General features: G+C 36.0%; 2 protein-coding genes across 2 annotated transcripts; one reads left to right on the top strand and one right to left on the bottom strand.

Annotated features, from left to right (window-relative positions):
• Positions 1-743: 743 nt before the first annotated feature.
• On the top strand, positions 744-7,715 carry LOC136042162 (fructose-2,6-bisphosphatase TIGAR-like; the record flags this gene model as incomplete). The annotated part of the gene is given in 2 exon segments (XM_065727089.1): positions 744-884; positions 7,294-7,715. Coding segments are annotated over 2 exon segments (429 nt in total), but the record flags the coding sequence as incomplete, so codon positions are not given.
• A 27,273-nt stretch (positions 7,716-34,988) lies between these two features.
• On the bottom strand, positions 34,989-143,566 carry LOC136042161 (hatching enzyme 1.2-like). The gene is made up of 7 exons (XM_065727088.1): positions 143,427-143,566; positions 125,041-125,335; positions 108,663-108,769; positions 97,261-97,357; positions 88,820-88,952; positions 65,001-65,197; positions 34,989-35,308 (listed from the first exon to the last, which is right to left on the bottom strand). Exons 2-7 carry the CDS (start codon positions 125,273-125,275, stop codon positions 35,037-35,039), a joined length of 1,041 nt encoding a protein of 346 aa, XP_065583160.1. The 5' UTR covers positions 125,276-125,335; positions 143,427-143,566; the 3' UTR covers positions 34,989-35,036.
• Between the last annotated feature and the right edge of the window lie 613 nt (positions 143,567-144,179).

The raw sequence follows: 144,179 nt of genomic DNA, 5'->3' as shown, positions 1-144,179 counted from the left end.
ACATTAGACACTCTAGTTCGCATTTTACCATTTCTAGTGCCTTCAATATCCAATAGAGTAAACGCAACCATTGCTAAATCATATTCCAAGCATTATATCCTCGATGTTGCCAAACTGAACTCTTTTTCAATACTGAGTTGAGTGAGAGCCCAGGGATCTAACATGTTGCGTGTTGTTGACCTTCAAAAACAGTTTTTGCTCGATTATAAAGGTCTACTGGAACCAAAAGAAATTGCGTGAGATTGTCATTTTTACCCGTAAATATTGAACTATTATCAATTTATTTTACAACTGCGACTTCCCTGCTAATAAGTCCTATTACGTAACATTCAAAAGTAAACAAACCCTATTACGTAACGCCCAAGGAATTCCCGAAGAAAATATTCCCTATTACATAAAAACGAAAGAAATCACGATTTGGTGAGGGGTCCTGAAGATTTTTTCTTGGTCCTCTTGGGTTTTTTAAACAACCAAAGAAAACTATTATGTTACATACGCCAGTATCTTGAAGCGAAAAGCCCATATTATATAACAATGAAAAGTAGACAAACCCTATGATGTTTCATATAGGTGTGCTATAGTGTTGCGTAAGACCTAGTTGTGCGAAATGAAGTCTTGAGGGACTTGTAGCTCTTAATAGCATACCCCCCTATGGGTCTGCCTGGATTTGTTGATAGCACTCGTTGTAAAGTGTTCAATAAACCTTTATCTTAGTTGATTCTCTTGTATTATTCCATTTTTAGAACTTTGGAGTGTTAGAAGGACTGCCATTTGGTGCTTTGCAAGATGCTGCCGCTAAAGAAAACATTAGCACTGCCATTTATAAACCAGAAAATGGAGAATCGAACATTGATATGCGAGAACGAGCTGCTGATTACTTTAAGGTACCTCTTTTCTATTTTTTCTAAGATATTCGAGAATGTTTGGAAAAAAACTGAAATTAGAACTGTTTGTTTCAGTTTATTTTTCATACTTGTTCTTAGGACAATTACGTCCGGATAAGATTAAATTTGCCCTCCCTTTCTTGAAATACTATATCCAAACTGACAACGGCTGAAGCGACAGTTTTTGATACAAAAATAATAGTATCCCTATATGCATATTAAACTCAGCCCTATCCACTACTCTTTTCTTCTTAAGTGTTTTAAGGTCACGAAGAAGGTTTAATGGCGATTTACCTACATAAACAAAGTAATAGATGGCGTTATTGTTAACTATAAATATAGATTGCGACATTTTTCTTTTTCAACAACACATTTTCAGCTTCTAAGCATTTTTTCCTTTGATTCTATGAAATTTATGCCTAAATGTATGAATCAAACTTGAGTCCAAAAAAAATCATAAATCTCATAAATCAATAGAAAACTGCTTAGAAGCTAAAAATGTTGTTGACACAGTTGTTATATCAAAAGACCAGATGTGAGGCCTGTCACAGCTTCTTTTTTATTGTTTCACAGACAACATGAATTATAACGCAATACCAGATACCGCATTATTCTTGTAAATCCGGGAAAAATGCCAAGATATTCTTTTAAACCAGGATGCATGTTCTTAGAGTGAGGCCATAAAAGGTGTTAGAAACTTTAATAGTACATTGGGCAATAGGCTCCCACAGTATCTTTGCCTTAAAAGACCAGATTTGAGTGCTGTCACAGGAAGCGTTGCATTGTTTCAGCGACAACATGAATAATTACGCAAAACCAGATAATGCATCATTCTGGAAAAGCATACCAAGAAAATCACGGCGTCCCAAAATATTTACAAGTCCCCAAAAAATTTTAAATCCAGAAAAAATAAAAATAATTCCAATTCCCCCCCCAAAACATAAAAAAAATGAAAGCTAAAATGTTTTTGGCTCAATTGCTATCTCAGAAGACCTGATGCGAAGGCTTTCATAGGATGTATTCTATTATTTCACTGACAACATGCATTTTTACGGAATACCAAATAACGCTTAATTCTTGATATTCTTGGAAATATGCCAATAAATTCTTGGAAACCCGGTTGTATAGTCTTGGAATGATGCCTAAAAGGTGTTGGCAATTTCATTAATATTTCGGTTGGGGCTCCCACAGTATCTGTGTCTCAAAAGACCAGATTTAAGGACTGTCACAGGATGTATTGTATTGTTTCACAACAATATGAATAATTACTTAAAACTAGATAATTCTTGAAATTTTTGGAAACATACCAAGAAATTTTAGGCGTCCCAAAATATTTCTAAGTTTCCAAAATTCTAAGACATAAACTACTGAAAAAAAGTAACAACTGAACTGAATTAATTAGAAAAAATTTTATCATTTGTAGGAAAACATCGCCGTAGCCCCTCTTTTTTAGTATAAAATAGTCTAGCTGATTATTTTCTGTCTTATTTTTATTTTGTTGTAAAGTGGTATAGAAGGTCTAAACAAAAATATGAAAAAGAATTTTTTTTTTGAATTTATATTGGAAGTTATTTCATGTCTTGCAAATTGCAAATTGCTTCTTTCCCCATTACGTATGTCATTTTGATTTTGAATATTCCATCGTTATAGTTTCTCTGCCCTCTTTTTCCGTAACTATTTTCATAGGCATAGTTCTAGCTGGAATCCAATTTTGCTTAGGCAATCCAGATTCCAAAACGCCCGATTAACAAAAATGTCTTATGTGCGGGCGGTTTGCTTTGGTTGCATATTAAAAATGAAAGATACGTTTTTTTTTCAGTCAGCAAAACAACAACCAGGTGTATTAGAATTGATTTTTGCATTGCAAATTGCACCTATCTCCATTGCAGGTGTCATTCCGATTTCTAATGTTTCCATCTTTATTGTTCGAATTCTATGCTGATTTTCCTTGATCGCTTTGACAAGCTGAAGCGGATCAACAACAGTCGGATTTTGCCGTGCCGTTAAAAACACATGTTGTTGTGAGAATCAAGTCGATTTTTTTTTTGGCCGACAAAAAAATATCTAAGGACATTAGGAACTATTTTATGGTCTCCGTTACAAATGTAATTTGTAATTTTGAATATTTCCAACAATATAGTTGGAATTCGATTCTGCTTTTCGGTGACCTTTTTCATAAACTTGAGCGAATTTTTTACAGTAGCCGAATTTAGCCTCGGCGTAGGTTATTTTTAATCGTCCTATAAAAACCAAAAATTCATAGTTTGGGTGAAAATTTGATCCGCTTTTGTCTCAGATCTAAACTTAACATGGTTGTCTGTTGTCTGTGGTTGTCCGTGGTTTTTGTGGAAAAACATCAAAGTGTATAAGATTATGGCCTTAGGAAATGACACCATAGCCTCTTTGGTAAATTTTTCTTAAGTGAAACTCCCTGGAGAATTTTCTAGGAAGACCTAAGTAAATGTCGCTTTCAATCAGACATAGCTTGACCAGTAAAAGAGTTCACGCCACAGAAACGTACTATTTCTGCCATTTTGTGGTGCAAAACGGCAATTAGATCCAGAATAGGGCCAAAACATTACCGAGTGAAAATTCCAAGATAGCCAATCTGCTCATAGTTATTTTAAAACTGTTAGATTCCTGTTGAGGATAAATTGCGTTATGATATTATAAATGGTCATAAATCAAATAATAGATAATTCTTTTTAAGCGAAACTAAAGCGCCACTTTAAAGGTTAAAAGGAGCAGAAAGAAAAAGGAAACGCCACAACTTACAGTAAGGGTTATTTTATTTTTATTAAAGCATAATTAGCGTCTATATATGATGAGATTTGTCGTCATCTGTCGGAACATACCCCAAGGCCGTGCCAAAGAACCATGCATGTAAAATAGAAGAACAATAGTTGTTTTGGAAATGATAGTTCCAGGAATAAATGAAGATCCTTTGAAGCATACTCTTGGGGGCTTGAAAACACGAAAAAGATGTAGGCCTATCTTTTTCATCACGAGTTTTCGTTTTGGTGACTTGGTCACTTTTGAAGAAGGAGGAGCTATAAAGTATATCATAGGAATTTTAGGAGAAAATAAAATCAAAACCTTGTTTTGCCTACCGGTATCTGGTACTTCACTTTATTCCAAATGATTCCTTCTTACTCTAAAAAATAAGGTATATGGGCAAGTGTACTCATTGGGTAGGGGCAAAGGGTACAGCCCATAAGAGACAAAAAAAACTGTTTAGTTGTGTGATATACGAAAACCGATGGTTTTATGACCCGCCCTCGTGGGAAATTTATGTGGGCGCCCTTGCAAATGAACTTCGATGACAAGGTGCATTCAAGAAGCATATCTTTTGCGACAAAAAGGATGCATTCCAATGTAAAATAAAAAAAAAATCATTCTTGGGCTAATGCGCAGCTATTTGAAAACGAGATACAACCTATTTTAGTACAGAAGCATCTGTACTTTAGAAGTGTATCTTAGCATCTTTAGAAGAAAATATAACAAGGTAAAATGGATTTAACCAATCTTCTACTAGGCTACTACCGACAACTCCCAGCAGCACCAAGCCGCACGAGGTCACAACAATTAAGCACGCTCCTCCTCAATTGCGATATATTTAAAGCCTAACTCTTTACACCCTCCCAAGAATTTTGCTTTTCGTTTCGCCTTAGATGATTATCCAAAATGGAAGATCTTTAGAAATCTATCATCCTTCATCCGCAGAACGTTTCCTAGCCATCTAAACATTTCTGTCATTATAGCCCTAGAAAGCGGGATAGAACCACATTTTTCGCACTGTTTACTGTTTGAAGTTAGGTCAGTCAGACGGGTACTTCAAAGAATCCGTAGAAAATTCCTTTAGAAAATATCTAACAAATTCTCTCCCGTAATTCCGAGCACCCACGTTTCAAAGCCATGCTTGACTTCAGTCGTCAATGTAGCTTCCAATATCTAATGCTGGTTCCCAGACTGATCTTCTTATTATTCCATCGATTCGTATTATTTGATCCTTCCTACTCTTCCTGCTCTATCGATTGAAGCTATCAATTGTCAATGAAATTCAAAAAAAAAATATATATAATTTTGAAACGTGATCAATCTCAGTTTGGCAAAAATTGTCGGATGATACCATTTGAATTTTTCTAGGCACCTTTTTCAGTCTTCATTTTTAGCCATCAATTTTATTTTCTTATCTCACTATAGGGAGTTTTTCCAACTTGGAAATGGGTGCGTTTTTCCTTTTGAAATATTTCAACATATTTCAAAATCTGACGACGCGTGGACTTGAAATGCTACATAAAGTCTTCTATAAAATGTAATATGACGCTTGAGTTGGCCAAACTGTAGCTGTTTAAACCCAGGATACGACCATATGTTGAAATTTCTAAGAATTCTTCTTTTCTTTGTCAATTTGAAGAGTATTCGATATTCATTATTTAACCGATGAAGAAAGATGGCGAATGTTATGAAACACGAAATTGTGCCAGTTACGTTTTCATAATGAATAATGTTCATAGGTTGCCTTCGCCAGAACTCCTTTTATTAGCTTCTTTATTCTATTTTGTCGGAACTTGCAGAGCATAGGAAGATTAGGCAGCTACAGTAATATCAGTAGTCAAGCAGGGTTCGGAAACGTAGGCGCTTGGGAAGACAGAGAAGGATCTGTTAGGTTTTTTCTAGATGAAAAAACCGTTCTTCCCGTTGAAAAAGGGAAGTACTTAGTATAGGAATAACTTTGATCAAGTTTTAAGAAATAGGGCACTTCTCCTTTGAAAAAGGAGAAGTACCTGCTGGCTAGCATCAGGGAGTCTGTCACTTTATACGGGTTTAAAAATAAATTGAAAACATTTTATTTAACTAATAGATTTTAAAGGGCGAGAAGTTTTTGATTTTTTGCAGTTTTTTGGGTGGGGTAGGGGCTGAAACTAGTTTTTAATAGGACTTAATTAATCTAATAGGACTATTTTTTTTTTATTGTGTTCATGTGTATGTGTTGTTGTTTTTTATTTATAAGATAGGCTAGGTGGATAATAATGAGTTGTTATGTTTAGATATTTATTTATAAGATATAAATCATAACATGAAGTTGCAGCACAAGCTCTTAGGACTTTCTTTTTTCTGCAATAATTTATTAGTGGTGTCATTTTTATTTATGTTTATATTGTGGATATAAATGAACCCTATCTACCTACCTACGTACCTACCTACCTAGAGATTTTAGAAAAACTTTAACTAAGTTACTTAGAATCACTTTATAGTCTATCACTTTCACTCATATGATCCATCAATACGCTGCCCTCAGGTGGCTTGGTGTTGCAGTGAGTTTTTAGCAGTAGACACGGTAGTTAATTTCCAAGGTGAATTTCCTATTGGTGTCATTTTTGTTAGATTGGAATCTTTTCAAGTCCTTCATTTTGGAACGTTGTAATATATTTGTTGAGTGCCATTTCTTCATTTTTTTTCTCTTAATATGGATATTCACAGTGACCCCTGGGTCTAATAAATCAATCTTTTTTGTTGAACTAGTCCATGCTATATTTAAAAAAAATTGATGATTAATGTTGGTTTTGGGCTGCTTTTCCTTGGTACCAGTAATAATGTAGAGTATGTCTAATCCATGTGTATGTTTGTATTTTTACTGATAGAGGGAGTAGTTTTTCCTCTTTTTCATTTTGTTTTGAAAACCAAATATTTTCTATTGTCGATTTTACCATTAGATGATTTTCTTTCTTTCTCTTTTTTTTTTTCAAATCTGGACAATTACTACTGTTATTACGACTAACAGCTAGTCGCGGCATCAAACTGAATGAGGCCAGCATGTCTGCAAACATACCTCTTGTATGGGGGCGCCACTGAAATTCAGTTTCGTGAAAAATTCACAAAAAAGGGGGGAAGAGGTAAGGATATTCGTTTTTTAGTGACGATACAAAAAAAAGATTTTCGAAATCCGGGGGAGATACGCAGTTTTGTTTTTGAGTTTTTATAATAAAAAAAGTATTTTTTAAGTCTAGAGGGCAATTGCCAGCCTCTCTTAAATTGGCACTCCTACTCATATGCTTCGATCTGTTCAAAGTTTTAATTTTTATTCCGTCCTATTAAGTTCTGATTTTTGAAATATTTTACTATGACCTCTTCCTACCCCATTGGACGACATCTTGCTTTTAGTTCGCCACCAGATGGATGGCCAATAAGTATGTTTTTGACAGCTTGACATCCTCCATATGTAAAATATACCCTGAACATATTAGATTTTCCTTCCTTATAGTCTTTGAAGTTTCATTAACCACATTTTTTGTTTAGTTTTTTGTTTGATACATGGTCGCTCTAACGAGTGCCTAAAACAATCCCTAGGCAATTCCTCTGACAATTAACTATCAGTTGACAATAACTTTCTAATAATTCTTTTTAGGATTTATGCGACCTAGTTTTTAATGACCCAGCTGAGCCAGAGCAAGTAGCTCTCTTTACTCACGGCGGATGGATGCGTGAACTGTGCATCCATCTTATATCAAATCATGGATGTGCCCTAAAAGGTACAAAAGGGCAGTGCGCTACTCAAGTCTCTCCAAATACCGGTGTTACTTCTCTACTAGTCAAACGATGTGGAAGTGGAAAGATTCAAGCCGAGCTATTGAAATGGCACGACATCAGTCACCTAGATCCAGACCAGCCAGTTATCAAGTCTCTGGGAATTTGATTTACTGCCTCATAGCTATTTTTGTGTAAGCTGTCCAGTGAATTCCGGTTTAGAAATGAAAATCTTGTTTTGATTAATTTTTTTTGTTTTAACTAGAATTTAATTAGAATCGACAAAAATGATTCCAAAATTTATTAACTCTTAGTTTTTTTGTGCAAATTTACGAAAGGATAAATCAGTCATTAGTTGTTAAATGCTTGTACAAGATGTATATGCAAGGGCTGTGTATAGTGGCATATTATCATCAAATGACAATGAAAACTGAGCCATATAGTACCATGAAGGCAAATGAATACTAACGAATTCTGATCTGTTTCTGTGGATACTTGAATTTTTTTTTGTTTATTTATTTTCCTCAAAGAGAATATAAAATACGTAAATGAAATAACAAAAGAAAAACGAAATACTTTAACAAACGAAACATAGAATTGGTGTAAAATAGGCTTAATAACTTTATTGAATAAAATATGTAAGAAAAACACAACAACAAAATATCAAGCGTTTTTTAAATTTTGGAAAAAAGGAAAAAGGTTGTGGATAAAGATAAAAATTTCAGACATATGATAATTATTATTCCTCTTAATGCTAGCTAATTCCAACAGCCTTTTAATTTTATAAAGTGAAAAAAACAACAAAATTTTTCAACTGAAAGTAAGGAGCAACATTGCAGCTTAAAACGAGCAGAAACCATTACGTATATCAGAGGGAGGGGGGTTCAACCCCTCCTCAGTAACTCGCTCTTTACGCCAAAGTTCAAAGTTTTGTCCCCATACTTTAAGAATGACTTCCGACTCACACCGGCGGTTTAATTAGAATTAAAACCTCTTTTAAAAGAAGTAAAACAACTTTAGCGTAAAGAGCGAGGTATTGAGGAGGGGGCGACCCCCTTCATGTACGTAATAATTTCTGTTTGTTTTAATATCTAATGTTGCTCCTTACTTTCAGTTGAAAAATCGTTTTTATTCAGTTTCTGAACATTTTTCAACTAATGCAGGTTCGAATTTGTCTCGCCGTACATGAAAAGCTAAAATAAAATTTGTATATTAATTTTATCAGATTTATTCTTTATATGAAAACGGCTGTTCCTCCTCAACACCTCACTCTTTACACTAAAGTTTTCATTGTTTTGAGTTGTGACAGAGTCAAACTTTAGAGTGTAAAGAGCAAGGTGTTGAGGAGGGTCCCTTTCATATACGAAATAATAACCACACGACATTTTGTGTAAGGTTTTGTCTTTCAGGATTTTCCAAGAATAGAGCCATAATAAGAACTGATAATTTCTAAGATTTTAGTGAACTATTTAAATTTAAAAAGACAAAAGTATTCATTCAGTTATGCTTGGCTATGCCATACTTCAGTTACAATGTTTTTTATTAACCGCATGAACTCCTATATAAAGCCTCCAGAAATTTTGGTTTTGACAGAGCATGTTTTTCACTATCCTGACCATTTTGTACAGTTTGAGGGGGCTAGAAACATATCTAATGATAGAAGCTTAATGCAATTGCCAAGAGAAGTCAGAGAAATAAAAACAAGCTTTTGTAAATCTTTCAACAAATCAACCTTATCTTTTTTATTTTAGTATTTCTTATCTATTTTTCAGTGCGAAAACACATGTGTATATTTTACGTAGGTAACCTACAACACCAGCATGGACGTAGGAAAGGGGGGCAGGGGAGAGAAGCTGTCCCCTCCTAGAACTTCAAATTTATACTAGATATTAACTAGAACTTTTTTTTTGTAAATCTTTCAACAAATTGACGTAATGCAAAAATTATACCATGGGAATTTTTTTTGTATGTTTTTCTTTATCTTCTGGCCGTGAAGACACGACAAATAATGTCAACTGAAAACAAATCTGGTTGTATTGATTCTTGATGGCCTAGTTTGTTAGTCCGTCGTTCAGAAATGGATATAATTGCATATGAAACTCTTATTCTACAATAGCTAGCATGTTTTTGAGAAACACCCCAATATCACAGCATTAAAGCTTTTATTTAGCATAACTGGCGGTATAGAGGTACTTTAACCATGGCAAAATTATATAACAGAGACCCAGAGACCATTGTTGCTTAAACTATTGAAGGTTTAAGTGTCAAACTAAAAAAATACTTACTGATCTAATGTTGCGAAGAGAAGTAGGTCTGAGCTTTGTCTCAAACAGTAGCATAGCAGAGGTGATATTAAAAATCACGGAAGCAAATTTAGATATACTGCAGATTTCGTAGAGAATGCGTTCAAATCTTCCATGTCCTCTACAACTAAGGATTTACTTCACCAAATAATTTTTGATAAGCAGCCTCTTTCATTTTTGGATCTTTAAATATCATAGCCCTCCATTGATTATTTTGACTGTTATTATGATTACATGGTTAATTTAGGAATATGTTCACGATTGACAGCATTTTTGACGAAAACATTCGGAAATGACAAGAAGTCAAAGAGAGGAAAATGTGATAAAAAGTCTTGTAGGTTTACCAGTTTTAAGAGAGAGGCCTAGCTTATTTCCAAGAAAAGCTCAGAATCCATTGGAAGTCAAGGGTACCAATCAAGGCTGCAGTCAGGGAGGCTAGGGAGTTTACTCCCCCCCCCTCATCACAAAAAATATTTGTCTCTTAAAAAGAATGTAACAAAAACGGATATAAACAAATTTGTAATCATTTTTTTTGTGTATGCCCCCCTGAAAAAATCATTTTGTAACCCCCCCCCCTCGAAAAAACATATGGATACGGCCCTGGTTTCAAGCTCGATTTTTGAGATTACATAATTTTGGAATTTTCAAAGCATTCCCTGCATGAAAAAAGTTGAGAAGCTGAATGTCCTTCTACAAAGTTTTGACCTGAGTTTCTTTACACACTGTTACAACACATGGTAAATATTTACAGAGGAGCAAGAAAAAAGACTAACAATTTACTTGAAAACGATAGCTGATATGCATTTCGACTGTACTCCCCTAGAAGCACGTAAATTTGTATAAATTTATGCCATCATTAGAAAATAAAAGTACCGGATAAGAGGAAATGCAAAAGTAGTGGGGACAGAGGAGGACCTGCAGGTGAAAATTGGTACCATGGTTTTACGGATTGCCTTAAAGCTCTATCAGTAAGAACGCCAGAATGTAGAAACTTTTGAAGGGCAACTGCTTTCAACGGTCACAGTGTATGAGCTTTCTTTAACAACCTGGAGCGAGGTCTAGATACATATTCAGACCACGACCCATTTGGAATGTTGACCAATTGGGTCTGAAAACATCCATAAGCCTGGTAAGATTATTGCAGAGCGAGGCCTGAAGTGAGTAGGGAAGGCTATGTCAGGAGAAAAAGGTCAGTTGGCCACGATTTGTTCTAATGCATTGGGAAACACAGCCCCTCCTCTACTTGTTTTCCCAGGAATTCGGTGTCCGGAAATTTACTCAATGAAGCTTTACCAGGAACCATCAGGATACCGAATCAGTCGGTTCACTACCGAATTGCTTGATCTAGCTAAAATAATGGTGTTGTACTTTTAACTCTCCCTCCCCACACTACTCACCAACTACAGCCTCTAGAAAGGACACGCATGAGGTGCATTATTCCTACTGCAACCAGGAAGCCGCCTGTTTTATGACTGCCCATAAATGTAAAACATGTAATAAATGTAAAAGGGTATAGCATTGCTTAGCTGCTGAGGATAGGATTTCTAAAGGCTTTCACTCCTTAGAATATTTCTCTCGAGAGTTCCTCTCGTCATATGTCTCAGACAGAATGCCTACCACACCTAAAGAAGCAGTTTCTAGGGAATAGACTATGATCAGCTCAAGTTCTGTGCGACATTTAAACTCCTTCTTTAATATAGACCCCGAAACAGACGCAGCACAGGTTCCGCGTCTAAATGAGAAGCAAAGGTCAGCAGATGATTCATAAAAAGAGATCGACCATGAAAACCCCTTTTTAATAGGCTCAACACGAAAAATCAACAGAAAAAAAATATGAAAAAGTCAGAATTGCTCACTGACACCCCTGTGAAAGAACGCATTACTACTGGGACAAAAGCTGAATCAGCCAAGAAAGTCCTAGTCCTGGATAGGAAGATAGTCATTGAAGTGAAAAGGTTAAAAAGTAAAAGGCATGTCTTCTCGTAACAAGAGTTGCAGCTGGAGTGACGATTCTGACGTAGATGATCATGTATACAACATCTCTTCAGACTCCAGTATGGACGTTGAAGACGAGCCCCTACAAGCAACTTCCGATTTGACACTGAGAAAGTCAAGGCTGGTGATTACATTCTGGTTGAGCTGAAGAGCAAGAAAGGGAATTTTGTTCACTATGTTATTATTATCAAAAAAGTAGCAACTGAAGGACTTGAGGACCAGTTCTTTCTGAACTCGTCCACTTTCGGTCCAGTCCACTTTCTGAAGGAAACTGAGCAAGAGACTTTGTGCTAAGTGACGAGACGGATAGTGTCTTAAAGACAGAAGTTAAAATAAAACTGCAACCACTGACAGGTGGAACACTAAGATTAGCGGGCCAGTCTTGCTTTTGGTGTTGATCAGTAACTTTAAAGTTTGAAATTAATACTCTTTATTTTTGTTAAACCTTGCTGAAATTCATTTTGTTGTTTTCTATGCTGAGCATATTCTTTCTTACTTTTATAGTCAAAAGTAAGTTTTAATGTTCCCCTGGCCACTTTTCTGTTTCTTTTGTCAGGTGGCCAAACATAATCCGGAGACGGCCGAACCAGTACCGAAGTGGCCCAGATTGGGAATTCTTGCTTACTTGGATTGATAGGCATAAGGGTGGGAAAGTGGAGTATTTGTAGTTGTCTTTTTCAAGGATAGAATTGAATGAATTAACTTCGCTTTGGATTGCTCAAAAACTTATTGCTTGAATCAATTCCTGGAGTATCAAAAATTCTAAACCTGCCGATCGTGGCCCAGTCTCCTATCTATATATTGGACCAAAAGTCAATATTGAATATCGAAACGTAATTATTGATATCGTAAGCGATATTTGGAAATTTCTGTTTATTTCCAGTTTTTGAACCATCTATACCAGGTAATATCCAACAGAAAAATTCCAACATACGAAAAGTTCTCGTTAATATTGAAGTTCTGGGGGGGGGGGAGCAGGTGCCTTCCCCTGTCCCCCTGTCCCTACGCCTATGCTGGTTTTGTAGGTTGCCTATGTAAAAAATAAACTTGTGTTTTTGCACTGAAAAATAGATAAGCAATGCTAACAAACAAAACAAAGGGGGGGGGATAAGGTATACCATAGGGATGTAAAGACATAAATAAAGGGAATTTAATGTTAGGTGTCAGAAAAAATGGGGGAGGGGGCATAGTATAGTTGCATCTTTTCACAAAATCACAACGTTTCACACGGAACATAATCCTTAGCAAGAAAAAAATAAGACATTTAAATAAAAAAAAACGTTGAAAGGTATTAATAACTTTCTTATGCTGACCAAAAAAGGCTGCACAGCGAAAGTGCCAATTTCCTGCTACTTACCCCCCAGTCGGGAGGGCTGTATGTGCTTTGGGTCAAAACACCCGGTATTCCCTGTAGATGTGCTATCTGATATTGCGTAATTATTCATGCTGCCAGTGAAATAATATAATACAACCTGTGATAGCCCTCACATCTGGTCTTTTGAGATAACAATTGAGTCAACAAAATTTTTAGGTTCTTAGCAGTTTTCTATTGGTTTTATGGAATTTATTTTTTTGGGGGTGCCTAAGAATTATTTTTATTTTTCTGAATATAGAATTTTTAACAATACAATACATCATGTGACATCCCTCACATCTGGTCTTTTGAGACACAGATACTGTGGAAGCCCATACCCCGATGTGCTATTGGAATTGCTAATACCTTTAGTATGATCATCCCAAGAATATGCATCCTAGTTCACGGGAATTTCTTGTCTGGTTTCCGAGAATTTCAAGAATGATGAGTCATCTGGTATTGCGTAATCATTCATGTTGTCAGTAAAACAATACAGAACATCCTGTGACAGCCCTCACATCTCGTCTTTTGAGATGGCAACTGAGTTAACAATATTTTTAGCTTCTAAGCAGTTTTCCATTAATTTTATGAAATCTATGATTTTTTGGGACTTAAAATTATTTTGGGACGCCCATAATTTCTTGGTATGTTTCCGAGAATTTCATGAATGGTGCGTTGTCTGATATTGCATATTTATCCATGTTGTCAGTGAAACAATACAATACATCCTGTGAGAGCCCTCACATCTGGTCTTTTGAGACACAGACACTGTGGCAGTTGTATTGGAGTTGGTAACACCTTTTTTGGCATCATTCCAAGAATATGCATCCTGGTTTCCGGTAATTTCTTGGCATGTTTCCGATAATTTGAAGAATGATGCGTAATCTGGTATTGTGTAAACATTCATGTTGTCAGTGAAACAATACAATACATCCCGTGACAACCCTCACATGTGGTCTTTTAAGATAACAATTGAGTCAAAAATTTTTTTTAGCTTCTAAGCAGTTTTCCTTTGATTTCATGAAATTAATGGTTTTTTTGGGACTGATTTGACACTCTTCTTACAATGTTGCGGATCGAGTTAAAATCACTATGCGGTAGTCCAAAATGGTAAATGCCTCCATAATGGTAAACGCCCATCGAATAATGAGTACCATACAGTGAAAGAAATTTAGAGGCAAGTGTAGACCTATAAAAGATTGTATTGCCTTTGCCACTTGTTCAGTCAATTTTACTTCGTTCGAGTGATTTGAAAAGACCCTGAAGTGACAAACTAGCAATCTGCATAATATTTGAGTTTGTTTTTGCGATTGTTACTATTGCCTTTGATTGATACGAAGCTTTTCGCAATCTGTCAAGCTCTTAAATAGTTTGAGCAACGACAGTCTCTGTTAGTTAATTTTGCCATGGCTGAAGTGCATACTGAGCCAGTCCCCTGGCTTGAACAACAAAGAAAATTAGACTTTCGAATCGGTAACACCGATTTATCTTTTTTTTTCTTTTTTTTCCTTTTCTAGTGCTAATGGGGCACTGGAACATCACAGAGAGGTGTTTAAAGGCTCATATGAAAGGAAATGTCTATATATACTGTGTTAAGATATCTTTGGTGTTAAGACGAAATGGATTTTCTTGACAAAAAACTGCATCTTCATTTACAAGATAATGAATGACGTCATAAACGTAGGTTACAATCAATCAGCTCGCTATAACAAACTGCGTATCGAGCAACACGGTTCAATACTAACCGACACTCTAAAAAACGGAATTTTGATATCAATAAATATATCAAAGAGTCGACTTATTATGCTGATTCCAAATATGCAAGATTCATTAAGCTTAGTATTACCCATAAAAGGCTACGAGCCTGAAAAAATCTGCCTTTTTTTCGAAAAAGGGTGGAAACACACCCTAAGAGTCAAATAATTTTCGTGAAAATAACCACATCAGATTCAGCTTTTCCAAGAACTCTACTATAGAAGTTTAAAGCTCGAATCTGGAAAAATATGGAATCTTGTTTTTTTTTGCCAGAAGAAAGATCACGGATACGTGTTTGTTCTGTTCTTTTTTTTCTCAGGGGTGATCGTAACGAACTTATGGACTAGGACATCGGGATAGGGCTCAATTGAACGGGAATTAATGGTTCTGGGGCTTTTTTTAAATGACCAAAATATTGAAGGGAAAATAGCCCCCACCTTTTCCCAAAACTTTGGGAAATTTTGATCCAAAATAAGAGAGCTATTTTGTTCAGCATAGTTGAAAGGTCCCTAAAACTATACCCTTGAATATAACAAGACTTTGGAGATAGGTCTTTAAGTTAAAAAAATTGCCCATTGTTTAGGTAACGTAGGTTATTTGTTATTGAAGCATAAAGTGTGCAGAGATTTTTTCGGGGGGCGGGGGGCTTTCGGACTTCGAGTGGATTTCCATGGAGATAATTTTTCGAGGGGGGAGAAATTGTCGAGGGTGAACTTTACAGGGAAAATTTTTTGCTGGAAGGATTTGACATAATACCTACAAGAAATTCCTTTTATTTGTTTACGTTCGCTTTACCAATTCAGTTTTACATTTTGAGATGTTCTGGGGGAATTGTACGAGGGAAATTTTCAGCTAGTTTTGATTTTCGGACAAAATTTCCATGGAAGGGGGGAGGGAGATTTCCTGAGTGATTCGAAAAACTATTAAAATTACTATCTTTTCCAAACGAAAGTACGCTGTGGATAATTTATCAGGCCGAATCGTCTGCAGCAAATTTTACGAGGGGGGGGGGTGGGGATTTTCCGAGAGGATAGATTTTTTTGGAAGGAGTTTTAAGGGGGGTGAGTAAATTTCGAGATAGGAACTTCCTGCTAAGGAGTTTTCCGAGAGGTGGGGGGAATTCTAATAGAGGATGAGCCAGATTCACCGGTATTATTTGAAGAAGGATCAGAAATTAAACAAAAAAATAAGATTTTTTCAAAAACTGAAAGTAGGGAGCAACATTAATGCTCAAAGCGAACAGAAATTTATTCCGTATATGAAGGGTCATCCCCCTTCCTCAGTACCTTGCTCTTTATGCTAAAGTTTGACTGTTTCCCAATTTCTTAAGAACGACTCCTGAAACACAAGGGCCGTTTAATTAGAATAGGAAGCTTTTTTAAAAGTGCAAAAAACTTCACTGTGAAGAGCAAGGTATTGACGAAGGGGACACTCCCTTCATATACGGAATAATTTCTGTTCGTTTTTAGTTTTAAGGGTGCTCCTTACTTTCAGTTTAACAAACCTTGTGTTTTTATTTAATCATAAACAACATTATAGTATTATTACGTGATGACCCCAGAGATCGAATCACGCTGCAGGAATGCACTGCAGGTCCGACGCAGGGACCTTAGTAGTCAAGAAGCGTCGTTAATTCTTAAATAAATAAATTACGTGATGACGTAAGTTACAACTGGTTTTTGTTCTTTGCTATATTAAACTCAGATAAAGCTGGAGGTTTTTTCCTGTGTGTGATCTGGTTGCAGTGGTAGTTTAACCCAGTCAAGGACAAACCACGGACTATAGCAAACAAGGATTAAAAAACTGTGTTAAAAAAAACTGGTAAGAGGGAAAAAATTGTTATTTCTAGCTGATCCAGGAATGGCGAATATAATCTAAAGTAGCTTTAATGACAAAATATTTTTTCGAAATTAAATTTATCGGAATTTCAACATATGAATGAAATAGAAATAGTACCATTAGAATTTTTATTTTGTGCTCCTTCTCAACATTATAATCGTTACCCTGACAATACCCCTCCCCCTTAATTTGCCTATGTATACCTCAAATAATATATTTCTTTGTTGCTGTTTTTATTATTTGAGTCATTGTAAAAACGGCTATGCTGTGCAGACTTTAGACATTCAGTTCATCAAAGAAAAATTGTAGGCTTAAAACATAAACAAAAGATTTCTTTAATAAATAATTAGTCGGCTCATTATTTTCCATTCATTTTTAAATTTTATTATACCTATTTTGTAATCCCTAGGGGGATACAAGGAGGGAGCAGGATTGTCCAGTTATCCATTATAATGTTGAACTCGCCTATATAGAATAGACGAAGCTATAAATGGATGAAATCTGACACGATACATTAGCATTTTTCGCAATTCAAATAATTCAAATTAGGAAATTAGAAGAAACCAAAAGCATTAAGAACTGTTAGTATGAACAGGTGGAGCTTCATAGACATCAAGCCTTATAAGACGCGCCATTTATTTATTCAGGTCGCAATTCGGGAGATATTAGAAGTTATTAGTAGGAATAGATGGGGTCTAGAGGTATCAAACCTTATGACGCGATACAAATGCCATCTATTCGTTAGGACAGTTAACTAGATATAAATAGCGGTCTACTTTCGCTGTCATCACAGACACAACGAAGACGACTATAGCTGATACACAAATATTGGTCAAGCTAGAAAAAGGGGGAGGATTTAGTCTCTTTTTTTCTCTTCTTTGCTTAAATCATAATGTGTAGTAACTAACTTAAAAAAAAGAAAGCAAAATATGAAATAAAAGGAATAGTAAGTTCTAAACAAAAGATAATTCAGCATAAAAGCCATGGAAATGTCCATATTTGTTTTGTAAAAACGACAAGCATGGGTATTGAGAAAGACCGGTGTTTCAACTTAGATAGTCTCCTTAGCTAGACAATCATAAACTGCTTTTATTTTATTCACAAAAACAATTTATTATATCAACGAAATATTACAGCATGGAATTATCACCTTCTTTCCTATTAGATGGGAAAATTAGATAGGTGAATTCCTAAAATTAGAATTTGCTCGTCTATATAATGTTCAACGTCTTGTTAGATCCATCCTGGCCAAATGTTCTGCACACTAGACTCAAATGCAAATGGTCGCTGGCTCGAGTCTTGGTGGTGGTTACTGTTTGAGCTAGATGTATTTCCCAGTAAGGACAAGCCATAAGTCCAATCAGCTTCATATAGACACCAAAAGGAATGTCGGGGAAAACACGGGGAATGTCGGGTGATTTGACCCAAAACACATACAGCACGGACAATCTTTTTTAACGAATCATCTACTGTTTTTATGGCACTTGGTATTTACCAAGTGACATATAGCGATCGCAATTTCTGTCGGTCTGTCTGTCCTGGTTTTGCTAGTTTGGGCACTTCTAGATAAGCAAGGCCGATGAAATTTGGCAGGCGTATCAGGGACCAGACCAGATTAAATTAGAAATAGTCGTTTCCCCGATTCGACGATCTGGGCGTGAGTGGGGGGACGGTTGATTCGGAAATATTAGAAAAAATGAGGTATTTTTAACTTACGATTAGTTAATCAGATCTTAATGAAATTTGATATTTACAAGGATATTGTGTCTCAAAGCTCTTTTTTTAAATCCGGACCGGAACCAGTGACATAGGAGAGGTGGAGGTTGAGGGGAAACCTGAATTCTTGGAAAACGCTTAGAGTGGAGAAATCGGGATGAAACTTAGTAGGAAGAAGCTCTTGGCTGGAAGATCCTCGTCATAAATGTCCTATGAGCTTTTGGCTCTTGTTCATTCTGTTTCTCATTTAGAGACATTGTGCTGCGTCTGTTTTGGGATCCTGTTTGGGAAAAATAACCACAAGTCCTAGATACGTAACTGACATAACCGTAACGGGTCTGCTCTCTTTGGGGGAGTTGGGAGGGGGATATTTTTAACTTACGAACGAGTAATTGGATCTTAATGAAGTATAATATTTAGAAGGACCTCGTAACTCAGACCTTTTATTTTAAATCCCAACCGGATCCAATGTCATTGGGAGGAGTTGGGGGGGGGGGGGTACCGGAAATCCTGGAAAAAGCATAGAGTGGAGGGATCGGGATGAAACTTGATGGGGAAAACAATTATAAGTCCTAGAAAAGTGATTGACATAATCGGAACGGATCCGCTCTCTTCGGGGAGTTGGGGGGAGGAGGGTTAATTCTGAAAAATTAAAAAAATGACGTATTTTTAACTTACGAAGGAGTGATCGAATCTTAATGAAATTTAATTTTTAGAAGGATATCGAGTCTCAGAGCTCTTATTTTAAATCTCGACCGGATCCGGCGACATTGGGGGGAGTTGGGGGGGACCTAAAATATTGGAAAAGGCTTAGAGTGGAGGGATCAGGATGAAACTTGATGGTGAAAGTAATCGTAAGTCCTAGATACGTGATTGACATAACCGGAACGGATCCGCTCTCTTTGGGGGAGCTGGGGGGAAGGACCTGATTCGGTAGTTTGGAAAAATTAAAAAAATGAGATATTTTTAACTTACGAGCGGGTGATTGGATCCTAATGAAATTTGATATTTAGAAGGATCTCGTGTCTCAGAGCTCTTATTTTAAATCCCGACCGTATCTGGTGACACAGGGGGAAGTTGGAGGGGAAACTGGAAATCTTGAAAAACGCTTAGAGTGGAGATATCGTAATGAAACTTGATGGGAAGAAGCTCTTGGGTCTTGGCTCTTCCAACCTCGTCACAAGTGCCATATGAGCTCTTGGCTCTTGCTCATTCTGTTTCTCATTTAGAGACAGACTTGTACTGCGTCTGTTTCGGGGCCTATGTTAAAGAAGGAGTCTAAATGTCGCACAAGACTTGCGCTGAGCATTGTCTATTCCCTGGTAATTGCTTATTTAGATTTGGTATGCATTCTGTCTGAGATATATGACGAGAGGAACTAAAAATCTTTGAAGTCATCCCTGTTGGTGGCGTAGACCTCACTTGCTTTGATTCCCCTCATTACATTATCAGGAGTGAAAGCCTTTGGATATGCTTTTTCCAGGAACTAAGCAATGTTATACACTAATATAGTTTTATATTTGTGGGCAGTCATAAGACTGGTGGCTCCCTGGTTGTAGTAGGCCTTAAGGACCCCCGCGGCTATGCTTTCTAAAGGCTTTAGTTTGTGAGTAGTGTGGGGAGGGAATATTAAAACACGGTTATTTTTACCTAGATCAAGCAATTAAATGGTCTATTGCCTGATCTTGTCGTCTGTTTTCAGAAGTATAGGTGACTGTAGTTCAGTCAGTCTTCTGTCAATCGTACAACGATACTCGATCAGTCGATCGAGAAGCTCTTTCTCGACTCTAGAGCTGACAGGCGGACTCTAGAGCTGACAGGCCTACCCGAGAAATACTGCAAACTTCTCAAGGGGCTGCACCATGGAACGGAGAGCTGTGTACAAGTAAATGGTCGGTGCAGCCCGTTATTTTAAATTACGACAGGGGTGCGCCAATGGTTGCAGCGGCTCCAGAGCTCTTCAATATCATCGTAGATTACATTATGGCAGAAACCAATTCACTTCTCAGCTTTGGGCTCAAATTCGGAGATCGTGCCATCACAAAATCACATGTTGATTTTACCGATGACTTGGCAGTACGCTCTATGACTAGACTAGTCATATTACGACTAGACTAGTCATATTAGACTAGTCATTACGAGCGTAATGACTAGAGCATTACGCTCTAGTCGGCTCTGTAATGCTTTACGGAGCTGAGACATGGCAAGCATCAGCTGCAAGCCTTAAGAAAATCGACGTATTTCATGCGAAGAGCCTGTTTAAATTAAGAATAATGTTTTTATATTAAAAAAAATTAGATGATAGTTTCCTGATTATGGGGAAAGTTAAATATTCTTGAATGAAGTCCGATGTAATAATGGTAAATCAGAGAAAGGTTGCAATTTAAAATCATATAAACCATATGGCTTGTGCCACGCACAGTGGATGTGTACTGGCGGCGTAGCTCTAGCATTTGTATCTGAGGGGGGGGGGTAGGAGTGGTCCATATCAGGATAGTCAAGTGACGTTGGCCATATAATAGTTTTTTTCCAAATTATTGGAGGTACATCTGCCCCCTCAAACGATGCCCCTGATGTGTACCGCCCAGAGTCAAGAGGTGGAACATGGTGGAATTCCTTAATATGTGGCATGACGTGTGGCGTAGCGGAAATTTGCCTAGTCGATTTGTCAAGCGCGGCAGAAGAAATGAAGCTTTGTGGTGTACATCAGGTGAATAGGGGGTAGCTAGAACGTTTTAACATCAATAAAATGTGCAACGTTCAAAGGTGGAAAAATATGGGTAATCTATAGGCCTTCTTTTGCGTCAGCCACATTGGAGTACACGTGACCAATGCTGCTATTCTCGTAGTTATCCATAGCGTTCCAGGTGACACGCCAGGTGACCGGGCTAAACCCGGATAAGAGGAGAAGTAATCAGACAAGTAAACGAACACAGGCTGTGGCTAACAAAAAGGTTGGAAATCACAGGGTTACCTCCTCCACGAGACCTCACTATTTGCATTGAAGTTTTTTTTATAGAGCTTTCATGTTAATTTTTGCTCGTTTTGAGTTTGAATTTGTTATTTATTGTAATTTCTGTTGGTTTGAGGTTAATTCGTTTATTGCGGGTGATTTGTGGCAGATTGAACTTGAAAATTTTTTGAATTTATTTCTGATCATTTTTGGCTTAATGAGGCTCTTTACTATTCTTTGATAAGCTTGTTTTGTGGATTAAAAAAAAATTAATTCCTGTTCATTTTTATTGACACAGTCTTTTTCATAGAAAAAAAAATTTCCTATCTTTTTGTTTGTTACTCTATTAACATTTCTGTTTGTTCTCTGCTCATTTTTGTTTAATGGATCTTTACTTTTATTTAAAAACTTGTTCTGTATTTTTCCCATTAACCAATACTGTCCGTAAGTATTAATAATAATAAAAAAAACAACAACAAAAAAAACACAAGTTTATGAACTGAAAGTAAGGAAAAATATCAAACCATAAAACGAACTGAAATTATTAGGTATGTGAAAGGGGTCGCCTTTTTTTCAAGACCTCGCTCTTTGCACTAGATTTCATTTTTTTTTTTTAATTTAAAACAGTGGCTTTATGTTCTAATTAAACGGTCATTGTGTTTCAGCAATCGTTTTTAAAGAATTATGACAAAAACTCAAAACTTTAGCTTAAAGAGCAAGCTCTTCCTTTCCGCGAAAGGAGCAATGCGTTTCATATGCGCAATAATTTCTGTTTGTTTAAAGTTTTGACATTACTAATTACTTTCAGTTGAAAAAATTGTCATATATATATATATATATATATATATATATATATATATATATATATATATATATATATATATATATATATATATATAGTTTATGTGAATTCGCACTAGGCGGAAATAGCGCGTATATTAATTTGAAACATTGCTCTTACTTTCTTGTAAATGAAGTCCAGTTAGGAGTGTTACATCAGAAAAGAGACAGTATAACTTGTTCTAAGAATGAAGTTAATGCTGCGCAGTAGTTACGTGTACACTGAGGTCAAAAAACAACTCGACTAGCCAGATGAAAAAAAAAAAAAAAAAAAAGAAAGAAAAAATATCTGACAACTCTACGATTGGTTTTGACAAATTATCGACTGAATGCATAATTATTTTATTTACATCAGCCAAGCGCCCAAAAATATGTATAAAAACTGGATTTTTTTCATAGAAATTACCTGAATCGGTTATTCTTAATTACCTGTTACTTCAACCCATTGGCCCCTGCAGAAAAAACTGTAGGGTCGTGCCGGAGGTAGCCCTAACGAAACATTCCGGGGGAGGGGGATGAGAGGCCAATTTTAAATGAAGATAAAAAATGCTTAAATTGCTACTCTGTGGAGATAGAGGAATTTCCAATGGAATTTGAGGAATTTGTATTTCTTTGAAAATATTTGAGAGAAAGAAACTCCAATGGCAAGTTAGACATATCTCCTGGAAAATTTCAGCAATCCTTCTGTATTTAATAGATTATGATTTTGGAGGGTCCTGCAGCCTCTCAGTTAAGTTTTGGTCAAGATTCGGTGGCTTTTTTTTGGTTTGTTTTTATACTAAGGATCATTTCGGAGAGAATTTCAACTGAGAGAGACATTCATTTTTATCCATTGTCAGATTGATGGTTCAAAGCCAGTCTAATAATGCATCCCTATATTTTTGGTCCTGATGCTCTACCCAGAAGAAGAAAGATTTTTATAAACTCACTCTAACTTTGACAAACTTCACCAAGTTGATCCTTAGTAGTATCCCTAAAACAGTTTCTACGACATACATATTCCATCATTCCGACGACACACGTATCCCATCATTCCGACGACACATATATCCCATCATTCCGACAACACGCATTACTTTAAGTGGGTCCACATCCTGTTACTTTAACAGGAGTCCAAGGTGTTATTGGAGTTGCTATTGCCTAACCATTCCGGTTGATAAGGAAATTCCTATAAACATTTTTATCTGATTTTTGTTTGCCGAGCATTTTATTCAATAATTGAAGTGAGCTGGAAGTGACATGATGTATAGTAAACGTAGTTTTGATATGGATTCTAATATATAATTGGAAGAGATCTTTTTTTGTACTCTAATGATATTGGGCACACGGTTTTTTTTACGGTCAATGAAACTTGTTTCAATACTCAAATTTAAACGTTACCAAAATTGTAATGGCTACAGCAGGCCAGATATCATTTTTGTAATGTATTGGTCTTGAGCACACAGGTTTTCCATTACAAGGATTGTGCATGAGTTTAGGCCCCCAGATTTCCATCGATAGCCCCATGTGTCCCTCCAGGGCCCCATGCTCACCTCAAGGGGTCCCCGCAAAAAACTTTGACCCCCATAAAAAACACTTTGTCCCACCCCGCCCATTTTTAACATTTATATTTAAATTTTTTTTTTCGATATATTAAAATCGCATTAAATACACTTACAATACAAAAATTTATTTGTTAGATTTTAAAAATACAGAATGAAGATGATATAAATATGTCAGTCATGATTTTTTCAGTTAGAAAAATAATGTTTGTAGTGACGTTTTTTACTTAGTGTTTTTTTAACTGAATTTTTTTCAGTTAATGACGTTAAGTCACATTAAATATACTTATCTATCTAATGACGTTAAGTCACATTAAATATACTTATCTATCTAAATATATAAAAATAAGTTGTTTGTCTGTCTGTCGACTGACGTCATTATAAGGATTGAGCTGTATGTCGTCATGAAGTTAGTTGTCATGTTTGTTATGACGATGCTTAGTATATGACGTCATTATAAGTATTTAAGAAAATCGTTCAAAGACAAATTTTTAATTGTAAGAAGATCGTTGAAAGAGAAATTTTTAATTGTAAAATGATTGAAGAACCTACAATGGCAACAGCCGAGGAAGCTACTCAAAGAGTTTATGCCAAAAGACTTGCGGCTGATAGAGAAAGTAAGAAAAGAAAGCGTGCCGAGGAATCACAAGAACAGCATGAAAACAGATTTGCGGCTGATAGAGAAAGTAAGAAAAGAAAGCGTGCCGAGGAATCACAGTTGTCCCTTATTTTTATATATATATATATAGATAGATATATATAAAAATAAGTTGTTTGTTTGTGTGTCTGTCTGTCTGTCCGCATGTGACGTCTGAATTATTTCATCATATACCAATTCAAAAACGAATGTATTCAAGCCGAAGTAGCTGAGTTGGTAAAGCGTTATGTTCCAGGTTCTAGGTCCGAGAGGTTCCAGGTCCGAACCTTGGCTTTAGCAGCAAACCTTACATTTTTGGGCCTGAACCTCTACCCAGAAGTAGAAAGATTTTTCTAAACTCCCTCTAACTTTTACAAACTTCACCAAGTTGATCTTTAGTAGTATCCCTAAAACAGTTTCTACGACTCATATATCCTATCATTCCGACGACACACATATCCTATCATTCCGACAACACACATATCCCATCATTCCGACGACACGCATATCCCATCACTTTAAGTGGATCCATATTCCGTTTTTTAACAAGAGCCCAATGTGTAATTGGAGTTGCTATTGCGCCATAATTTCCGGTTTATGGAGAAGCTCTTGTAAACATTCTTATCTGATTTTCGTTTGCCGAGCATTTTGTTCGATAATTGAAGTGAGCTTGAATTGACATGATGTATAGTAAACGAAGTTTTGATATGGATTCTAATATACAATTGGAAGAGATTTTTGGTATCGAGCGCACTGTCTTCTTTGACGGTCAATGATACATTTTTTTTTAAACCCAAATTTAAACTGTACCAACAATTGTAACGGCTACAGCAGGCCAGGTATTATTTTTCTAATGTAATGGTCTTGAGCATACCGAATTTCTATTACCAGGATTGCGCATGAGTTTGGGCCACCACATTTCCATCCAGAGCCCCATATCTTCCTCCAGGGCCCCATGTTCTCCTTAACCCCCCAAAAAACACTTTTTACAACCCCCCCCCCCCCAGAAAAAACACTTGTTGTCCCAGCCTGTCCATTTTTTTAGCATTGAAATTTTTTTATTTTTTTCCATGTCCTAAAATCACATTGGATATACTTACAATAAAAAATTCATTTGTTATATTTTCAAATACAAAGTGAAAATGATATAAATGTCAGTCATTATTTTTTCAATTAGAAAAATAATGTTTGCAGTGGCGTTTCGTTTATTTAGTTTTTTTTTTTACTGAAATTTTTCAACTTTTTTTCATGTCTTAAAGTCATATTAAATATACTTAAAACAAAATAAATTCACTTCTGATATTTTAAAAACACAAACTGAAAATAATATCAATATCACTCGTGATTTTTCTATTAGAAAAATAAATTTTGTAGTGATATTTTTTGGGCCTATAATTTCTTGGACCAGATTTTTTTTTTTTTTAGATTTTTTTTTTGCACACAAGAACACGGTCACACGTATCGCTCATGAATTTCATAAGCTCCAGTTAAAGAAGAAGGTTTCACTGGAATATTTCCACATCAACTGCTTGAACATATGGACATGTTTTGAAGTGTGGCATATGTTCATCTATTGGCACATTTCTCTCTTCCCAGTTTCCAACCAAACCTGCACAAAAAGCAAACTGAATCTGATCAATTTCGCCAACAAAAAAGAATCCGGCTTGTTTTTACTTTTACATTTTGTGATATTTTAAAAATACAAACTGAAAATGATGTAAATGTCACTTGTGATTTTCTCTATTAGAAAAATAAGGTTCGTAGCGAATTTTTTGGGGCTTAGCATCTCTTGGGACATAATTTTTATTTTACATATGATTTGTCTTATACACAGAAACGCAGTTACATGTATCGCTCACAAATATCATATCCTCAGGTTGAAGCAGAAGGTTTCACAGGAATGTTTCCCACATTGAGTCCTTGAACAAATAGACATGTTTTGAAGCGTTTCATATGCTCATCTATAGGCACATCCCCCTCTTCCCAGTTACCCACCACACCTGCACAAAAAGCATACTGAACATGGTCAATTTGGCCAACAAAAAGAATCCAGCTCTTGCAAGTTCTCTAGTATCAATGAAGTCCTTTGACCACGTTCTTTTAAACGTCCTTGGTATAACATCCTCTCATTTGAGAACACTACCTTCTTCCTGTGACTGTAAAGGTTGGGAGTATACCTCGATGGTTGCAGAAGAAAATTAATATGGTTTTGACTATAACTTCTTGACTACAAGTATCGACTATTACCATCAGTAAAAGCAGGATATTTCACTGGAATGTTTCCCATTCCCACATCAACTCCCCGAACAAAAGGGCATGTTTCAAAGTGTCCCCTATGCTCATCTATAGGCATATCAATGTCTTCCTAGTTTCCAACCATACCTGCACAAAAGGCACATTGAACCTGGGCCTTGTGGCAAATAAAAAAGAATCTAGCTTTTGCAAGTTCGTTGGTAGAGATAAAATTCGTTGACCACCCTCCATTAAAATTCATTAATCTAACACCCTCTCACCTAAGAGTAGTGCATATTTTCTGACCAAAATTTTTCGTACGATATATTTTACAACTTGTTTGTCATGATATGTGCAATTGCATGATAAGTAGTTATTGAAAAGGGCTTCTTTTATATTCAAGGTAAAATCATCCGCTGGCATCACCTTTTTGAAACAAAATATAGAATGTTTATTCAAAAGTTAGAGATGCAAGATATAGAATTTGGACAGACAAAAAAACACACAAACAGAGAAAAAAGACACTTCGATGCACAGAAAGATATATTATCTGGTATTGCGTGATTATTCATGTTGTCAGTAAAACAATACAATACATCATGAGGCAGCACTCACGTCTGGTCTTTTGAGATGACAACTGAGTCAACAACATTTTTAACTTTTACATAGTTTTCCATTGATCTTATAAAAATTGATGTTTTTTGGATTTTGAATTATTTTTATTTTATTGGACTAGGATTTTTTGAGGACGTGGAATTTTTTTCGGAGGACGTGGAATTATTTATTAATTTCTTGGTGTGTTTCCCTGAATGTCAACGATGAATCATCATCTGGTATTGCGTAATCATTCATATTATCAGTGAAACGATACAATAAATCCTGTGACAGCCATCACATCTGGTCTTTTGAGATAACAACTGAGTCAACAAATTTCTTAGCTTATAAACAGTTTTCCATTATTTTTTTTGAAATTTTTGAAAATTATTGACACTTTTAGTTTTTTGAACCACCTTCCATTAAACGTCCTTAGTCTAACATCTTGTCATTTAAGAGCACTACCTTCTTCTTGTGACAGTAAAGGTCTGGAGGTAAACCTTGGTGGTTGCAGAAGAACATTAATATAATTTTGACTATAGCTTCTTGATTCTATGTATCGCTCACAAATGTCATATTCATCAGTTAAAGCCGGAGGTTTCACTGGAATATTGCCCACATCAACTCCTTGAACCAAATGATATGTTTCAAAGTGTCTCCTATGTTTATCTACAGGCATATAAACCTCTTCCTAGTTATCAACCACGCCTGCGCAAAAAGTACACTGAACCTGGGTATTTTGGGAAACAAAAAAGAATCCTGCTTTTGCAAATTCTTTGGTAGAGATGAAATTCTTTGACCACCTTCCATCAAATGTCCTTAATCTAACACCCTCTCGTCTAAGAGCACTGCATATTTTCTAGCCAAAATTTTTAGTTTGATACATTTTACAACTTGCTTTTCATGACATGTACAACCTTCCGTCATATGAGAAAATGGTTTCTAATATATTTAAGGAAAAATCATCCGCTGATATCACCTTTTTGAAACGAAACATAGAATGTTTATTCAAAATTGTAGATGCAAGAAATGGAATTTTTAGAGACAAACGGACAGACACACAAAAAAGGCACATAGACACACGGACAGAAAAATATCACATAGGCAAACAAGAAAGAGGGAGCAAAAAGACGTACAGACAATTGCACAAAAAGACAAATAGACATACAGACAGACAAAAAAGACGCACAAACGCACAGGCAGATATATTATCTGGTATTCCGTGATTATTCATGTTGTCTGTGAAACAATACAATATATCATATGGCAGCCCTCACATCTGGTCTTTTGAGATAACAACTGAGTCAACGACACTTTTAGCTTCTAAATAGTTTTACAATGATCTTATAAAAATTTATGTTTTTGTTTGGGACTTCGAATTACCTTTAGTTTTTGGACTAAAATTTTTTGGGGAGATGGAATTATTTTGGGACGCAGATAATTTTTTGGCATGTTTCCAAAAATTTCAAGGATGATTCGTTACCTGGTATTGCGTAATCGTTCATGTTATCAGTTATATAATACAATACATCCTGCGACAGCCCGCACATCCCGTCTTTTGAGATAAAAACTCAGTCAACATAACAGTTTTCCGTTAATTTCTGGAAATTTGTGAAAATTTTTGAGACTTTTGGCTTTTTGGGACTGAGAATTATTTTTATTTTGTTTTGAAACTTAGAATTTTTAGCACTTTAAATTATTTTAGGACGCTCAGAGTTTCTTGGTATGTTTTGAGAGTTTCAAGATTGACGCGTTATCTGGTACTGCGTAATTATTCATGTCGTCAGTGAAACAATACAATGCACCCTATGACAGTCTTCATATCTAGTCTTTCAAGACACAGATACTATGGCAGGCCATACCGCAATGTACTATTGGAGTTGATAACACCTTTTTTGGCATCATTCCAAGAATATGCAACCTGGTCTCCAAAACGTTCTTGGTATGTTTCCGAGATTTTCAAGAAATTATTCATTATCTGATATTGTGTAATCATTCATGTTGTCAGTGAAACTATACAATACATCCTGTGACATCCCTCACATCTGGTCTTTTGAGGTAACAATTAGGCAAAAAACGTTTTTAGCTTCTAAGTATTTTTCCATTGAGTTCATGGAACTTATGTCTTTTGGGGGGACTTGGAATTATTTCTATTTTTATACTTGGATTTTTTGGGACTTTTTTGGATACCAAAATTTTTTGGTATGTTTCCAAGAACTTCGAGAATGATGCGTTATCTGGTATTGCTTAATTATTTATGTTGACAGTGAAATGATTAAATACATCCTTGGACATCCCTCGCATCAGGTCTTTTGAGATAACAGCTGATTCAACAGCATTCTTTGATCCTAAGCAGTTTCCCATTGATTTTATGAAATTTATTATGTATCATTAAAAATAATGTTTCATCATTCTTGGAATGACGCCAAAAAAAGTATACGCAACTCCAAGTGTAAATTGGGGTATGGGCTGCCATGGTATTTGTGTCTCAAAAGACCGGATGTGACGACTGTCATAGAATGTATTGTATTATTTCACTATAAATATTAATAATTAAGCAATACCGGATAACGCATCATTCTTGAAATTCTTGGAAACATACCAAGAAACTCTAGGCGTCCCAAAATAATTATAAGTCCCAAAAAAATTCAAGTGAGAAGAAAATTGAAAAAAATTGGTCCCCGAAAATTCTAAGTCCAAAAAACCCGTAGATTTCATAAAATCAATGGAAAACTGTTTAGAAGCTAAAAATGTTGTTGAATCCGTTTTTGTCTCAAAAGAAGAGATTTGAGGACTGTCAAAGGATGTATTGTATTATTTCACTGACAACATGAATGATTACGCAATACCAGATAACGCATCAATCTTGAAATTCTCGGAAACATACAAAGAAATTCTCGTAAACCAGGCTGCATATTCTTGGGATGATACATAAAAAATGTTAGCAACTCCAATAGCACATCGGGTTATGGGCTACCATAGTATCTTTGTCTCTGAAGACCGGATCTGAGGGATATCACATGATATATTGTATTATTGTATTATGAAAAATTCTTGATTAAAAAAAATGAAAATAATTTTCGGTCACCCCAAAAAACGTAAATTTCATAAGTCTCCCACTGGCATTCTAGTCAACTTTCCTTGATAAAAGTTTCGAATGTCGGACACATGCACACTCAGCGGTAATAACCCTTCGCTACACATATACCAACAATATAGTCATTTTCATATGGGGTTCCCATCTAGCCCATGTCCCCTGTATAGCAGTCAAGCTTCTCTCTCGCTCTCTCTTTTGCTAATAAATACCAGACAGTCAGACATTCATCCCATCTAGCTAATGCCCGCCGCTTAAAGTACGAATGCTTAAAGCCGTTGAATGGTTAGACTGTTTTGTTTAGCGGGAATCAATTGCTAAACAGTAGACAAACAATATAGTCCTTTCCTTATGCCCATGTTTTACCGCTTAAAGTATGGATGCCTTCAAGCTGCGGCTAGTTAGACTGTTGCTCTCGCGGTAATCCATTGCTCTAAGCACATACCAACACTATATTCCTCTTTCATGTGGGATTTCATTGAGCCCATGTTCGCTGCTTAAAGCACGAATCCTTACAGCCGTCAATGGTTAGACCAACCATATAGTCATTTTCCTTTGGGGTTCCCATCCAGCCCATGTCCACTGTAGAGCATTCAAGCTTCTCTCTCGCTCTCTCTCTCTCTTTCGCTAATAAATATCAGACAGTCAGACAGTCATCCCATCTAGCTTATGCCCACCGCTTAGAGTACGGATGCTTAAAGCCGTTGAATGGTTAGACTGTTTCCTTAGCGGCAATCAATTGCTAAACATATACTAACAATGTAGTCCTTTCTTTTGCCCATGTTCACCGCTTGAGGCACGGATACCTTCAAGCCGAGGCTAGTTAGACCCGTTGCTCTAGCGGTAAGCCATTGCTATAGGCACATACCAACACCATATTCCTCTTTCATAGGGTATTTCATTGAGCCTATGTTTGCCGCTTAAAGCACGAATCCTTAAAGCCGTCAATGCTCAAGTGGTAGTAACCATCCGCTTCACACATACCAACAATATACTCATTCTCATTTGGGGTTCCCATCTAGCCCATGTCTACTCCACTTTTTGTAGTCAATTACAGACAGTTGAAATTTTTGTTTCTGGCCCAAATCCCTTGGCTTATAAATGCAAGTTCACTTGCATAAGAGTCGAGGCAGATTGCAGGAGGCCCTTGTAGGCCTTGAATTGGACTCGTTATTTCCATTCATATTCATTTCTTTGGCGGGGTAATCAGTTGTAAATAGATTGCCAAATTTGTCAATATGCTGCTTCCCCCTTCCTCAACCGTGAATTAACCTGAGAGAGAACCTCCAACAGGTTGAACCCAACCCACCGTGAATTATCATGAGAGGGTTGACTCTAGTTCAGCATTGTCGAGTGATAGCCATGAGAGGAAAATTTTCAAGTAAGTCAACCCGTAGTCAACCTGCGTGTGTTCCCCAGCGAGAACCTCCAACAGGTACGACTCTAGTTCGGCATTTGTGAAGGGACACACATGCACGGAAAGGTGTAGCATAAATGAAAGACAATAACAACGGCAATCAATGGGATAAAATTAACCCTTGACTGGGCTGCCCACTTAATTCAACAATCTGTCTTGGCTTTTTTCTACAATAGGCCATGACTTTGACTTTTCCCACAACTATTCCCTCTTTTTTTAAATTCAAAAATCAACGGATTAAAAGATCCATTGATTTTTGAATTAAAAAAATAGGGAATAGTTGTGGGAATTTCATAAGTCAGTGAAAAGCTGCTTAGAAGCTAAAAATGTTGTTGAGTCAATTGTTATCTCTAAATGTCAGATGTGAAGGCTGTCACAGGTTACATTGTAGTTTTTAACTGACAACATGAAAATGACGCGATACCAGATAACACATCCACGGGGAATGTTGGGTGATTTGACCCAAAGTACATACAGCACTCCTGAGGGGGGGGGGAGGAATATCAGGAAATTGCACCTGTGCTATGCGGCACTTTTTGGACATAAGAAAGTTATTAATACCTTTCAACATTTTTTTTTATTTAAATGTCTTGCTCTTATCTTTCTAAGGGTTATGTTCCTTGTGAAAAATACGATTTTGTAAGAAGATACAGCTATGCTTTGCTCATCCCATTTTCCTGACATTTAAAGCACAAGTTTATTTTTCACATAGGCAACTTACAACACCAGTATAGGCGCAGGGAAAAGGTGCAGGGGAGGTCAGCTTCCCCCTAAAACTTCAGATTTACGCTAGATATTGAGTGAATCAGTGAATGTATTTAATACGCATCAATGGAAAAATAGATGAAGCACAAAAAAGAAAATAGAAAAAGCACAAGATACTAATTTGTCTGACACAAACGAAAAAGTCAAAAAAATGTCCAAAAGTCCCAAAGAATGAGTTTCATAAAAGTAATGGAAAACTGCTTAGAAGCTAAAAATACTGTTGATTCAGTTATTATTTTAAAAGACCTGATTTGAGGGCTGTCACAGGATGTTTTGTTTTGTTTCACTGACAATATGAATGATTAAGCAATATCGGATAATGCATCATTCTTGAAATTCCCGGAAGCACAGCAAGAAATTCTCGGCATCCCAAATAATTCTAAGACCCAAAACATTCTAAGTAAAAAAATGAAGTCCCAAAAAACATAAATTTCATTCAATCAATGGATAACTGCTTAGATGCTAAAAATGTTGTTGAACCAGTTGTTATATCAAACGACAAGATGTGAAAATTGTCACGTGATGTACTGTATTGTTTCACATACGCAATACCAGATAACCCGATTATTCTTGAAATTCTCGGAAACAAACGAAGAAATTCTCAGCGTCCCAAATAATTCTAAGTACCCAAAAAGTAAAAAATAAAAATAAATTTAAGTCCCCTAAAAAACAAATTTCATAAGATCAATTGAAAACGGTTTAGAAGCTACAAATGTTGTTGACAGGGTTATTATATCAAAAGACCAGGTGTAAGGGCTGTCAAGGGATGTTTTGTGTTGTTTCACTGACTACATGAATTGTCGCGCAATACCAGGTAATATGTCTGTATGTAACTTTTTTTTGTTTCTATGTAACTTTTTTCCTATATAATTTTCTTAAATATCACAAGTGAATTTATTTTGTTAAAAAGTTCAGTTCAAAAAACCTAAATAAAAAAAGCGTCACTACAATTATTATTTTTCTAATTGAAAAAATCGTGATGGTCATATTTATATAATTTTTTGGTATTTTTAAATTTACAAGCGTTTTTTTGTTATAAGTATATTTAATATGGTTTTAAGGAATGGAAAGAAAAGTTTTAAAATTTCAATGTTAAAAAAATAGGGAGGGGGGAAGTTTTTTTGGAGGGTTGTGTCAAAAATTGCTTTTTATGTTTTTTTTTGGGGGGGGGGGAATTTAAGCCCCTTGAGGGGAACATGGCGCCCTGGATGAGAATGTGGGGCCCAAACTCATGCGCAAGCCCGGTAACGGAAAACGGGTGTGCTGAGGACCGTTAAATTTCAAAAATGATACCTGGCCTCCTTTAGTCATTAAAATTTTTGGTACCGTTACAATTAGGGCATCAAAACATGTGTCATTGGCCGTCAAAAGAACCAGTGTGCTCATTACCATTAGAGTACAAAAAAATCTCTACCAGTTATATATTGGAATCTATATCAAAACTTCGTTTATTAGACATCATGTCACTTCAAGCTCACTTCAATTATTGAACGAAATACTTGGCAAACAAGACTCAGATGATAATGTTTCCAGGAACTTGCTTATCAACCTGAAATGATAACGCAATACCAGATACTCGCCAGAAGCAAATCCAATATATTAGGACATGGGCTCTCTTAAATTAACAGGATATGGGACCGCTTAAAGTAACGGGATAAGGAACCGCTTAAAGTAATGGGATATGGGCCCACTTAAAGTAAAGGGGTAAGGACCCGCATAAAATCATGGGATTTTTTACGTAACACCTTAAATTAGGTATCGTCTTCTTAAACCACACTGTCGTTCTATGACGAATAAATAAATTTTCAAATGGGGATGAATCCATATATTTATATAGTGAAAAAAAAAGGTACAAAAGTTCAGATATATCGATCACATATGCAGCGATCGTCGTCTGTAGAATTACTTAAATAATAAAATTGAAACTAGTATTTTTATACCCAACAAAATAGATAACGTATTTTTATACCCAGCAAAATAGATAACTTTTTGGGTCATTCACAAAATAATAATTTTCTGGATTATTTATTAGATTATTTTCAGAGATAGTTCACTTAAAAAGTTCATTAAAAGTCTTGATGTAAATTTGCTTCTTTCATCTTGCCCAGAAGTAAAAGAAATTTCCAATGAAGGTGGCAAAACCTTCCGTGTCTTCTAATTGCAAACGAAATAGTTTATTCAAAGAGTTTATGCTATAAATATAAACAGTTTGTACTATAAACTAATCATTTCAAAATTTATCTGCTCATAATAGCATATGGGCCTGCTTAAAGTAATTGAGGGGATACGAGGAGTTAGCAACTCCAATAGCACATTGCTCTCTTGCTAAAGGAATGGGATGTGGGTCCGCTTAAAGTAATGGGATATGTGTGTCGTCGGAATGATGTGAAATGTGTATCGTCGGGATGATAGGAAATGTGTGTTGTAGAAACTGTTACAGCCTAGGTTTTTTTCTATTTCAAATTTTGGAGGCTGGACCCCCCCCCCCCCCGCCAAATCTTTGTGGCTAAGTCACTGCTCAATGTATATAAAACCCGTAAATATTCTTATAAAACATTTATTGTCAAAAATTACGTCTTTCATTTATAACTATATTCCGAGAATGTCACAAAATGCTTCATATTTTGCCTTATTTTGCGGTGTGTCAAAGCAGTTATAGAGTACATTAATTTTGTAACAATCTAGTCTGCTGATGCCATCACGCTGGCCGATTTTGGCCCGTTTCTGAATTGGGACCAGGGTTGGTTTGTCTCTACTTGAGCTGAAGAAATGAGTACCATAGTGCATAATTGAATTATAGTCATACTCGTACTGATATGTTGTGTTTTCAAGACTTTGCTTGTCAAAGTTATGAACAAAAGCTGAAAAGGAAAAAAACGTCATTAATTCCCGTATAAACTCTAAAAAGTGAAAACATTGAAGACACTTCTCTGTTGATTTTGTATTACAAGCAAAAATGGCCAGTGAATTGTCAATTTGACGAAAATCAACTAAAATCTAAATATATAAAAATAACTTGTATGTTTGTGTGTTTGTCCGCATATGACGTCATTATAACTATATAAGGCTTTGTATATGACGTCATTATAAGTATATAAGGGGGCAATTCAAAGAGAAATTTTAGTATAAATCCTACAATGGCAGAAGAAACAGCCGAGGAAGCGGCTCAAAGAATTAATGCCAAAAGGCTTGCGGCAAAAAGAGAAAGTAAGAAAAGAAAGCATACCGAGTAATCACAAGAACAACGTGAAAACAGGCTCTTGGCTCAAAGAGATAATACCAAAAGAAAGCGTGCCGAGGAATCACAAGAACAACGTGAAAACAAGCTTGCGGCTCAAAGAGATAAGGCCAAAAGAAAGCGTGCCGAGGAATCACAAGAGCAACGTCAAAATTATCGCCTGGCATTCAGGTACATCCCAGTCGATGATTATAGCTTGAGTAGATGTGTTCAAATCGGGACTATATCTAAAATTTGTCCCTATTGCAAGGCCTTAAAATTTTATGGAGAAACAATGGGAATGTGTTGCGCCTCAGGAAAAGTTAAACTTCCTCAACCGGCTGCACCACCAGAGCCATTGAAGACTTTATGACGTTACAGACTGGGACACTGGGACACAAATGACGACCGGGACACCGGGACACAAGGAATATAAGTGACGACCGGTACACAAAAAGAGAAATTATAGACCGGGACACCGGGACACAAATGACGACCGGGACACTCAAAGAGGAATTACAGACCGAGACACCGGGACACAAATGATGACTGGGACACCGGGACACAGGGAATATAAATGACGACCGGGACACAGGGACACAACTACAAGGGGGCTCCGGAAGGGCAGAGGGGGGATATACAGATGACGACGGGGACACAGGGAATATTCAATTATCAATCACCATCAACAAAGCTCAAGGGCAATCATTAGAAAAATGCGGTATAGATCTGAATACGGATTGTTTTCCCATAGACAATTATATGTTGCATGTTCAAGAGTCGGTAAACCTGACAATCTATTTATATGCACAGACAATGTGACAGCGAAGAATGTTGTATATTCGCAAGTTTCATGTAGTTAAAAACATATATATATCTATCTATGTTTACAGGTAGGACACAGTGACACAACTACAATGGCGCGTAACTAATATGGCACGTAACGACTTACGCGCGCGGGGGGGGGGGGCTTGGGTGGCGAAGCGCCCCCAACAACTAGAAGTTGGTGTGGCGCGAAGCGCCACACCAACAGCTAGTTTATAATAATATCTATTGCAAAAGCTATGCATTATGGAGAAATCAAAAGTAAACAAGAATATAAAAAAAAAAAATCAAAAAATAATAACTCAAAATGCACTGCAAAGTTAACTTATGCTACAAAGTAGCTTGCTAACCCAAAAATTGAATTTCTTGAATAATATGGATAGTCATGACATAGACAGTCGTCCTTGAGAAGCATAAAGTTTGTCACGATTGCCAAATGCTTTCATTTTACTCTTTAAGAATGATATTCTTTCCGGGCAGCAGAAATTTTAGTTCTTTACTTTTTATCTTGTTTTGAAATAATTTCTTATTAGTATTCATATTTTAATTTTTTTTAACCCTTTCTGCCCAGAAAATTAATCTTTTCATAATTTTTTCTAACACAGGACTAACAATAATATGTGTCGCTTGCAAAACTTCATGTCGAGACCACGTAGCATGATCTAGCATGGTCTGATCAAACAACCAATAACCATAGCGGCTTTTACCTACTGCAAGCTATACCTGTAAATTTGTTTTAGTTTCTTTCGGAGATTTGACCATTAAAGGCTAGATCTCAAAATAGGCATATTAGATTAAATTTTTTTAAAAAGAAGTAACTTCAGGACTTTTCCAGTCGAGAGATGAAAAAGTGGTATCGAACTGTAATAAGGAGCGACCTGGCTTAATAGTAACCGAAACTCTAAAAAAGGGGGTTTTGATACCAATAGATCAATCAAAAGAATCGGATCTTTCCACGGAGGAACTTACCACGGGGGAGGAGAAGAATTTCCATGAATAGGGCGCTGGATTTTCCAGCAATATTAAAAAAAAAAACATAATGAGAAATTAAATAAAAAAACAAGTTTTTTTTCAACTGAAAGTCAGGAGCAACATTAAAACTTAAGGCGAACAGAAATTATTACGTATATGAAGGGTTCGTCCCCTCCTCAATACCTCGCTCTTTATGCTAAAGTATTTTTTTTATTTCAAAAGATCTATTTATTCTAATTAAACGGCCTTTGAGATTCAGGGGTCATTCTTAAAGAATTAGAACAAAATTTGAACTTTAGTGCAAAGAGTGAGGTATTGACGAGGGGGCAAACCTTCTCATATCTATATATTTAAAAACTAGCTGTTGGGGTGGCGCTGCGCGCAACACTTAGTGGGGGGGAAGCACCCCCCCCAAAGCCCCCCCCCCCCCGAGCGCGTAAGTCGTTACGCGCCATTGTAGTTGTGTCCCTGTTTCCCACCTGTGAATATAGATATATATATATATATCTATATATATAAAAATAAGTTGTCTGTCTGTGGATGTGTGGATCAGGTGACGTCATGTTTCGGCTGACGTCATGAAATTAGTTGCCGTCATTTTTGCTTTGAAGGTGACGTCATTCAAGTTATATAAGACATATGTTCGCCGTCATGTTTCGGCTGACGTCATGAAATTAGCTGCCATCATTTTTGCTTTGAAGGCATCATTTTTGCTTTGAAGGCGTGACGTCATTCAAGTTATATAAGACGGATGTTCGTGTAGAATTCTATTAATGCTTAAGTTTATAATGACTGATGAAGATGCTCAAAGAGTCTATGCCAGAAAACTTGCTGCTGATAGAGAAAGTCAGAAAAGAAAGCGTGCCGAGGAACTACCAGAGCAACGCGAAAGCAGACTTGCTGCTAAAAGAGAAAGTGAAAAAAGAAAGCATGCCGAGGAACTACCAGAGCAACGCGAAAGCAGACTTGCTGCTAAAAGAGAAAGGTAATACCACAAACGTTGGAAGATTAACAATTTTACCTTCGTCATATGCTGGCAGTCCCCGTCATATGCATGAATATGCTCAAGATGCTATTGCGTATGTTCGTCTCTATGGTTGTCCAGATTTATTTATTACATTTACATGTAATCAATCTTGGGACGAGATACTGCAGCTTTTACTTCAAGGACAATCGGCGGTTCATAGGCATGACATTACGGCACGTGTCTTCCGGCAAAAGTTGAAATCACTGATAAACTACCTTGTAAAACATGAAGTGTTTGGGTCAGTGCGATGCTGGATGTACTCAGTGGAATGGCAAAAACGAGGTTTGCCACACGCACATATACTAATCTGGCTACATAAAAAAATTACTTCAAACGAAATTGATGATGTGATTTCCGCTGAAATACCTGATAAAAATGTCGATAAGGGGTTACATGATATTATTGTAAAAAATATGATACATGGACCTTGCGGTGCACTGAACGAAAATTCACCATGCATGGCCAAAGGAAGGTGCACAAAGCAATATCCTCGACTTTTAGTACCCAAAACAATTACTGGCAATGATGGTTACCCACAATATAGAAGAAGATCTACTGAAGATGGCGGTAAAACAGCAATAATAAAGAAGCGTAACGGTACCACCATCGAAGTAGATAACCAGTGGGTTGTTCCATATTCCCCTTTATTATCCAAAACATTTAATGCACATATAGACGTTGAATACTGTAACTCCGTAAAGGCAATAAAATATATATGTAAATACGTCAACAAAGGCAGTGACATGGCAGTTTTTGGCTTGCAGTCCGAAATCAAAGATTTCGATGAAATCGTAGAATATCAGGCTGGAAGATACATAAGCAGTAATGAAGCTGTTTGGCGAATTCTTTCATTTCCGATACATGAACGTAGTCCAGCTGTTGTTCACTTAGCGGTACATTTACAGAATGGTCAACGTGTTTATTTCACGGAAACCAACGTGCAACAAAGAGTCCTGAATCCACCGGATACAACATTAACAGCTTTTTTTTCGCTTTGCAAAAATGATTCTTTTGCGAAAAAACTGCTGTATACTGAAGTGCCTTCGTATTACACGTGGAATACTAAAAATAAAGTATTTGAACGTCGAAAACAGGGTAAGTCAGTCGACGGCCAACCTACCATCTTCAAAGATACCACGATAGGAAGACTCTACACCGTTCACCCCAATCAACATGAATGCTTCTTTCTACGCCTGCTTTTGGTGAATGTACCCGGTCCGACATCCTTTGAGTATTTGAGGACTGTAAATGGTACTATACATGACACTTACCGTAGTGCATGCCAAGCTCTGAATTTATTGGAGAATGACCAACACTGGGATAACTGCATCAATGACGCGTGCGAAACGTCAACCCCAAGTCAAATTCGTGCATTGTTTGGCATCATTTTAACAACTTGCTCTCCATCAGCTCCTACAGAGTTATGGGAAAAATATAAGTCAAAAATGTCCGAAGATATACTTCATCGAAAACAGTTAGAGACGTCAGACATGACTTTTGATTTTACACCAGAAATTTATAACTACACTTTAGTTGTTATAGAAGATATTTGCATAAGTATGGCAAACAAACCTCTTCAGGGTTTGGGAATGCCTTCACCTAACCGTATCGCTGCTGTTTCGACATGTGTAGAATTGGATCGTGAACAAAGTTACAGTACGAGTGATCTATTGTCGTATGTACAAAATAACATTTCCAAGTTAACGTCGGAACAAAAAGACATTTATGATACGATAATGCATTGTGTCGATAACAACGTTGGAGAAATTTTCTTTTTGGATGCGCCAGGAGGTACTGGTAAAACGTTTGTGATAAAACTGATTCTGGCATCAATTCGATCTAAAAATGATATAGCGTTGGCAATTGCGTCGTCCGGAATAGCCGCAACATTGCTGCCTGGTGGAAGAACTGCTCATTCCGCTTTGAAATTGCCTCTGAACTTGCATTCTACAGAAACTCCCACGTGCAATATTTCCAAATCATCTGGGATGGGTAAAGTATTGCAGCAATGCAAACTTATTATTTGGGATGAGTGCACAATGGCACACAAAAAATCGCTCGAGGCTCTGGATCAATGCTTGAAAGATTTAAGAGGGAATTCGAAACCCTTTGGCAGCACATTAATATTGCTTGCAGGAGATTTCAGGCAAACATTACCTATAATACCTAGATCAACTCCTGCAGACGAAATGAATGCTTGCCTGAAAAATTCTAATTTATGGGCACACGTAAAAACATTAAAATTAACTACAAATATGCGTGTCCGATTGCAAAACGATGACTCTGGTCAAACATTTTCAGATCAATTGCTAGCAATGGGAAACGGAAAGCTCCCAGTAGACTCAATTTCAGGACGTATACAACTACCTGCTGATTTCTGTAATTTAGTGACGTCCAAAAATGAATTGATTGAAAATATATTTCCGAATATTCTAAAAAATTATAAAAATAATAAATGGCTAAGTGAAAGAGCGATTCTCGCACCCAAGAATATAGACGTCCACGAAATCAACAATATTGTTTTGACCAAGATTCAAGACCAGGCAGTCCTTTACAAGTCAGTCGACACAGTTTTGGAACCAAATGAAGCGGTTAATTATCCATCTGAATTTTTAAATTCCATAGATCTTTCAGGGTTTCCACCACACGTGCTACAACTAAAAATAGGCGTACCAATAATATTGTTACGTAACATAAACCCACCAAAGCTTTGCAATGGCACTCGACTTGCCGTAAAAAAAACAATGGAAAACCTAATAGAGGCCACAATCCTGACAGGGCCTTTTGAGGGTGAGGCTGTTCTTATTCCTCGCATTCCCATGATTCCAACAGATCTGCCTTTTCAATTTAAAAGATTGCAATTCCCAATTCGATTAGCATTTGCAATCACCATTAACAAAGCTCAAGGTCAATCATTAGAAAAATGTGGTATTGATCTTAATACTGATTGTTTTTCCCATGGACAATTGTACGTTGCATGTTCGAGGGTCGGTAAACCTGACAATCTATTTATATGCAGCGAGAATTGGACAGCGAAGAATGTTGTATATTCTCAAGTTTTACGAAGTTAATTTGTATTTCGGAACCAAATGAAGCGGTTAATTATCCATCTGAATTTTTAAATTCCATAGATCCTTCAGGGTGTCCACCACACCTGCTACAACTAAAAATAGGTGTACCAATAATACTTTTAAGAAATATCAACCCACCAAAGCTTTGCAATGGCACGCGACTTGCCGTAAAAAAAACAATGGAAAACCTAATAGATGCCACAATCTTGACAGGGCCTTATGAGGGTGAGGCTGTTCTTATTCCTCGCATTCCCATGATTCCAACGGATCTGCTTTTTCAATTTAAAAGATTGCAATTCCCAATTCGATTAGCATTTGCAACCACCATCAACAAAGCTCAAGGGCAATCACTAGAAAAATGCGGTATAGATCTTAATACAGATTGCTTTACCAATGTACAATTGTATGTTGCATCTTTGAGGGTCGGTAAACCTGACAATCTATTTATACGCACAGACAATGGGACAGCGAAGACTGTTGTATATTCACAAGTTTTACGTAGTTAATTTGTATTGTATCTATCTATCTATCTATCTATATAAAAACGAGTTGTGTGTATGCATGTTTGTTTGTTTGTAAAAAGAGCGTTTGCATATGACGTCATTATTAGTACATACGGCTTTGTATATGGACAGACAATGGGAAAGCCAAGAATGTTGTATATTCGCAATTTTTACGTAGTTTGAAACACATATATAAATCTACCTATATTCACAGGTGGGACACAGGGACACAACTACAATGGCGCGTAACTAATATGGCGCGTAACGACTTGCGCGCGCGGGGGGGCTTGGGGGGGGCGCGAAGCGCCCCCACCAACTAGGTGTTGGGGTGGCGCGAAGCGCCACCCCAACAGCTAGTATATATATATATATATATATATATATATATATATATATATATATATATATATATATATATATATATATATATATATATATATATATATATGTATGTTTTTAACTAAGTAAAACTTGCGAATATACAACATTCTTTGCTGTCCCATTGTCTGTGAATATAAATAGATTGTCAGGCTTACCGACTCTTGAACATGCAACATATAATTGTCCATGGGAAAAACAATCCGTATTCAGATCTATACCTCATTATTCTAATGAATGCCCTTGAGCTTTGTTGATGGTGATTGCTAATAGAGCATTCCCTGTATCCCCGTCGTCATTTATATATCCCCCTGTGCCCCCGGCGCCCCCGTTGTAGTTGTGTCCCTGTGTCCCGGTCGTCATTTATATTCCCTGTGTCCCGGTCGTTATTTTTGTCCCGGTGTCCCAGTCTGTAATTTCTCTTTGAGTGTCCCGGTCGTCATTTATATTCCCTGTGTCCCGGTCGTCATTTGTGTCCCGGTGTCTTGCTCTGTAGTGTCATCTTATAATGGCGTCATATACAAAGCCTTATATACTTATAATGACGTCATATGCAAACCCACAAAAAAACAAACATGAATGATATAGTTTCTTTTTTAGTTTTTCTTCTTTTGTTTTTATTTTTTTTAGTTTTGCAGCTTTCTTAGTTTTTTTAGCTTTTTTTCTTTTTAGTTTTTTACCTTTTTTATTTTTTCCTTTTTTTTAGTTTTTTTCTTTTTAGGTTTTTTCTTTTTAGGTTTTTTCTTTTTTTAGCTTTTTTCGCGCCATATTAGTTACGTGCCATTGTAGTTGTGTCCCTTTGTCCCACCTGTGAATATAGATAGACATATTTATGTTTTTAACTACGTAAAACTTGCGAATATACAACATTCTTCACTGTCCCATTGTCTGTGCATATAAATAGATTGTCAGGTTTACCGACTCTTGAACATGCAACATATATTTGTCCATGGGAAAAACAATCTGTATTCAGATCTATACTTCATTATTCTAATGATTGCCCTTGAGCTTTGTTGACGGTGGTTGCTAATCGAACATTCCCTTTGTCCCGGTCGTCATTTATATATCCCCTGTGCCCCCCGGCTTCCCCGTTGTAGTTGTGTCCCTGTGTCCCGGTCGTCATTTATATTCCCTGTGTCCCGGTCGTTATTTTTGTCCCGGTGTCCCAGTCTGTAATTTCTCTTTGAGTGTCCCGGTCGTCATTTATATTCCCTGTGTCCCGGTCGTCATTTGTGTCCCGGTGTCACGGTCTGTAATTTCTTCAGTCGACAAACATGACGTGAGTCGACAAACAACTTCATGACGGCATAATGCTCAATCCTTATAATGACGTCAGTCGACAAACATGCATGACGTCAGTCAACACACAACACACGAACAACTTATTTTTATATATATAGACAAGAGCAACCTGAAAATTATCGCCTGGCATTCAGGTACAGCCCAGTCGATGATTATAGCTTGAGTAGATGTGTTCAAATCGGGACTATGTCTAAAATTTGTCCTTATTGCAAGGCCTTGAATTTTAATGGTGAAACAATGGGAATGTGTTGCGCCTCAGGAAAAGTTAAACTTCCTCAACTGGCTGCACCACCAGAGCCATTAAAGACTTTGCTTACTGGAACTCCGTAAGAATCTAAGCGTTTTTTGTTAAACATCAGAAAATATAACTCATGTTTCCAAATGACGTCGTTTGGTGCCCAAATCGAAAATCAAGATCAATTTATGCCTACTTTCAAAGTAAAAGGGCAAATTTATCATAGAGCAGGGTCCCTTCTACCATTCTCAGGCAAGAATCATAAATTTTTACAACTGTACTTCATCAGTGATAGAAATTCTGAATTGAATGCACGTTGAAAGCACTATCGTTTCCCAATCGCAACATCTTTTTCACGAAAATAATAATTTAGTGCGTCTGTTAAAAACAGCAATCGATTTGATGCCTACTGATAGGCATAAAATTGTTATTTCCGCTGACAAAACGCCTACTGGCCAACATATGTGTAGATACAATGCTCCAAATATCGACGAAGTGGCAATCGTTATGGTCGGTGATCAGTTTTTACCTCGATATATTATTCTTCATAAGCGAAACGCTCAGTTGGTGAGAATTGCTGAAACTCATCGAAAAGAAAAAAGAAAAACTAAAAAAAGAAAAGGAAAAACTAAAAAAGAAAACAAATTAATAAAAAGAAGAAACTAAAAAAAGAAAAAACTAAAACAGAAAAAAAAACTAAAAAAGAAAAAACTAAAAAAGAAACTATATCTATATATATAAAAATAAGTTGTATGTATGCATGTTTGTTTGTTTGTGGGTTTGCATATGACGTCATTATAAGTATATAAGGCTTTGTATATGACGTCATTATAAGATGACGCTACAGACCGGGACACTAATGACGACCGGGACACAGGGAATATAAATGACGACTGGGACACTCAAAGAGAAATTACAGACCGGGAAACCGGGACACAAATGACGACCGGGACACCGGGACACAGGGAATATAAATGACGACCGGGACACTCAAAGAGAAATTACAGACTGGGACACCGGGACACAAATGACGACCGGGACACAGGGATACAACTACAACGGGGATGCCGGTGGCACAGGGGGGATATATAAATACGGCCGGGACACAGGGAATGTTCGATTAGCAATCACCATCAACAAAGCTCAAGGGCAATCATTAGAAAAATGCGGTATAGATCTGAATACAGATTGTTCTTCCCATGGACAATTATATGTTGCATGTTCAAGAGTCGGTAAACCTGACAATCTATTTATATGCACAGACAATGGGAAAGCGAAGAATATTGTATATTCGCAAGTTTTACATAGTTAAAAACATATATATATATATATATATATATATATATATATATATATATCTATCTATATTCACAGGTGGGACACAGGGACACAACTACAATGGCGCGTAACTAATATGGCACGTAACGACCTACGCGCGCGAGGGGGCTTAGCGGGGGGGGGGGGCGCAAAGCGCCCCCACCAACAGCTAGTACGTAATAAAAATATATGAATATAGAAGTTCGTTGCGTAAGCTAATTTTTAAGTTACATATACTTACTTTTAATAAAAACGTTTGTAAATAAAACAAGTAGTTCTAGTGACCTTTTTAAGTAACCGAAAAGTAGCCGACGCCCCCTTCCCCGCCACTTTTTCTCAAAATCGTGCGCTCAAAACTTTGAGAAAGCCATTTAGCCAAAAAAATAAATTTATATGCAAATTTCGTTTCTATTAACCATGTGCGGTGAGCTGAAATCAAAACCTGCATTAATTTAAAAACGTTCAGAAATTGAACTAATATTTTTTTTTTAGTGAAATAAGGAGTGACATTAAAACTTCAAACGAACAGCAATTATTTCGTATATAAAAGGGGATGTCTTCTCCTCAACGCCCCGCCCTTTACGCTAAAGTTTGACTCTTTCTCGCAACTCCATTTTTAATATAATCATAAAAACTTTAGCGTAAAGAGCGGGTCGTTGAGGAGGGGACAGCCCCTTTCATATACGGAATAATTTTCTGTTCATTTTAAGTTTTAATATCGCTCCTTACTTTCAGTTAAAAAAAAACTTGTTATTTTATTTATAGGTGTAAGAGTCAACAAAGTATTTTTATGCTCCGCGAAAAGTTTCCCAATTTTCTGGTCTCTTCTCATTCGAATTATTAAGCTAAAACACTTATCCCCCCCCCGTTCCCAAAAATGTGCCTAGAATTACCCATTTCAACAAAACATCTTTTAGAATTTGTGTCTATATATTTTTTCATAGGTCAGGAATGAATTTGGTCGGAAGTTTTTAGGTAGAATCACTTGAATATATTTAAAGACTGTTCCCTGATGAAGAGCTGGCAGAGATTTGCAAAGACCCCGAAAGGTCGCTTTTGCTCTTTCACTTATGTCGACGCCATATTTTAGTCACACTTACACTTGTTGATAGAATCACAATCACGCTTGACATCAGCGCCAATATTGTATTACGTTCGTGATTTTGTGAGTCGAACAACTTTCAGCTCTGAAGTATACAATTCAAAGTGAAAATTTAAAGGCATAATTTTTTTAATTAAAAATTGGAAATAAGCTTGTTTTATCTATATTATTGAATAAAAAAAATAAGTTTTTTTTTAATGAAAGTAAGGAGCGACATTAAAACTTAAAACGAACAGAAATTACTCCGTATATGAAAGGGGCTTTTTCTTCTCAACGCCCCGCTCTTTACGCTAAAGTTTGACTCTTTCTCTTAACTCTACATTTTAAAACAGTAAAAACCTTTAGCGTAAAGAGCGGGGCGTTGAGAAGGAAAAGCCCCTTTCATATACGGAGTAATTTCTGTTCGTTTTAAGTTTTAATGTCGCTCCTTACTTTCATTTAAAAAAAGTTGTTTTTTTAAATTTAATTTCTGAACGTTTTTGAATCAATGCATGTTTTGATTTTGGCTCTCCGCAGAAGAATAATTAAAACGAAATTTGTATATTTATTTTTTTTTTGGCTAAATGGCTTTCTCATAATTTTGATCGAATGATTTTGAGAAAAAAAGAGCGGGGGAGGAAGCCTAGTTGCCCTCCGATTTTCGGTTAATTAAAAAGGCAACTAGAACTTTTAATTTTTTACGAATCTTTTTATAAGTAAAAGATATACGTAACTTATAAATTAGCTTACGTAAAGAACTTTTGTATTCTCATGTTTTTATTACATACTAGCTGTTGGGGTGGCGCTTCGCGCCACCCCAACACCTAGTTGGAGGGGGCGCTTCGAACCCCCCAAGCCCCCCCGCGCGCGTAAGTCGTTATGCGCCATATTAGTTACGCGCCATTGTAGTTGTGTCCCTGTGTCCCGGTCGTTATTTATATTCCCTGTGTCTCGGTCGTGATTGGTGTCCCGGTGTCCAAGTCTGTAATTTCTCTTTGAGTGTCCCGGTCGTCATTTATATTCCCTGTGTCCCGGTGTCGTAGTCGTTATGCGCCATATTAGTTACGCGCCATTGTAGTTGTGTCCCTGTGTCCTGGTCGTCATTTATATTCCCTGTGTCTCGGTCGTGATTTGTGTCCCGGTGTCACAGTCTGTAATTTCTCTTTGAGTGTCCCGGTCGTCATTTATATTCCCTATGTCCCGGTCGTCATTATAAAAATTATATTCCCTGTGTCCCGGTCGTCATTTGTGTCCCGGTGTCCCAGTCTGTAATATCTCTTTGATTTTCCCGGTCGTCATTTATATTCCCTGTGTGCCGGTCGTCATTTGTATCCTGGTGTCCCGGTCTGTATATACATTCGTTTTTGAATTGGTTTATGATGAAATAAACTTTTTGTTTTTTTCCTTTTTTTCTTTTTAATTTTTTTTTGGTTGTTACCCTTTTTTAAGCTTCTTTAGTTTTTTTTCTTTTTTTCTTTTTAGTTTTTTTTGTAGTTTTTACCTTTTTTAGTTTTTTTATTTTTATTTTTATTTTTTTCAGTTTTCTTTTTCTCCTTTATTAATTTTTTTGTTTTTTTCCTTTTTTCTTTTTAGTTTTTTTTTGTTTTTACCTTTTTTAGCTTTTTTAGTTTTTTTCTTTTTCTTTTTAGTTTTTTTTTAGTTTTTTTTTGTTTTAACCTTTTTTTTAGTTTTTTTAGTTTTTTTTTTCTTTTTTAGTTTTTTTTTGTAGTTTTTACCTTTTTTAGTTTTTTTTCTTCTTTTGTATTAATGCTAAAGCCAAGGTTCAAAACAGGAACCTCTCTGACCTAGAACCTGGAACATAACGCTTTACCAACTCAGCTACTTCGGCTTGAATACATTTACCTTTTTTAGTTTTTTTATTTTTATTTTTTTTAGTTTTCTTTTTCTCTTTTATTTTTGCTAAAGCCAAGGTTCGAATCTGGAACCTCTCGGACCTAGAACCTGGAACATAACGCTTTACCAACTGAGCTACTTCGGCTTGAATACATTCGTTTTTGAATTGGTATATGATGAAATAATTCAGACGTCATATGCGGACAGTGACGTCACTCGACAGACACACAGAATTTTTTTAGTTTTTTTAGTTTGTTTAGTTTTTTTATTAGTTTTTAGTTTTTTTTTCTTTTTATTTTGCTAAAGCCATGGTTCGAACCTGGAACCTCTCGGATCTAAAACCTGGAACATAATGCTTTACCAACTGAGCTACTTCGGCTTGAATACATTCGTTGTTGAATTGGTATATGATGAAATAATTCAGACGTCATATGCGGACAGTGACGTCACTCGACACACAGACAACTTATTTTTATATATATAGATAGATACTGACGTCATATACAAAGCCTTTGACGTCATATACATATCACCGACCATAACGATTGCCACTTCGTTGATAGTTGCATATCAGTAGGCATTAATTCGATTGCTGTTTTGAACAGAAGCACTAAATTATTATTTATGTGGAAAAGATGTTGCAACTGGGAAACGATAGTCAACGTCGTTTTTTTTTTTATCATCGGTATCACTTTCCAGTTGTTTGGTTTGTTTTACCTTGACTTGTCTCTTGTCACCATGAAATAAATACCGCCGAATCTTTGTTTTTTTAACTAAAATCTGGTAGGCATTGATGACCTTATCCAAGTCAAAATCCCAAACCCAATCATCATCGCTATCATTTTCAGTTTTGATACGTTTTGACTCTCGCTGTCCAGGTCGTTTCAGGTTGCTCTTGTGATTCCTCGGCACGCTTTCTTTTGGTGATTTCTCTTTGACACACAAGCCTGTTTTCACGCTGTTGTTGTGATTCCTCGGCACGCTTTCTTTTCATAATTTCTCCATTAGCCGCAAGCCTATTTTCACGCTGTTGTTGTGATTCCTTGGCACGCTTTCTTTTCTTACTTTCTCTATTAGCCGCGAGCCTTTTGGCATTAGCTCTTTAAACAGCTTCCTCGGCTGTTCCTTCTTAATGACGTCATATACAGTCGACAAACATAACGTCAGTCGACAAACAAACATGACGTCAGTCGACAGTCGACAAACATGACGTCAGTACACAAACAACTTATTCTTATATACATACTAGCTGTTGGGGTGGCGCTTCGCGCCACCCCAAACCCTAGCTGGTGGGGGCGCTTCGCACCCCCCAATGCCCCCCCCCCGCGCGCATAAGCCGTTACGCGCCATATTAGTTACGCGCCATTGTAGTTGTGTCCCTGTGTCCCACCTGTGAATATATATATATATATATATATATATATATATATATATATATATATATATATATATATATATATATATATATATATATATATATATATATATATATATATATATATATATATATATATATATATATATATATATATATATATATATATATATATATATATATATATATATATATATATATTTTTATATATACGTAAAACTTGCGAATATACAACATTCTTCGCTGTCCCATTGTCTGTGCATATAAATAGATTGTCAGGTTTACCGACTCTTGAACATGCAACATATAATTGTCCATGAGAAAACAATCCGTATTCAGATCTATACCTCATGATTCTAATGATTGCCGTTGAGCTTTGTTGATGGTGATTGCTAATCGACCATTCCCTGTGTCGCCGTCGTCATTTATATATCCCCCTGTGCCCCCGGCGTCTCCGTTGTAGTTGTGTCCCTGTGTCCCGGTCGTCATTTTTATTCCCTGTGTCCCGGTCGTCATTTGTGTCCTGGTGTCTCAGTCTGTAATTTCTCTTTGAGTGTCCCGGTCGTCATTTATATTCCTTGTGTCCCGGTGTCCCGATCGTCATTTGTGTCCCGGTTTCCCGGTCTGTATATACATTCGTTCTTGAATTGGTCTTTTTTTTTAGTTTTTAGTTTTTTACCTTTTTTTAGTTTTTTTTAGTTATACCTCATTATTCTAATGATTGCCCTTGAGCTTTGTTGATGGTGATTGCTAATCGAACATTCCCTGTGTCCCCGTCGTCATTTATATATCCCCATGTGCCCCCCGACGTCCCCGTTGTAGTTGTGTCCCTGTGTCCCGGTCGTCATTTATATTCCCTGTGTCCTGGTCGTCATTTGTGTCCGGGTGTCCCGGTCTGTATATACATTAGTTTTTGAATTGGTATATGATGAAATAAATTTTTGTGTTTTTTCCCTTTTTTTCTTTTTAGTTTTTTTTTGGTTTTTACTTTTTTTTAGTTTTTTTAGTTTTTTTCTTTTTAGTTTTTTTGTAGTTTTTACCTTTTTAGTTTTTTTATTTTTATTTTTATTTTTTTTTAGTTTTGTTTTTCTCCTTTATTTTTCAGTTTTTTTCCTTTTTTTATTTTTCTTTCTTTTTTAGTTTTTTTTTAGTTTTTTAGCTTTTTTATTTTTTATTAGTTTTTAGTTTTTTTTCTTTTTAGTTTTTTTGTAGTTTTTAGCTTTTTTTAGTTTTTTTAGTTTTTTTTTACTTATGTCCTAGTCGTCATTTATATTCCCTGTGTCCCGGTCGTCATTTGTGTCCCGGTGCTTTGTTGATGGTGATTGCTAATGGAACATTCCTTGTATCCCGGTCGCTTTCTCTTTGAGTGTCCCGGTCGTCATTTATATTCCCTATGTCCCGGTGTCCCGGTCGTCATTTGTGTCCCAATGTCCCGGTCTGTAATTTCGTCAGTCGACAAACATGACGTCAGTCGACACACAAACATGACTTCACTCGACACACACACACACACACAGACAACTTATTTTTATATAGATAGATATGAGGGGGTTCGCCCCCTCGTCAGTACCTCGCTCTTTACACTAAAGCTTAAATTTTGTCCCAATTCATTAAGAATGACCCCTGAATCACAAAAGCCGCAGAACAAATAGTTGAAATTACTAAACATACTTTAGCGTAAAGAGCGAGGTATTAGGAGGAGTTGAGCCCCTTATATGGGTAATAATTTCTGTTCGTTTTAAGTTTTAATGCTGCTGCTTACTTCCAGCTGAAAAAAAACTTTTTCATATTTATTTTTTCGTTCTTTTTTTTACGTAATGCTAGTAAATCCTGCGCTCCCTTCATGGAAATTTTCTTCCCCCATGACAAATTCCTCGATGAAAAAGTTCCCCCAGCATATCCCCCTCTTCTCAACCCCTGCCTCCGACCAAAAAATCCTCCTGAAAACGCCTGTACACTTCCCAATAACCATTACTATATGTAAGCACTGGTCAAAGTTTTGAACTTGTAACCCCTCTCACGGGACTGTGGGGGAGTAAGTCGTCCCCAAAGACATAGTTATAAGGTTTTCAAATACGCTGAATAAAATGGCTATCTCAGAATTTTGATCCGTTGACTTTGGGAAAATAATTAGCGTGGGAGGGGGCCTAGGTGCCCTCCAATTTTTTTGGTCACTTAAAAAGGGCACTAGAACTTTTCATTTCCATTAGAATGAGCCCTCTCGCAACATTCTAGGACAACTGGGTCGATACGATCACCCCTGGAAAAAAAACAAACAAACAAATAAACACGCATCCGTGATCTGCCTTCTGGCAAAAAATATAAATTCCACATTTTTGTAGATAGGAGCTTGAAACTTCTACAGTAGGGTTCTCTGATACGCTGAATCTGATGGTGTGATTTTCGTTAAGATTCTATGACTTTTAGGGGGTTTTCTCCCTATTTTCTAAAATAACGCAAATTTTCTCAAGCTCGTAAATTTTTATGGGTAAGACTAAACTTGATGAAACTTATATATTTAAAATCAGCTTAAAAATGCGATTCTTTTGATGTAGCTATTGGTACCAAAACTCCATTTTTTAGAGTTTTGGTTACTATTGAGCCGGGTCGCTCCTTACTACAGTTCGTTACCACGAACTGTTTAATGAATCTGGCCAAAGATGTAAAAACATCGCATTAGTAGATAATGCTTGGAAACTTTTATGGGCTGGTCATTATTACATTTTATTGCTTAGTTCTGAACATAAGTTGCAAAATTGGCAAACTTTGGTAAATAACCTAGGGGTAAATTTGGCTATCTAGGGGGGGGGGAATTGCAACAGCATTGATTTTTATATTTGGAATGGAGTTTGAAAGAACTTCGAAATTAGCAAACTCCTGACCCGAATTTCAATCTAGAGGCTTAACTTAGGTAATTAAGCCTCTAGGATTCTAGCCTCTAGACCTCTAAGAATTCATATTTTTCACAGGGTGGCTGTATCAAACCTGTGGTGACGTCATAACATCAAGAAAAAGTTGAAATTGTCTGCGGTTAAAAGACAAGCGACAATGAAAGTCCATATATAGAAGCCTGCCACAGTCCGAGGGCCGGGGCCCGATGGCGAAGCCGGCAGGCTCCCGGCCCTCAAATTATATTTTTTTACTTTTTAACCATTATCAACATAATAATTTTTGTTATCTTTATCCTAGTTTTCTGTCATACATTATTTTTTTTCTTTTTTGTATTCAGTTCTATCTTATTGTACTGACTTTTCGATTGAGAATTGGTAAAGGCTACGAAAGTATTTTTTTTTTTTTTTGGCAAATAAAAAATGTATTTTTAAATTTAGGTTTTTGTTCTTTTAGCATCACAGCTCTGGTCAGGTAAATAATGTCTAAATTAATACTTCCTGAATAGAAAGTGGTCGAGACACAAGGAAAAAGGAAAAAAGATAAACAAGGAAGATTTAATAGTACCTTTCACTGAACTATTTGTCAAGTGTGATCTATCACTAAAAGTGCATTGTCAATTTTGGATAGTTTGCCATTAATTTCTTACTACAATCATTGATTATTATTCATACTACTAAATTACACATAATTTTTTTGTAATAAATTATTATTAATTATTATTAATACTATTAATACTCTTTGCCAACTGTTGAATGTAACAAAAGATCCCATGCTCTAAGTATTTCTTTGTCGGTCGCAGGATTTGGCTAAATTTCGAAAAAGTTTTTTTTTGCTTTAAATTCGGAATATTTTTTTTATGGGTTCTGGATATTTCTGTTTATATTGAGTCTTCTATGTGGTTGGCTTGAAGGCCTCAAGCTTCGCCCTCTGTTGAAATGTTTTTTTTTTCAACGGAGCAGTTTGTTATTAAATCAATCAAGTACTCTCAAATCATCATGCAGACCATCCAACTCCATTCGAATCGATTATGCCCCCATGCATACTGGCCAAAATGGCCTAAGAAGGAAAAAATAATGCCTCACCTCTAACAAGCGTTGATGGGAAAAAATTTTCTGGCCTTCCCACACTCATGAGGACTTTGACAATGAAGGGGGTATACCAATAACGCTACTATGATGCCTACAGAGGAGAAGCTTCGAGATGACCAACCCGCGGGGATGGGAGTTAAATAAGTAAGAAAGTTAGTTTTAACAAAAACACCTTAAAAAGAAAATTAGCACTTTTTTCTGTTATTGTCAGCCAAGGTTTGATCTGTAGGAGATTGCAGCTAGATTTGGAGCAATGATGGTCTTCTATAAGATAATGCAAGCTTTTATTCGGAGAATTAAGAAATTGCATATTACAATGATTAAAAAAGAGGAAAATCTACACCTTCTAAGAGGCAAACAATCTAATGAAAACTGCACCATTAAATTCAGCATTTCAGAGAGCCCCACTGTAAAGTTTTCAAGCCTCTATTAACAAATATCTGAAATTTTGATTTTTTTTTTACTAACGCGTGTTTATTTGCTTTTTTCTTCGTCGTTGTTGACCCCCCCCCCAGGGGCGATTGTATGAAACCGATTATCCTTGAAGATCAGGAGAGGGCTCATTTGAACGGAAGTTAAAAGTTCAAGTGCTGTTTTTCAGTGAACAAAAAGATTGTGAAAGGAAAGTGGCACTTTCTGCCCTTTTGTAGCTTCAAACCACAACTTCTGCGCCAAAGAGTAACAAGTTGCTATAACGTGAAAACTATGAAATAGCTAATCAATTTAAAAGTGATAAAAAACTATATATTGAGCTTCCTGGCTGTAGAAAAAGTAACACCACACGGTGGCTCATTCGTCCCTAAAAAATCACGTAGTCCATACAAGATGGAGTTAACACGTACATTTATTATGATGTTCCCTTTAAACACCTCGATTCATTTGGTTTTTAACGAAATTATACTTAGTGATGTGTAATGGTGCATCATCTATTAGGAAGGAGGCGTGACAGGCCATGGTGTAGGTGGGAGGGATGAGATACCTGAAAGGGCGCATTTCAATGCCAAAATTGTCTAACTCTTATGATCCTCTAAAAACTGTATGATCCTCTAGATAAATTTAGAAAGGTTGGGGGATAGGAATTAATCTTTTATCTCCCTTTATTTACATTAAGCCTGAATAAGGGTGCTGTGGGATGATACCCCTCTTCTTATCGCATAAAAACTTTCTGATGTTTGCTTCATAATTGTACACATTGATGTGTTGCGAATCAGAAAGTGGAGTGGTGGGTCATTTTGTCGGTTGGTAGGGGGGGGGGGGGTCAGATGGATCAAAGAGTTCATTTGAATGCCCAAATATTACTCTCATTGAGTTTTCAGGTAAATATAGAAAGAGTTTTGAGGAAGAGGATGGGTTGAAATTGACATCTAATCCCTTTTGATTCCTGATAGTATTTTTGGTTGATACCTATATTATTGGTGCTGGTGTGGAATAGTAGTGACCCTCTCATTGCGAAAATCTTTCTTTATAAAGCATAAAATATTACATTCACATGCACATCCTGAAAGAGGTGGGAAAAAGTGAAGGAAGGAATCATGGGCCTCACAAGGATGCTTCCGGGGGGGGGGAGGTTGTTGGAAAACCAGGAGCTTTGTTTTCAGTTATTTTGAATGGTAATATTTTTTTCATGCTTATATACAATGTTTTAATGTGTTTAAACATAAGAATACAATGCAGAATGTCTTAATAAAATTCACGCCATCAGATTGAGTGTATTAGAGAACCCTGCTGTAGAGGATTCAAGCTCCTATCTGCAGAACTGTGGAATTTGTTGTTTTTTTTTTTGCCAGAAGAAAGATCAAGGATGCGTGTTTATTTGTTTTTTTTCTAGGGGTTAGCGCATCGACCCAGTGTCCTAGAATATCGCGAGAGGGCTAATTCGAACGGAAATTAAAAGTTATAGTGTCCTTTTTTAAGTGACCAAAAACATTGGAAGGCAACTAGAGTTTAGTATAGTCGAAAAGTCTAATAACAATGTCTTTAGGTACAAAATGAACCTCAAGAGTCCTCGGGGGAAGGGTTGCAAGTTGTTAACTTTGCCCATTATTTACATATAGTATGTGCTATTGGGAAGTATACATCCGTTTTTTTTTTTGGGGGGGTCGTGATTGGAGTTGATTTCTAAGGGGAGAACCTTCATTTAGGATGGAAAAGGTCGGGGAGTGAATATTTCAGGAGAAATGTTACACAGGGGGGTTTTGACACAATTACTATATGAAATAATTTTTTATTGTCTAACATTCTCTTTGCCAAATTTTTTTATGTGAAAATATTCCAGGGGACTTATCCAGGGGCCATTTTCCACGTGTTTTGTTTTCTGGGAAATAATTTCCAAGGAAGGGGACATTTCTGAAGTGATCGATAAACTGATAAGAGATTAATGTCGTATTCAAACGAGAAAATGTTAAGGAGAATTTTCAGTGTGAATCGTCCACAAGCAATTTTACAGGGAGGGGGTATTTCAGCGAGGATGGAACTGTATGGAGGGATTTTGATAGGGGGGTTAATTAGTTTAGATTTTTAATAATTTAATTAGTTCAGCAAATATCGCGAAAATTAGTTGAGCGGGGAATCTTTCCCTGGAAAGATTTCTCGTGGGGAAAGGGAATTTTCCATGGAGATGGAATTTTCCAGCTGAATTCCCTAACATTACTTAAAATACGATCAGAAATTAAATTAAAAAACATTTTTTTTCAACTTAAAGTAAGGAGCAACATTAAAACTTACAATGAACAGAAAATACTACGCTTATGAGGGGGGTTGCCTCACCTCATTAGCTCTCAATTACTCTGAAGTTTTCTTTAACTTTTAAAAGAGGTTATGATTCTAATTAAGTAGCCTTTGTGATTCAGGAGTCATTCTGAAATAACTGGAACCAAAATCAAACTTAGGTTATTATAAGGTTATTATTATTATTATTAGTTTAAAAAAGTAAAATTAGTATGCAAATTTCGTTTTAATTGTTCATGTATGGTGAGCCAAATTCAAAACCTGTATTAATTCAAAAACGTTCGGAAATTAAATAAAAAAGAAAACAAATTTCTTTTAACTGAAAGTAAGGAGCGACATTAAAGCTTAAAACGAACAGAAATTATTCCCATGAAAGTGATTGTCCCTTCCTCAACAAAAGTTTTTCGCAAAACTTTTTTATTGTTTTAAAAAGAGTGCTGAAACACATTGTCCGTTGAATTCAAATAAGAAGTTTTATAAAGTACTAAAAACTTTAGTGTGAAGAGCAAGGACCTGAAGAGGGGGGCAGTGAAATTCCTTTTTTTTTGGATTTTGATTGAAAAGACTTTTGATTTTGAAAAATACATTTGGTTTGTATCTTCAATCTAAAAAAATCTTGCCCCTCCCTCATGGATTGTAGGCCCTTTTTTAGTATATTCTACACTTCAACTAGATACAATTAATGTTGCCTTAAAATTGTGTGTTTGAAATCCACAAATAGAAACCGTTAAATTTAAATAATAGAAATTCTACGAAATTGATTCCATTTCAAATAAAAAATTAATACAAATACCCGTACTTATTTTTTTGAATAAAATATATGTTAGATTAATCAATACCCCCCCCCCCCCCCAAAAAAAAAACAACAAAAAACAAACAGCATAGCTTTTAGAGCACAAAGGTTCAGGTAAATTGTTACGTTTTTTTTCTCATCACCACCAGTTTCTTAAAAAAAAAAAAAAAAAAAAAAAAAAATGAAGAAAAAACGCTTGCCAAAGAAAGAAAGTAAATGCTGTTGTAGAAACTTCTCTCATGTTTCATCACCGGAAATATATAGTTGACAAGTTTTTGTCGATTTTCCGGTTCTCTTTATTCTGTTTGAATACACAACTAAATTACTTTTCCAAAATCTTTCGACCAATTGAAATCTTCGATATTTTTCTCAGTTAAATTTTTTTGTCCAGTTAACAACCTGGATATATAAGCCCAGAAAACAACTTGTCTGTGTTCTTCATAGTTTATACACAAAATCATAATTTGAATGATAAGGCTGTATTCAGGAAAAAAGAGGATAACCTGGTTTAACCCCCCCCCCCCCACAAAAAACTAATTTAATTGGTCGTAAAATGCGGGTTAAAACGCTTAATTGAGACCGTCTAACTTCCTCTGTTTCATGATTTGGTACCCCGTAACAAAGAATCCTATCGTAACATCCATCCCCCTCCCAAAAAACGAAAACAAAAGAAAATCTTTGATTTTGGCCCTGTTCTCTTCTTATTGAAGTCTGTGCATTGAACTTTTCCCTGATGAGCTTTGATAACTTTCTCTGGTCTCTGACCTTGTAACCTCAATCTTAATCATGGGTCTTAATCACAGAGACCTATGTACGAACAAGAAGTATAATGGAATGTAATTTTTAGTGTTGAAAGTACGATGTTAAAGTGATGAAAAGCTTTGATCCTTCAACAAGTATTCTCCTTTACAAACTTCTTTAGAAGTAATCCCCAGGATTAAGAATTAACCAAAAACTGCTTGTTTAAAATGGCTAAGATCAATATTTTCACTATACCAGAATTTACTGTAGCTGTTTAAAATGCCTAAGATCAATATTTTCACTATACCAGAATTTAATGTAGCTTCCCTGAATTATCCACAATGAAAGTTGGGCTCTCCCGAATACTGAAATTACCGTTCGTAAATACATCATCAATAACGCGAAATACAAATTAATTTTGTTTAGGTTAGTCTTCCAGAAGAGCTGAGAGAACTCAATTTTTTTTTGGGGGGGGGGGATTCACGTAAATCCAAGAAAATTTGTTACTGGCTGCGTTCGTCCCCGCCGATTGGCGTTCGTAGTTCAACTAAAATATGTTCGATTTTACTGTTATGTTGCGTTTTATTTCGCTGTTTAACAAAGTCGCCCTGCATTGGAAAAACACTTTATAAGTGTTCCTCATCCAGGTGGAGGCCAAAATGGAAAGGGTCTTACTAGACAAGGATTAGAGAGTTGCAAGAGGAGGAAAGTGGCTGACAATAAACTCCTGGTGGAAGCTGCAGCAGACGATTTCACATCAGGAGCCTCGATGTTATGTTTTGCACCTGCTGCTAGTGAATTAGAGACAAGAAAAGTCAGTCTGGATACAATTTATCTCCTGGTCCAAAGGTATCTTTAGAATAAAGCAGTTATTCAGTGCTTTTTTTTCTCGAATCAGAAGGTCATGGCTTCTTTCATGTTGTTTGATTTTAAAACTTGGCGCTCAAAATTAGAGCTAAAATAGTGAAACGGAGTACCAGACTCAGTTCGTTGTTCAATGAATGGTGGTTGAACGACGGTTGCATGGCGTTTCAAAGAACGGTTTATAAGCGCAGAGTAAAATCGAGGTTTTGCAAACAAACGGCTTATTATTAAAACTGAGGATTGGATGACGATCTACATCATCCAAATAATCTGGTGGATTACTTTAATGAGAAATAAAAAAAATCGGTACTTTTACATGGATTCACACCTGAACTTTAGATGTAAAAAGATTTTACTGTATGGCATCATTGTTGCTAATGTTAAAGTGGCATTATTACCAAAGTGAATAGTGGTATGGCATCATTGTTACTAGCAGTGTGACTAAACAAAATAATTGAATCCCCTCCCTTGGAAAATTCTGGGTACGTGCTCTATGTCACGCCTGGAAACACTTTTTTTTTTAGTTATTGACAGTTTTTTTTTCTAATCGCTATCTTGGAACTTTTATCTTTTGCCATGTTGGACTCTGAACACCCGGAGGCACTCAGGACGTGGAAACAGCAAGTGTTTACAGGATGACTTATTTCAACTCGTCAAAAGGCACTAGTACTGTTAATGTTTTATCAAATGAGCCTTCCCTAAATTTCTTTGGCCTATTTAGTGAATCAATGCTGATGTGTTGTCAAAGGCTTTGCCATCAGCAAAACGATACTTAGCCATTATCTTGCCTATAGGGATGGAAGTTTCCTATAGTATTATAGCAGTAAGGGAAATGCTATATGATAACAAGAAACCATTCGGAGAGGACTAATAGGACCTGTCTGCGCCCCTCCTAATACGGAAAATTTACACAATTTTTGTTAAAAAGGGAAGAATTACCTTAAATATTTCTGAAAAAAAGGGTAAATGAAATGAAAAAATTTGAATTCATCTTAAAGTAAGGCGAGGAAAAATGTATAAAAAGATGATTGAGATACAAGAAACTACGAGTAAAGTCGAAGCTGTCTTGAAAGTTTGGGGGGTGAGGAGGGATGATATAGGCTAAGTACCTGTTTTTAAATCCTAAAATATTACACAGCTATTGAACCCATTTCCATTGTCTAGTGGAGATGGTTTCTCTATACCAGGACTGAACCGGGTTCAAAGGCCCAAAACTAAGGACTTGAAACCTATTTTCATTAAAAACAGGGGGCCCCTCTTGGGACCGTCTCAGACCGAAACTCGGTTTCAGAAAGCCTTTGGGAAGGAAGAAATAGTACTCTTACTTCGGTTGCATTGATCGGCAACCCGATCAATGCATTTTCGGCCAGTCTCCTGCATACCTTTCCGAAAAGCGTTGTGTACTAAATACGTCCTGCAGACGGCAACACCAAAGAGAAGCTTGCCATTTCTCAATTTATGGTTGTCAATCCTGACTAGCCAAGAAATCTGTTTGTTAACATTCTGTTCATCACAACTTGACACCAGTAGTTATTAGATTAAAAGCTCACATTCATCAACTATTCGCCCAATTTCTGGCTTCAAGTCTTCTGCGGTAGTGTGACCAATCTTCAGAAGTCAATCTACAACCCATTTCATCTTTTCGGCTAAAATTTGATTTGTGGGTCGAAGATCTTGTCCATTATCAGTTTTTGTGCTTTCATCATAGGTATGTTCAAAAACATGGCCCAAGAGTTTCCCTTAAGGCATAATAAACTGGTTTCACTCAAAGGGGAAGTTTTTGACTACTATACCTGATCACTTTCATAGAGACTCGGCCATTCCGTCCGTGGAGTTACTCAAATAGTTATATTCTGTAATTTTTTACTTCACATGTGATTTCTACTTATGTATTATTACCTCTGATTATGTATTATTACATGCGATTTGCTACTTATGTATTACCTCTGATTCCTGACTCACCCTTCGATTCCTTATAACATTTCATTTCGTGCCCTGTCGTATCTTTCTCTTCTAGCTATACCTCCTTCAATTTGTCTTTCCACATTATTATAACAACTAACACTTAAAACCATAAGCATTCCATCCTGAAAAACATACTACCACACATACTGTTGACAAAGAATCAAAGGAACAAAGAAGATTGCTCATCCTACGTTAGAGTACTCTCATACTTCAAAAAGTTATTGTAATTCAGTTGTTGTGTCAGTGGAAGGGGGGAGGGGAGGGGCGTTTCTTGAATTGATGACACTCTATTTATCATCCAATCAATATTTTGAATTTTGCCCAATGCGCAGCCAGGCATAGGAGGGTCTAAGTCTAACTAAGTTGTAAAACAGCAGAACCTTTCATACCCATATTTTAGAACTGCTGGAAAGCGACAATGAAGCATGGAATAAAATTGGCCTAGAAAGGTGAGATGCAATAAAAGAAAAGAAGTACCTCCGAAGTTTAACCACGCACTGAATATGCATATACCATGGCTAAGAAGATTGGACCTAAGAACGGTCACTAAGGCCATAACAAGAAATTGGAAATTTTGGAGAGCACCTTTCCGGAACGGAGAAGGTGGATGCCTCTCTATGCCAGCAGTTGAGAATAATCGGGGAAGAAAGAAGATGTCGGGTAGAAGAATATATAGTTAAAAGTAGATACCGACTAAATTTTCCATGCATTGAATGTTAAGCTGGAGGACATGGTGGTGGAAGAAAGAGTCATACAGCTGAAAAAGTAAATGCAAAGAGGGGTAAATGCAAAGTTTGTTTTAGTTTTTTGTTTGGGTGTCGAGCTTAAGGCAATGGGCATTTGAGGCCTAGGCCTCGACCCAGAGTACATGGGTCTGTCCTGCCATAAATCTATATATATAAAAATAAGTTGTCTGTGTGTGTGTGGGTCTGTCGGGTGACGTCATGTTTGTGTGTCGACTGACGTCATGTTTTCGACTGACGAAATTACAGACCGTGACATCGGGACACAAATGACGACCGGGACACCGGCACATAGTGAATATAAATGACGACCGGGACACTCAAAGAGAAAGCGACCGGGACACAAGGAATGTTCGATTAGCAATCACCATCAACAAAGCACCGGGACACAAATGACGACAAGAACATAAGTAAAAAAAACAAAAAAACTAAAAAAAAGGTAAAAACTACAAAAAAACTAAAAAGAAAAAAAACTAAAAACTAATAAAAAAACTAAAAAAGCTAAAAAACTAAAAAAATTAAAAAAGAAAAAAAAAATAAAAAAAGGAAAAAAACTAAAAAGAAAAAAGAAAAAAAATAAAAAAACTAAAAAAAAAAGTAAAAACCAAAAAAGACTAAAAAGAAAAAAAGGAGAAAAATACAAAAATTTATTACATCATATACCATTTCAAAAACGAATGTATATACAGACGGGGACACCGGGATACAAATGACGACCGGGACACAGGGAATATAAATGACGACCGGGACACAGGGACACAACTACAACGGGGACGCCGGGGGCACAGGGGGATATATAAATGACGACGGGGACACAGGGAATGTTCGATTAGCAATCACCATCAACAAAGCTCAAGGGCAATCATTAGAATCATGAGGTATAACTAAAAAAACTAAAAAAAAGGTAAAAAACTAAAACCTAAAAAAAGACCAATTCAAAAACGAATGTATACACAGACCGGGGCACCGGGACACAAATGACGACCGGGACACCGGGGACACAAGGAATATAAATGACGCCCGGGACCCTCAAAGAGAAATCACAGACTGGGACACCGGGACACAAATGACGACCGGGACACTTGGAATATAAATGACGACCGGGACACGGGGACACAACTACAACGGGGACGCCGAGGGGCACAGGGGGATATATAAATGACGACGGCGACACAGGGAATCGTCGATTAGCAATCACCATCAACAAAGCTCAAGGGCAATCATTAGAATCATGAGGTATAGATCTGAATACGGATTGTTTTCCCATGGACCATTATATGTTGCATGTTCAAGAGTCGGTAAACCTGACAATCTATTTATATGCACAGACAATGGGACAGCAAAGAATGTTGTATATTCGCAAGTTTTATGTAGTTAAAAACATATATATATATATATATATATATATATATATATATATATATATATATATATATATATATATATATATATATATATATATATATATATATATATATATATATATATCTTCTATATATATAAAAATAAGTTGTCTGTCTGTGGATGGATGGATGGATGTGTCAGGTGACGTCACCTGAAAAAACTGGATTAGGTGACGTCAAAACTGAAAAAACTAAAAAAAGGCAAAAACTACAAAAAAAAACTAAAAACTAATAAAAAAAATAAAAAAGCTAAAAAACTAAAAAAACTATAAAGGTAAAAACCAATAAAAAACTAAAAAAAAAACTGAAAAAACTAAAAAAAGGCAAAAACTACAAAAAAAAACTAAAAACTAATAAAAAAAGTAAAAAAGCTAAAAAACTAAAAAAACTAAAAAAACTAAAAAAAGGTAAAAAACTAAAAAAAATAAAAAATAAAAAAAAACTAAAAAAAAGGAAAAAACTGAAAAATAAGCTAAAATAAAGGTAAAAACCAATAAAAAACTAAAAAAAAAAGGAAAAAACTAATAAATGACGACACTCAAAGAGAAAGCGACCAGGACAAAAGGAATGTTCGATTAGCAATCAACAAAGCACCGGGACACAGGGAGTATAAATGACGACCAGGACATAAGTAAAAAAAAAAACTATCTATATATATAAAAATAAGTTGTCTGTGGATCTGTGGATCGTGGATCAGGTGACGTCACCTGAAAAAACTGGATCAGGTGACGTCAAAACTGAAAAAACTAAAAAAAGGCAAAAACTACAAAAAAAAACTAAAAACTAATAAAAAAAATAAAAAAGCTAAAAAACTAAAAAAACTAAAAAAAGGCAAAAACTACAAAAAAAACTAAAAACTAATAAAAAAGCTAAAAAACTAAAAAAACTAAAAAAAGGCAAAAACTACAAAAAAACTAAAAACTAATAAAAAAAATAAAAAAGCTAAAAAACTAAAAAAACTAAAAAAAGGTAAAAAACTAAAAAATAAATAACGACCGGGACACAGGGACACAACTACAACGGGGACACCGGGGGAAACAGGGGGATATAAATGACGACCGGGACAAAAAAACTAAAAAGAAATAAAAACTAAAAACTAATAAAAAAAACTAAAAAATCTAAATAAGCTAAAAAAGAAAAAAAAAGGAAAAAAATAAAGGAGAAAAACAAAACTAAAAAACGAATGTATATACAGACCGGGACACCGGGATACAAATGATGACCGGGACCCGGGACACAGGGAATATAAATGACGACCGGGACACAGGGACACAACTACAACGGGGACACCGGGGGAAACAGGGGGATAACCTGACAATCTATTTATATGCAAAGACAATGGGACAGCAAAGAATGTTGTATATTCGCAAGTTTTACGTAGTTAAAACCATATATATATATATATATCTATATTCACAGGTGGGACATAGGGACACAACTACAATGGCGCGTAACTATTATGGCGCGTAACGACTTACGCGCGCGGGGGGGCTTGGGGGGGGCGCGAAGCGCCCCCACCAACTAGGTGTTGGGGTGGCGCGAAGCGTCACCCCAACAGCTAGTATATATATATATATATATATATATATATATATATATATATATATATATATATATATATATATATATATATATATATATATATATATATATATATATCTATATTCACAGGTGGGACATAGGGACACAACTACAATGGCGTGTAACTAATATGGCGCGTAACGACTTACACGCGCGGGGGGACTTGGGGGGGGGGGGGCGAAGCGCCCCCACCAACTAGGTGTTGGGATGGCGCGAATCGCCACCCCAACAGCTAGTAAATGAATAAGAAATAAACTGGCTGTATGCCTATTATACTTTGTTTTCTCTTTATACGTAGCAGAATGAATGTCATTAGAATATTCTCTGAGCACAAAGGTAGTGCAAAAATCGTCACCGTCATGCGTAAAGGCCTTGTTTCATATATTCAAATTCCTGAGAGAATTCCCAAGAAATTATTCGGGTAGCTGTTCTTGAAGAGAGGACTAACAAAACAACAAATGTTTAGTCAAGCTTCGATCCTCTTTCCAGAACAGATTATAAAATGTTTTTCAGCAATTATGTGAGATTTGTGAAAATGTCTGGTACGACCTTCTCGCGTGACAGCGAAAAAGCACTAGTCCATATACTTTTAGGTATACCTTGTATTGCATTTTCTTCATTAAATTTGACAAAAGCGTCTCTATCTGCTCTCGACTGCTCGTGAAATATCCCTAATGCGTGCATAATTTCGTGCATAGGTTTTCCCGGACCTCCTAAACATTTGGGGCCTGTTTTATCTGGCTGTTGTAAGGAAAGTACTTGCTGACCTCCAAGGCGACCAATAAATGACCAACATCTGAAAAAGTAAACAGTAAAATAAATTGCAAATAAGAAACATAAAAGCTCATTAAAGGGTTTTGGGTCTTATCACTGTAACATACAAATGGACGTTGCATTTATGTCTATATTTCTTAAAGTACCAAGAACATCAAAATAAAACATTTTATTGTAAAGTTTTTATAATATTTTATTTAGTGTTTTATAAATAACAAATTTTTAACCCCATGAACAAATATTAAGTTTGTCCATAGTTGAAAACCATGGTTTTCTAAAACTTCCGGGTGTTTTACAACACTAAAGCTTAGGCAAGTGCCACATTTTCGTCAATGTTGCCACGCTAAGCCACGAACATAAATAAGCAAAAACAATTTACTTAAATTTAACTACGCTGTTTGCCATGTTGCCGCGCTAAGCCACGAAAATAACTAAGCAAAAATAATTTACCTAAATTTGACAAAGCTTTTTGCCTGTATCCAAATATTAACAATCTGCTAATTCCCAAAGAAAGCTACACCTTCAAAGGTAAGCCACACTTTCTAGAGTTTTTTGTAGGTTATATTTTTAGTTCTTATTTTTGCTGGTTCTTTTCCCTTTTTTTTAAGCCTACTACTATCAAAACTTTATAACTGTATATAGAGGTGTATTTCCTTAAAAATGGGTATCCCGATTTTTCCTAGGATTTTAAGATATATGTGGTTGCGTAAGTTTTCGCTGTATTAATTTAAAAAATCAGATTTAATTTTCACTCTTCTTGGTACTTTAAACCTTTTGAAAATCAAAAATGACCTAGTTATTGAGATCTCGGACGAAAATTTTTTCCCCTTGGGCAGCGCCATTTGAAAAGATACCACGTTGACCAGTATAATGTAATAGAATCAAAACAGCAAAAATGCGCATGATTCTAAGCTATAAACACTTTCAAGTAATAAGATATAATATGAATACATAATAATAAAATTTAAGTTGGATTATTTCCTAATACACTTCTACTCCCAAAAACTCAATACAAGAATTTCAGCGCTCATAAATACATACAAAAAAGTAGATTGATACGATACCATAGTACAGGTCAGTTAGCTGCTAATGACCCCACAGAGAATGTTCTAATCAGAGAATTTAAGCAATTGGAGAAGAACTCTACTTAGAGTAGAGGAAGGCAGTAGAACCTGGACTACAATAGTTGCCTTGAGTCAAGCAAACTATAATTATACCTGTAGATTTGTCTAAATACGAAAGTCGGAGTTTGTTTCTTAATCATAAAGACAATTGTCTTTGACTCTAGCAAAATTTTCAAAAAGCTCAAGAGTGAAATCACCAAAACTCTGAGTGAAATCCCAATGTCCCTAAGTTACTACGCGATGATTCTACCCAGTGATGAAATACGAAAACTCTGAACTAGATGAACTAGAATTTGAGGGTTAAACGATGAAAGCAGCATCAATTACGGAGGGTAAAACCCTTGAAGTTAACTAGCAGTTTAAGGCTCACTCAACTCGCTGTATGTCAGAGTAACTTTCGTTACCCGTAATTTTCCACTTTTTAGACCTGGAAGGTCGTCAGCAAGCCTTCGAATGTGTTGAATTATAGAGAAGCCAACAAATGATGAAAATAAATTAAACAAAATAAATAAATATAATATAACACGAGTATATAAGTACTAAATTACGAAGTACAAGATTATGAGTAATCTTGTAATAAATATAAATAAATAACAGATAAATATAAATAAACAAATAATGTTTGAGGAAAAATTTTATGTGATAAAATGCTAGGATTTGAACGATACGAGTACGGCCAACCTTTGCTAGTTCCAGCAATAGCATGATTTCAGTTTTGGTAGAAAAGCACATTATGCAACAAAGAGAAAGTTGTAAGTATTTTTGGCACCAAATAAGGTATAATAAAATGGATTGAACGAATCAATAAAGTCGACTGAACCAACTGGCTTTTCTTGAGGGGAATGGGATTCAAATGTAACTTAAAAAAAATGTTCCTTAAAGCCTTTTAAATTACAGCAGCCAATTTCACGAGAGTGCTGAGAAACTAAAAAGTTCTTTTTAGTTTTAGTTGTTTTTTTTCAGGTTTTTCAATAATTCTTAACAAGCATATCATAAGCTCCACCTTCCAGCTATTTAATAGAAAAGGGGATATAGTTTCTTTTGTAAAAAGAAACAAAAACTTCTAAATATTCTGAGAATCAAATAAAAAACGATGAAACTAGTTGAACTAATGTACAGACTGTACTGAAGTTAAGAGATTAGGCTAAGAATCCTTGTTCACTTGAAATCTTTTGAAAATTACCATCACCAGATAACAAAAACTTAAAAGCTTACAGCTCAGAGATAGATATTATTTTGAATTGATACGAAATTGAAAATGACTGTTTTATGCGAGAACACAACTGTGATATTAGAAGAGAACCCGACCAGTTATTGCATGTGCAGGGATTTAAATCTTTAAAGAAAGAATGATTGATCAACGGGTTTTCTTCAAGAGGATTCTAACTTTCAGAGAAATAAATTATAAAAATTTATTGCTAAGACCTTAAATACCGACTGATAAACTCATTAAACTGATTTGGATTACTATTGAGGGACAATCGCAAGGTTACAAGCCAATAGTGAATTTTCTGAGATACTCCTAATTAACTAAGAAGTCAATTTGGGATGTGCAATCTAATATAGATCTTTTAACTTGTAATGGACCGTACAATGACGATATGCCCCGGAGAGGATGTTGGTCTAAGTCTTGATGTAACGACTCGATTGCCCGATGATATTAAAGTTGCTCGCTGAATCGGGCAAAAATAAATACGGTTTTCAGGGTTACCACCGCGGTCAGCTTCTAAAGTACTACAATTGCCCAAAATTTAGGTGCTACACAGCAATTTTCGGAGCTACAATCAAAAAATTGACTCTAATAATGCTAAAACTGCACTTTCTTGCTGCAGGTGGCAACCTTGTAAATGTTGCTCACGATAATCACCAATTAAGCTGCTTCCTTAAGTCTCAAGATTAACTTTTTGTTTCAGGGAACGAAGCCCCTACTTCCCATATCTAAAAGGCAAAATATCAGACAAAATAGGTAAATTTTAGTTACGGGAGCCTCTCGTTTCACTCTAGAGGATATCCAGTTTCCATCAGAGATCTCAAAACTGGAGAGGTGCTTTCAGAGCTAGTTTCGTGGTATTTGAAAAAATGGGGAAAGAGTAGTCATGATACAAAATAGTGGAAATCCTTATTTAGGACAGTGTTTTACAATTTGCACGATTTTCATGTATTTGACTTTGCAAACAGTTTTTTAAGACATGAAAAAAGATGCTCAGATATGAACTGCATGAATGTAGCCACTCCCATTATTTTAATCGATCTGTAATGCTTCAAAGCTCAAATATTTCTTCTTAGCAAAAAACAATATTTCATTTGCTTATCAAACTGTCAGTGATTCATTAAAACTAAATGTTCAAAGGGTTGACAGCCTTGAAAAATGAAAACTGACCTTCTTGTCAAAGGTTAAAACATTTTGTATTGATTTTGTATTGTTCGTTTTTATTGACAGATCGTACTATTGGCTCTATCTGTATTTGAGCTTGGCCCAGCCTTCTTCTTTAGCAATAATGAGCATCTGAATATAAATAGAGATATCACTGACTAGTGACAGTCTGAACATTCGACAATGTTCAAAGGGTTGGCAGTTATGACAATAAAAACTAACGTTCACATCAAAGATAAAAAATTATGCATATTTTGGAATTAGCACTGTCTGTGTTTTGGCTTGGCATAACCTGCTGTTCTGGCAACAGTGACAATCTAAATAGTAAATGGTAACAAAAAAGAACAGTGACAAACTGAACATTAGATTGTGTCTAAAGGGTGTACTGCCGTGACAATGACAATTGACAATAACATTAATGGTTAAAATATTGTTTTATCTTTTTTCTTTGAATTTTTTTTTAATTAGCAATGTCTGTATTTTAGGTGTCTAGGCATATTACCGACCTCCTGACGTTCTACCCCCCCCCTGAAAAATCCCCCCACAGAAAATTCCCACCAATATCCCCCCTGGATAATTCCAGATGTTCATTAGAAGGGAAATTGAAAGCTATTTATTGCTGTTAAAGTGTATGTACAATTACTCGTAAATTGGTTGGTAGCTTGCCATTTTTTCAGTTTTCTCCTTGAGAATTTAAACATTGGATTGTAAGTAAAATTTTGGAAAGAATTTGATTATTTAGTCAAAATTTTCTATGAAAAGTAGTTTTGTTGCAGAAGTTCTTAATATCCAAGGATAATTTAGGCGGAAGCTGAACTAAATCAAAACACACTGTGAGCATGTATATTTTTTAAAAGGTGACAAAGCAATATCTCAAGGCCGGCTTACATTATTAAGTTAGACCTTTAAGGGTAGGTTTTGGCGGATTTTCAACTATCCAGAAGATACTATGTGTATGCTATCAATACTAACAACACGGTTACTATAACTACCGACGCTAAGGGTATTAAGGTAAAACTTTTAGGGAACGTTTAGGAAGAGTCCCAATTAAACGAAAAAAATTGTATGTACACAGGTTTTCAAAAAGGTATATAAACAATATCATAGGCAGCGCAATTCTATAATATCTAGCGATATGATTGAACCTTTTCAAGGAGCTATTTTGATTAGAAATTATTAGCTCTAGTGCCCGTTTTAATAGTCAAAAGTGATTGGCCGGCAAGCAGCCCACCTCCCAAGCCAATTCATTTTCAAAGCCCGTCCAAAAAAAAATTTGAGACAGCCATTTTGTTCCGCATAGTGGACCAGTACAGTAACTATGTCGCCAAGGATATTTTGTACATTAACCCCCCCCCCCCAGAGTTATTCAATCTGCTAATTGAAACTCATTTCAGTGGTTAAAATGTTTTTTCAATCTTTGTTGTTTTTTCTTTATTAGATTGTGTAATTAGAATAGTCTGTATTTGAGCATGGCCCTATGTTCTTCTTTGGCTGTAGTGACTGTCGGGAAGTGCTGCACGAAAGTATAAACGTTAAGAAAAGAAGAAAACTAAATGGGAGATATGTTTTGATAAAGGGTTTAAGGATAATTTTAGGAACTAAACTCACACCTAGTGACGAAGTGCAAAACGCTACTCTTTGTGAAAGAATTGACTCGACCCAACCTAGTGTGTGCATACTAAAGATGTCACAGATGACTAGGAGATTGTTTTCAGCCTGCGGTGAGACTTTATTCCAAGAAAAGTCTCATTATTCAGAGTTGGGGGGGGGGGTTAAAAATCAATTAAAAATTAAAAAGGAATTGCCAAAAAATTCTGGAAAACCAAAACTCATAGAAGGACCTGGAGACCCATACCCCTTGTGCATGTGCATAATAGATACTATTATTACAGTGACAAGGGACGAGCAATGACTTAAAAGATATGACAATATCTTGAAAAATGACAAAAACAAAGGTTTTCAATACGCTGGGATTAAGACAGGGTTTGCCTTTGTGCAGTTCTCAATTGGCTTATTTCTACAGATGAGCCTTAAGTAGCCGAAGAAAACCAACATATTCTGGCCTGTTTCGTGTTCTCTAGGTTTGGGGTTGTAATTTTAACTGAAAAGTGAATTTGGTTTTATTTCCATAGCAAAACAGCACTGGCTGAGGATAACCTAGTTCTAGTTCTGCGATCTAAAGGGTTAGAAGGAGTACCGCATTAGATAATATGTAGGTAGGTAGGTAGGTAGGTATGCGTTTATTTCATCAGAGAAACATTACTAAAATTGCACTTACAATCAATAATATGCTGCTCAATTTAGGGACCTAAAATGTCCCTGTTCAGCAGCAAAACTAAAACAAATAAATGATAACTATTCGTTCAAAATCAAAGAAGTACGCAAAGAAAACAAAAGAACATACGAAACACTATGCAATCTCTGAACAGCCATCTCTTATCATAAAAAAAAGAAAAAGAAGGGATAAATTTTTAACCAATATAATTTACAATTTATTCAAAAAATACTTTTTTATTTTTACTTTTAATAACATAAGGTTTTCAGACCACCTAACACTCTCTGGAATTGAGTTCCAAATAACAACACCTGCATGTTTAATCATAAACCCAGATCGCGTTGTATGTCTGATTTCACTAGTCAGCTGATCAGAGCTCCTAGTAGAATAATCGTGATAATTTGATTTACATCGATAAAAACTTCTAATACTGAGGAGACAATCCATTTAAAACCTGACATATAAAAATTAAAATCTGCTGAGACTTAATAAAATCAATATTCAAAATATCTAAATCTCTAAAACAATCTCTAGTACTACCACAGGCAAGATACTGACCCAAACTTCTAACTGCCTTATTCTGCATAATCTGGACCCTTTTCATATGAAAAGATTTAAACACCCTTTGCGCAGCTTATCCCTTTCCCTAGTTCATAACTTTGGCCTTATTGACTGACACTCTTTTGGTGTCTTCTTAAGGCACTCTCTGGCAAATTGACTTCTCGCAAAATTTTTCTTTGACACGTTGATGCTGAGGTTTATTCATAGCGCTGCATACTCAATATGTCGGGGAATATTTGGTGGTTTTAAAAGGTCTAAGACACAAAGATGTGCCTTAGCCCCAGATAATTGGATCCTTCTGCTTCGTTTTATATATTTGCAGAGAAGTGTCGAATTTCGCTCGACCATTAAGAATTTCGGCACTATGCTATGGAACACATTAGATAGTGCCATAGTATGGCGGTATCTTCTGACAGTTTGTGGCGCAAAACGACAGTTTTGTCACAAAGGGTGCTATGAACCCATCGAGTGCAACTTTTGAGATTGGCAATTGATTTAAAATTATAAAAAAAAACTATCCGTTGAGCTTTCCAATTTCAGTGAAAGTAATTCCGCGCGGCGGAGCACTCGATCGTAAAGATGCACGTAGCCAATTAAAAATAAACGGTTAAAATATACATTTATCTTAAGCATCATTTGACAAATTTTACTCATTTGAAGCTTGATAAAATTACGTGCAGTTGTGTATAGCTTTGCATCAATAATTCTGGAGGAGGGCAAGTGGATTTTTTTGTTAGCGGGGGAAGTATACTTCTATTTTCAAAAACTGTGCTTTCATACCAAAATTTTCATCTCTAAATGAACCTTTAGATACTTGCAGAAAAAGATTTGGGGGAGAGGGATTACATAGGGAGATGAAAGCTTACATTCAGATTCCTTATGGCAAGAAGATGGGGAAGTGAAGGGGGAATCCTACGCAACTCTTGGAAAATTTTAAGGTGTGGGAGAGGATGGGAGGGTGGCAAATGCTGCAATGGGTTTTATTTTCATTCTGACTTTAAAGGTACTATTTCTCATTTTCCTATTTGTGTACATCATCTAATGCATTCTTGTTCCCCGGGTGGCATTGCTCTCTATTAGTGTCTATGGGAAACAGCCCTATAAAAAGGGTTGGTTCCAGGAATCCATCTTGAAATCCGAAGATATGATGACCTTTTAATTAGATTTTGATTTTTCAGGCCCACCTAGTAGTAATAGGTCAATAGATATGGTAGTGCAAATAGCCATCACTCTTTTCTTCTTTAACATTGGTTTAACGTTGGAGGCATTTCCAGCAGGTGTTAACATATGCTAGAACATGTATTGTAAAAAAAAAAAAATAAAGTTCTTTGTTATGTTTCCATGGATACAAGTGCCTATGGAAAATGCTGCCAATCGAAATATCGATTGTCAAAGCGCAAACTTGACTAAATGGTTCGAGCTACTATGAAGCCTTGCCTTTGTCATAGCTTTAAAAGTACTTTGATGCTACGGTTTTACAATACATTGGTCCAATCGATAAGTTGATTGTCCAATACTATGGTCACCCTTATCTAAAGACCTTACAGGTAGTATGGCGCCATCGTTTTCCGAAGCATCGATATATAATCGATATATTTATTATCAGGTACTATGGCCACCTCTATCTGTAGTCCCTGCAGGTACTATGGGGCAGCCGGTTTTAAAAACATAGGTCCAATCGATATATCGATTGTCATTGAGCAATCTTGAGTGAATGGATACAAGGTGGAATTTTAGATATGTTTTATAACAGTAGAGAAGAGTACAGGGCGGTAACAGCGTGAACACAGTTTTTCTCCAAATTTTATTTAAGAAGTATATTTTATTATTGAAAAGAGTTGTTTAGAGTTAAAGCTAATACGCTAATATAATAGGCTATAGCGTATAATATAATACGCTAATAAAGCTATTATAAGCCTACTGATTTTTAGTTCGCGGTTATGGAGAGCGATTCTTCATTTGAGAATTTTGTGTTATATTGTACTGAATAAGCAAATACTTGAATTTTTAAATATGAATAAAAAGCATCATTGACTTAACAAAGAGATACTACAAGAGTGAAGTTACATTGTGTTGAAAGAAATGTGATCCTGAATTTTCGTTAGCAGATCAATAAAAAATTAATCCAAATGATCTACCGCCACTAGTTGTTGTCGAAAATGATGAGCCTGTAAGTGTATAAGATGTACATACATCTTATTTAGTAGTTTAAGGTCGGAGGCATTTCCTGAAGGTCTTATAATGCACTAGAAAAAATTGTCTAAAGAAAATTGAAGTTCTGATGTCATATTTCCATGGATACAAGTGCCTCTGGAAATACTAGCAGTCGATTTATTGATTGTCATTGCACATCCTTGAATGAATGGTCCCAGCAACTATTGCACCCTGCCTTTGTCATAACATTACAGGTAGTATGGCACCATGGGTTTTCAAACAATATATTAATTATCCGGTACAATAGCCGCTTTTATCTGAAGTACTTAGAGCTACTATGGCGCCACCAGTTTTAAAAACATAGGTCCAATCAATATATTGATTATCATCTAGGAATCTTGAGTGAATGGATTTAACGGAGAACTTGAGATGTATTTTATAACTATAGAGAAAGGAAGTCCAGAGCGATAACAGTGTGCCTATAGTTTTTACTCAAGTTTTATTTAAGAAACATGTTTTACTAATGAAAATAAATGGTTTTAAATTATTGGAATTTGATGGCGTGGTAAGCAGTGATAAATAGACAAGATCTCTCAACGATGCAGTGGACATTGTTGGGGTTTTCAGCTAAATCTCTAGTGGGATGAGATATTTGGTATATATGTGGTATCATTCAGCAGATTCAAGTTGGGGCACAGTTATATTTTGCAGTAAAAGTGAATGTAATGCACATAAGAAGACTACAAGATGGGATGAATGCGATTGTGATGTATATTGACGAAAGCGAGTTGAATCATCATGCGAAAAAAGAGTGAAATATACATTTCATTCTATTTTTACAATCTTTGAAAATAAAAAGTATTTTATATCATGAAAGTTTTTCTGTGCTATTGCAGATCAACATGACGAAAAGTGTAGATTCTGCAATCTGTATAGACTACACAGAGGAAATGCAGCTTAAACTAAGGATTATTATTCCTGGATTGCAGAAATCTATGACTCTTACACTAGAGAATTCCCATGCTCTTACTGTCACTATGATAAGGTGATCAGTGGGAAAACACCTATTCTGGTATAATTAGGAAAATTTCTAAGCGAACTTTTAGTTGATCTCTAAGAGAGTGATATTGTCGTGGTTTTAAATTGTTTTGGGAGGAAGAACCAGGTCCGTACTTCAATTGTTGGAACAACAAGAAAGTGCTAGGGGGCCTCTGTCTTAAATCTACCAAGTGATATCAGATATCTATCAAACATCTCATTCCATTCGGGAGTTGGCTGACAACCTCTTGAAATTTCTAGTACAACGTCGGTAACTCTTGTTTTCATATCCACACTATCAACTTCCAAAAGTATAAAACCATCATTTTCAATAGTAAAATATGTTTGTCAAATGAAACTTGAAGAAACACTATATTCACGTTGTTATCGCTTTGAAATTTTTCTCTACTGTTATAAAATAAATTTATAATTCTACCTTATATCCATTCACGTAAGATTACTCAATGATAAGCAATATAGGGATTGGAACTATGTTTTTATAACCGTAGCACCTCTAAGGACCACATGTAGAGGTGACCTTTGTACCTGATAACCAATATATCGGCTGGACCTATATTTTCGAAAAACGGTGGCGCCATAGTACCTAAATGATTTATAAATAGGGGTGACCATAGCACTTGATAACCAACATATAGATTAGACCTATGGTTTGAAAACCAGTGGCGTTACAGTACCTGTAATGCTATGACAAAGAGAAGGGGCCATGGTATCTGGAACCATCCAGTAGTTGTGCAATGATGATCAGTATATCGATTAGTAGTATTTCCATAGGCACTTGCATCCATGAAGACATATCAAAAGGACTAACTTATTCAAGTGGATAGTAACACTTGCCTTAAATGCCTCCGGTGTTAAACTACAATAGAAGAAAAAAGCACTGATTATTGACGCCATCGAATATATTTATAACCCATTACTCCTCCTCCTCCTGATAAGTAATTAAAGGTGTTCTTTTTTGAGGGATGATTAACATTGTTGACGCATTTTTCTTGCGAGTATTTGACATCGTACTTCTTTAAGTATTTTACCGCCCCTCCTTAATAATACAACAATGTATTGTGATGCAAGTCAAATTAGTTAAATAACGCAATAAAATAAACGACAGAAACTATGGGTGCTGTCATCCTGCAGCACTTTTGTGGACATTACTCACTTTTTCTTACGGAAAAATACTGCCAGGAAATTTGATCCTCGCTGAAAATTCCCCCCTGGACGATTCCCTTGTAACATGCTCTCTATATGTAAAATTTTGTATCCAAAAGACAAACAAAAAGAAAACTGTATCTGAATTCAGGGAAATTTCTTCCAGAAAATTTCCTTTTCACTGAAAATTCTCCCAGATGGGATCTCCCACCTGCAGACCCCCCCCCCCCGAAAAATATCCGTATTTTTAAATAACAAATACTATCTATTAACAATGGACAAATTGCAAAGTCACCACCCATCCCTAGGAGCTTTGGGGGGGGGTCATGTCATAGCCAGGGGTATTTTTATTGGACCTTTCAATTATGGTGAACCAAATGGCTAACTCAAAGTTTCATTCTGATGTCTTTGGGGAAAAGAAGGCATGGAATGGGGGCTAGTTGCCCTCCATTCAATTTAGTCACTTAAAATGGTACTTAAAATTTTATTTTTTGTTCAAATGAGCCCTTTCCCAACTTTCTAGGACTCTTGGCTCGATTCGATCGTCCCTGGCAAAAAACACACACATCCACGATCATTCTCTGACAAAGAGCGCACAATTCCAAATTTTTATAAATTAGAGCATGAAATCTTTACAGTAAGGTTCTCTGATTGATTTGTAGTTAGGAAGGGGGGCAGATAACTCAAATATGCAGTTTAATTCCAAAACACTCTAAATCCCTACTGAGACTTAGATAAACACAGAATTTGTTCTAAGGAAGGGGGAGGGGATGGAGTTAGAAATTGATATGTAATTGTCTTGATTTCCAGGAATATTTCTGGTCTATGTTGTTTTTATGAAAGTAAAGAATAATGTTAAACCCCAAAATGAGCAAAATTATTCCGTATTGGAGAGGGGCTGCCCCTTCCTCCTCCCTAACCTCCCCCTTGGTGTCGCAAAAACTTTGGATCACTCGATTATTGCTCATTCGATCGGAAACTGAGAGTTATAGTCCTTTTCTCGTGTCTAGAGTGATTGGAGACCAACCAGCCTTTGTTTCCTAGAACTGTTTTTGATATTTGGTCCTTTTGTTACCCATTGGGATATCTGATCGACATTTTAAGGAGCCTTTGGTGTACTTTCTCTGTGGCTGCTCAAATTTGCATGTGGGGAAACTTTTCCATGGGGTGATATTTTCGTGGGGGGGGGGGCATTTTCCGTGGGATTTTCCATGGGGGCGGATTTTTCACAGGTGGATTTTCCGAAGGGAGGTATTTTCTGCGGGGAAATTTTCCAGGGGAGGACGGTGGTCCCAGGTTGAAATATTTCAACACATTCGTCGAGTCATCAAAGCAATAAATAGAAGAAATCAGACGCCAAATGCCGAAACACTACCATTTAATCTGTTTGGATACACCACTGTCATTCCATAGGTTGGGATGAAGGTGCTTCAGCTCCGTTCTTCATCTGGGGAACGCAATGAGTCTTGAAGTACCTCTTCAATAGTTTTCTTGGTTAACCATCATACAAAGCTTTATTTGTACTGGTTTCAAAAAGACAACAGTCAGAATGACCTACATTAAGACATGCCGCACTGATTAAACGAAGAACAGATTTTAAGACGCTGGGTCCTTTATTGGAATGACATCCCGAGTAATACCATTCCTAGAAACCCGTTTGTTGAACCCCTTAAAAATAAAGTAAGCAGACACAACTCTAGGGAAAAAATATACGTAAATGGTCGACTACTTTGCATACCAAGCCTTAAGTATTTAGAGGCCTGGATTCATGACTTTGTCATAAAAAAGAGTACCATGAATTTCCCATACTTTCTGCCCTAAACTAGGGGTCAATTTAGGGAATGATTGACAATAAAAAAAAACAAAAAAAAAGAAAAAAAAACTGATATATCTGACATGATGTGAACCTTAGGGCAATAAAGCAGTAATTTAAGTGCCTCAATGGGGGCATTTTAGACATAAATTGCCAACAAAGTCGGTGCCGAAATTGTATTAGAACAACGCAAATTTGAGGGGCCACCCCCTTTTATAATCGTGTACACCTTATTATGCATGTTCCGCAGGGCTGAAGTATTTGCCACTTGTAATGCAACGATCGTCTTGGGTTGTAATAAGAGGAGTGATGTGGTACAAATGTATAACGCCCTATGATGTACAACAACTGGCGGAGAGTGAGTGGTCCCTAAGACTAGTATTAGTAGAGTATGGGATATAGTGTTGCGATGTTTTAACAGAGCTAGATGAAGACCACCCGTCAATTACATCGTAAAAGCTGAACATTGTAAAATAATAAACCCACAAAAGTGAAAAAAAAACCTGGTAAATTATGATTGAAAACGGGACTTTTTCATGATGACCTTTGGTCGTTCACAACAGGTTTTAAATAATCTTGTTTAAACCAGTATTTTTTCAGAATGCACATATGCTATTCCCAACCCAAAGAATTAATTAGTCCTAGATTTTAGTGGTAAATCAAACAGTTCGTGGTAACGAACTGTCAAAAGAGCGACCCAGCTCAATAGTAAACGAAACTTTAAAAAACTGAATTTTGATGCTAAAAGATACATCTAAAGAATTAGATTTTCATGCTTATGAAATCTAATATATAAGTTTCATCAAATTTAGTCTTTGTCATCAAAAGTTACGAGCCTGAGAAAATTTGTCTTATTTTGGAAAATAGGAGGAAACACCCCCTAAAAGTCATAGAATCTTAACGAAAATCACATCATCGCATTCAGCGTATCAGAGAACCCTCTAGCAAAAATTTCAAGCTCCTATCTACAAAAATGTGGAATTTCGGATTTTTTGCCAGAAGACAAATCACGGGTGCGTGTTCATTTGTTTTTTTTCTTTTCCCCAGGGGTCATCGTATCGACCAAGTGGTCATAGAATGTCGCAAGAGGGTTCATTCTAACGGAAATGAGAAGTTCTAGTGCCCTTTTTAAGAAACCAAAAAATTGGAGGCCACCTAGGCCCCCTCCCACGCTCATGTTTTCCCAAAGTCAATGGATCAAAATTTTGAGATAGTCATTTTGTTCCGCATAGTCGAAAACCACAATAACTATGTCTTTGGGAATGACTTACTCCCCCACAGTCCCTGGGGGAGGGGCTGCAATTTACAAACTTTGACCAGTGTTTACATACAGTAATGGTTATTGGGAAGTGTATAGACGTTTTCAGGGGAATTTTTTTGGTCCGGGGGTGGGGTTTAGGGAAGGGGGCTATGTGGGAGAATCTTTCCTTGGAGGAATATGTCATGGGGGAAGAGAAATTCAATGAAAAGGGCTCATGATTTTTTAGCAATACTATAAAAAAAGAACAATGAAAAAATAAATATGAAAAAGTTTTTTCAATTGAAAGTAAGGAGTAGCATTGAAACTTAAAACGAACAGAGATTATTGCGCATATGAGGGGTTCTAAAAATACTTTAGCATAAAGAGCGAGGTATTTAGGAGGAGATAAATACCTCGCTCTTTATGCTAAAGTATTTTTAGTAATTTCAACTATTTATTCTACGGCTTTTCTGATTCAGGGGTCATTCTTAAAGAATTGGGACAAAACTTACGATTTAGTGTAAAGAGCGAGGTATGAACGAGGGTACAAACCCCCTCATATACAAAATAAAAATATAAGAATATAAAAGTTTGTTACGTAAGTTAATTCTTAAGTTACGTATATTTTTTACTAATAAAAACGTTGGTTAAAAATTAAAAGTTCCACTTGCCTTTTTAAGTAACCGAAAAATTGAAGGGCAACTAGGCCTCCTTACCCACCCCTTATTTCTCAAAGTCGTCTGATCAAAATTAAGAGAAAGCCATTTAGCCAAAAGAAGAATTAATATGCAATTTTCATTTTAATAATTTATGTGCGGAGAGCCAAAATAAACATGCATTAATTCAAAAACGCTCAGAAATTACTTAAAAAAACTAGTTTTTTTTTTAACTGAAAGCAAGGAGCGACATTAAAACTTAAAACGAACAGAAATTACTCCGTATGTGAAATGGGTTGTCCCCTCAGCAATCCCTCGCTCTTTACGCTAAAGTTTGACTCTTCGCCACAATTCTACTTTTTAAAACAATTAAAAACTTTAGCGTAAAGAGCGAGGCGTTGAGGAAGGGACAACCCATTTCATATACGGAGTAATTTCTGTTCGTTTTAAGTTTCAATGTCGCTTCTTACTTTCAGTTGAAAAAAACTAGTTTTTTTTTTATGTAATCTTAGTATTGACCCAAGCATAAAAGAAAAATCCCTTATTACATTTTGAATAAATGAGAAGTACGAAATTTGGTAAATGTTTTACTGAATAACTGTGAAGATTGAGGAATCCTAGGTTTTAACGTTACACCCTTGGACTGACCAAAACACTTACAGAGTATTCCGAACGACCTAGTAAATTATTCTGCTTTCAGCCACGTAGGCCAGGGAAGTGGGTGGATCCAGTTTTAAAGAAAGGGAGAGATTAGGAGTGAGAAATTAGGAGGGAAGGAGAGAGAGGGAGAGAGAAAGTATCAAATAGGAATTGGTAGCATGAGGAAACAAAGTTTACAATATATTTTTGAAAATATGTGAAGAGACCACGAATAAATAATGTGAGAAGAATCTATATGCCTCACCAGAAACAATTTATCTGTATTCAAGGAGGGGACGCTCTTTAAACCTCTTCCAAAAAACATCTGGGAATGTACTTTTGTTTAGTATCAGACAATCTAGGAATAAGATTCTGCCTCATTCTCAAAGTTTGTCCTAGGGGTACCTACGAGCAACAGCTTCATAGTTTTTTACGACCTAATAGGATTATTAAAGGATCCAAGTCTAAGGTAAAGTATTCTAACCAAACTGTGAACAAGAAATTTATAGTGTAGCAAGATATAAGATATTTATATTTATATATAGATATGTCATTCATATTTCGATACGATATACAGATATACTATATTGATATAAGATTATTAATGAGCTAGGAAGCTCAAAATGAGTTTCTTATGACAGACAAATTAAGATATAAGCATCAAGCATCAACGGCAAATGGAAATGACCCATTTGATTTGTACACACCTCTTTTTTTTATTTATGTAGCTTTTTATGAATCTTGAAAAAAAAACAAAAGGTGAGACCACTCCACCCCTAGGTTTTGAAAAATGCCTCTTTGAATTCTTATTAAAAGACAAACACAACTCTTTGCTCCACCCCCCCCCCTTCGTTTTACGGAATGGCGTCACTGACAGATATTACAAAATAGATTCAACATGAAGGTAGAAAAACTGCAAAGTTAGCTAATAAGCGGTTTAAAAAAAGGAGAAACAATTTTTTTTAGCCATCTAAGACACATAAAAAGACGAGCTTTACACAAAATATTGGTGAAAAATTTATTAAAAGAAAACTTAAGATTGATACCAACAGCGACTTATTATGGCTACAGATGTTGTTGCAACCTAATAAAGGACGAACCACGGCCCATAGTAACCAAAAATCAAAAAAAGGTGTTTTAAAAAAAATGGCTGGTGAGAAATATTGGCATTTGAAGCTGATTCAGGAATGCTAACCATTATTTAAATTAATCTTAATAGCAAATTGTTATTTTGAAAACACATCTTTGTGTAAGCATAATTTATATGAAGAAACTAGTAGATAGTAGGCATAGTAGATACAAAAATTTATATTGCCGAGAGAAAGTTTCCGAGCGAAAAAAGTCTTTTCACAAATTAAAAAAAAAGTCAAGCTTGGAATAAAGTCAAAGCTATCCTACATTGGCTCAAGAAAGATGCATTTAATTTTGAAAATAAATTTGGGAATTTTTTATTTTTTTTACAGAATATTTCTTGAGTTTCGTACATTTATCAAAATTAATCTTAATAGCAAATTGTTATTTTGAAAACAAATCTTTGTGTAAGCATTGTTCTTTATATGAAGAAATTTCAAAGTAAGGCATAGTAGATAGAAAAATTATATTGCCGAGAGAAAATTTCCGAGCGAAAAAAGTCTTTTCACAAATTAAAAAAAAAGTCAGGCTTGGAATGAAGTCAAAGCTATCCTACATTGGCTCAAGAAAGGTGCAGTTAATTTTGAAAATAAATTTGGGATTTTTTCTTTTGCAGAATATTTTTTGAGTTTCATACATTTATAAAAAAAAAGGCTTACAGTGCAAATTTAATGAACTTTTCCCTCCCTCTAGGATCACAATTTTTTCAAGTAATCCAGATCCTTAGACTATCTAGTATAGCATTGCTTTATCACATTAAATATTTATCCACGGAAATTTTAATCTTGAAATTGCTTAATTATGTATAAAATACTCTGTGTTCAGGGTTGCCATAGGTAGAACATTTATGGTACTGTATCTGTAAGATTATTTTCTTGTTTTTTTCGATTTTGTTCAATGAATATTCAAAAAGGGGGAATTTTTCGATGAAAATACCAAACAACATGTTTTTCAAGATTTATTGGAAAGGGTGTCAAAACATCGAGGACTTAAACTGTTGCAAATCCTCCAGCTCTCTGTAATCTGGATTTATTTCTAATTTCAAAAATCCCCACCGTATGATATTAATTTTCTACATTCTTCCAGTAAGGCTTGAAACTCACTGCCTCTCATATAAATGTTAGATTATCAAGAAACCATGGATTTTCTATTAGACTTCACTATATATCTTGTTGCTAGATCTTATTTCTAGCAAAATACATGGGCCGACGTGTTCCTCAATTACATTGGCTATCTAACTAAATTAGCCCGCCCGCGTTTAATTTTTTTTATTAAAATATAAAAAATATGCATTTTTGTATTTTGTAAGAATTATTTCTGTTTTGTTGGAATTTTTGGATTATGTTTGAATTTTTTGTATTCTATGAGAAGCATTGGGATGTTGTTAGAACTTTTGTGTTTTGTAGCAAGTATTTTGTCTTCTGCACCAACTATTTTACATTCTCTTAGAACTATTTTAGAATTTTGCATAGTATTTTTGTATTTCATAACAATACTTTTTTATTTCGTACAAATTATTTGGATTATGAATGAGCCTTTTGTATTCTACAAGAAGTATTTGGGATGCGGTTAGAATTTGTAGGTTTTATAGCAAGTATTTTGTGTTCTAAAACAACTATTTTCCATTCTGCTAGAAGTATTTTAGAATTGCGTAAATCAATTTTGTATTTCCTAAGAATATTTTGTTTTGTTTTGTAGGAATTATTTTGGATTATGTTTAAACTGTACATTAGTCTTGATTTCTACAGTTTGGTGTGGATTTATATTGTTTAGTCTTGATTTCTATGTATTTGTTTTGATTTCTAAATATTGTTCTGGATTTGTACAAGCGAGATAGCTAGACCCCTAAATTAAGGGCCTAAAAATCTTTCTGTATCTACGATTTGTTCAGAATGAGGTGTTTTTTAAGGTATATGTAAAGATTTTCAGCAGTCGTTAGCAATTACAAAAAGCCAGACCCCTAAATTAAGGGGTTTATAAATCTTTTTGTACCTACGATTTATTTAGAATGTTATTAAGAATCGTTAGAAATTAAGAGACAGTCAGATTCCTTAAATGAAGGCCTGTAAGTCTTTTTGTATATACAATTTCTTTAGAATGAAGTGTAATGTGGTATAATAAAGGGTTTTAGCAGTCCTTAACCATTGGATATTTTTTGCCAGAAATATCTGAAAATGCCTTAGGAATTGATGCATCATTTTTAACAGCAAAATATCTGGAAAATGTCTAATACCGATGAAGGGGTGCCAAGGGGCAAGTCACAGTGTGAAACGGTGGCGTGACTTGACATACTGTATCACTAAGGGTTGGCTTGCGAAGAACATGAATCAATGGCTTTAAATCATATTTTATCATGAAAATATTTGGAAAATGTCTTGGGAATGATGTATCATCATGGTGTCATTGGGTAGCCACATATTGTCTCGGTGGCGTAAATTGCTTGGACTAACATGTTCTACAGCTTAAAGTTAAGGTTAGAGAACTTATATAAAATTTTCAGCGGTGAGGTGACTGAAATCTAACACCCAGTCAAAGAAATGAGGGATTTTCATTAAGACTCCTCAGAATACCTCTTAAAAACATTGAAATTTATCTATAATAGGAACCCCCCCTCTGGAATTGGTTGCTAGGGTGGGATAGCTACATTTTGTCACAGTGGCGTGAATTGTTTGGACTAGCATTTTCAAGAGCTTAAAGTTAAGCTGAGAGGTGTTAAAAGAATTTTTTGAGTGAGGGGGGAGTGAAATTTAACGCTCTGTCAAAGAAACAAGGTATTTTCATTAAAAGCACTCAAAAATATCTTAATATGGCTTAAATTTATCTCTAACGAAATAACGCGAAATTTGAAGAGAAAATATTATTCAAATGTGCGCTTGTCAAGCGGGGGTACATAGTCTTGGCTCAAACAAACGAGACATTTTCATTAAAAGCCCTTAAAAATATCTCAATGTGGCTAAAATTTACCTCTAACGAGATTATGTGAAATTTCACGAGAAAATATTCAAATGTGCGCTTGTCAACCGGAGGTGTCTAGTCTTGGCCACATTGAAAGATTTTCATTTTCATTTCATTTCATTTTCAGATTTTCAAGCGTCATTTTCATTAAAAGATCTCAGAAATAGCTCCTAAAAGGGCCTATATTTAACTCTAATACCAACCCTCCTCTTTGGAATTCGTTGCTAGGCCCACCAACTTTCTTGAATTCATGGTTTTTTGCTTATATTTTATCCTATGTCACGTTTTTTTCACGTTTTATTTTTTCTCCGAAGTTGAGTTTTAACTGCCTTTTCTGTGTCTTCATAATGCTTTGTAAATTTGTTTTATTTGTATAAAAGATTGCATCCGTTAGGTTTATTGATCCAGGATAAAACTTCAATATATCTCATTCAAGAATGCCCTTCATATAAGTGTAAAATTCTGTGCAGTAAAGAGAAAAAGGAAAAACTTTTGATCATGTATGATGCTGCATTATATTCTAGCCATAATGGTACTCTCACTTTTATTTATTTCTGATAGTACATTCAGGTTCCAATAGAGTAAAAGACTCTATTACTAAAAAATATGTTATAAAAAAGCCGCAACATTATCTGATAACACCCCTTAAAGTATTTCTTAACATGCAGGTGCATACCAAGTGAAAGCAATTTCTAGTAATCAATTTTCCCCTCTGCGTGTCAATTATTGCACCTATTTGGCAATACGTAATTCATTTAATCATTCTAGTATGCACGAACAAGGGATTCTCCTTGCGTGCAATAGGTTATCATGTAGAATGTATTAGCAGAATCAAAATTTTTCCCCGCACCCTTAGGTTTTTAATCATGACAATCAAAGAAAACGTGATTTGGTGGGAGCCCCTGAAGGTTTTTCCCTGCCCCTTAGGTTTTTAAGTAATTAACACAAGCATCTCTTAGAAAACACTCCCTATGACGTAATTAACACCTGAATCTTTTAGAAAACATTCCCTATGACATAACATGTACCTGCTGGCTGTCATAGAATGACGGGGCAGGGCTCCCATGAAGAGCTTGGTTAGGGCTCCCATGAAAAGCGGGGATAGAGCTCCCATGGAGCCTGGAACCCTGTCACTACTGTCAAATGATAACCCCTACTAATAGATGCCCTGATTAAATTACTGTATTGCCACCCCTCTCCCCATAGTGACTTCGGATCAATTCTAGCCCCAGAAAGAACAGAAAAAGAAAATTGGCTCTTATTTTGAATAACATATTGGTGAAATCTGTTAACCTATTACAGTATATGTCAGATAACAAGAATTTAATGCCGAACCATCCCTGTTTCCTAGAATGGCTGACAGAAAGGAGTCGTTCACATCGTTTTTGGCTGACATCAAGGGACCTACATTGAACTGCTGCTGAGATCCAACTGCCCCTTCTAAATGATGTGCTCCTACTGACTCCAAATAGACCCCTTCCGTTCCCCGAGCTATGAGTTGTATGAAGCTGGACCAAATTTGAGTGGTAACTCACAAAAGTGGAAACTGGCACTAGTTCAAGGAGGCACACTCGTGCCTCTTTAAAGAGGCGAACCACGACAATGTTAAGCGATCTTCGGTTTCAGTGGTCGCAGAGGGATGGGAAGGGATGCATTTTGTAGCCCGAGCTCCAACTAAGAAACCTGCCAAATTTCATCCCCCTCCGACTTTTTCTTTTTCTCCGACTCTTTAAGAAAACTTTGTTTTCTTAAAGAGTTAAAGAGGCTGCGTCCCAAAGTCGAACCTTAAAACGTACAGGAATTAGGAGAGGCAGTCCTAATTCCTGTACGAGGAGTACAGGAATTATTAAATTACATCCACCATGGATTGTAGAAAAACGTGCAGAAATAATATGAAAAAAACTTCATTTTCTTAAAGAGTTAAAGAGGCTGCGTCCCAAAGTCGAACCTTAAAACGTACAGGAATTAGGAGAGGCAGTAGGGGGGCTGGCGCCCCCCAAAACCCCCGCTTTTAAAGACTCTTTTGTACAGGTTTTTTTTTTGTGGGGGGACTTCATTGTTACTAATTACTAGTTTCGGCGGAATGGTTCTCCTGTCCTCTTGTGTTTAACATTTTTCGAAGTTATTCCATTGTTCATTCATTTCAATTTTTTGTTAATTAAAAGAGGGCCTTTCCGAAGCCAAGAGCGGGGGGTTAGGGGGGCGGTAGCCCACCACAACAAAAAACCTGTACAAAAGAGTCTTTAAAAGCGGGGGGTTTGGGTGGGCGGCCGCCCCCCTACTGCCTCTCCTAATTCCTGTACGTTTTAAGGTTCGACTTTGGGACGCAGCCTCTTTAACTCTTTAAGAAAACGAAGTTTTTTTCGTATTATTCAACAAAAAGATCACCAATACCATCCTGTGTTTGGCATTTTTGGTATTTTTTCAACTTCGTTGCTGTGTGCTTTTTCAGAAACAGATATGATTCTTATTGCTACACTAATTTTGCCAGTTACTCTAATTAGCCTACATTAATCTTGTTTTATTATTAAACCTACAATATGTCAAAAAACGTCAAACGATAACGTCAGTGAAGTTTTTGTCAGCCTACCGCCAGTTTTAAATCTTATAAGCTACCCAAACTGATTGAGCTGGACTTGATCCAGTCTAGTTCTTAGTGTCTTCATGCCCAAATTGCGCAACCAACACGTTATTTTTTACCTTGGCTTCTTTTTTAACCGTTTTTTTTCGTATTATTGACTCAGTGAAAACCTCTCAACCAAAAGATGTAAATATTAATTTTAAATAAAAATTTTATTTGAAATGCTTCAAAATAAAAGCTAAATTGGAAAAAAACATGATAATCTGATTGATAGAAAGACGCTGCAAATATAGAGTCATTGTTCCGCTGTTTTCTTTATCCTAGGACTGCACAGTCAGAAAAACACCATAATATTTGGAAAGATCATAAAATGAGGAATCTAATGGTCCTAATTTTATTTTAATAGCGTGTTTTCTTCGGGATATTGTCAACCACAGCAAATTCGATCTTTCTTAACCTAAATTAATCTGCTGCAGGTGTTGACTTGAAATTGGATTGTTTTGACTTAAGTGAAGTTAGTATTGTACAATAGAATAACTAACTTGAATGAGGTTTGACTTACATGGGGGTTGAGTCAAAAAGGGGTCTAGTTGAACGGGGTTAGAGTTAAATGAGGGTTAAAATATACAAGGATTGAGTTGAATAAGGTTTGAATTACATAGGGACCGAGTTGAATAGGGTCCAGTTGAATGGGTTGAGTTGAATGGGGTCGAATTAAACAGGTGTTGAGCTACGCTGGAGTCACTTGGCACAGTCTACCTCTAGAACCAAGTCTCTGTAGCTGTGAAATTTCTGAAAATGTTATAGAAATAAAAATGTCACTGAAAAAGGAAAATCGAAATTTTAGCATTTTCAAATTGCCCTATCCCAAACTATTTCCTTGAATTTTAAAAGAGATACAGAATTTGTATCTTGGGTTCTGAAGACAGCAGTCTATGTTTTTCGGGAATCCAACATTACAAGATTACTAAGAAGTCATTTTCGGAGCTACTGAATTTTTTGGTGTTTCTTGTTTATATTAATGATAGTTTGACTCTTTCTCTTAACTGTACTTTTTAAAACAGTAAAAAACTTTAGCGTAAAGAGGGGGCCTTGAGAAGGAAAAGCCCCTTTCATGTACGGAGTAGTTTCTGTTCGTTTCAGTTTTAATGTCGCTCCTTACTTTCATTTAAAAAAAAACTGTTTTTTTTTTAATTTCTGGACGTTTTTGGATTAATGCATGTTTTGATCTTGGCTCTCCGTACATAAATAATTAAAACAAAATTTGCATATTAATTTTTTTGGCTAAATGGCTTTTTCATAGTTTTAATCGGAAGATTTTGAGAAAAAAGGAGCGAGGGAGGAGGTCTAGTTGCACTCCAATTTTTTTCGTTAGAATGAGCCCTTTCGCGACATTCTAGGACCACTGAGTCGATACGATCGCCCCTGGGGAAAAAAACAAAAACAAATAAACACGCATCCGTTATTTGTCTTCTGGCAAAAATGTGAAATTCTACATTTTTGTAGATAGGGGCTTGAAACTTCTACAATAGGGTTCTCTGATACGCTGAATCTGATGGTGTGATTTTCGTATGACTTTTAGAGGGTGTTTCCTCCTATTTTCTAAAATGAGGCAAATTTTCTGAGGCTCAGAACTTTTGATGGGTAAGACTAATTTGATGAAACTTACATATTTAAAATCGGCAATAGAATGCGATTCTTTTGATGTAACTATTGGTATCAAAATTCCATTTTTTAGAGTTTCGGTTACTATTGAGCCGGGTCGCTCCTTATTCCATATGGATAGTAAAAATCAATTTCTAATTTATTTTTTTCTGGACAGTTCACAAATTCCATGGGAAATCCGGCTTACAAAGCAAAAATCCCATTTCTTCCAAAGCCAAGCTTAGGAGGATAACTCCAATGGAAGAGAAACTCAATTTGGATAGCCTAGCCTTACCCTGCTGGTCTTGTTACAGGCCAAATTAGAAGATAATCCGTTGTTTTATTCCCTTCATACGGAACAAATTTGACACAGGTCAATAAGCCAAGTGTATGCACAGCTGTTTGTATAATCTGCTTCTCTGTGGGAGCTAAAAAAAAAAATCTAAAATCAAAATTAGAGTCAATTTTCAGCTTTTTTGGCATTTACGAAACCTCATTAGTTATGCCATGTCTAGACACACCATATCAGATAACTTAAATTCAGAAGGTATTTGGTGGTAGTGGTTAGTTGCTGGAATATGCTCAGATTAATTTTATTCTGTTACGAATAAAGGTCGGTTTATCAGTAAAGGGTTAATTTCATACCACCTGGAGAAAGAAGGAATGCAAAGAAAGAGGGGAAGAGGAGAGTAAATGAAGACGAAAAAACATATGTAAGAAGATCTAAACAAGAATCTCTAATCAAGAACATGGGCAGAAATGGTGTGCTCTATGATAAAAATGGCTATCGGTTAAAAACAATATTTCGGTCGTTTAAACAAAAAATACGAATAGTGGCAACAATAACAAGTTTGAACCACAATTTTGGAACACATCTTTTTAGCCACTTGGTCAATTTCTAGAATTAACGAATGTGTTTTTTCAGTCAAAGTACGTATCGTGCATTAATAATGAACCAAGAAAATAAAAACAAGATACGATTCCTTTTTTTTTGGGGGGGGGGGGGGGGTATTAGTTAATAAAACACCAAAAATAGGCCTAATATATTGGCATATGGATTTAATATGATTGAAGAAGAAATATTGGCGGATCAAGGGAATCTCCCCCTCCCCACCAAGCAAAAAAATTATGGCACCCTCTTATCCTGTTTTTCTTCTTTTTTTTTACTCATTTTTGTTAGAGTAAATTTGTCAATTTGGTCAGTTATTGGCACCTTTGTCACATTGCCCCCCCCCAAAAAAAAGGATTCTCTCACTGGCACTGTTGTCACATTGGGCCTCCCCCAAGATTTTGCTCTAGACCCGCCCCTGAGAAGAAAAGTCTTGACATACCAGGCGAGGAGTTTACATGCCAGATGGCTCCCTATTTCTTTACTTACATGCCTAGCGGTATTTCTCCTTGTTTAGATTTTTTCTTTTTTAAAGTTAATGATGTCAAAATTTCCAATGAAAAGTCGGGTATTTTCAGTAAAGTCACCAATCTCTGACAACATGAAAGTCAATTTTAGTGTCACAGCATATTCCGTACTTTGGGTAATTCCTGTTCATTTGAAGCTTGGATCTCACTCTTTCAAACAGTTCGTGGTAATGAACTGCAAGTAAGGAGCGACTCGGCTCAATAGTAACCGAAACTCTATAAAACGTGATTTTGATATCAATGGATACATCAAAAGAACCAGCTTATTATTCCAAATACATAAGATTAAATTAGGGTTAGTTCTACCCATCAGAAGTTACAAGCCTGAGAAAATAATTTTTTCAGGCCTTATTTTTGAATTGGGAAAAAACACCCCTTAAAAGTCAAGGAATCTTGATAAAAATTACACCATTGGATTCAGCGTACCTGAGAAGCCTATTGCAAAAGTTTCAAGTTCCAATATACAAATTGTGGAATTCCGTACTTTTGCCAGAAGATCACGGATGAGTGTTTATTTGTTTATTTGTTTTTTTTTCAGGGGTGATCGTATTGAAATATTGGTCCTATAAAATCGGGAGAGGAGGCATTGGAACGGAAATTAAAAATTCTAGAGGCCTTTTAAGTGACAAAAGAGATTGGAGGGCATCTGGCCACCCTCCCACGCTCATTTATTTTCCCTAGCTATTTGATCAAAATTTTGAGATATCCATTTTGTTCAGTATAGTCTAAAGGCTAGATAAATATGTCTTCAGGGATAAATTGACCCCCACAGTCCGTCGGAAGAGGTCTGTAAGCTATGAAAATTGCCTATTGTTTATGTATAGTAATTACTATTTGGAAGCATACAGACGTTTTTCGGAGGGTGGGATTTTGTGCTTGGCGTGGATTTCTATTGGGACAATCTTCCTCGGGGGGGGGGGGAATTTCTGAGGGGGGTGAATTTTCCAGCGAAAATTTTACACTGAGGGGATTTGACAGAAATTGGATTCGAAATTTTTTAATTGTCTTTCATTCTATTTGCCAACTCAGTTTTGCATGTAGAGATGTTCCAGAGGAAATATCCGGGTGTTATTTTTCAAAAGTTTTGATTTCTGGAAAAAAAAATTATGGAAGGGGGCATTTCCAGAGTGATTGAGAAACCGATTAGAGATTAAAGTCTTTTTAAAATTAAAGTATGCTAAGGATGATTTTTCAGGCTGAATCGTCTGCAAAAATTTTACGAACAGGGGAGATTTTCATCGAGGATGGAACTGTCTGGAGGACACTTGACGACCGGGGGGGGGGTGCACTTTACGTCGGATGACATTCTCACGGAGGAGTTTTCCGTGAGGGGGTATATTTCATGGAGGGTGAGCCAGATTTATCTGTACTAATTGAAAAACGAACAGAAACTAAATAAGAAAAACAAGTTTTTTAACTGAAAGTAAGGAGCACCATTAAAACTCAAAACGAACAGAACGCTAAAGTTTGACTGTCCCATTTTTTTAAGGACGGCTACTGAAACACAGGGGCCCGTTTAACTTGAATAGGAAACTTTTTTTTTAAAGTACTAGCAGCTTTAGCGTAAAGATCAAGGTATTGAGGAGGGGGCAATCCTTGCCCCCTCCTGGCAATACGGAATAATTTCTGTTCGTTTTGAGTTTTAATGTTGCTCCTCGCTTTCAGTTATTTTTTTTATTTTATTTAAAAATGGTATTTTTTTAATGGCAATACTTCCCAAGAAATATACTTTCAAATATAGGAGGCTGGGCACAAGCCCCTATGCCTCCATTTTTTACCGCTGTGCATAAGACGTACCGTGGGCAAAATGAGTGCCATGGGATACGTGGCACAGAATATATTTTTGAGATTACATAAATGGTTTAACTAAAGCTTCAAGAAGGAAGGAATAGTTGAAAGGGATTAATGGCTGATTGCCGTAGACTGTCTGACAGCGGTCTGAAGACCCACAAACGACTTTTTTTTTTAGTATTTTTTGATGATTTCCATAAAATAATAAACTTTTAGTAAATTTTTTCTTGAGTTTCAAACCCCTTGTATTACCAGTCACCCTGTTTTATCCTAAAACCTAGAGACGTTGCATAGGGAGCTACTGCTTTCCCCAGCTGCTTCCTGAGGGGTTTTGAGAACCTGTGTACGGTTCTTTTTTCTGTTTCCGATGCTAACCTTCATCCTTCTCCATGAAGGTTTTGACCTCCTTAAATAACTGTATTGTGTTTGCATCAAGTATTGGGTGCTATAGGGGCGTAATTTGCGATGGGGCAGAGGGCGTAATCTGCTATGGGCAAGGGGGTTGGGGCAACTGCCCCCTCCAGGCCTCAGTTTCCCCCCCACCCCAGCTAAAATTTATTTTCTGTAAAAAATCTTGTCAAAATTAAGATAGACGTGCATATTTCAATATTCAGAGAAGCAGGTCAGTTTTGTTTAGTATATCTTTGCCTTTATGGTAATATAAGACTCATTTTTCAGTTTTCAGTGACGTTTTCACTTGATTTGGGAAAATTGGCTCCAACTTTGCCCCCCCTCCCGGTATTTTTACGAAATTACGCCACTGGGGTACTGCGTGTCACAACAGACAATGGTACTTCTCAAACAACAATAAGAGTAAAGCAGTATCCCTATGTAACCTCTTTTGAACTTCAATATTCAGACTTCACTATCTAATGACCAATTTTTTTTCTTTATCACTGCAGGAACAACTGGGATACACATAAACGTTTCAAACATGTTACTTATCATTTCCTCAAGCCAGGCAACCTCCTGCAGGGTAGAGGCAAAAAAAAATGGTATGCTTTGTGTACAAGTATATTTATGTGTTTTAAAGCCGATAAAGTCTTATACAAAAACAAAAGAAACTGGAAAAATGAAAGAAAAATGTCTTGTTTATCGGCCTCTAAACCTTTGACACAGAATTACCTTTTGTCAATATTTATCTAGGAGAAGTTGATTTAAAGCTCCAAGAGTAGGTTTATTTGTGTGGAATACCGTGGTTTCCTAGATTTTCTTTTGGTTGTTTCAAAATTAGGAAGTTTTTATGACAGTGCCACCTTTTAGTCAATGCTACCATGTTGAACCGCAAAAATAAATAACTAAAACTAATTAGTTAAACTTGACAACGCTTTTCGTCCGTAAAAAGTTAAGATATTAATAATTTGTCAGTTCCTAAAGACTACTACACCTTCAAAGGACAGCTGCACCTTATTAAGCTATTTGGTGTCATATATTTTAGCTTTGTTTTGCTGATTTTGCAGACATTTTATTCTAAATTTAATGCATGCTATTACCAAAAACTGAATTACTGCAAATGAGGGTCTTTGCTATCAAAAATGGAATTCCTGATTTTTCCTAATTTTTAAGATAAATATGGTTTTGAACGTTTTCACTCAACCAATTCAAAAAATCCTTGGTAATTGAAAGATACATAATAGCAGCTTATCGCTACCACTTTTAAAACGAATCTTTTCTTAGATTACATAAAAAAAAACTAATTTTTTTAGCTGAAAGTAAGGAGCGACATTAAAACTTAAAAAGAACAGAAATTACTCCGTATATGAAATGGGTTGTCCCCTCCACAATCCCTCGCTCTTTACGCTAAAGATTTTAATTGTTTTAAAAAGTAGAATTGTGGCAAAGAGTCAAACTTTAGCGTAAAGAGCGAGGGATTGCGGAGGGGACAACCCATTTCATATACGGAGTAATTTCTGTTCGTTTTAAGTTTTAATGTCGCTCCTTACATTCAGCTAAAAAAATTAGTTTTTTTTAATGTAATTTCTGAACGTTTTGAATTAATGCATGTTTGGTTTTGGCTCTCCGCACATAAATTATTAAAATGAAATTTGTATATTAATTCTTTTTTGGCTAAATGGCTTTCTCTTAGTTTTGATCAGAAGATTTTGAGAAATAAGGGGTGGAGAAGGAGGTCTAGTTGCCCTCCAATTTTTCGGTTACTTAAAAAGGCAACTAGAACTTTTAATTTTTAACGAATGTTTTTATTAGTAAAAAATATACGTAACTTAAGAATTAACTTACGTAACAAACTTTCATAATCTTATATTTTTTATTATGTATACGAGGGGGTTTGTACCCTCGTTAATATCTCGCTCTTTACACTAAATCGCAAGTTTTGTCCCAGTTCTTTAAGAATGACCCCTGAATCAGAAAGGCCGTAGAATAAATAGTTGAAATTACTAAAAATACTTTAGCATAAAGAGCGAGGTATTTATCTCTTCCTAAATACCTCGCTCTTTATGCTAAAGTATTTTTAGAACCCCTCATATGCGTAATAATCTCTGTTTTTTTTAAGTTTCAATGCTACTCCTTCCTTTCATTTGAAAAAAAACTTTTCATGTTTATTTTTCATTGTTTTCTTATAGTAATGCTAGAAAATCCTGCGCCCTTTTCATTGAATTTTTCTTTCCCCATGACAGATTCCTCCAAGGAAAGATCCTCCAACATAGCCCCCTCCCCTCAGCCTCACCCCCAAACAAAATAAAATCCCCCTGAAAACGTCCGTACACTTCCCAATAACCATTACTATATGTAAACACTGGTCAAAGTTTGTAACTTGCAGCCCCTCCCCCAGGGATTGTGGGGGAGTAAGTCATCCCCAAAGACATAGCTATTATGGTTTTCGACTAGGCTGAACAAAATGGCTATCTCAAAATTTTGATTCGTTGACGTTGGGAAAAAATGAGCGTGGGAGGGGGCCTAGATGCCCTCCAATTTTTTTGGTCACTTAAAAAGGGCACTAGAACTTTTCATTTCCGTTAGAATGAGCCCTCTTGCGATATTCTAGGACCACTTGGTCGATACGATGACCCCTGGGAAAAAAAACAAACAAACAAATAAACACGCACCCGTGATTTATCTTCTGGCAAAAAATACAAAATTCCACATTTTTGGAGATAGGAGCTTGAAACTTCTACAGTAGGGTTCTCTGATACGCTGAATCTGATGGTGTCATTTTTGTTAAGATTCTACGACTTTTAGGGGGTTTTTCCCCCTATTTTCTTAAATAAGGCAAATTTTCTCAGGCTCGTAACTTTTGATGGGTAAGGCTAAACTTGATTAAACTTATATATTTAAAATCAGCATTAAAATGCAATTCTTTTGATGTAGCTATTGATATCAAAATTCAATTTTTTAGAGTTTTGGTTACTATTTAGCCGGGTCGCTCCTTACTACAGTTCGTTACCACGAACTGTTTGATTCGCAAGTTCATTCAGTGTCCTAGACCATCCCCTAAATATGGAATAGTTCGCAAGTTTTTAGTTTTATTTGTTCCTTGTCGTAGACAGTTGATATACGCACGAGCCCAAATTCTAATTTATTTGTCTGCTTTGACTAAATATAGCATTGTCCAACAAAATTCTTTTAATATTGATAAGTAAAAAAAAAAATAGTCGAACAAGTATTCAATATACAGTAGCAGCAAAAAATACACTTTTCTGATGGAAATAAAGAGCAAAATCAAAACTCCAAACGAACAAAATTACTGCTTCTCAATCTATGAAAAATATAAACCTCAACACGCCCTAAAAGTTCCAACTTAATAAGACATTTTTTAAGATGTTGCAGATACACCTTTTCAACATACTGCATGCACATAATGTCTTTTGATTTTGTTAAGTATCCTGAAAGTTTCCTTTTAACGTTTCTGAAAATTTTAACTCAAATACTTTTACCCTTTTTGGATATTCAGGGTATGTTAATAACGGGCAAATTGTATAAAATATATACCTTGCCCCAGGGGTTGTGGGTTGTGGGGTCTTCTGCACAGGTATGAATATTGGATCTTTCGACTATTTTAAACAAACTGACTATCACGAATCTTAGTCGGAAGTGAGCGGGAAAGGGCAGCTCGAAAGGATGTATGAGGGGCTGATTGCCCTTCATTAGGTTTGACTCTTAAAAAGAGCTACAGAATTTCAGCTTGCAGTCGAATGAACCCCCTTCAAAGTTTCTATGACAACTCCTTCTATACGAAGCGGCGTGGGGATAAAATAACGCATATAAGGTATATTGCTCCTTACTTGGGCAGCGCTATTGCTCTACCTACAATATGTACCAGCATTAAGGGCTTTGAATTTTAATCTTCCTGTTTGTATAAAAAGTAATGATGAGGAACTTCCATCCCCTTATCACTCGTATGCTAAACAAGCTAACTTACAATCAGAACTAGGATACAAATTCTTAACATTTTCAGAAAAGATTAATAGAATATCAAGTCTTAATTCTATGTGGCCTTGTAAATACCTAACCCCCGCCCTCCTAATTTGCAAATATATATCCATATTATGCAAGACCAATGCATTCTATCACCCACCATTTGTCTTTGTGGCTATGAAACCGGTTGTTTGAGATATAACTTAAGCATAATTCGTGGGAGTGTTTCTTTTGATTACAAGTACCTAATGTCCTTCGTGAAAGAAACTACTCCGTTTCTAACCCTCTCCGCTCATGAAATAGTCCCAAACGAGGCACTTTTCGATAGTATATGGCAGGTTAACATGGCGCTGTCAGTACCGACTTCTAAAAAGCATGGTGCGTAATTCGCCTGTATGTTTTAAGTTTTTGAACTTGCCTCCCTTCCCCTGCTTTGACATATTGTCCTTTTGGAAAATACTGGAAATGCACCTTCATAAACATATTGAACATATCTAATAGTAAATAATATATTTACTGTTTTGAGACTATTCTTCTTGGAAAGCACAGTTGCTATATTACCCATTAGGCAACTCTAATAAATTGATTTAAATTTTTATTACTGATAAATTGTTCCATTGATTTATGTTTAATTTCATATATCTAGGCTGTGTACATCTCACGATTCATTCACAAGCCTTGCCAAATTCTTCAAATGTTTATGATTGTCCTATGAATTACTTATATATTTCCAGATTTTTTTTCTGGATCTGGATTTCGTCCATTTCCTAATCTGCATGTTAATCATTGGGCTGTTAATAATGGTTGTTTCCGACCATAAAATCAAAAAAGAAATGAAAATGTATATCATTCTTAAATTCCCAGAAGGTAACGCTACAACCTATTCTTGAACCGAATAATATTTTGTGAAAACTCTATAGCCTCCGGTAGAGAATTCTACACGTGCGGGCAAAACGCGATAACAAAGATGCTATGAGAACCTTTTTTACACCATAATTCTAAAAATTGTCTGCGAGCCTTATCATCCCCCGTTAGAGGAATCTTCACCTGTGCGCAAAACGCGGGAACATAGATACTCATAGAACCTCTTTTAGGTCATAATTCTAAGGACCTCTTTCTCTACTCTTATTTATAAAGTGATAAAAAAGGACTTACAATACTTGTCACTTATATAATACGGCACAGTTGCATTGTCCCACTTCCTTTCTGGAAATACGTCCCAACGCAGTCCAACTCTCCAAAGTCGGTATGCCTTGTAAAGAGAAGAAAAGAAGAGTATTAGATTACAAAAGTGTGTTGTCTATCAACAGGAGACCACAAATTAGCCAGACCACATATGGCTACCTCCTATTGTTATTGTAATAGTGAGACAGCGATTATTTTGACATTGCGCATAGCATTGATGTATTAGAAATACATAATTAACTTCAATAAATTTGAGATCACACTGGCAAATCATGACAAAACGAAGAAATATAGAATAACGAAGAAAAATTCCCCGCTTCACTGGCTGTTGCACCCCTCGTTTTTTTGTCGTTGCACTACGTTTTCTCGCAGTTAATCCTCATAGCTGATAAGATAAACGGGTGATGTTTTGCTGGACTTCTATGACAAACAAGTATTTCTTGTCACAGGTAGGTGTTATAGGTGTCTCATTTTTATGCGACGCTCATCCAAGTTGTTTTATTTTCTTTCTTTGCAAGGTTGGCGATGGCATCATTTGTTTGTCTAATTTCTCCTAATCCCGGTAATTATAACTGTAGACTACTATCTGCATTGGGAGTTTGTCAAAAAGGCACAGATAAATTTGTTAGTGGCCGACAACGTTGTTTGATAAGACAAGAGGGGGTTTTCTCTATTTGAGACGTTAGCAATTAAAAATAAATATGAAGTGTTGCCATAGCCGTAAAAAGTTGCTAAAGGAGCATGCTAAGCTAAAACTTCCTAGAGGCACAATGGTTTCCACAGATAAAAAGTTGTTTCGCTAATTTGACCATCAACTATTAGAAGTAAAAGTCAAGAGTGGCTTCAGCCCTGAATGCATACTCAACAGACATACCAAGCTCGGTGATTCCATAAATTGTTTGACCATTTGCTGTCAGTCCTTTCATTTATTGCTCTAGATAGCTATCTCTGTCAACACTTAAGCCAAAGAAATACATACATTTCTAGTGGCCACATTCATTCATAACATATGGGGTAGTCTTCTAAATTTAACACGTCAGTAATTAAAAATAAATAAGAAATGTGGCCACAGCCGTAAGCACATGGTTAAAAGCTTACTTACCTAAAACTGTCTAAAAGTAGTATAGGTTCATCAGCTAAAGGACTGTTTTTCGCATCTGAACAATCGACAATTGTAAGTGAAATTCAAAAGTGGCTACCACCGTAAACTCATACTAAACAGATATATAAAGCCTGGTGGTTCTATAAATTGCTTAACCGTTTGCTGTCAGTCATGGTAATTTTAACTCTAGACAGGTACCTGCATTGACTGTTAGCAAAAAAAAGTACGCATATTTCTATTGGCTATATTTATCCATAACACAATGGGTACTATTCTCCATTTAAGACGTCAGCAACTAAAAATAAATAAGAAGTTTGGACACAGCTGTAAGCACATCCAGAAACAGGTATACCAAGCTAAACTCTTTAGAGGTAAGAAGGTTTTGTCAGATAAAGCTTTTTTTCCCATTTGGACAATCAACGACTAAAAATTAATGTCATAAGTTAATGCCAGTACTGGCATGCATGCCAATATGCATGTATGCATGCCAAACAAGCGTACAAAGCTCGGTGATCCCACAAATAGCTTGATCATTTGCTACTAGTCCTGGTAGCTATCACCTTACTTTAAACTGTTACCTTTATCGACTGTTAGCCAAAAAAGTACACACGCATTTCTAGTAACAACTTTGATTCCTAATATAAGGGGCAGTCTTCTTCATTTGGGATGTCAGCAATTAAAAATAAATATGAAGTGTGGCCACAGCCAACAATAGATGATAAAGAAGCATGGAGACAATTTGCTTCCAACTGAAAAACTCTAGATAGCTACCTGCATTGACAGTCAGCGAAAAGATACCAAATGTATTTTCTAGTGGCAGTTTTGTGTCAAGAGTTAAAGGATGGTCTTCCCAGTTTGACGACTCAACAAATAAAAATAAACATTAAGTGTGACCACAGCCGTAAATCCAAGCAAAAACAAATGTCTACTAAGTTCTAGTACCTAAATAAACACAAATACCCTATTTCTATAATATGCTACCATGATTGAGGTACTCTACTTTGCAATCAAAGTGTATCAAACCTAAAGACGGACTATTTCCTCATTGGTAAAAGGAAAGAACATGAAGCATAGCATGTAGTGTAAAGACTTGCTACTAGAAAGTAAAATCAATTCTTTTATTAAGATTAATATATCTCCTCGTGAGTCGTAAAGAATCTGAATCAGTACCTTGAATAGGCTGAAGGGTCTTGAAGGGCAATTTATACCACCGAGGCTGCCTGTTGCAAGTCCCGTTTTTTGGCGACCTATGATCCTTGATCCATGAAATGTGGTCTAGCCGTCTTTATCTTTCTGTTATTATAGCCCTAAAAATGGGGTTGAACCGCAGTTTTCACTCTTGCTATGCATATGGTTATTCAAATTAGAACTTTTGAGGGAGTGATACCTTAAAGAATCGCCCTGTCTCGTCCATTATAAAGGTTCATAGTTCCTATGGCCAAATTATTTAAAACTGATTGGGCGATCTTGCCATAACTTTTAGCCTTTCCATAACATTTTCATAGTACAGAAAATCATTTAGCTTCTCCCTTAGAAGCTAATGTAGATATTCAGATTTAATGAACCTTAAATATTAAGAAAGTGTGGATAAGTTGAAGCAGGATTTTCTTTTTGAAGTTCAGGAAAGGGCAGTCCCTAACAAAATTCTAGCTTACATGCTTGGAAAACATTAAAACTCCGCTTAAAATTAGCATAATTCGAATGAATTCACGGCTTTGGGAGTTCTTTGTGGTGCTACCTAATTGGATTTGATACCTTACTGACACAAGAAATATATATTTATGCTGTAGGCACACTGAATAGACAGTACTATGCTAAACGATGAGTAAAACATCATATCTTTTCTTTATTATAAACTAGCCTCTCGTTAGCTTTCCTTTTTGACAGACTTAAGATCCACAATTAGTTTTTACCAAAATTACTTTAATAGTTCCATGTGGTGTTGGGAGAATTGGCTAAGGCATCATTTGTCTTTGAGACGGTTAGATGACGCCAAGATTCTCAAACCATTTTTAACGTATCGAATTGCCTTATATCCATCATTAGACCATTCTTCAGAAAAACCTCTAGTATGCATGCTAAAATATTTTTTTAAACATACATCTTGGCAGTTAATGCACAAGTCACGCCCTGTTTTGGGCTCATTTACTTTGCTGTAAGTCAAAAAGGCAAATGCAATAATGACACACGCCCATGCGTATTGCTGTTGATCTGGTAGATAATGTACGCGTAACGTAATAAAAACTATCTCGTGACTCCCTAAAATACCCGATCATGGTGTTATTCCGACCTGCATATCCTAGCTTGTGTCTCTGTCAGAATGCGAAGTCACCCTATTACGTTCTTTTTTTTTCTACACTGTCTCTTCGTTTATTAAACGATTATTTATCTATGACTTCGAAACATGGGTGGAATGTACATTCTAAATGAAGAAAGAAAGAGTGTAAAATTGAGAACGATAGTTTTAAGTTTAACTGAAAAAAAAGAAGAACAATTAAAAATTAGGGTTTTCTTGGTTGCGCCAAGGATGTGGTTTTGCAGGAATCAGGGGGCTTTGATGATCTTTTTCAATATATGATGTATTTCTGCTAAAATAATACCCCATGGGCTGCTTAGTTATTAGCGTTAGTAATATAAGCGTTTTCTCATGGCTTTTTGTCCTGGAAAAGAGAGACAAAGAATACATCTGACTCTTGATAATCAAATGGATAATCACTTTGATAATCAAATTAATTCTTGAATAGACTAAAATTTCAAGAAAGTACGAATCTTTTCTTGTAAGCTCAGTGAGTAAAATGGTAAGCAGTAAATTGATAAGCACTATATCTGATGAATGGTATTTAGCCTACCATAGAAAGAATAGTAAAATGGTAAGTACCGTAGTAAAATGGTAAGTTAGTACAGAAAGGACGCAACCAGGAAATTTTTATATGGAACTATTTTGCTACGAACGTGAAGTGTTTCATTGTTTTTCTTTTTAGGGGGTGGGATGCCTCCCAGCCCAACTACTCCTCCCTGATAAGACCTATGTCACAAAGTGTGTTTTGAGAGGTGAGGTTTCTCAGCAATATTTTGAGAGTCTTGAACAAACAGTTTTGGCCTGAGTTAACCAAATAGTTGGATTGGTTTATTTAGATGCTTTGTCTGGTCATTTTGGCTAAAAACTTTTATTATGGGATGAAAACCTACTAATTTTACAAGTAAGCGGGCATGTGGATTAGGGAGTAGGGGGGGATCGCCCCCCTAGTCTTTCAAAATTACCTTCTTATTTCTATTTCATAATTATTTTCAATTTTACCTGTGTGCTATATTAAAGCAGCGAGACTGGCTAACTGGTCTTTTTATTTGTCACCCCCTGTGCTTCGTTTTCCACAGCTATTTGTGCTTCGTTTTCCACAGCTATTAAATAGTATTGTACTACTAAATTTCCAGAAAATGGTGTGAGATCGAAACACAAAGTACACTATTAGAACTGCCTTGTCTGAAGACTCTAAAAAAGAAACTTATAGTCAATTGGCTTGAACAACAAGGAAAATCCATTGGTTTGAAAAACAAGTTAAGTGGCTGCAACCACGATATTCTACAGCGAAAGTATCTTTGTATATCTGTTTCTCCTTCTCCGCAGCTAGCTGGACACTGAAACACCATACAAAGCTGTCTAATGGCTCATTTAAAAGGAAATTTGCTACATATAGTGCCTTTTGGAATTAATCTATATATATAAAAATAAGTTGTCTGTCTGTCTGTCTGTGGATCAGGTGACGTCATGTTTCTGTGTTGACTGACGTCATGAAATTAGTTGTCGTCATTTTTGCTTAAGTGACGACCGGGAACCTCAAAGAGAGATTACAGACTGGGACACCCGGACACAAATCACGACCGGGACACAGGGAATATAAATAACGACCGGGACACAGGGACACAACTACAACGGGGACGCCGGGGGCACAGGCGGGATATATAAATGACGACCGGGACACAGGGATTGTTCGAATAGAAATTACAGACCGGGGCACAAATGACGACCGGGACACCAGGACACAGGGAATATAAATGACGACCGGGACACTCAAAGAGAAATTACAAACTGGGACACCGGGACACAAATGACGACCGGGACACAGGGAATATAAATGACGACCGGGACACAGGGACGCATCATTAGAATAATGAGGTATAGATCTGAATACGGATTGTTTTTCCCATGGACAATTATATGTTGCATGTTCAAGAGTCAGTAAACCTGACAATCTATTTATATGCACAGACAATGGGACAGCGAAGAATGTTGTATATTCGCATGTTTTACGTAGTTAAAAACATATATTTATATCTATCTCTATTCACAGGTGGGACACAGGGACACAACTACAATGGCGCGTAACTAATATGGCGCGTAACGACTTACGCGCGCGGGGGGGCTTGGGGAGGCGCGAAGCGCCCCACCAACTAGGTGTTGGGGTGGCGCGAAGCGCCACCCCAACAGCTAGTAAATTAATAATTTTAGAAATAACTTTAATCGTCACCGCGGCGGTAGCTGCAACCTAGTAAACCATGGTTGCTGTGGTAGCTGCTAATTATTTGAGAATTCAGATCTATGATTACCCCCTGTTTTAGGTATGTTCGCTCATTTTGTTCTTTTTTTATTTTCATTTTTAAAAAATCGAAAAAGCTTACCCCCTACATTTTCATGAATTGATGCCACAGCAGTTATTAGACCTTAATTGAAGTAAGGTCTTACAACTCGAAAGAGATAAGTTATTAAAGGAATTATACTAAGAAAAATTTCCCTCTTACTTCCCGTGCAAAGTCTCATTTCAATCCTCTGACCATGTGTCATATTGTATTTATGTGTTTTTTCTTTTCTTTATGAATAAAATGTTATTACCCTGTTCTGAGGAGCTATTTCATAAATAGTGTGATGTATTTGGAGGGTATTGCAAAATTCATAAGAATTTTAGCTCTATTAAAATCGCTGTACGGCACCATCACAAGTATTTTTTCTTTTGATTAACTGATTAGTGCTAAAACATCTAATGCTAGTACTACTACTACTCCTGCTATTAGTATTACTACTACTTCTACTGCTACTACTACCACTACTACTACTTCTGCTACTGCTACCAACTATTACTACTGCTACAGCTACAGCTACCCAACAATTTGCTGCACAACCATGTAATCTAAGACTAACACAGTTGCGAACGCTCTTGCTTAACACCAATATATTCAAAGCTTCACGCTTTACTCCTTCCCATGAAGTTCCGGTTTTCTTAATTTCCCCTTCCCGCCCCGCTTGAGAGCGTCCCACTTTTTCGTTTGCCCCATATAGATAAATCGAAAGGCTTGTGCCCGAGCACCATCACAATCAAGTCTGCTGAAAAAAGCCAAGATTTTTTAATGCTCTTCTTTCATTCGTGATGTTCATGTTCTTCATAATGATCTTCTTCGTAATGACCTTCATTGATTTTAGCGTCATACTAGTAAGGCGGATATGGAATCTAGAAACGGCAATAATTTGTTTTGAAAAGGTTAAATCCACAATAACTTATTTCCAATATTTCCTATTAATTCTTTGCATCTATTGTCAAATTTGGTTTTAGGCGTTTACCCCCGCGGAAAATACCCCTACCTGGAAAACATCTCCTCCTCCGCGGAAATTACCCCCGGAAAATACTCTCCCCCCGGAAAATTGGGTTCCCAAAGTTTGAGAATTTCATTTCAGTTTTTTTTTAGCTTCGTTGAGAAGTCCTAAGGAAAGGAATAAATAGGAATTTACATACCATACGTATATTAAAAACTTAGAAAAAAACGAAATCCATTTTTTTAGAAGACTTCCATATTAACTTCTGGAATTTTTGACATTAACCATATTAAAAAAAATGAAGGAAAAAATATGATTGAAAAATCATCAGAATGAAGCTAAAAACATATGGACACAAACAGTTTTAGAAGGTTTATCTCCCTTTGAAAGCATAGTTGGCTTTGGGAACCAACAAATTCTTATAGTTTAAGTTTTTACGGACAAAAGCGTTGTCAATTTCTACGAGTTGGTTTTTTCTTATCTTCCAAGTGTAAAACCACCACTAATCACCATTAATAAATAAATGAAACCCAAAACGAACAGAAATTATACTAAATAACCGAATCAATCTCAAAACGAGCAGAAATTAACTTGAGTAGGGCTCAAAACCCCCTATGCCTTCCAAAGGCCAGAGCATAATTTGCACTTTACTGAAAAAAAAATACGAGTGAATGGGCATTGTCAGTTTAATATGCATATGCTGATATTTATTCCTTAAAATCTTAATAATATTTGATTTATTAAAGTTATGAAAGTGAAAACCTTTTTTTTTAGTAAAGTGCAAATTATATTCTGGTCTGGGAAGGCATTAATGTTTTGAGCCCTAATCGTGTTAATTTCTGCTCGTTTTGATTTTTCGGTTATTTATTGTAATTTCTGTTCATTTTGGGTTTCGTTTATTTGTTAATGCTGATGTGTGATAGTTTACGCTTGGTAGATTATTTGATTCTAGTTTTGCTCATTTTTAGTTTAATGGAGTTCTTTACTTTTCTTTAAAACATTTAATTTGTGGAAGAAGTTTTTTTATATTGACATAGTTTTTTTCAGGCAAAAAGAAAATAACATATTAAATCTTTTCGGTTTTTTCTTAAGAATTCGTAATTTGACCTGCTATACGTAAGCTGGAGAAACTTTTGCGGCAATCTTTGACAATACACACCCTTTTGAAAATCTGGACACAAATAGCTGTGTTTAATTTAGTTTCATAGCTTCACTAGTTGACCTGAAATATAAAATTTGATACTTTTCCCAAAAAATTCTATCTGTGCTCTTTGACAACTTGGATACACTTCCACACTTTTGATTTAATTAAATTTTAAGAGCATAAGTAGTAATAGAAGCAGCTCCAAAAGTTTGAACTTAATACCCTCAATCTTTTTAGGGACATTGCGGAGATGTCTTAGTTGCAGCCAGCATACACACAGTGCGTTTCGATTTAATCTTGAAGCATAATCTTGGAGCATTATGAGCAAATTGCATAACTGTGGGGGGTTGACCTACTCAATAGCCCTTGAGATATAGTTACAAGACTGTTCAGCTATGCTTAACGTATTTTTAAAAAGAGCACTAGAACTTCTGATCACTAATCCAATGGGTCCCTTCCGAAATATACATATTGGTTGGAGATGTTTGGGGAAATGATGGGCGTGGAGGGTGGCGTCAAGGGTTGGTATTGAATAATTTTCAACTTTTAAAAAGGGCACCCAATGTCCAATCAAATGAGCCTCATCTGAAGCGTGTACGACCACCCATTCCATAAAAACCTTATATGTCCCCAGGGCACTGGGGGGCTGTGTCAATCCTAGGAATTGTATTATATACAATTTTTACTATTTTGAAAAAAATTCCTATCTGACAATTTCATATACGTTTGGTGAAAAGAGGGCTAGTCAGGAGGGAGCTAGTTGCCCTTTCAACCAAATGAGCCTGTTCTAAAGTTAAACAGCCATGCATTCCATAAAAACCTTAAATGCCTCCTAGGCATAACTTACAACCTTTAGCCCCAGGTTCTGGGGGTTTGTTTCAAACCAAAAAGCCTTGTTATATGATATTGGGACTATTTTAAATAAAATGACTATCACAAAACGTCTATTAGATGCATTTTGGAAAAATGCGATGTGTGTGTAGAAAGGGGGGAGTTTTAGCTGCCCTCCAATCATTTTGACTCTTAAAAAACGGCACTAAAACTTATGATTAACAATCCAATGAGCCCATTTAGAGCTTATACGGCCACGCTTTCTGTATAAAAGTTCTTTGCTCCCAGGGAAAAACTTACAATCCTTGCCCTAAGGGCTGTGGGGGATTTTCATCCCCCACAGCCAACAGCTGGACCTTTCAACTACTTCGAACAAGATGGCTATCACAAAATTTTGATCAGAAGTGTTTGGGAAATGATGGGCGTGGGGGAAGGGGCTACTTGCCCTCCAATCACTTTCGACTATTAAAATGACAAATCTTTCTGTACGAACTGACCTAGTCTAAAAGTGCCCTGCCCCTGGTCCCCCGCGGTGGTGGTGGAGAGGGGATATTTACCAAAGGAATGGGATTTTCTGGGGGTATTTTCCGTGGGGGTATTTTACAGGGAAGGGTATTTGCCGCAGGAGGGGTTTTTCCGCCAGGGAGGGTATTTTCTGAAGGGGGGTATTTCTCACGTAGAGTATTTTCTGCAGATGTGTATTTCCCGGGGTATTTTCCATGGGGAGGGTATATTTTTGGGTGGGGTATTTTCTCAAATACCCCAACGGTCAGGGTGTTTTCAGCGGGCGAAGGTGTATTTTCCACAGGGGTATTTTTCGTGGGGGTATTTTCTGGGGGAGGGTATTTTCTAAGAGAGGGAGTATTTTCCACGGGTGGGTATTTTCCTCGTTTTTTTCCCACGGGATCATTTTCCACGGGATCAGGGTATTTTCCACGGGGGATGGGGTATTTTCCCAAGGGGAGATTTTGCGGGGGGTATTTTCCACGGGTGGGTATTTTATGGGGGGTATTTTCCGGCGGGGGTAATTTCAATGGGGGGAGGAATTTTCCGGGGGAGAGTATTTTCTGCAGGAGAGGTATTTTCCGTTGGGGGCATTTTCCAAACAGGGTTATTTTACGCGGAGGGGTATTTTCCGTGGATGTGTATTTTCCGGGGGATATTATCCGTGGGGGGATTTTCCGGTGGATTATTTTCCGAGGGAGGGTATTTTCCAAGGGGGGTATTTTGCCGGGAAGTGGGGGTATTTTTCCTGTGGAGTATTTTCCAGGGAAGAGTATTTTCCACGGAAGGGATATATTTTCCGCATAGGGGAGGGGGTATTTTCTGAAAAAGATATTTTCTGCGAGGGGGTTATTTTCCGTGGGTGGGTGTTTTCGATGGGAGGGGGTTATATTCAGGGGGAGGGTAGTTTCTGTGAAAGGGGGTATTTTCCCTTGGATTGTATTTTCCGGAGGAGGGTATTTTCTGCGGGGGGGGGGTATTTTCTGTGAATGGGTATTTTTCTGGGGTATTGTCCGTGGAGGTTTTTTTCCGGTGGGGTATTTTCGGGGGGGGGGTAAATTCTAGCCACCGTCAAGTTTATCATAGATATTGAAGACTGTCGTTCTAATCTTCGATCTTTCCTAATTTCAGGTACCATGGCTTAAATATTGATCCTGATTAGTTAATTATAAAAAGTACTCTTTGGAGCTTTGCATAGCACTACTTACTGAACAATGGCAGGCTCTTTCTAATTATATTAAATCTATACATATAATGTAGTATTCGTCTGTTACATGACCGTTATTACCGTTACACGAGCTCAAAAAATTGAGGCTCTTTTTAAATTTTCTTAAATTGCTTAAAATGTAAAAAAGTGGTGATTGCACAAATATTTCAATATATTCTGACAATGGATTAAAGCAATTCGAAAACCTTAAAACAGAAAACCAAAAGTTTGAAGTTTAGTAGAAATTGTTGAAGTTTAGAATGCTTGCAGCTCAAAGAAAATTTGTCAAAGTGTCAATTAACGTCAAAAAGAAATTATTATTATAAAGTTATATAATTATATGTTATATAATATATTATATATTATATAAATATATTACTATATTTATATATTTATTTTATTATAATATAATATATTTATTTATTATAAATATATATATATATATATATATATATATATGTATATATATATATATATATATATATATATATATATATATATATATATATATATATATATATATATATATATATCCGTATATAGAAGCCTGCCACGTGCCATGCTATATAAATGCTAGTATGTTATTTAAATTGTAATGCATGGTCTTTTTATTGGTCGTCTTTATTTTCTCTTGGTTTTATTGATGATCTTTATTTTCTCTTGAGAATACATTTGTTTTTGTTGTCAAACCTTTTAGTATACATAATATGATTTTCTGAAAGCAGAATATGATCTATTTTTAATTTTTATTTACAAAATCCAGTTTTTTTTTCACGGTGAATTTGATTATAAACTCTTTTTTATTCCAGAATCCAGGTTTTTTGACGATCAGTACAAATATGGTCCCTCGCTTTCTTTATAATAGAATTGGTTAATTTGTCCTATAATAGAATCCTTTCTTCAGCGTATGATAAAAAAAGAGAAAAACTTCACAGAATGTATTATGTGTGTCAGGATATTCTTTTAGATATTGTATAACTTTGAAAGCTTGTATATTTACCTCTGGACTAAATCCCGCTATATCTCCTTGAAATAGACCAGGTGTTACCTCCGCATCCTGAAAACTCTGTTGTAATACTACAGCAGCATCTTTTTCATAATCCTCAACTAAAAGAAAACAAAATTATTGAAACAAAATCACTCTATACTTCCCTGTCGGCAGGTCGTAAGATGTTTTCGTCTGCACTGCGTTTAGATGAAAATCAATCTTTAAAATAATTAGAAAAAAGACAGGTGTTTGTGTAACTGCACCCCAAGCAACTGAACACCAGTGCAGCTGAACACCCGTGCAATTGAATGCTTGTGCAACTGAACCACAATGTAACTGAACCAACGTGCAACTGAACCCATTTAACTGAACCCTCGTGCAATTCAACCCCCATACTCAGTTTTTCAGTATTCTAAAAACATGAAGTAATACCATGGCGCCTAACACAAGTTGGAATCTTTATATGTTCTTCCTTATTGTAATTGTCTGTTGCTTTTTTTTGCAATCATAAAATAAATGCCTATCAAACTCATTCTTAAAAAGCTGCAATTTTTGTCACAAAAAACTAAAATCGGACGCCACAAACCATTAAAACCAGAATTATTTCTTCTCTTTTAACGTACGTTATGAGGGTTCGCTCGGGCCTGTCCCTCTCAACATTGAAAACCGATGCAGTTTTTGGAAAATTTGAAAACATAAAAATTGATTTCTTTCCTCCAGTTGGTTGTCTTCGTCAAAGTCCCCTAGGGTCAGTCTACTGACACTGAAAGTTAATTATCACTCGGATAAAATCAACTTTTGGTCTATTTCGGGGTATTAAGAACCGATATAGCCGAAATTAATTTAAAACTTTTAAGTTAATACATTATGTTGACTACCTTTAAATTAACTGAAACAATCCTTCGAAAAAAAAGTTTTCAAAGAAAGCTAAAGAGCCATATTAAACTTAAGAGCAAAAGAAATAAATTTATATTGTAAATCAGGTTCAAAATGACCAGAAATTACAAGGTATGAAATCCAAAGCAAAGATAAATAAAATAAACAATCCTAGAAAACATGGAGCTTTTGTACGGTTTAGACGAAAACAGAAAACATGAGACTATGGGGGGCTTGTCATCCTTGGAAGAGTAGATATTTGACTTTTAGACTATTTTGAACAAGATTGCAACACAAAAATTTTGACCAGACGTCTTTGAAGAGATTGTAGCTCTAAGGGGCATGGGATGAGGACTGGCTACCCTCTGACCATTTTTCAACATTCCCCTCAACATGCCCTAAAAGTTCAAACTTAATACCGTCAGCTATTCTCAAGATATTGCAGATAAATGTGCTTGTAAAACTGAATACACATAGTGCTTTTCGATTTAGTTAAATATATCCCTAAGCACTCCCTGAACGATATGACGGTTGAATACCGACAGCTGCTCGTTCGATATTGCTCATATTTCCTTTTCACAACCAGAAAGGAAAATTGTTTTTTTTTTTTTTTTTTTTTTTTTTTTTTTTTTTATTGTGTTTGGCCATCATTCTCAACTTTTCTTTAAAGTTTGGCCTTAACACTCTAAGCTTTTTTGGATATCCAGGATCAAACATGCCCTCTTTTCTTAATAAAAAAAACGTCATATGTTAAGAATAGGCAACTTGCAGCTCTTGCATCGGGGGCTGCGGCGAGTTTGCTCCCTGTAGGCATAGCTATTTAATCTTTGGAATGTTTTAAATAAAATGGCTATCTCAAAATTTGTATTGGATACATTTGAGGGGAAAAAGAAGGAGGGGGACTGTTTTGCCCTCCGATCATTTTTGTCTCTTAAAAAGTAAAATAAAATTTTTAATTTAAAATCGAATGAGCTTCTTCCAAAGTTTATAAGACCACCCCTTCCTTAAATCCCTTAAATGTTAACAATAGACAACTTGCATAACTTACAGCCCTTGCAGTTGCTCTTCAATCACTTTTAACTCTTATTAATAAAAAAAAACTTTCCGAAAAAGAAGTCTTCTAAAGAAAAGTAAAGGCCAAATTAAACTTGAGATCAGAAGAATTAGAAACCTACAATGACTCAAGCTCAAAACAACCAGAAATTACTATTAAAGAATAAATGAAACCCAAACCGAACAGGAATTAAAATGACAATCTTAGCAAAAATAAACATACAACAGGTACTAATATAAATAAATAAATACATCTCAGAAAGAGTAAAGCTTAAGTTGAATATGCAAATCAAGCTTAAAACGAACAGAAATATTTTGCTATCGAGGCAGAAATGAAACCCAAAACCAACGGAAATTAAATAAACAGTCATAGCAAACAAACAAACAATAGTCACTAATATAAATGAGTAAATTTTACTGAAATGAGTAAATGAATAAATGAGTAAATTTTACACTTTACCGAAAACAAATTATCTTACAAATATTTTCTTTTGTACTATTACAACATTGAAAATTAACATAGAAACTACAGTAAAATTAAATTTTGAACTGATGAACTTTCAGCAATTAATATGATTATATATCAAATATTTAGTTTAATTTTACTAGTTCTTCCCAAGGACGCTCAAGACAAAAATAGCTTCACTACAAATAAGTGTTTGGATACTGCCCCCTTCTCCAACTGTGAAAGTCTAAAGCCTACTATGTCATTGGTGCTTCCCTGAAAACGAATTATACTGCAAATATTTTCTTTTCCAGTTATTGCAGTATTGAAAGTGAGAATAAAATTACAGCGAAATAAAATCTTGAACTGATGATATTTCAACAATTAATAGCATTATATATCAAACATTCAGTTCGATTTTATTTGCACTTTTCAAGAATGTTCAAGACACATATAATTTTCAGTAAAGTGCCAATGACGCAGTAGATTTTAGACTTTTACAGTAAAAGAAGGAGGCAAAACCCAAATTCTTCTTTGTAGAGATTTTTGTTCGTTTCAAACTGGATTTGCATATTCAATTTAAGTTTTAAGATTCATTTGCTCATTTATATTAGTAACTATTGTTTGTCTGTTTGCTATGATTGTTTATTTAATTTCTGTTTGGTTTGGGCTTTATGTATGCCCTAATAGCAAAATATTTTTGTTCGTTTTAAGCTTGATTTGCATATTCAACTTAAGCTTTACTCGTTTTGAGATTCGTTTTTTCATTTTTATTAGTACTGAGCAGGGGGCAAATCCCCTCATATATGTAATAATTTCTGTTCTTTTTAAGTTTGAATGTTGCTCCTACTCCCATGGAAAATTCTCTTCTGCCATGAAATCTTCTCAATGGTAAGATCCTCCCACGTAAGCACCCCCACCATAATATCCCTTCCCAAAAAATATTTTTATGCTTCCCAACAGCCAATACGGTATGTAAGCAATGGGCAAAGTTCATAACTTGCAGCCCTTCCCCCGGGGGCTAGGGGGGTCAAGTCGTCCTCGAAGAAATAGTTATTAGATCTTTCGATTGTGTTGAAGAAAATGGCTATCTCAAAATTTTGATCGGATAATTTTGGGTAAAAAGGGGGTTAGCTGCCTTCCAATATTTTTGGTCACTTAAAAAGGGCACTAGAACTTTTGATTTTCAATTAAATGAGTCCTCTGTTGATCTTCTAGGATCACTGGTCCGATACGATCACTCCTGGAGGAATAAAATAAATAAACAAACACCTATGATCTTGCTTCTGGCAAAAAAATCTAAATTCCACATTTTTATATATAGCACCTTGTAACCTTTACAACAGGGTTCTATTATATTCTGAATCTCATGGTGTGATTTTTATTAAGTTCACTTGGTTTCTTAGGGATGTTTCCCCCCTTTTTTAAAAATTGGAAAAATTTTCTCAGGCTCATAACTTTTGATGGATAACATTGAAATTTCTATATTTTGAATAAGCAAAAAAATTTCATTCTTTTGATGTATCTATTATTATCAAGACTCTGTTTTTTATAGTTTCGGTTACTATTGAACCGCATTAAAACGATCTAAAAAATAATAAGGCTCTAGGTGCTGATAGTGTGGTAAATGTGTTTCTTAAATATGGTGGCTCTGAGGTTAGAAATTAGTTACTGAAGATTCTAAATATGATTTTTGAAAAAGGGGAAGTACCTTGCAATTTTAGGAAAACCTTAATTAAACCGCTGTATAAGAAAGGTGACAAGAGTGAGTGTCATAATTATCCAAGTCATCAGTCCGGTCTCTGTAGGTAGCAAATTACTTAGTAATATGATACCTTTTAGACTGAGAGATGCTGTAGATAAAGTTTTAAGAGAAGAACAGTGCAGTTCTAGAAAAGGTAGAGGACATGTTGACACAATTTTCACTCTTAGGATGATAATTGAGGAGTGCCTTAGTTGTCAAAAACACCTTTGATGTCCTCAGTTTTATAGATTATGAGCAAGCGTTCGATTCTGTTGATAGAAGATCTTTAGCAAAGGTTTTGTCCTTATGTGGTATACCAGACAAATACATTAAAGTGATTAATACTATATACGAAATTAATACTGCTGCGATTAAAGGAAATGAGGTTAGCAGCTGGTGTTGTATTAAATCAGGAGTTCAACATCGGTAGTTAAACATTTGAGTTCTATCCTCTTTTATATGGATCATTTTGATGGATTTTGTCTCAAGGAGCACACAGAAAGACAATGGGAGACTACGGAATCAAATGGGGAGGAAAAACTCTCCTGGACTTAGATTATGTTGATAGTTTAAGCATCCTAGATGAAGGTGTGAGCAAAATGAATAAGCTTTTATAGGTTTTGTGAGTTCAGAGTGCTAGAACAGGTTTGAAAATTAATGTTAAGATGACTAAGTCACTAAGGCTAGGAATAAGTGAAGATGAAAATGTGACGTTAGGAAACGAAAAAATTGATCAGGTGGACAGCTTCACTTACCTTGGTAGCATTATTACTAAAGACGGTGGGAGCAGTGAAGATGTTGAAAGTATAATAGCCAAGGCTCAGGGTGTTTTTTTCACAGTTAAAAAAAAGTTTGGAAAAATAGGGAGATAAGTCTGCAAACCAAGATTAGAATATTGGAAGGTACAGTGATCAAATATGGTTCTGAAGCATGGGTGCTCCAAAAAGTGGATGAAGAGTTACTTGCATGTTTTCCAGAGAAATTGCCTACGGATTGTTCTGGGTGCCAAGCTTACTGACCCTATTTCAAACAGTAGGCTGTACGATCAATACCGCTTTCTAAGGCTATAATAAAAGAAAGGTTGAGATGGCAAGGGACATTCTGCGGATGAAGGATGACAGATAGCCGAATATTGTCCTTTTTGGCCAACCGTCTGGGGCTACACGGAAAGCAGGTCGTCCTCGTCTGGGGTGGGAGGATGTCATAAAGAAAGATTTAAAGGAAATGGGAACTTTAGATTTAAAGGAAATGGGAGAGTGAAAAGAGAGAGACTTTGAATAGATTGGGATGGAGGATAGATTGCGTTGGCCTTAGGCAGCTTGGTGATGTGGTGAGCTAGTAGTAGTAGTAGTGAAACTGAACCCCCGTACAACTGAACCATCATGTAACTCAAGCCTGCACTCAGTTTTTCACTATTTTACAAATATGAGACAATATGATGGAGTAAAACTCAACTAAGGATCTTTACATGTTCTACCTTGCTGGAGTTGTTTGCCAAACAGTTTGTGGTAACGAACTGCAAGTAAGGAGCTTCCTTCACATCCAAGGTAACATAAAATTTTTCATTTTCCTCTATATCTTTTCCTGCAACTATATCTCAAATTAGCACATTCTCAAAATGTTCTGCCTATCTCTCTTTAACTCTTTTCTTATCTATTTTCTTCGCGCCACCCCAACACCTAGTTGGTGGGGGCGCTTCGTGCCCCCCAAGCCTCCTCGCGCGCGTAAGTCGTTACGCGCCATATTAGTTACGCGCCATTGTAGTTGTGTCCCTGTGTCCCACCTGTGAATATATATATATATATATATATATATATATATATATATATATATATATATATATATATATATATATATATATATATATATATATATTATATATATATATATATATATATATATATATATATATATATATATATATATATATATATATATATATATATATATATATATATATATATATATCCTTTATTTTTCATTTTTTTCCTTTTTTATTTTTTTTCTTTTTTAGTTTTTTTTCTTTTTAGTTTTTTTGTAGTTTTTACCTTTTTTTTTTAGTTTTTTTAGTTTTTTTTACTTATGTCTTGGTCATCATTTATACTCCCTGTGTCCCGGTCGTCATTTGTGTCCCGATGTCCCGGTCTGTAATTTCGTCAGTTGAAAACATGACGTCAGTCGACACACAAACATGACGTCAACCGACAGACAGACCCACACACACACAGACAACTTATTTATATATATATAGAAGATATATGTTTTGAACTACGTAAAACTTGCGAATATACAACATTCTTCGCTGTCCCATTGTCTGTGCACATAAATAGATTGGTTTACCGACTCTTGAACATGCAACATATAATTGTCCATGGGAAAAACAATCCGTATTCAGATCTATACCTCATGATTCTAATGATTGCCCTTGAGCTTTGTTGATGGTGATTGCTAATCGAATATTCCCTGTGTCGCCGTCGTCATTTATATATCCCCCTGTGTCCTCCGGCGTCCCCGTTGTAGTTGTGTCCCTGTGTCCCGGTCGTCATTTATATTCCCTGTGTCACGGTCATCATTTGTGTCCCGGTGTCCCAGTCTGTAATTTCTCTTTGAGTGTCCCGGTCGTCATTTTTATTCCCTGTGTCCCGGTCGTCATTTTTGTCCCGGTGTCCCGGTCTGTATATACATTCGTTTTTGAACTTATTTTTATATATATAGATCTCACAACGATCCAATTTTAGTCGCATCTGGTTAAACCCGTGTCCCGGTGTCCCGGTCTGTACATACATTCGTTTTTGAATTGGTCTTTTTTTTGGTTTTTAGTTTTTTACCTTTTTTTAGTTTTTTTTAGTTATACCTCAGGATTCTAATGATTGCCCTTGAGCTTTTTTCCCTGTGTCCCCGTCGTCATTTATAATCCCCCTGTGCCCCCCGGCGTCCCCGTTGTAGTTGTGTCCCTGTGTCTCGTCATTTATATTCCCTGTGTCCCGGTCGTCATTTTTGTCCCGGTGTCCCGGTCTGTATATACATTCGTTTTTGAATTGGTTACCTTTTTCGTTTTTTTTTATTTTTATTTTTTTAGTTTTGTTTTTCTCCTTTATTTTACAGTTTTTTTCCTTTTTTTCTTTAATAGTTTTTTTTTAGTTTTTTAGCTCTTTTAGTTTTTTAGATTTTTTAGTTTTTTTATTAGTTTTTAGTTTTTTTTTTCTTTTTAGTTTTTTTTTGTAGTTTTTACCTTTTTTTTAGTTTTTTTTAGTTTTTTTTTAGTCTTTAGTTTTTTCTTTTTAGTTTTTTTTTTTGTAGTTTTTACCTAGCCAAGGTTCGAACCTGCAACCTCTCGGACCTAGAACCTGGAACATAACGCATTACCAACTCAGCTACTTCGGGCTTGAATACATTCGTTTTTGAATTGGTATATGATGAAATAATTCAGACGTCATATGCAGACAGACAGACAGACAGACATAACACACAAACAACTTATTTTTATACATATAGATTTGTGGCCCCGTTCCTATTTTTAACTGAGACTAGTCCGGATTGACTACTCTCTCTCAATTTGTTAACATGCCAGACTCCACTTCACACCTCCTTATTTCATATCTTAATGCTTTCTACATTTTCTTTACATTCCTTTTGTTTTCATATGATCTATCCCTCAGATAATTCTTGTACAAACCCCTTCTCCTCTCTAGCTTTTTCACTAATATTCCTAGCTGCAGTCTTAACTTTCTTCCCTAGGACACCATCAGCAACTTCACAAATTGTTTCTCTATAATTATCTGTTGCAACTGAACACGTTGTAATGGAACCGAAAAACCCTAATATCAATAAGAGACATTAATAGGGTCTTCTTTGGTGCTAAGTTAATATGCATAGATTTTGACAAATTCTTATAAATACTAAGGACAGTGAAAATAAAATCTGATGGTTTAAATCGTTAAGTAGAAACATGTACTACCAAATATACCTTACAAAACTAGGAACAATCAGGAATTCAGTTTTCAATAACAGAGACCTCCATATGCAGTAATGCAGTTTTTTCGTAGTGATGGGATGGTTCTTTGCTAGAAACTTCATAATTGGGAAAAAATTACGGTTTTAGGTATCAATAAGTCTAAAAATGTCCCAAGGGGCAAAAAACGTTTTATCTTGATGTTCTTTTTACTTTAAGTATTTTGTCGCTATTTTCAACTAGAAAACTTTTAGAGGTATTTCCCTGTAACCTTATGGCGACCGGGAATACCAGGAGGGTTCTTAGAGAATTCTGCTCAGATTAAAACCTTGTAAAATTTCTTGAAAAAAATTCTAATGAAGAGAGGATATCTTTTGTGGGGAGAAGTATGCACATTTATTTGGTTGACAGAGTAACATTTTTTTCAGACATTCAGGTAGTCTCTGAGCTAAATTACTAAGTGTTGGAGCTAGGGTACATTTCTCTACTTAAGTCGTCTTTTCCATCCTGCATAACCTGAAATGACCATATTCAAACCTTAACTTTTTTAGGGGATCCCCAAGAACGATTGTCGGCAGAAGTCGTTCACCCTGTAATTTTCAAACAGTTCGTGGTAACGAACTGTAACTAAGGAGCGACCGGGCTCGATAGTAATCGAAACCCTAAAAAACGGAATTTTGACACCAATAGGTCTATCAAATGAATTGGCTTATTATGCTGATTTTAAATATATAAGTTTCATTAATTTTAGTCCTACCGATTAAAGGCTACGAGTCTGAGAAAATTTGCCTGATTTTCAAAAAAAGAGGGAAACACCCCCTAAGAGTATTATAATCTTAACGAAAATCTCACCATCAGATTCAGCGTATCAGAAAACCCTACTGTAATGGTTTCCAGCTTCTGTCTGAAAAAAATGTGGAATTTTGTTTATTTTTGCCAGAAGAAAGATCAAGGATGCGTGTTTTTTTCAGGGGTGATCTCATCAACCCAGTGGCCCTAAAATATCGTGAGAGAGCTCATTCAAACGGAAATTAAAAGTTCTAGTGCCCTTCTTAAGTGGCCAAAAAGATTGGAGGGTAACATGGCCCCCTCCCCACCCCTTTTTCCCCAACGTCATCCGATCAAAATTCTGAGATAGCCATTTTGCTCATCATAGTTGAAAGGACCAATAACTATTACAAAGGACATAAAATGACCCCCCCCCCCCAGAGCCCCAGGGGAAAGGTCTTTAAGTAATAAAATGTGCCAATTTATTATACATAGTATTTGTTATTGTGAACTATGTATACATTTTCGGGTGGGGGTGGGGGAAACTTTTTCGCTAGGGGGTTTTCCACGGGCAATTTTCTATTAGGGGGGAAGTTTCCAGGGAGTGAACTTATCAGAGACAGTTATAAGCTGGGGGAATTTACCAGAATTCCTATACAAAATTCTTTTTATATGTCTTGCTTTCTCTTTTCCATCTCAATTTTACGCGTGGAGTTGTTAAGGGTAATTGTCCGGGGTAAATTTTCACCGGGATTAAATTGTCTAGAGGATATTTCCGTGGGGAGGGGTATTTCTCCGCTGGGATGGGGTCGGATTTCCTGGCATTACTTAAAAACGATCAGATATGAAATTTAAAAAAACACAAGTTTTTCAACTGAAAATAAGGAGCAAAATTAAAACTTAAAACAAACCGAAACTATTATGTTTATGAAAGGATTTCCCCCTCCTCAACGCCTTGCACTTTACGCTGAAATATGAATTATGTACCAATTCTTTAAGAACGACTCCTGAAACACAAGGTTCGTTTAATTAGAACAATAGGAAGCTTTTTTTAAAGTACTGAAAAAATTTAACGTAAAGAGCGAGGTGTTGAGGAGGGGCAATCCCTTTCATAGAGGTAGTAATTTTTGCTCGTTTTAAGTTTTGTCGCTGCTCCTTACTTTCATTTGAACTAAGTTTTTTTAATTTAATACCCAAGAAAAACGGCAATACTACTTAATATTCCTGCTCATACGCAGACGCCAAAATTAATATATAATCAGGTTCTTAAAGATATGAATCAAATTCAGAGAATAACTCTGAATAACGCCATGTTGACGCCAATTCTAACACCTGAATAACGCGAAACTGAGATAATCTGGTTTTTGAAGATATGAGTCAAATTCAAAGAACGACTCAAGGCCTCAAGGGTCATTCCTGTACCTGATTAAATAAAAAAAACTAGTTTTTTTAACTGAAAGTAAGGAGCGACATTAAAACTTAAAACGAACAGAAATTACTCCGTATATGAAATTGGTTGTCCCCTCCGCAGTCCCACGCTCTTTACGCTAAAGTTTGACTCTTTGCCACAATTCTACTTTTTAAAACAATGAAAAACTTTAGCGTAAAGAGCGTGGGACTGCGGAGGGGACAACCAATTTCATATACGGAGTAATTTCTGTTCGTTTTAAGTTTTAATGTCGCTCCTTACTTTCAGTTAAAAAAACTAGTTTTTTTTATTTAATTTCTGAACGTTTTTGAATTAATGCATTTTTGATTTTGGCTCTCCGCACATAAATTATTGAAATGAAATTAGTATATTAATTTTTTTTTTGGCTAAATGGCTTTCTCTTAGTTTTGATCTGACGATTTTGAGAAATAAGGGGTGGGGAAGGAGGCCTTGCTGCCCTCCAATTTTTCGGTTACTTAAAAATGCTACTAGAACTTTTAATATTCAACGAACGTTTTTATTAGTAAAAAATATACGTAACTTAAGAATTAACTTACGTAACAAACTTTTATATTCCTATATTTTTATTATGTGTACGAGGGGGTTTGTACCCTCGTTAATACCTCGCTCTTTACACTAAATCGTAAGTTTTGTCCCAATTCTTTAAGAATGACCCCTGAATCAAAAAGGCCGTAGAATAAATAGTTGAAATCACTAAAAATATTTTAGCATCAAGAGCGAGGTATCTATCTCCTCCTAAATACCTCGCTCTTTATGCTAAAGTATTTTTAGAACCCCTCATATGCGTAATAATCTCTGTTCGTTTTAAATTTCAATGCTATTCCTTACTTTCATTTGAAAAAACGTTTTCATGTTTATTTTTTCATTGTTTTTTTTTATAGTAATGCTAGAAAATCCTGCGCCCTTTTCATTGAATTTTTCTTCCCCCGTGACATATTCCTCAAAGGAAAGATCCTCCCACAAAGCCCTCTCCCATCAACCCCACCCCCCAAACCAAAAAATCCCCATGAAAACGTCTGTACACTTCCCAATAACCATTACTATATGTAAACACTGGTCAAAGTTTGTAACTTGCAGCCCCTCCCTCAGGGATTGTGGGGGAGTAAGTCATTCCCAAAGACATAGTTATTATGGTTTTCGACTATGCTGAACAAAATGGCTATCTTAAAATTTTAATCTGTTGACTTTTGGAAAAAAATGAGCATGGGAGGGGGCCTATTTGCCCTCCAATTTTTTGGTCACTTAAAAAGGGCACTAGAACTTTTCATTTCCGTTAGAATGAGCCCTCTCGCGACATCCTAGGACCACTTGGTCGATAAGATGACCCCAGGGGAAAAGAAAAAAAAAAACAAATAAATAAACACGCACCCGTGATTTGTCTTCTGGCAAAAAATACAAAATTCCACATTTTTTAGATAGGAGCTTGAAATTTTTGCTATAGAGTTCTCTGATATACCGAATGCGATAGTGTGATTTTCGTTAAGATTCTATGACTTTTAATGGATGTTTCCCCCTTTTTTCCAAAATAGGGCAAATTTTCTCAGGCTCGTAACTTTTGATGACAAAGACTAAATTAATTGAAACTTAATATTTAGAATCAGCGTAAAAATTCGGATCTTTTGATGTATCTTTTAGCATCAAAATTCCGTTTTTTAGAGTTTCGTTTACTATTGAGCCGGGTCGCCCCTTACTACAGTTCCTTACCACGAACTGTTTGAAAAGAAAATAATTCGGTATTTCGGGGCTTCTGACATTATTACTCCTTTGCGGAAGTTAGGCTCAAAATTGAAAAAGGATTATAGTTTTTCTCTGGGCCCCTTCCACCTCTTAGTTCGTTTATTTTCCCGTTAATTTTCACCTGTTTTCGCTTTATAGTTGTGTTATCTTTTAGCAGTAGTTATGGTTGTGGTATATATGTTTTATCGCTCGTATAGTTGTGTTATTTTCAAATTATACTCCATAATAAAGAGGCTCCGAACACCCAGCATTGTATATTAAGCTCTTAATTTGACGTTTTTTTTCTAACGTGACTAGATTCGTCCTGCGCCCTTTTCATTGAATTTTTTCCCCCATGGCATATTTCTCCAAGGGAAGATCCTCCCACATAGCCCCCTCCCTCAACCCTACCCCCAAAACCAAAAAAATCCCCCTGAAAACGTCTGTACACTTTCCAATAACCATTATTATATGTAAAGACTGGTTGAAGTTTGTAACTTGCAACCCCTCCCCCAGGGACTGTGGGGGAGTAATTCATCCCCAAAAACATAGTTATTATGATTTTCGACTATGCTAAACAAAATGGCTATCTCAAAATTTTGATCCGTTGACTTTGGGAAAAAAATGAGCGTGGGAGGGGGCCTAGATGCCCTCCAATTTTTTTGGTCACTTAAAAAGGGCACTAGAACTTTTCATTTCCGTTAGAATGAGCCCTCTTGCGACATTCTAGGACCACTTGGTCGATACGATGACCCCTGGGGAAAAGAAAAAAAAAAAAACAAAAAAAAAACAAACAAATAAACACGCACCCGTGATTTGTCTTCGGGCAAAAAATGCAAAATTCCACATTTTTGTAGATAGGAGCTTGAAACTTCTACAGCAGGGTTCTCTGATACGCTGAATATGATGGTTTCATTTTCGTCAAGATCCTACGACTTTTAGGGGGTGTTTCCCCCTATTTTCCTAAATAAGGCAAATTTTCTCAGGCTCGTAACTTTTGATGGCTAAGACTAAACTTGATGAAACTTATATATTTAAAATCAGCATTAAAATGCGATTCTTTTGATGTAGCTATTGATATCAAAATTCAATTTTTTAGAGTTTTGGTTACTATTGAGCCGGATCGCTCCTTACTACAGTTCGTTACCACGAACTGTTTGAAAATCATTTTTATTTAGTTTCTTGACCAAATTAAAGAGCGAGATACAAATTTAAAACCAATACAAGCTCATATTCAAAATTAATATTTATATTTCCAAGAAACCCACACAGGCACGTACGCAGGGTTTTTTTTGGGGGGGGAGCCCAAAACCTTCGAAACAGCAGATATAAAGTATCACTTTTTTTTATTTAGTAATGCAAAAAGCACGTATACCGGAAAATACAGAATAACTTTAATCTGTAGTATTGTAGCGGATGGGGGGAAGAAGACTGAAGCCTCAAAAGTACGTTTTAGGCTCAGGTTATGTTCATAGCGATTTAGAACCAGTGATTAATCTATTATATCCCACTGAAAGGGAATTTTAGGGTTAACAGTGCAATATGGCTGTTGTGGGCGGTAGTTTTTCTATTGCAAAAACGTAGATTTTAATGAAAAATGATTGCTTCTAAAATTGATCCATTAAAAGCTGTACTTTATTCTGAAAAGGGGGGATAAACGCCCTAATATCAAGGATAATTCTATTTTGCTGTGGAAATCAAACTCTCTTTACAAAAAAAAAAAATAACAGTACAATTGCTAATTACTTCAAAGAGGGTAAAAAATTAGACAGTAAATGGGTTAATAATTGGGCAGTGACTTGACCGGATAATTGCATGCTGTAAAATCCTCCAAAAAAGGCTTCACACATGTATCTAGATTCTTAATAAATGTCCTACTTTTGCCAGAAATCCCAAGAAACCTTGGGAAAATCAAACATTTCACAACATTTTTGGGGGGCCCGGGCCCAAAGCTCCCCCCCTCTGCATACGTGACAGAACCCACACTAAATGTAGCTTGATTCCACTTTTTTGGGCAATAATGAGAGAAAGGTTAAGGTGGCTATAGCACGTCTATAGCACGTCTTTTTGACCAAACAAAAATTTGGTCAATCCTAAATGGGGACGACTTGTGGTGAAGGGTGCTCTTACAACCTCTTCCCACCCTTAGGCTGTAGAAAATAGTTTAAATGAAATTGGAAATTTATGCAAGGATGTACGGAGTGAAGCTCTGAAGTGATTGAGGCGGGCTAGGAGCAAATGCAGCTGTGTTAGGTTAGGGAGTTTGGTGCTGCAGTAAGCTATTGTTAATATTAGTAGTAGTGAAGAACAGACTATCATCAAGGCTGTATTCAGGGGAGAGGTTAGGGGGTTTGAAACCCCCTTGTCCAAATCCATAATAAAAATTCATAAAAAGAAACTTTTGGTGCGTTTTGAAGGTTTTTTGTAAAATCCCCTTAAAATTCCCCCACCCCGACCAAAAATCCTGCATACGGCCCTGACTATCATACCTAAATATTCCCTTGTGACTTGGAAAAATTAATTAAGTATATGAAAGTCTTTTTTGAAAAAACACAACAAAATGATAATAAACAGTGCAATCGAACATATCAAGATGGTATTAAATTTAAGTTTATAATTTGCTCTTAATGAAAAAACCTTTCTTTTCCTTATGGGAAAATCTTGTCGAAACTTAAAGAAAAGACAATTACAAGTCAGAACTTGCAATCGAATGAGCCTTTCCCAACTTTACACGACCGTTCTTTCATAAGGATGATAAATGGAAAAAAAACTGTACATGAGAGATAAATAATCTTTTACAAAGTTAAATAAAATCTACTGCGTTGACTATGATGCGAAATATCAATTTTTTACAGGTTTCTGGGATGCGTCAAAGTTGATTCCGTAGTCTTCATCAAGAAGGCCTCTTTTGGGGAGGGGGAGAGGAGGAGCTCCTCTTCACCTAAAAAATGTGTTTTCTTTATTAACAAAATTAGATCGATAGCTTAAATTTTAACATTATCTTATAATAGAATGTATTAATGTTTATGAAATCAACATAAAAACCATGTTATTTTCAACTTCCATCTATTAGAGTTTAAGGTACTGTGGACGAAATTCACTTTATTTAACGTTCGTTGCTATAATTTTTACGATTGAGCTTATGCGTGACACTTGGATTTTGCTAGGGATTCAATAGATTTACGAGATACGGTTTTATTTTCTTAGTATCTTAGGGTCATTTCCAAGTGGATATTGATCTTCTCCATACAGGGTGGACCACATGTCCCCTTGCCATTTGCGTAAAGTCACTACACCATTTTAAAATAAAGTTACTTTTTTTGTATATGAGTGTACTTTTCTCTTTACTACGTAGTTTAAAGATTGATGAATTGGTTGTACTATGAAAGGAGATTAAAAAAAAATTAACGGTAAAGCCACATGTGGCGCCATCCTGCAGTATTGGAGAGAACCATGACTTCCAACCTCGAAACTGTTTAAAATGACAGGCCAATTATACCTCAACGCGTTTCATGGTCTGGGGAAAGGACAGTTGATGGTTTAATATTGCCCTTATTCCATAATCCAGATCGCGGGTGATTGGATTATTGATGGTCGAAAGAGTGAGTTTGTTTTATTTTTTAAACTATATAGTCTGTCAAGATAAACGGTTTGATAGATACAATGGTACTTCACTTTAAAGCCAATCGAAAAGACAGTAAACACTTAAAGAGGTAGCAATTAAATGTGCTACCTTTTCGTAACATACTCTTTAAAATGAAAACAGATTAGTTATATAAATGTTACCGTGAATGTCCAAAACTGGTGAATGTCGACATTCACCATTGAATGCCCGAAATACCCTCTTTTTCTCCTTGGATTTAGTCAGCGTTGTCAGTCAACTTTTTCAGTTTCATGTAAGGTTTGATGATGACAGGTTAGGTTAGGTTCGCTTAGGTTTTTAACCCATGTCTGATATTTAAAACCAAATTTGCCCTAACCTAATCTAACCTAACTTAACCTAAACTATCATATTCTAACCTAACTTTAATTGCCATCATAACTTGCATAAGACTACTGAAGAAACCTGAATAGCAAAGTTGATTGAATCCAATCAGAGGAAAATGAATTTAAGACATTCACCGGTGAATGTTGACAGTCACCAGATTTCGGACTAACACGGTATATACAACTATTGCTCATTTCAAGATTTAAAATAGAGTAACATTTTGACAATTACCAAGTTTTATAGATAAAATATTGCTTTTATTAATTCTTTTACTTTCGAAAAACGGCTACCACATATTTATATATACTATAGAATATATAACCATAAATTAATGTATTTAAGAATTCTATCAATTCTGTTTCACTTTACCACTTACTTTATAAAATATTGTAACTCACCTGACTTCCTCAAGAACATAGGAAATTCCAGTTTACCACCAGGTCTATTTGAGAGAAAATCTACATTGCTGGATATTTCTTGGTCACTCAAAAGCTTATTAAGCTTATCTTCATCCAAGTTCGGTTTTCCACTAACTCCACCACTAATATGATTTTCGACGCTTTGTGCTATTGGTGAGTTCACAGGGAGTCCATGACAGTAGTAAGCTGTCACCAAAAAAAGCAGGAGTAACATTTCATAACTAGTATGTTCTTTATTTGATATACGTTAAGCATTACACATCCTTTTTTGGATCTGAAAAAAATACTATAGGATAGATAGAAGATTGAGCAAGGATTCTAAACTATTGTGTTGTGACATACCAACGCGTTTCTAAGCTGTCTGAACGATCTAAATTATACGTATCACCATGTCTTTTCTTTTAGAAGAAGTGATTTTCCGTTATTCCATTGGAACAGTACCGTACTATATCAGTAGTGATTTTGCAATTACTTTCACAGGCCCCCTACTCACTATTCCTTTTTTCTTTTAATGATTTAAGTTGAAAGACGATTCCCTCAAGACACATGTGCTATTAATTTTCTAAACGATGCAAGTGTTACGTCATAGGGAATGTTTTCTAAGAGATACAGGTGTCTGTTACGTAATAATTACTTTTTAAAAAACCTAAGAGGGCCAGGGCAATGGTGTAGGCCTTTAAGGATCCACAAGTGCCCTATCCCTTGATTCCACAAGTGCCCTATCCCGCCATTCCATGAGAGCTCTATCCCTGCTTTTCACGAGAAGCAGCAGATGTTAATTATGTACTTGGAGTTGAGGGTCACGCAATCTTGCGTGACTTGATAGATTTATTGGGAGTGGCACAATCTCACATGACATGCTAGACTTCAGGGGCCCGTGGGGAGTCCCACTTGTAACTGAGGAGTACACACACGTAGGTGCTACTTAATGATGGAGGCCCACGTGAGTGTTACGTAATCTTACACGTGGATGTTACATAATCTTACACATGGGGATGGTGGTGTATACATGGGTGTTACGTAATGGCGATGCATAAAGTGGGTGTTACGTAATAGCGGCGCACACTTGAGATGTAATGTAATGACAAATCATAAGTGGCGTATTACGTAATAGCGATGCACACGTGGGTGCTACGTAATGACGGGGAGTACACGTGAGATGTTATGTAATGGCAGCACGCACGTGGGGTGCTACGTGATGACGGTGCAGATGTTGGGTGTTATACAATGACGAAATCTTACACGTTGTGTTACTTAATTACGGGGGGCACACGTGAGATGTTAGGTAATGACAGCTAATACGTGGGATGTTACATAATGAAGGTCACACATTGGTGATACACAATACTTTTTTTCTTTGGGATTTCTTTTTCTTTCAAGGCATTTTTCTTTCGATGTGTTTCTTTTTTCTTCATGAGATTTCATTTTTCTTTCAATACGTTTTTCTCAGGGGACCTTTATATTCTAATGATTGTTGTCCAGTTAGGATTCGAAAAGGCATTTCCATCCAATGGATAGAGGGTTAACCAGGTGGACAACGAAAACCATTCTAATATTTTGGTTCAGCTAATACATTCTACGAAATAACCTATTGCACGCAAGGAGAAATCCCTGTTCCCACATACTAAAATGATTAAATGAATAGCATGTTTCCTATGACTGCAACGAATGACACGCAGAGGGAAAAATTGATTACTAGAGTTTGGTTATATTTGAGGTGCACCTACTTGGTAAGTAATGCTTTAGAAGGGTATATTAAACCCAGACAAAGCAATTCTTTACTTCTTAGCGATATGATTCTAACATTTTGTGGGATATTTCTTAGAGAATTTCTAGACATTTTTTCTTAGAGTAAGATATAAACTTGCTAAGAACATAGGAACATATTTCTTCTTAGAGAAGGTTTAGAGATGTTATCTTAGAGAATGATATAAGCTTGCTCAAAACATAAGAAACAAGATAAGTGACTTAATTCTATATTATGTTCATTTTTTTGGTTTGATTTTTCTCAATCCCCAGCCTATGACACTCCGTGACTACCATGAGGCACCCTCTAGTAGGCACTATCGCACATAGGGCATTTTTCGGGTATTTTCCTCAAAAAAATTCGTTTACACTGGAATCGATTATTTTAACTTAATGAAATAACCTCCACTAGGGTTTCTTCTGATGACGCCTAGCAGTTGAGGCCAGCGTGGCACAATGTACCACCCTCCGATGACACCTCCTGGAGGCAAATTATCACATATAAGAGTTCTTCAACATTTTTCTCAAAAATGAGTTTAGAAACTAAAGAATGGCCATGGTTTTTATTTGAACAGCGGAAACCCGCCATTGCATTGCTAGATTGTGACGTCCGATGGTAGTTTCTAGCCTATGACACTGAATGGCTGACACACGGCATCCTCTAGCAGGCATTACTGCACAAAAGACATTTTTTGGACATTTTCCTGCAAAAATATTCGTTTACACTAGAATCAATCGTTCAAACGTAATCAAAAACCCCATTAGCGTTTCTTCTGAAGACTCTAAGTGATTGAGACCATCGTGGCACAATTATTAGCCGCGATGACACCATCAGGGGCACATTATTAAACAAAAGGGTTTTTCAACCATTTCTCTCAAAAAGTAAATTTATAAACTAAAAAAATGGCCATTGTCTTTATTTGAACAGCTTTATTTGAACATCTGCCATTCTGTTATTAGATTGCGATGTTCCATGCCAATTCCCATCCTGTGAAACTTAATGGCTGACACACCCCATAGTGAGAAATTCCAGTGGGGGCCGCCTAATATAACATTATATCAGGGCTAGAAAACAATTCCAATTGGAGACTAGCAAGCAATTCCATCGGGGGACTCCTAACATCCAAATCCAACTAGGGCCCCCTAGCAACCAATTCCAGAGATGAGGTTTGTTATTAGGGATAAATTTAAAATAAAGCAAGAGTTATTTCTGAGAGATTTTAATCGAAATTCTACGTTTTCTTGAGCAAAGGCTACACACATTCATGCCACCATGCCAATAGGTGGCTAGCCCCCTAGTAAGGCAATTCCAAAGGGGGAGGGTTGTTATTTGAGATAAATACAAACCATTTTAAGAGTTATTTCTGAGAGGTATTAATGAAAATACATCATTGCTTTAACTGGATGTTAAATTTCAGGCTTCCCAACGCTGAAAAATTCTTTTAATACCTCTCACCTTAATTTTAAGCACAATTTTGTTCATGGAACCTATTGCATTCTGGTTTATTTTGTTCGTGGAACTTGTTGCATGCTGATTTTCTCTTGGTGAAACTTTTACATTGATTTTTTTCCTTGTGAAACTGATTTTGTTTATGGAACTTGTTGAGTGATCATTTGTTTGTGGAACTTGTTGCGTTCTGACTTTTGTTCTTGAAATTTGTTATACGTTGATTTTTCTCTTCGTGAAACTTGTATATTGATTTTTCTCATCATGAAACTGGTTTTGTTCACAGAACTTCTTGCGTGCTGATTTTTGTTCGCGAAACTTGTTGCAATTTGATTTTTATTTTTGTTAAACTTGGACATTGATTTTTCTCCTGGTGAAACTGATTTTGTTCATGAAACTTTTTACGTGGTGATTTTTGTTTCTGGAATTTGTTACGTGTTGATTTTTGTTCGCAAAACCTGTTGTATATTCATTTTTTCTTCGTGAAATTTGTACATTAATTTTTATCCTTGTGAAACTGATTTTATCACGGAGCTTATTGCGTGCTGAATTTTGTTCATGAAGCTTGTACATTGATTTTTGTCTTCGTGAAATTGATTTTGTTCATGGAACTTATTGCGTGCTGATTTTCTTTCGTGCAGCTTGTTGCATGATGATTTTTGTTCGTGAAACTTGTTGCATCTTGATTTTTCTCTTCGTTAAACTTATCCCTGGATATTTTCTCCTCGTAAAACTGATGTCCTTCTTGGAACATGCCACATGCTTATTTTTGTTCGTGGAATTTGCTTCATGCTGATATTTGTCCGTGAACCTTGTTGCATTTTGATTTTTATTTTTTTTGAAACTTAAACATTATTTTTTCTCCTCCTGAAACTGATTTTCTTGATGGAACTTGTTGCATGCTGATTTTTGTTTCTGGAACTTGTTGGATGCTGATTTTTGTTCGAGAAACTTCTTGCATCTTGATTTTTTTCTTCGTAAAACTTGCAGAATGATTTTTCTCCTCGTGAAGCTGATTTTTTCCATGGAGCTTTTTGTGTGCTGATTTTTGTTCGTGAAATGTGTTACGTGCTGATTTTAGTCGTGAAACTTGCTACCTATTGGTTTTTCTCTTCGTGAAACTTGTATATAAATGTTCTCTTCGTGAAACTTGTATTTTGATTTTCTCATCGTGAAACTTATTTTGTTCATGGAACTTGCTGCAACCTTACTTTGTTCGTGGGACTTATTGCGTGCTGATTTTTCTTCGTGACAGCAGTTACATGTTGAGTTTTCTCTTTGTGAAAATTGTAAATTGCTTTTTCTCCTCGTGAAACTTGTTCATCGAACTTGTTTAGAGCTGATTTTTGTTACTGGGACTTTTTACTTGCTGATTTTTGTTCGTGGAACTTGTTGTGTGCCAATTTTTGTTTTTGAAACTTCTTGGATATTAATTTTTCTCTTTGTGAAGCTTGTATATTGATTTTTCTCCTCGTGAAACTGATTTCGGTAATGGAACTTTTGCGTGCTGATTTTCGCTTGTGGAATGTTGTGTGCTCATTTTGTTCGTGAAATTTTTTACCTGTTGATTTTTCTCTTCGTGGAACTTAAACATTGATTTTTCTTCTCGTGAAACTGATTATCTTCATGGCACTTGTTGCGTGCTGATTTTTGTTCTCGAAACTTGTTAAATATTGATTTTTTTCTTCATCAAACTTGCACGTTGGTTTTTCTCATCGTGAAACTGGTTTTGTTCATAGAGTTTTTGCGTGCTGATTTTTCCTTTGTTAAACAAGTACATTGATTTTTCTCATCGTGAAAATGATTTTGTTCCTTGAATTGCTTGCATGCTGTTTTTTTTTCGTGGAACTTGTTGAGTGCTGATTTTTGTTCGTGAGCCCTGCTGCAATTTTTTTCATCATGAAACTTGTTCATTGATTTTGCTCTTCATGAACTGATTTTGTTCATGGAGCTTGTTTTGTGTTGGAACTAGTGGCGTGCTGATTTTTGTTCATGAAACTTCGTGTATATTGATTTTTCTCTTCGTAAAACTTGTACATTGATTTTTCTCCTTGTGAAATTGATCTAGTTGTTGGAATTCTTAATATGGTTTAAATTTTTCTCAACAAACCTCCCTTCTGGAATTGGTTACCAGGGGGCTCCGTTGGAATCGGATGCTAGGGGGCTCTCGCTTAAATTGCTCGCTAGGGTTGCCTTGGAGCTGTTTTCTAGGCCCCCGACGGAATTGGATGTTAAGGAGCCACATCTGGAATTTCCCGCTATGTGTTGGTTCAACCATTGAGTGTTGCAGGCAGGGGATTGGCATGGAGCATCACAATCTAACAAGGAAATGGCATGTTTCCGCTGTTCAAAAACAAAAAATAATGGTCAGTTTTTAGTTTATAAATTTATTTTTGAGAGAAGAATTTGAAACACTCTTAGGTGTGATAGTGTGCCCTCTGATGGTGTCATCAGGGCTGGTACATTGTGCCATGCTGGTCTTAATCGCTAGGAGTTATAGGAAGAAACGCTAATTGGGATTTTTTCATTAAGTTTAAACAATAGATTCTAGTTTAAACAAATATTTTTGTAGGAAAATGCCCAAAAAATGGCATGTGTGCGGTAATGCCTGCTAGAGAGTGCCATGTGCCAGCCATTCAGTGTCACAGGCTGGGAATTACCATGGAAAATCGCATCTAGCAATGAAATGGTAAGTTCCGCTGTTCAAATAAAACAATGGTCATATTTTAGTTTATGAATTTATTTTTGAGAAAAAAGGTCGAAAAACCCTTATCTGAGATAATATGCTCCCAGAAGGTGTCATCGCGGGTGGCACATTGTGCCACACTGGCCTCAATTGCTAGGAGTCATCAGAAGAAACTCTAATGGAGGGTTTTTCATTAAGTTCAAACGATCGATTCTAGTGTAAACGAATATTTTTGCAGGAAATGCCCGAAAAATGCCATAAGTGCGATAATGCCTGCTAGGGGATGCCACTTGGTAGCCATTTAGCGTCACAGTATGGGAATTGAGAGAAAATAATACCAAGAAAAAATGAACAAAATAAAAAACTAAGTCGCATGTCGGGTGCCCTCATTTTCCTATTTTGTGAGCAAACTTAGATCATTTCTCTAAAAAAAATCTCTAAACGTTCTCTAAGAAGGTGTATTTTCCTATGTTTTGAGCAAGTTTATATCTTTCTCTAAGAAAAGATCTCTGAAAATTCTCTATAAAAGACCCCCCAAAACGCTAGGATCATATCGCTAAGAAGTGAAGAATCGTTTTGTCTGGGTTTATAATACTCTTTTAAAGCATTACTTAGCAAGCAGGCTCACTTGAAATACAACTTGTGTAATCAATATTCCTTCTGCCTATCAATTATTGCAGACGTAAGAAACAGGCAACTCATTTAATCATTCTAGTATGCGCGAACAGGGATTTCTCCTTGCGTGCAATAGGTTATCGTAGAATGCATTAGCCGAATCAAAATATAAGAGAGCTTTATATAGTCCACCTGGTTTACGCTTCATTCCATTGGATGGAAATACCCTTTCGAATCCTAATGGGGGCAAAAATCATTAGAATATAAAGGTTAACTGAGAAAAACGTATGGAAAGAAAAATGAAATCTCAAAACGAAGAAAAACCATGGAAAGAAAGAAAACGCATTGAAAGAAAAAACACCTTAAAAGAAAAAGAGATCCCGAAGAGAAAAAATTCTCTTAAGGTAATATATAACACCAATGATTGTACCGTTATTGCGTTACACCCCGCGTGTGCGCTGTCATTACGTAACATCCCCGTGTGCCCTCTGTCATTATGTCCACGTGTAAGATTGCTTTATTAAGTAACACCTCATGTGTGCACCGCCAACGGTACAATCATTGGTGTTATATATTACCTTAAGAGAATTTTTTCTCTTCGGGATCTCTTTTTCTTTTAAGGTGTTTTTTCTTTCAATGCGTTTTCTTTCTTTCATATACGATATAGCATATCGTATATGCTATGGCGGTGCACACATGAGGTGTTACTTAACAACACAGTCTTACACGTAGACATAATGACAGAGGGCACACGGGGATGTTACATAATGACAGCGCACACGCGGGTTGTAACGTAATAACGGTACAAACACTGGTGTTATATATTACCTTAAGAAAATTTTTCTCTTCGGGATCTATTTTTCTTTTAAGGTGTTTTTCTTTCAATGCGTTTTCTTTCTTTCCAGGGTTTTTCTTATTTTATTGTTTTACATCAGTTTTTTTTGTTTTACATCAGTGGTGTCTGTCAAATCACGAAAATGTAGATACGGAAGGGAGAAAGGCCATAATGTATCTATAAAATCTAGGAAAGCAATTTTTCTGTTGTTTCGTTTTTCAATGAAATTACAAAATAAAAATAAATTTTTCCGGTGAAAACACCAAATAAGACATTTTTCAAAATTTGGAAGGCGGAGGCAAAAAATCTAGGGGTACCCGTTGCCCATTTTTATTTCTTTTCCCGATAACCGTAAAACAAGAACCGGATCAATAAGTATTGATTTCACGGTTCTAGGCGATTACCCCCCGAAAAATACCCCCGGAAATACCCCTTGCAGGAAATACGGAAAACTCGTATGTGAAAGTATTTTCACGTAAAATACCCCCCCCCCCCGCCCCGGGGAAATTCCCCCATGATAATTCCATTCTAGCTGATATTTCCACCCAGAAATATTTCTTTCGGATGAATTCGGGTGAAAATTCTTCTTATCGCACTTTCACTTGAAAAATATAGAATTTTTTGATTGCTTTTAAAACCATGTCGGTAATCCTCACCTCCGTCGAAAAGTTTTCCAGCAAAAAACCAGTAAAAGTGGATTTTCTAGCAAGTATTTTTTTTTTTGTTGTTTTTTTTTTGGGGGGGGGTACAAAAGAAACTGCAAAAACCGCAACAAAAACATGAATTTGGTATCTATTCCCTTATGAATTCTAGGAATATTTCTGGTCTACGTTGTTACAATGTAAAGAATAACATTTTATCCCAAAATGAGCAAAACTTATTCCGTATAGGAGGGGAACTGCCCCTTCCTCAACCATGATTCCACCCAAAGGTCATAGAAACTTCAGAGTGTTCTCGCTAGAACAGAAATTGAGAGTTCTAGTCCTTTTTTTAAAGTTCCAAAGGAATTCCGGTTAGTCTTTCCTCTCTACTGGCCGTCGTCTCGTTTGAAGTTTTATTTTTGTAGAGTTTTATCTCTCTTTGTACTTCTCGTTACCCAACATTACCTCACCTTCTATTGCGTAGTCGTGTATTGTGGGATTTGTGTACGTGTCCCACTGTCGATAAATTTAGCTTTATATATCTATCCACAGTAATGTGTGCATTGTATATCGTGTATTTCCTTTACTTGGTGCATTTATTTTGCTTATACAATTGTGGGTCTTTTGTCTTGTGTTTTTGATTCTGTACAAACGCATAAAATCCCAGTTTCAGCTAAACTGATAAGTTGATCACTTTTTTGTATGGTTACCAAAGCGAAACTATTGGTGTCATTTTGACACTTTTGGGGGGTCTCTGACATTAGCACTTTTGACAAAATTATGGTATTTAATGCTTAAATTAAAATCTTATAAGCGTTTTTTTGTTCATCTCCGTATCCAACATCACATGCATGTACAAACAAAACACAGAAACACATGCATATATATGCACACATACACCCGCGCGTTTAGAAATTAGAAACGCGCAGTAGAACACTTGTGCAGGGTCATTAGCTACTAATTAACGAGTATTATCTGTTATCCCTGTAGCTGAACTGAATTGAACTGATTTGCTTACATGCTTATGTAAAATAAACGTCGTTTACAACAACTGCCAAGGGAAGGCAACAAACCGCGTGATAAAAAAAAAAATTGTAATCGTTCGAATCGCAAAAGGTTTCTGTTAAAATCATGTTAAAAGAATAAAAATATTTCCTCTCATTATAAGCTTTTCATAGAAAAACCAAATAAAAATCATATTTCTTGATTCAGGATGCACAAGGTGTGGTCAAAAATTATAGTGATTTTATTTTTTATTATTATCATTTTATTTTATTTTTTAGCAGGAACTGCTGACGCTATAGCCATTTCACATATGTTACCCATTAGAAGAAGCACGTTAGAACAAGCTCTGAATTGTCAGTCATCGTCAGAGACACTAGGGTGTGGTTGTGTTTACCATGTCTGTCAACCATTATTGAATTTGAACAGGATTTGAAAATTAAGCCCAGTTTCAAGTTGCAAAGAGGTGCCAAAGACACTCATGAAATATCGAAAGTGGGATATGTAGGTAAGGCTGTAATTCTGAAAACTGTCTACAAGTGGTGTGGGTGAATTTAGAGTGGAGAGACAAGCACCTAGCAATGAGTTGGTAGAAGCCAAGTGACGTTTGAGACATTCATTAAACCCAGAAACCATTGCAAAACGTATAGAAAAGTTAAACAAATCCTGGCGAAACAATCAAGTAATTATTCTAGAGCAATGTTCGAGACGTCTGTTAGCCTCAAAAACCGGAAAATAATTGGAAAAGGGTTAAACAATTCTTGGTTAAAACAGGCAAGTGATAATTCAAGAGCAATGTTCAAGACGTCTGTTAGACTCAAAAACCGGAAAATAATTGGAAAAGGGTTAAACAATTCTTGGTTAAAACAGGCAAGTGATAATTCAAGAGCAATGTTCAAGACGTCTGTTAGACTCAAAAACCGGAAAATAATTGGAAAAGGGTTAAACAATTCTTGGTTAAAACAGGCAAGTGATAATTCAAGAGCAATGTTCAAGACGTCTGTTAGACTCAAAAGCCGGAAAATAATTGGAAAAGGGTTAAACAATTCTTGGTTAAAACAGGCAAGTGATAATTCAAGAGCAATGTTCAAGACGTCTGTTAGACTCAAAAACCGTAAAATAATTGGAAAAGGGTTAAACAATTCTTGGTTAAAATAGGCAAGTGATAATTCAAGAGCAATGCCCGAGACGTCTGTTAGCCTCAAAAACCGGAAAATAATTGGAAAAGGGTTAAACAATTCTTGGTTAAGATAGGCAAGTGATAATTCAAGAGCAACATTCGATACGTATCTAAAACCAATAAAAAACGCATATAAAGGTTAAATAATTCCTTCCCCTCACCCACCAAACTCCGCCCAAAAAAACCTTCAAACATTTATTATGCACATATCCCCACAATAGCTCCATGGCCTGTAAAGGAGGGGTGAAATACACTTACAATTAAATATGACACGTAATTAAGGGATGAAAATCAGATTTCATTGTTGGTAGGGGTGCCACTCGATCTAATTAAATGATGCTGACTAGAACTAACAAAAGTCCAACTTTGAAAAAAAAGTGTTACCTTCATAAAAATTCCCGTACAGTGTGCTTCGCGCAGCACACGCAAGTGATTAGAGAGATCCCCTTTTGGCTTGACACATAGTAAGAAATGGGGCCATTTTTTTTTTATTATTTTGCTTGTATTTGAAATGTGTTTCTATTTCTCACCTTTTCTATGTTGTTACAAAAAGGTCAATTACCATCAAAGCTTTGGTTAGGAATGGCTAGACAAGGTCATTTCTTAATTGCGCAAGTAGGGTCTTCAAATAATAGGGGGCTTATACAAGTGAAGTTACGTTTATTTTAAGTACTTTAAAATCTGCAATTATCCAACTCTTCAAAACAGTACCTAGTAAGATGGAAGTAGCTATCTTCAACCTTCTGAATGGAATTTTTTTTTTCGTTTCTTATTCAGAGGGCCAGGACAATCTTGCAGCGAATAAGCCCTGCAGCATTGGTTATAGAATTTTTATTCCAAGTAAAAATAAAGACATTATTTAGTCCATAGCACATAAAGGATTTTTTGATTATCAAATTACTGTAAATATAATAACAGAAAAAAAATAAGAGCCATGACACAAGACAGTTAACTCCAAGGATTTATCCTTCCGTTTCTTTGAGTTCAGCTCTGTGGGAACATTTCAATCTTATAGTATTGTTGGGTTCCCTTCATGAATGCAGGTAGATCGGTTAAAGAGGGGACCCCATTACCATCGTTGAGGATGGAGACTGACTTCTAGAACTGCAGGACTGACACTTTTCTTTCAACCAGCTCTTTCTTTGACAGTAGGAGGCACCTTCATTCTCTTTTTTGGATTTCAACATTCATCCTACTGAAACCGTCCCTGAATATGCGAAGAAGAAGGATTATAGAAGAAACAGAACCGGGCAAAACATTTTGCAGAGACGGCCAGTGAAGCATCTGAAGCAATGGGTCTTCACCGATCGCTCTTAGCTTTATTTCAGAGCATAGCTTGACGTAAAATGGAAGGCCATGTTCCTTTGCAGCAGCCAGCCTCTCATGAAATATCAGACCTTCTATCTGACCAATTGCGAGGAGCGAAAAATTCAGCTCCAAAATGCATCTCCGTTTCAATTGTTTTGAAGTTCATCAGGTTTGAGAAATCCAGTTCAAAGTCTGAGAGAATGACCAAAACCTTGTCTTTTATATTATTCCTCATCAATTCAGTAGGATTGTCCTTCAAATTCAATTACTACTAGTTTAATCCAAGAATGAGCTAAACGCGCATGGTATAGCTGAACTGGAGATTCTGCAGTAATTGGCACACACATCAAGATATATCATAAAAGTCATTCTTTTTTAAAACACTTACCTAGTTAGTCACGTCACATTCAGAAATACTATTCCTGACATTGAGAAAGCTATGGTAACTGAAGACCCTTCTAAAGGAAGTCTTCCAGCAATTCTTCAAGTCATGGATTCAGCAGTGGATAAGCGAAGCATTTCAAAGTACTGTCCTAGTATTGGTATGTTGAAGGATATTATTCAAGTTTATTACTTTATTTCTAAAAAAAAATATTCACAATATTTTTTTTTATCACACCTCGTATCTATTTACACGTGTTCGACTTACAGGAATGAATTATTGGAAAGTAAAATCATATTCAAAACTATTAACTATTATTTTAGTTTTTATCGAGTTCTATACTATATTTAACACTTGATTTGATACTATTTGCAAATTGGAAACATCTGAATTTTTGCTGGTTAGTAGTATCATACTATTTCGGTAGAATTTGATCTTTTTTAAAAATACACTTTCAATGGAGTGAAAACTTTGGTGTAAAACCTTAATATATATATATATATATATATATATATATATATATATATATATATATATATATATATATATATATATATATATATATATATATATATATATATATATATGTGTGTGTGTGTGTGTGTGTGTTTTTGTGCGTGTGCGTGTGTGTGTGTGTATGTGTTGGAGTTTAGGTTTCTATCAGCAAGGATTGCTCTTTACTTATTCGTTAACATGAACGGCTAGACGATATCTTCAGAACTAAAACGTTTTGAAGCTTAGCAAGGGTGTATCTAGGATTTTTATTCCGGAGGAGGGTTCCTGGGGCCAGATGGACATCTTGGAGGGGGGTCAAACCCGGTAACCCCTCTCCCCTGGATACGGCCTTAAGGCCTAAGTAGGATAGCTTTGTTTTTCTTTTTTCTCAATGCTTATACGTGGTTTAAAGATAAGCGTCTACGATTTGTAAGAGTTTACGGTTAATGAATTTAAAATTTGGCAGATTTTTGCAGTGATTAAGAATTTCTATTTTTAGGTTACAGGAAAAGAACGTCAAATTTATTCTCGGGAGATTAAAGGTGTTAAAATTCATCATGGTCATTAGCATGCAGTGCATAATTAGTAACGTGAAATGCACGGGGAAGCTTGAGTATTGTGATTTACGATGGTGTAAAGGGTATTTTGTGAAAAGCCAAATATAATTTTAAACTATTATAAGCATGCAAAGCTTCGGAACAGGGATCAATGCCGAGTGTACTACATAGATTGCTTATCTGAGAATTACAGTCTCCAACTGAATAATATGACCTTGTTTTGGCATCAAAACTACTGCGGAAAACATACGAGAAGGGGGGATTTCTATTTTTTGTAGTATTACCTTATATTTCTTCTATTGATTTCATAAAAACTACGAGTGTGCGCTTGTTGAAAAAATAAGCAATTTCGATGGGGGGGGGATTCTGTGCCTCTCTTCTCCATGGACTTTGAAAAAAACACCTTTCTTGGAGGTATATTCATTGAAAATTGTTTTTTTTTTGTATTTTCTCTCAAATAATTAAAAAAATAACAACTTTGCCCGCTTCCTAGATTTAAAAAAAACATTTTACACCGTCTCTTAAATTTTCATGAATTGAGTGAATGAAAAGGAGTTAAAACATAAGGATACTCTTCCAAGTGAATTTATATCCGTTAACTATCGTCTGCAGAACCATATACAAGTTGGGCACGTATTACGGGTCTTCTTTGGGGGAGCGGAGCCAATAATAAATAAACATTCTCAGCATTGATGAGGACAAATAATGTTTTAGCATATCTTTCCAAATTGAAGCTACAGACGCCACTTTTTACAACTTTCTTCCTACAAATTTTCCAAGAATTCAGCCTCCTACTGAATTAAGAGGTTTCATTTTGACATCGGAGATACTAAGGAAAACATGCAGAAAGAGCAGAGGAAGGGCTAGAAATATTTTGTTTGTAGAATGAGCAAACACTCTATGCATCTTTGTGCGGAGGGGGGGGGGGTTGCCACTTTCAGAAACCACGTGCACCAGCTGGCGTTTGCCAAGCGATGCAAAATGTGTACCATGTATAGAACAGATTTGGTACGCACAGACTTAATATGGGCCAAAGGGGGAGGGGGAGGGGTTTATTTGATACCTTTGGTACTTTAGTGATATCTGGATAGTCTTGGCAAATATATAACAACCAGCTGTTTGGATAACTACCCTACAAATGAGACACCTATTCTTCTGGGGAAAATTGCTTCATAATGTAAGGAACGATGAATGACCGTTACTTTCTGATTTTGAAAGGGTCTGAGCCCATTGCCTTGCGATTATTATTAGGCTCAAGCCCCTCAGGCAGGGTCGTAAACCCCTGCGTAGCTGGAATCTATCGCAGAGTACCCAGCCCTGACGGTTAGTTACGAAATATGTCCCTTTTCCTTTTTATTTAGCTTAAGCGTTGAGTTTGATGTTTCACCTTCGTTCCGCTGGCAACGTCATTTATGATAGTGATAGATTGTTGACCAAAACAAATGATCAAAATAAATCCTGACAAACCACCTAAATTCATAGATTAAGAAATTTTTTATTGCGAAAGTTCCGTTAGATTACTTTTCTTAAATAGGTAGTATAATTAAAACTACCTACATCCGAAGATTCTTTTTAACATTATATGCTTTATATGGGTATCTTCGTGATAATATATGAAGATATAAGGTGATGCGTAATTAGTAAGTAGATATACGAAGTCATTTGTATCCAAACCTTTTTATGCAATCTGACTTTTACAGGTTCTTAAGTGCAAATGATTCCCATGCATTTAAAAGAACTATCCAGAATTTATGCTTCTGAGAATGAAGGAAGAAATTACTTTCGAACGGAATCAAAGGGGCTGCTACTTTCAAAAACCGTGTAGCGTACCTCAGGAGGCACGAACTCTTGCAATTTGAAGTGGGTGTTGGGGGAAGTGTGACTTAATCGAGGTGAAGAAAAACGATCAGTGACATAAATTCACGAAAATGTAGAGCACAAAGACATTTTTTAAAGTTTTTATGAAGAAAGCACAAAAAGGTTATTTTCAAAATCTAGGGGGGGATATTTTTGTTGTCCTGACTTGTTTTAATGGAAAAAATTGTATTTCAAAAGCCAGAAGTTAATCCCCCCTAGAAACCAGGACCGGTACCAACCGAGGGCAGAGGAAGAATTCCCCTCTTTATTTTTACCCCACCCCTTCTTGGATTTTGAAAAACACCGTTTTTGGGGAACAACTTCTACAAACGATAAATTATCTTATCCTAAATTTTGAGAAATACCATTTACCCCCTCTCTCAAGTTTTTACGAATTCCAACCACTGGCCTGGGTATGATGAGCGGGAAGTGTAATGTAAGCAGTGTAGGAAGTTGCGCTCCAAGATGTCCGCCATGTGACAGAGTTGACGGAACCTCGTTAAAAGAAGGCACCATCAAGATGACTTTGAGCCGCTCTCATGGAACTCAATCCAGTTTACCCCAAGCCATTTAATTCAACTCATCCTTTGCTAAATTCAACCGCCATTCAACTAAACCCCCACGCGATTCAACACTTATCTAAAACAGCTAAAAAACAAAAATGGCAAGCTTGTGTTTGCAAAGGTGAGTCTAGACCAAAATCCTGGGGGGGGGGGGGTGCAATGTGGTTAAGACGCAAATAATCGACCTACTTGAAAAGTTTATTTTAAAAGAGAGCGAAAAACAGAAATAAAACACTGAATGAGGGCACCAGAAAAAAATATTGCGGGATGACTATCCCCCTTCTGGATCCGCCAGTGTGTGCTTGACACTTAATAGTAACCTAAAATAACTGTCACTATGAAGCACAATTTTGTCCTGTTGACTATCAGATTTTTGTTTCTAATTTAACCCAACTTGAGATTACAATTAAAAAAAGCGGAGATTGTTCGAAGGAAGTAATATTAAACAAGCTTAACAATAACTGTACAATTTCTGGGATTTATAAAATAAAGCCTCTTTAGCACTTATAATATCCGATTCAGGAGGTGACGAGAAAGGGTTTTATACCCCCTTGAAATGATTGTAGGATACTGCTGCGCATTTTTTGCTTACATTTACACTAATCTGTCGAGTAAAAAACAAGAAGTCACAGCAATAACTAGACTGCATATTTTAAAGTATAAATTTTACAATTAAATGTAAAATCAAAATTCTAATTCTAAGTAAATTTTAGCCTCCTATGAAATAATGAAGCACAAACACAATACATGTAATGGTCCCCCCTCTTCTTCCGTTCGCGAAACCCTGCATCCGTCACTGGGCTCCTGTAATTAAGGAGAGGCCAAAGTTACAGCAACTTTTCAAGCAACAGTTTTTTGATGGTATACATTGAGGCTTTTGATTGTCAAAAAAAGAAAAAAAAAAAAAAAAAAAAAAAAAAAAAAAAAAAAAAAAAAAAAAAAAAACATTGCCCATATTCTTGATAGAAAATTAAAAAGCTTGGATAATGAGTTTTTGATTATTTTTATGAAGATACAAAACATAGTATTTTCAAAATATAAGGTTAGGAGGCATTTTTTTTGTTTCAATTTTTTAACGAAAATATCCCAAGAACATGTTTTAAGAATCTAGGAGGTATTTTCCCACCTGCCCACCCCCCAATTGGCACCCCTATGTTTGTTATTCAGATTACAGTAATTTGAAAAAAATATGATCACATATCTCTGCATCGATGCTGCGCAATTATGTTCGTAAAAGATGGATGCCTTCAAGACCAAATTTTCCTAAATCCCAAGACTTGTAATTTGTTTTAGATTATTTCTTGTGTCATTTAAATTTGTTTCCTTTTTTTCTTAATTTGTCCTCGCTTCCCATCTTAAAAATGTAAATATAGACGTGCCTGATGCCAAAATGGCTGATTTCCACCCATTTGGCTGGCTAAATTCCAAGTTGACAATCACATCTATCCAAACTCTACCGGGCTCTTATATTGCTTATACTTGGCGTAGTTTTGACTAAACTAACCCACCCCTCCCCCTTAAGGTCATACGCATCTACCTGATGTCAAAATGGCCCAATGACCACCGGTTTGGCTAGTAAAATCATGAGGCCTACTTATTTTTTACGAATCGCTTCGTAAATTTGATCCAAACTTGTGTGTTTTCTTTATAACTTTCGTGGCTATATCGGGCAATTAGAAAAAAAAACACAAAAACAAGCTTTCTCAGCTGAAAGTAAGGAATAACATTAAAACTTGAAATGGACAGAAATTATTTTGTATATGAGGGGAGCTACCCCTTCCTCAGTCTTGCTCTTTAAGCTAATATCTTGAAGTTCTTTAAGAATACTTAACATTCAAATTGAACAGTCCTTTGTTTGAGCAGTTTTTCTTAAAGAACTATGACAAAAAATCAATAATAATAATAATAAAAGAAATATATACATCCATGATCTTTCTTCAGGCAAAAAATACAAAATTCCTCATTTAATGCATAAGAGCTTGAAACTTCCACAATAGGGTCTTCTGAGGTGCTGAATCTGACGGTGTAATTTTATTAAAATTACTTGACTTTCCGGGGCTGTTTCCTCCCTTTATTGAAAATCTGGCAAATTTTCTCAGGCCCGTAGTTCTTGATAAGCAACATTACATTTAATGAATTCTACCTATCTGGGATCAGCGTGAAAAGCCAGTTTTTTTTATATCAGTTGTTATCAGCATCCCGCTCTTTAGAGTTTCAGTTGCTACAGGCCCGAATCACTCCTTACTCACAGTTCGTTACCGAAAACTGGATGATCATTCCTCACCTGTCTATTCTAGTTAATTTTAGTTTGAAATGATTAGAACTTATTCCGATCATTCTAGTATTTCTAGTTAGGAGCAAATTCCCTAAAGTTAGTTTTTAATGAAAATACAAAAAGAACGAATTTTAAAATCAAAAAAGTTAATTTTCCAAATGAAAGGGAGGGTTGTAAATGCTGCTACTATTGGGACACGTTTACGTATTTATTTTACATGCTTACATATTAAATATGTCTTTATATTTTACATATTTATATAGATTTTACACATTTAAATCGGGTATAGGGCAGGAAGGTGATTTTATTACACAAATTGCACGAATATACGCATGTGAGACTTTTAAGAACGAATTCATGGTATTTTAGATACGAATAGCCTAATATCACGTCATTGACTACCTTCTTTATCCCACCTAATTTAAAAACCTGTAGATTTTGTTGGTTTTGTACTATTTTCTGTTTGCTCGTTATTTCTCATTAGTAGCTATACCGACATGAAGAAAACCCAGTATGCTTTTGAATATAATCAAGGCCTATATCCAGGTTCTTAGAGATCACATAAGATTTATGCCTCTTTAGGGATCATGGTAAGCGAGTCCTACCTTTAAAACCAAAAGACGTGTGAATTGGCTCTCTGAAGCTTTCATGAATGAGACTTGGAATCGAAACTGCTAAAAATCATGGAGTCAGTAATTTACCAACTAAACAAATTACCAGTGTAATTTACTATCCCTATGACCCCAGTATTAAACTAAAGACATAATTATTATTACCTTTTGGATTTCACTGACCGTCTTCCTTTTTCCCACACTTCTTCATTCAATCTAAAACTCTTTGATCGTATCCTTAAAAATAATACCCAAAGATTGACATTCAGACTTAAAACACAACCGACTCTGGTCATCCACTAACTTAAGTTCTCTTAAAGCTTTTTTTCGCATAAAAATCACTATACATATCTATCATCTCCTTAGAACGGGTATTTTAACGTGGTAAACTGGTCTTGGTGACTTTTCTATTAATTGTATGCAGAGTTATTACTTCACTGTTAGGAGTTGACACTATAATGTAAACTTTCCTAACCTAGGAGTGTATGCACTCCAAAGGATGGGGGGGGTTGTGATATTAAGGGATATCTCTATTCAATTACGCTCTAAAGCGTAATTTCACAAAGCTTCCTTGGTGTATTTGACTCATATCTCCCTCATTTTCGGCCTGAAGACTCATATCTCCCATATTTTCTTCCTGAGGCTACCACAAGTAGGTTTGGGCGAGATACAGCCCTCCGTCTGTGGAATATCGAAAATATGCGATAATTGAAGCTATTTATTGTAAGTTTGTGAAATGAATACGAACATTTGCTTGGAAACAGCAGAACACTTTTTTAAATCTTTACCCACTTAGAAAATTCTGAAAATCTCCACTGGAAAGTGTGAATAAGTTTTTCTTGGGGAACGCCATTACAACCAAAAAATCCGGGTAGGGGGGGGGGGTAATTAAGAAACACAAGATACATCAATAATTTG

Source organism: Artemia franciscana, unplaced genomic scaffold (assembly GCF_032884065.1).
Source record: "Artemia franciscana unplaced genomic scaffold, ASM3288406v1 PGA_scaffold_73, whole genome shotgun sequence".
NCBI classification, from domain to species: Eukaryota; Metazoa; Arthropoda; class Branchiopoda; order Anostraca; family Artemiidae; genus Artemia; species Artemia franciscana.
Note: the sequence above shows the minus strand (reverse complement) of the source record. Positions and strands in the feature narration are given on the sequence as shown.

Excerpts from the sequence above, each read along its gene's own strand:
- LOC136042161 (XM_065727088.1), bottom strand. The coding sequence starts at position 125,275 with ATGTTACTCCTGCTTTTTTTGGTGACAGCTTACTACTGTCATGGACTC. Across the intron at positions 88,953-97,260 it reads TTATATAAGTGACAAGTATT|CTCCCACAGAGAAGCAGATT; the intron begins GTAAGTCCTTTT and ends TTTTTTTTTTAG. Across the intron at positions 65,198-88,819 it reads CCTGTAACAAGACCAGCAGG|ATGTTGGTCATTTATTGGTC; the intron begins GTAAGGCTAGGC and ends TTACTTTTTCAG.